Raw genomic sequence first — 144,179 nt, 5'->3', positions numbered from 1 at the left:
CCCTCACCAACCTTGGTTCATACTTTAAGTCTTTTCCATCATTTAGTTCTTCATATGTCACAGAGAGAACCATTCCAGTATCTTTGCCAAGAAAACCCCAAACGGGGTCATGACTGAAACAACTGAACAACAATAACAACAAATGTCTCAGAAATATTCCTGAAATCACATTTTGAAAGGGAGGATGTTAGCATACAAGGACCCAAGCCCCTGACAGGAGAAAGCCTGACTAAGAGGGAGAAAAGTGTAGATGACAAGCCTCACATGTTTCACAACTTTGCAAAGAAGCAACCCTGACCCCAGCACAGAATAGCTCCTCATTAGAAGTCATCTGTATTAACCCTGTAGATAAAGTGGCAGGCCTGGAGTCAGGAAGACTCATTTTTGTGAGTTCAAATCTGGCTTCAGACATTTACTTGCTGTGTGACCCTGGGCAAATCACTTAACCCTGTTTGCCTCAGTTTCCTCATCTGTAAAATGAGCCAAAGAAGAAAATGGCAAACCACTCCAGTATCTTTGCCAAGAAAAACCCAAATGGAGTCATGAAGAGTCCGACTTGGCTGAAAAACAACTGACCAACAATATATTATCCCCATTAAGCTCTCATAGCCAGTTCAAGCCTGCTCCAGAATATCCCTGGTTCTGGGACAGTCAGGGCTTTTGTCAAAAATGAAAGAATAAATGACCACCCAGCTTGATCATTTTCATTCATTCATCCATTCTTTCAAATGGTATTTACTGAGTTCCCAAACTGGTGCCTAGTACTGCGCTGGATTCCATAGGAGATACAGAAGAAATACAAAACATGTTCTCCACCTCCTGAGAATTCAGTCTATCTGAGGAAACAACATGAGTCCTAAAAGTAACGATATAAGGTCAACACAAATCATAGGATTAAAGGGACATTAAAGGGACTTGAGAAATTCTCCATAGGATACAGCATCCCATGACCTACAGCTAGCAGGGACGTTAGAAGCCATCTAATCCAATCGCCTAATTTGATAGATGACAAAATTGAGGTCTGGAGAGATTAAATGATTGTCTCTCATTCTATAGATCAAGGCATGGGAGTCTAGAGAGACCAAGGGACTTGTTGTCCAAGATCATACATGCCAAAGAACAAAGTCATACTGATGGTAAATGCTTCAGGAAGTTAGGTCTTCAGAAGGCAGTTGAATCTGCTGAGAACCCACCAGCCTGCCAGTGGGTCTCTGCTGGACTATCATAGAATCAGAAGACTGTGAGGAATAGAAGAGAGGGAAGTGGCCTTCCTTGCCGATCCTGCGGCACCCTGCCACTTGGAGTAAACTCAAGTAGTGGTCAAGGAAGAGCCATCACAAAGGATGGAATGAAGGAGTCTGTGGGATGAGAGAGAACTGAGGGTCACTGCTCCTGTTGGAGAGTCTTAGTGAGGCAGGCAGTTCTCACAGAGCTTGCGTAGTTTTCAATTGTTTTCATTTTCCTGTGGCAACTCTCCCCTCCCTTCAGAGCAAGGTCTTTATTGAACTGACTTGGGCACCACTTGTTCTAAGTGACACGAATCAAAGACTTGAGTAGAGGAATTCATCTTAATTAACTACAGTTTTTGAAGGAGGCTATTGATCTGGGTTGGTTTGGACAAATGTTTCATTGCATTCGGGACTTGGGCAAGGTATTGTGCTTTCCCTGAAAACAAACCTTGAATGGAAAAGTAAGAGAAACTCAGTTGCCAGAGTTAGACAGAGCCCCAGAGAGTGTGTGTTGGGAAGCAGCTTGAGGATTCATGAAAGCCTTACTAACCAACAGCTGGGGTCCACTGACACAACTCCCAAACTCTGCAGCCCTGGACGAATGAGGCGTACTGTGACCCAGTAGGGAGTACCCTTGACCAGAAGGGAGGATGGCATTTTCTAACCCAACAACCGACAGATTTTCTAGAGTCAAACTACCTACTACTCTACCTTGTGCAGGTTCTTCACCTGCAATGGGAAGCTGTTCCCAGAATAAGAGGGACAAGAATGGAAGAAAAGTTCTCAAAACTCATTTGTCCTTTGAAAGCACTTTGAGATACTTACTGGGAGCTAAGGTGACATAATTACAAAGTATTTCATTTAGGAGACACACTTGCCTGGGTCAGGTATCATGAAAAGCTTTGCCCAGTTTGCCAAAGGCAATCCAGCCATGTCTCCTTCTCCTATTCAGTTCTAGGCCCAGGTCAATGTCTGTTTGTAGTGTCTATCTAAGATACGCATGTGTACTTATAGATGAATATGTGCATCATATGTTTATGTGTGTACATAGCTGCATATGTACGTATATGTGTGTGTATATATATATATATTGTACACTCATAAATCAGAAAGAGAGGGAGAGAGAGAGATTGTGTGTGTCCTAAAAGTCTTAGTGCAGTTTCAAGCATTAATAGCACTAAGACTTTAGGGGCACCATGAATATATACATATGTGGGTGTCTGAATGCAGGCTGATGGGCTTGCAAAACAGATAGAAGCATTCTTTGGGTTTTCTAATGGCTACAATCTAATTATACAGGTTAGGTATCATTTGTTTCAATGACCACAGACTTCTCACTAAAACAAAGACTCATATTTTCTAATACCAACATTACACCAATGTATGGCTCATGGAATGCTTCATTCTCTGAGGAGGCAGGAATAAGTATCAAGCAGTGCACAATGCAGAAAGGCACTGGTGTGAGCAGGCTACAACACATTATAATTAAATGGAGAACAAAGGAGACTGAAATAGAAGAGGTTACCCGAAGGCACATGTGAGGGGGAAAAAAAGATGGGCTTGTCATGTGACAAGACTGAGAGATGACCAAAAGGAAGTCTAGGTGTTTGTTATCCTCTCCATAACACAAGAAAGGGAAGAAGGCCCCCATCACACCAGAAAGATCCCCTTTGGAAAACATAGGAAGATACAAATAGAGAGAAACTGAATGGGCAGGCATAGATAAATTGTGTCTGTTGGAAGGAATACTCACATCAATTCTACTTCAGACACTACTTAGCTGTGTGACCCTGGGCAAGTCACTTAACCTCTCTTGGCCTAGTGTTTTCATCGGCAAAGTGGAGATAATAATAGTACCTACCTCCCAGGGTTGTCATGTGGACCAAATGAGATAACATACATAAAGCATTTTGCAAAGCTTAAAGTGCTCTATAAATGCTATAATAATAACAATTATTATTATTAATGAGATCACAGATCCTTTGGAGTGTTTGAGCACTTGAGTGTGTCATTGATGACAGGTAGCCTTGGCTGGATGTGCAGATAATGGAGTACTTAACAGGGTAAATGAGGTATAAGCATTAAATAAAACTCATGATTAGATCATCAGCCTACATTATATGTTACGCAGAAGCCCTCTTCTCCCTTTCCTTTTCTCCCCCCCTCTCCCCCACATTAAACAATGAATTCCCCAAGGAGAGCCATGTTCAACATACTGACAAGTTCCTCTCTGAGGGCTCACAGTTCATACTCAGAGAAAAATCTGTGAACAGGAGACCTTCTGTTTGCCAGGTATTGACTGAAATAGACTTGGCTGAAGTAGAGAGGGCCAGATATTCATATTCAAGAGGAAGGATAAGCAAAAGCAGAGCCATGCATATATGCATGTATATATCCACAGAAACACACATGTAAACATGGACCTGCCCATAAACAGAGCAGCACATCTACACACATAAACATGCAGGCACATACTCAGCTATGCATATATGCGTGCTTTCTCTCCCCAGCCAGTCCCGATTCCTCTGCCTGCCCTGATCAGCCCTGACTTCCCATTCCTCTCAGGAGGGACAGAAGGACAGTGAGCCCTCCAAGGACACGTGTCAGGCTCTAAGGAGCCTGATCTGGGGGGTGGTTCAGGATCTCCACTTGCTGAGGATATGGAGAAAGGAAAGCCAGGATGGTCGGAGGAGGAAGAGAAGACAGAAGGGATCTTTTACAGTGTAAATTTCTTTTAAACAGCAGGATTTGGGGGGGTGGATTTTTTGGAAAAAATCATACTAAGGCAGCATCCTTAGAGCCCCAGATATCAGGCTCCCACTTGCCATAACTCTCTTAATCCTTCTTTCTCATCATCTTGCCTGGCCTGTGGCCTTGAGCTGCCCAGGGCCACAGAGAAAGAAGCCTGCCTACCACCTCCACCCCCTCCTTTCAGGGAGCAGTGGTCTGTTTCCATGGAAACAGGGGGCAGCCACACTTCTCTGCCTCTGACTGAGCCTGTCCCAGCCTTTCCCACAGACACAGAGACCTGAGATGCTGCCCCCCTCTTCTCTTCCAAGGGAAAGGAAAGAGGAAACAGCCCTGTCCTGCTGTCTCCCTCGCCTGGGGCTGAGGGTTACAGGGAGCGTGGGAGCCCCTCCATCAGCCCCTTCCCCCCAGCAAGCCTGCCCCAGATCCCCCCTGCTTAGTCTAAATATATGATACACCTTCTCTTCTATTCTCCCTACCCCACCTCTCTCCTAAGCTGGACCATCTTGGCCTGACTCAGCCTCCCTTTCTAAGAGGCAAGACGTGACTCCCTTCTTTCCCTGCCCTCATTGTCTTCTTCCCTCTCTTGATTGTCCCTAATTCTCAGCAGGTTGGAGTCTTTTCTGAGGCTGGCAGAATAATAGGGGGTTTTCCTCATAGACCCTGCAGAGAAGAGAGAATTACAAGTGCACAGCGCCCCCTCGTGGCCACAGACAGCACTGCTGACTGCACCAAGAAGATTGTGAATGAATCCGGAAGGAAAAAAAAATCACCTAGAAACCCAGAGTATATACATTTTCAGGGAAATCACAAGTTAACCAGCTAACCAAGGCCTTTGATAGCAGCCTGGGGAAGCAGATAGGTCTGTGTGTCCCCATAGTGTCCCTACCTCAAGACAACCATGTTCCTGAATTCGATAACTTGCTCATTCATTAAGCAAATGCTTAACTGGACACACACTATGTACAAGGACTTGTGGTTTGCAGGGAATCTGGGCTTCTGTATTAGCCTCCGAGTTAGAGACCTGAGGCCCAAGACATGCATTTAAAATCCTTGTCCTAGGGAGTGCTTGTAAAATGCTTGTAAAATGAGAGGGTGGGACTGGATCAAAGGCTCTGGTGCCCTGAACCTGGTGCCCATGAACTTCTCCCCCCTAATTTTTGATAACTGCATCCATTCATTTACTTATTTTTTTTTTTGGTTTTTCTGCGGGGAAATGGGGGTTAAGTGACTTGCCCAGGGTCACACAGCTACTAAGTGTCAAGTATCTTGAGGCCGGATTTGAACTCAGGAACTCCTGAATCCAGGGCCAGTGCTTTATCCACTGTGCCACCTAGCTGCCCCGCCCATTCATTCACTTATTCATTTGTTTGTTCCTTCCTTCATTTATCTATTTATCTATCTGTTTGTTTATTCATCCATCCATCCATCCATCCATTCATTAGTTTGTTTTTGCCAGGCAATGAGGGTTAAGTGACTTGCCCAGGGTCACACAGCTAGTAAGTGTCAAGTGTCTGAGGCCGGATTTGAACTCAGGTCCTCCTGAATCCAGTAGTGATGCTTTATCTGCTATGCCACCTAGCTGCACCCTTTGATAACTGTATTTCAATAGAATTGGTTTTCTTTATTATCCTATGTGCTTTAGTGCATGCATTTAAAAATACTATTCTGAGAAGAGGTCTTTACTAGATAGTGCCAAAGGAGTCAATGACCCCATAAAGGTTAAGAACGTCTGGATCAGATAACCTCCCTAGCTTTGTCCTATAACAACTGCTAAGATTCTCTATTCTGTCTTAAGTTCACTATCCATCTTACAGAAGCACTAGTCTAGTATTTGAGATCCCCTTGCTGTAAATTAACTAATAAGTATTTATTAAGTGCTTCCAATGTGCTGGGAGATGGGCACTGTGGAGAAAAAGACAAAGGTCAAAGAGTTCCTGCCCTCAAGGAGTTTACATTCTCCCCAAGGGAGATAACATGCACATACATATATGGATATATATACATATACACACACACAATAAATAGTTTAATTTGGGGAGTGAAGCACTGGCATGTAGGGATTAGAAGGAAGGATCCGGGAAAGATTCATATAGAAAATGGTCCTGTGGATGTGGTTGGAATGATAATGATGCCAATAAGAAAGGAGAGGAGAAAGCGAATTCTAGGCACAGGGGAGAGCACATACCAAGGCCCAGATATGGGAAATGGGGTGCTATGTGTAAGGACTGGGCCAGAAGGCCACTTGGACTGGACTGCAGAGGACAGGAAGAAGCACAATATGTGATCAATCTGGAAAGGTCTGGGTCCTGACAGCTCTCTATTAGTTCCCAAGGATGTCCATTCTTCCATGGAGTCAGTTCAGGGCCTTTGGTCCTGGTGCTTTCATCCTCTGCCCTGGTCGTCCTTGGTACTTGAATGGCTGGATGCCCAATTCTTTCACTCACACCTTTCTTCACTTCTGACTCTATCTCTATAAATTTCAGATCATGAGAGCATAGGAACCTGTGACCCCAGCCTCCTTGCTGTTCCTGCCACTGGATACTCCCTGTCCCCACTTGGGGCATTTTCACTTGCTGGTCCCCATCCCTAGACCCTCTTCCTCTCCATCTCTCCTTTCTGGTTTCCTTGGTTCCCTTCAAGTCTCAGCTAAAGTCTTACCTTCTGCAAGAAGCCTTTTCAGCTTCCCTCTCATGCTGGTGCCTTACCTTTGTTGATCACTTCCCATTTATCCTATCTATATCTTGTTTGTCCAAAGCTGTTTACAATCCTTGAGGGCAAGAGCTATCTTTTGTCTTTCTTTACTTCAACCCCTAGCACAGTACCTGGAACATAATAGGTACCTGATAAATATTTATTGCCTGACTATTTATTAAGATGGATTGGGGGGGGGCAGTAAGGTTAAGTGACTTGCCCAGGGTCACACAGCTAGTAAGTGTCAAGTGTCTGAGGCTGGATTTGAACTCAGGTCCTCCTGAATCCAGGGCCAGTGTTCTATCCACTGTGCCACCTAGCTGCCCCTCTAGGATGGATTTATAAAGGAAAGGAGAATATTCTCATTCAGAAATAACATCAATTAATCAATCAATAAGCATTTATTAAGTGCCTACCTGGTACTATGTTAAGCACTGGGGATATACCTACAAAGAAAAAAGCAATCCCTATTTTCCAAGAGTTTCCTGGGAGAGATGGCATAGATAGATAGACAGACAGACAGACAGGTATAGATAGTGTGGAAATTTATTTTGATTTGGGACCCTACCTTTAGGCTGAGATTAGAAAGCCTTAGGCCTTCGGGGTCTCTTCCCCTTCCCCTCTGCTTCAGCTGAGCCGGAAAGCCCTGTGGGCTGTGCAAGACGCCAGGTCAGACAGCTGGGGGAAAAAAAAAGCCCCCAGCTCCCTCCAACCTGAGTGGAAGTACCTGAAAGATCCCGGCTAGCCTGTGCTGAGGCACGAGCTGCTTGGGCACCACCCCCCCAACCAGCCGCAGCCCTGGCTAGTGGATTAGCTTGGTCTTTGGGGGTACAAGAAGCCCCAAGATTTGAGTGGAGAGAAGAAAAGGTATATATAGACCTGGGGGTTAGATTCAGGGGGGTTCGGACAAGGACAGGCGAGAGAGGCTGAGAAGAGGTTTGGACAAGGGGGGGGGGCCGGCGGCTGACGAGAGAGACTGAGAAGAGATTCTGACTAGAGATGGGGCTACAAGGACGCAGGAGAAGACGAGAAGGACTAGGAGCAAAGAAGAGAGGCCAAAGGGCAGACTGACGGAGCAGACAGACAGAAGGTCGGTGAGAGAGAAACACAGGGGTTCAGTGGTGGCAGTAAGGAGAGGAAAGTTAGAAGCAGGGAGATTTACAAAGTGAAAGGGGCTCAGAGTTAGAATAAAGGACCTGAGTGCCCTAAGGCCTCTTGTGGCTAAGGCCCTTATTGTATTCAAGAAGATGGAAGCGCAGCAGGTGGGAAAGAGATGCAGTGGAAAGAGACCTCAGGAAAGCAGTCAGGTTGTACATTTTATTTCCCTGTATTCTTAATTTTCAATAGTATCTCATAAATAAACTCTGCTTTCATTATTTAGTTAAGAGGCTTCTTAATCCTGTGCTTATCAATTTGGGAGTGGAGCAGTGTGGTGGAACTTTATAAACGGCCCACGTTAAATTAAAGGCAGTCAGATGGCCAAATAGTCAAAAGTCAAAAGTCCCCAGATTAGTCCTCCATAGTTTAGCCCCCCAAAATTAGGCCCAGCTAGTCAGTAAAAATATTTTCACATTTTAATGGCGACTGCGGCAGGACTTACGGCCCAATTATAATTTCTCTAAACCTATAATTTTTCATAAATCCAATTATATATAATTTTTCCAGGTTAGTTATAGTTAATAATTAATTTTTTGTACACCTGCTACATGGTAGTCAGCTTGCTCAAAATAATATTGTTACCAGGCTGTTATATGTAGAAATCTGACCACTCTCTCCCAGTCAATTCTTATCAGAGGTTTGTACGTATTTCTGAAGTAATGGGAACTCTGTCTCTCTCTCTCTCTCTCTCTTTTTTTTTTTTACTTTTTTCCCCCCTGTGTTGATTTGGGTAAAAAGAAAAGTTAAATAACTAGTAACAAAGTACCAAGGTAGCTATAAGACCCTAGGCCCACTGGAATAAGGAGTCTTCCTGATTGAATGAGAGCCAGTCTGGGATTGTAGAATGGAACAAGGAATTGAGCATCAGGAACCTCATTATTGTTTCAACTTCCTTTTGTGGATTGTCTTCCCCCATTAGATAGTAAGCTCCTTGAACACAGAGACTTTCTCTCTTTTAAATATGTATTGACTAATTGATCCAGAGATTTCAGTGGCCAATCCCATCTAAACCAAGGGTTGTTCTGTTGGGGAAACTGGCTTTCTTGACTGGGGCCAGAAGGCAGCTAGGAACCCTAGGTTAGAGAAACTCCTTTAGAACCTAGAACCTTGAGAATTGTGACCAAAGATACCTGCCCTGGGAAATCTAAGTTTCCACTCTGGGGCTACTTGGATTTCTCTGAGAAACACTTCTAAGGTCCCTCATAACTTGGGCGCAGCCTATCTTTCTCACCATGCTATATGTTACTCTTCCTACAGTCTGCGATGCAGGCAAACAGTCCCTTTTTCTTCCTTTTCCCATGTTTGGGCACCACCTGTCCTCCATGCCTGGCATGTGCTCCTTGCTCACCATAAAGATGAAAGTCAAACACACCATCTTCCACATGAAGCCTTTCCCTGTTTGAATGCTTCTCCCCTCCCTACCTTTGATTTTCCTGGTTTGCGTTCACTTTGTATTCATTGTGTCTATTGATCTCTCTCTCATACAAAAATTAATTATTAATAACTATATCTAATCTGAAAAAAATTTTAATTTTGGACTTAAGAAAAATTATAACTATATGAAAAATGATAAGTTTAGAGAAATTATAATTGGGCCGTAAGTCCTGCCGCAGTCGCCATTAAAATGTGAAAATATTTTTACTGACTAGCTGGGCCTAATTTTGGGGGGCTAAACTATGGAGGACTAATCTGGGGACTTTTGACTTTTGACTATTTGGCCATCTGACTGCCTTTAATTTAACGTGGGCCGTTTATAAAGTTCCACCACACTGCTCCACTCCCAAATTGATAAGCACAGGATTAAGAAGCCTCTTAACTAAATAATGAAAGCAGAGTTTATTTATGAGATACTATTGAAAATTAAGAATACAGGGAAATAAAATGTACAACCTGACTGCTTTCCTGAGGTCTCTTTCCACTGCATCTCTTTCCCACCTGCTGTGCTTCCATCTTCTTGAATACAATAAGGGCCTTAGCCACAAGAGGCCTTAGGGCACTCAGGTCCTTTATTCTAACTCCTCTTAATCTTCACTTTCTCCACCCTGTACCCTGTGCTGACTGCTTCTGTGCTCTCCGATGCCTCCTGTTCAGTCTGTCTTCTGCCGCCTTTGCTCCTAGTCCTGCGTTGCTGTTCGTCTCGTTCCCCCCCCCACCCCGTCTCTTTGTCTGAACCTCTTCTCAGCCTCTCTCATCCGTCCTTGTCCACCCCCCATGCTGTCTAACTCCCAGGTCTATATATACCTTTTCTTCTCTCCATTCAAATCTCGGGGCTTCCTGTGCCCCCACAGACCAAGCTAATCTGCTAGCCACGGCTGCGGCTGGTGGGGGGGGGTGCTCCCGCCTCCCTCAAGTGCCTCAGCACAGGCTATCCGGGATCTTTCAGATACCTCTGCTCAGGTTGGAGGGAGCTGGGGGGCTTTTTTTCCCCCCAGCTGTCTGACCTGGTGTCTTGCACAGCCCACAGGGCTTTCCGGCTCAGCTGAAGCTGAGGGGGAGGGGAAGAGACCCTGAGGGCCTAAGGCTTTCTAATCTCAGCCTAAAGGTAGGGTCCCCAAATCAAAATAAATTTCCACACAGGGAAAGGTTTTATTCTAACTAAAAAGATAATAGTAACAACTGTGACCTCTGAGACCAAGTGATCTCCCAACAAGTGTCTTTGGGAATCAAAATTCCCAGTCAAATTTCTGGTTATAAGTCATAGGATCAGATTCAGAGCTCGTGGATTCTTTAGATCCTAGCTTCTTAAATTGTGGGTTGTGACTTCATATGGGGTTAAGTAATTGAATGTGGGAGATCATGGAGAATTTAGCAATAGTATGTCTATTTTATATCCCTACATACCCAGGGTTGTGTAAAAATTTCTCTGGAGAAAAGGGGTCAGGAGTGGGAAAAGTTTTAAGAAGCCCTGCTTTGGATCAGCTAAGTAGAAAGATTTAACACAGCACCTGACACAAAGTTAAGTAAACACTTAATAAATAATTGTTGACTGAGTGATACAATACAATCCCTCCTCTTGTCTAAGAGTTTTGGAGCTGACAGAGATCTTAGAGGTCATCTATTCCAATCTCATTATTTTACAGGAGACAGAAGTTGTGATTTGCCCACAGTCACTAAGTAGCAGAACTGAGATTTGAACTCATATCCTCCATTTCTAACATATGGGGAAACTAAGGCCCAGAGAGAAATGACAAACCTATGTTCACATAGGTAGTAGGCAGTAAAGATGGCATTTGAACCCACGTCCTCTGATTTCCAAGCCAGTGATCTTTTGACCATACCATATACCGCCTCTTCTAAGAGGCTTTTTTGGAATGCCATCCCAGGTTCCCTAAGCTTCCCAAGGCTTTCCTCATCCAGTTCTCACAATTTCTCTATGGGATTCCTTTTGTGGGAATGAAGTAGCTTTTTCTCTTAGTTGAAACTTGATGTGACTCATTTCCATTCCTGAAACTGATTTAGATTCTTAGATGGGTCTATGATTATTACATTGGTGTAGGCAGTCCTTCCCCTACTACAGATCTCAGCCCTTCCACATCTTCTCATTCCGGTTAATTCTTGCCCATGTCTTTCCATAAATCTTTTGTAGCCTTGAATCTCTCAGACACATGGGCTCCCTAGAAAACTACCCAAGACTCAAGGCACACTTTGGGTTAGCATCCTGAAGCCCATACAGATATTTCTTTTACCAACCTTACTAAAGGATACATCAGTCAAAACAGAATGCACTTACTTGAAATAAAATACAAAATAAAGAACAAAGTATTATATCCATCAGGAATCTTCCTAGTACTCATTCTCAAAATGGTTTCTTTCTCTATATACATCCAAATAGAGATCTCAGCTGCCATACCTACCTACATACCTGACAGGAACAGCAGACAAGTCACTTGCAGAACAGTGTTATTTAGGTGTGTATGAGGGGGCAGATGGTAGTGTTTCAATACAAAACTCATGCAAGGGAATGATGAGCATCTCTTCCCTCTGCCACCCTAATGCCTTCCTTTTCCCCTTTTTTCTTCTGGTTCTAGTTCTCTTGAGTTTCTTTGTCTCCTTCCAGGAGGTTCATCAGCCTAGGATTGTTGACATCTTGTGCTTGTGAAATCCAAACATACAAATTTCCCTTTATATCTTAATTGAGGACTCACCCAACATTCTGGAGGTCTTCCTCTGATGCTTTTAACATCTCAACCTAACAAATACGCTACTTGAGCTTGAATTCACCTGTTGTCTCTCATTCTCACTAGACTGTTGTTCGTTGTTAAATCTTGAAGGAGAGCTGGAAGAGACTTTGGAAGTCCAGCCTCCTCATTTTACATGGGAAGAAACTGAAGTCCAGAGCTACTAAGTCCCTTGTCCAGGGCCACACAGCTAATAGAGGTTTGGGTCAGGATTTGAACCCAAGTCTTCCTGATTTTAAATCCAGTGCTCTAACCACTACACTATGCTGCCCCTACAAGAAGACAGATCTTGCCAGGCATGTTGGTGTAAGCTTGAGGATGGTGCATTGCTCAATCTCAGGTGTTCTGAGGTACAGTGAGGATAAAGCCAATCAGGTCTTCATTGTCTGGTACCACAGACCCATAATAACTTCCAACCTGAGACACACCAAATCTCAAAAACAAAATGAAACAAAACAAAAAAAGATAACAGATACTCTTCCTTTTCCTATCATATATGGCCTTGGTACCATCTTTTAAAACATTTATCAAATGGAAGTTATCTCTGGGAACATTATGCCACCTATTACATTCATTTATTCAATGAGCATTTATTAAACACCTACTATGTGTAAGTCATTCTATTAGGTGCTGAGGATATAAAGAAACAAATGAAATAGTCCAGCTCTCCAGGGAAGGTACCTCCACTGATGGGGGGTGGGGTAGTGTGGAACAAAATATACATAGAAAATTAAATACTAAGGGCGAGGCTCCAGAACAACTGGAAGGCTCAAGATAGTCTTTCAGGAAGTTCCAGGAGGTAGTACTTGAGCACAGCTTTGAAAGGTAAAGAGTGAGGGAATCCGAGTACTCTAGTACTGCCTTTATAAAAGTACAGAGACTGGAGACTGATGGCCATGCATAGCAAGGCCAGTCTGGCCATGATGTAGAGTGGAGAAATACATTATGCAATAATTACGTAATAAACCTGGAAAGGTGGACTGCAGGCAGATTGGGAAGGGCTTTAAAAGCCAAACAGAGGAGTTTGTATCTTATCCTTGAGGCAAGAGGGAGCCACTGGAGATTCTCGAGCAGGAAAGTGACAAGGCCAGATCTATGCTTTAGGAATATCAATTTGACAGCTGTACGGCCATCTTTCCATTGCCCACTGTTTCCTGGGGCATCCTCGTCTAAAATAAGCATATGGTATATAGAAGCCCCATGCAAGTGTAACGACTGGAATGATGCCACCTGCTGGAGAGCTACTGTAGGAAAGCTCCACCATGAGGAGAAGGCGTCTGAGGGCAAGCCATGTGGTCAGGTCCTTGGCGTCAGGAAGTGATGTTTGCTCATGGGTACTGTCTATCAAGGCTACCAGCCAATCAACTTGAGGAGCCTCCCATTTCTGGAAGGAGGACACAAAGTAGGAAGCAGATACTGGCAGAGGGGTTCTGTCTCTTTTGGTTCCTGACCTTGCCATGGCGGGTCGGATGCTGGGGTCTCTTAGAAATAGTTAGATTTTTACCTTTCTCTCTGATCCTAATGCTCTTTAATAAATACTTAAACACTTAAATACTCTTGCTAAAGCTTAAAATTTATTGGTGACCACTCATTAGATTTTAGATAGTATAGCTAGAATTTTAGCTCCTTACACAAGTGTATAGATCATACATCAAAAGGGATGATCTCTGGAGTTCCAGTTAAGTGTCTGCTTGCAAAAACTATCCCTGAAGGACTCCTTCAAGGATCTCATGACTGCCTCCCAGGAAAAAAAAAAAAGAAGAAGCTCATATGACCCCTCTATTAATCATTTCCTGCAGAGGAATTTTAGCAGGAACTCTTAACCTTTTTATATCATGGACCCCTTTCTCAGTCTGAACTCTGAACCCTTTCTCAGAATAATTTTTAAATGTTTAATATAAAATGCATAAGATTACAAAGGAAACTGATTGTATTGAAATAAATCTGTCAACCCCCCTCCACCCCATCCAACTTCACTGATCCCCTAGCATCTATCCATGAGCCATTCCTAGGTTAAGAATGACTGGATTATGGAATCACAGTTTTAGAGGTAGGAGGGATCTTCGGGGTCATCTAATACACAGAATGTCCAAGTTAGAAGGGACTTAGAGGGCAGCTAGGTGGCGCAGTGGATAGAGCACCGGTCCTGGAGTCGGGAGGACCTGAGTTCAAATCCAGCCTCAGACACTTAACATTTACTAGCTGTGTGACCCTGGGCAAGTCACTTAACCCCAATTGCCTCACTAAAAAACAAACAACAACAAAAAAGAAGGAACTTAGAGACCATATAGTCCAAACTAAGCCAAAGTCCTTGCTACAATGTCTCCAACAAATAGCCTTTCAGCCTCGAGTGGGGTCTCACTGAGGGAGCTCATTACCTTCCAGGAAGGTTGTACTGGAGCCATTTCTCAGGAGCTCAGCAGATGAGTTTCAACGTGAGCATTTACACCTCAGGAATACCACAAGCTGGACTGGAGAAAACGTGAATGACACAGATTAAACTCTAAAGTGTCTCATAATAACTTTCCCCCCAAGAGCACATTGTTAAATTTTCTCCAGCAAACCCCTGCTACAGGGCAGATCGTTCTAATTTGGGACGGTTCTCCTTGTTAGCAAAATTCTCCATATTTCAAGTAAAAGCTGGTGTGCTGCACCCTCTCCTTGGTGCTTTTAGTTGATCCCTTGGAACCAACCTTTTTCCTTCTCCTTGATCCAGTTAGTCATCAACTTCAGATCCCAAGTGCATCACTGCTGAGAACACTACAATACTCTCTCTGCCTCCAGTCTCTACATGCTCAGATTCAACAAACATGATTTCCTAGTACTCTTGATGGCAGTCCCAGTCCTCCAGGCTCACAAGCTAAGTTTCCTTCTCACTTCTTCACTCCCTTACACCTGCCATATGCAATCTGGGATCATACAGTTAATACGTATATGAGCCAGGTTTAGGACTCAGTTTTTCTCTCTCAAATAGCCTGTAAGCTCTGCAAAGTGCAGGGTCTTAAACTGCTTCACATCCCCAGGACTTAGAACACAGAAAACATTCATTTACTTCACAGATATTTATTGGGTGCCTACTACATGCAAGCTACACTGGATGCTGTATTAAACATAACAACGATGAATGTCACATCTTTTTTCTGTGTTCGGCTTCTGGGATGGAGGTTTGTGAACAACCATAGGCCACTTCTCTGGGGAGGTCATTCAGAATGAGATTTTCCATCTGCTCCATAGGGGAGGCCCCAATGTCAGATGCACAGATTTTGAGATGTTCCATAGTCAGACGATCAGGTTATTAATATTCTTAGCATCAGGGTGTCTTTAAGGATCTTAGTGGGAGGTTGTTTGCTGATAGACGTCCTCTGTTCAGAGCTTCAGAGTGTGGGAATGAGAATCATTAGGTGTCTTGTCAGATGACAAGTGAAAATGAGCTTTGTGGTTTCACACTCTATAGAACCAACAAACAATTGAGAATGATGGACGGGTCAGAAGAGCTGCCATCCTTAGGCAGCAGTAACAGAGCCTGTTATGGAACAGAGGAAAGCAAGAGCCCAGAGGGGAACTTGGTCAGGGGTGGTCACCGTTCCATACCGAAGAATACCAGCAGAGTTGGGCGACTGCCCAGAATTTTAGCAACAGTGGGAAAAATCTCAAGAGCAGGATCTCAAATAGCACATATTTGGAGACTAAGAAATCTCTACCAATTAACAGTTTTCATCACATTGGTCCCCAGCTAAGACCTTACTATTGGTTCCAGATTAACTTTCAGGTCCAATCTAATGCCCTTCAACCTATTATTCAAGGCCTTCCATTAACTACGCCCCTATACATGCACACATCATAAACACATAGCAACACAACACCATCTCATTGTTGTCCAGGCTGTCTGGTCCCTAAAATATCTCCCACCTAGGTCTTAATCATTTTATATCATTCCACCTCAGGATCCCACCCCCCTTTTTCCTTAACCTTCACCTCCTTTAGGGTCCCAGTCAAACCAAGTCTCCTCCATAAATTCAATTAAACAAATATTTCATGATTTGATATCATCAATTAGTCATCAAGTATTCACTTAGCCCATATAATGGGCCCAGTCCCAACTCTACACCAATTATTCTCTTCATTCCCTCTTTGTTAAGTCTTAGGAAACTCCTGAGGCACAACGCAGTTCATTAATAATAGCTAGAATTTATATGGCTCTTTGAGATTTTCCAAGAATTTTCACATATTATTTCATTTGATCTTATCAGCAACCTGTTTGGGTGGACTGGATGTCCAGGGAGGACTGGCACCTCTGCTGTGAGGGCTTTCTGGGCCCTTTTCAGGACTGTGCATCCGCCTTTGCTGTCCACCTTCGCCCAACTCTCACCTGTGGTTCCAAGAAGCTGTAGCGTGTACAGTGGCCACCCTCCCCACCTGGTAAATGGTCTTGGCAGACTGGCTAAACCAGGTTGAGGGTAACTGATAGACCTCAAACCTATCCAGAAGTTAGGGAGATGTCTGCCCCAAGCACATGAAGACGTCCCCCAATAGAATGGGGGATGAAAACAGTTTGTTCGCATGGCCATGAAGGCAGCTGACGTAGGTGCCGGGGAGCCCTGTGAGCTTGGTCAGATATTAAAGATGCCATGGCCATCTGCTGCACCCTGGGGCCATCGCCAGGCATCTTGATTTTTGTTCTGCCACTGGACTTTGATGACTCTGGAAGAGAATGTATGAGGCTGATGACTTCAATTTATAGGCAAGTCAAGATATCACCTCATGATATCATTTCCTCTCTGAAAACAAAGGATGAACAACAGCAGCAACCTGAAGTGGGTGCTATTATTATCCCCAAGGCTGAGAGAAGTCACGTGATTTGCCCAGGGTATCGCAACTAGTAAGTATTTGAGTCAGGATTTAAATTCAGGTCTTCCTGACTCCAACGTTCTATCCACCAAGTCACCTAGCAGCCACCAAATGATGTGTCTCGAGTCATAGAGCTGGTTAAATACTAGAGGGTGGATTTGAGCCTAAGGCTTCCTGATTTTCACATCTGGCCCTCTCTCCACTATACCATGCCTGTGTGCCCTTTACATATGCTGCCTCATTTGATCCCCACAACAGTTAGGTGCTATTATTATCATCCCCATCGTACAGAGAAGGAAACTGAGGCACAGAAAGGTTGAGTGACCTGTCCAGAGTCACATCGCTAGTGTTTGAGGCAGGATTTGAACTGAGGTTTTCTTGATTTTAGGTATCACCCTCTATATATTGCATCTTCTCTCTCCCCCCATATATATAATATATATATATATACATATATGCATGTGTATGTAAATGTATGTATATATATTAAAATTCTATTTTACATGTAGGGCACATACTAGGATCTGAATAAATGTTTGTAGAAATCAGATCTCTATTAAGCACCAACTAGGTATACATGAACCATTTTCTCAGCGCAGAAAGGAAAGAAGATTCAGCTCACTGTATTAGAAAGAGCACTTGGAATTAGGGGAAACCTCCGTTCAAATATCAGCTCTAATACTTAACAGCTAGGTGACCCTGAGCAAGTTGCTTAATCTTTCTGAACCTCAGTTTCCTCATCTATAAAATGGGACTAATCACACCTGTATTATCTACTTCATGGGATAATTACTTTGCAGAGCACCATCTAAATGTGACCTGCTATTATTATTATTATCATTACTATGCGGTCTCCACATTCATGGAATTTATAAACCAAAGGGACAGATGAATAAACACATATCAGAGATTCACTGTATCAGATAGGACCTTGCTAAAGGGAGCAAGTTCATTCCTTGTTAGACAAAGTCACTTCTAAATCATTCCACAGTATAAGGAGACAATGAGACACTGGTGGTGCTCATTCCACTTGGAGGGAGATTTATCCTTCCTTTAAAGACATCTCAGTGATAGAGGCAGCTAAGTGATTCCATGGAAAAAGTGTGATTCCGAAAATCAAGAAAACCTCAGTTCAAATCTTACCTCAGACACTTTATAGTTATATGACCCTGGACCGATCACTCAACCATTCTGTGTCTGGTTTGTTTGGGTTTTTTAACCTGTAAAATGAGGATAATAATAGCACCTACCTCACAGGGTTGCTGTGAGGATCAAATGAGGCAGCATATGTAAAGGGCATATAAGAAATGTGCACTTTAAAGTGCTATCTAAATTCTGGCCCTAAGTCAAGAAATACTGGTTTGCACTCTCTGTTTTTATTCAAACATGATCCTTTGTTTGTACTCTGACCTTTTTGTTTTCTTATTTATAAAGGATGTAAAAGAATGCTTTAAATGTAATAGAGTAGTTTGAAGAAGAAATAAAATGAAGAAATTAGAAAGAAATAATGATGCTCTAAAAACAGAGATGTGGTACCCTTCCTTAAAAATCCATTCCAATTTTCAAAAGTGTCATCTGGGTGACCTTCCCTCTCTCTAGCCTAAAACCTCCATGCTATCGCCTCATTCTAGAAGGGGAAGCAGCCCACATAGCTGCTCTCCTTTGAAAAAGGGCCTTGGGATTGATGACCATTTTGAAATGATCTCACAGACCTCTCTCTCCAGGCTCAATAAATCAAGGGCCTTGAACCTTTCTTCAGAGGTCTGGTTGCATCAATAGGACTTTATGCTTCAGTGCACATGCATAATCCACCTACCCAAGAAGAGGAAAATGTCTGTTGAAGTGGATCTTTCTGGAGTTTCAGGACCACAAAGCACTGGGGGACATGTAGTCCTCTCTGTCTCCCCCCCTGAGCACAAAGCCTTTATCCATAGTAGGTGCTTAATAAATGTTTGTTGATTTGAATTGAAATCAAGGAGTCCCCTTTCAAAAAAATTTTTTTAATAAATGTAAAAGAGAGTTGCTATGCAGCACCTCCCTGTCACTCTAGGAAATACTCATTAACACCTTCTGCTTGCCCAAGAACCTGTGATCACAAGTTCCATCCTCGACTGATGAAAGAAAAGCATCCGTCTCTGTTCTGGTGGATTCACAACCAGAGAATTGCTTTTCTGGGAGAACTAGGCACAAATGAGGCAGCCCACATCTCCTCTGGGTAGGTCTCATTGTGACAAAAAAACTTTTGTCAGCCAAACTTAAACTTCAATCAAACGCCTTCCATAGTATTCTCCTTTCTAAAGTGAGAGGATTCCACTGAGTCATCTGTCTTCTAACTCGAAATCTTCCAATCCTGCGATCTAGGAGGTGTCCCTTTACGATTTGTTGATTGATGGACTTCCTGAGAAGTTCCAGGTGCCTAAACAGATCACCTTGTCCCTGCAAAACGAATCAATCTTCAAGTATGATTAACCACCTGGTGTATACTAGGCACTGGGAACGCCCAGGTAAAAACGAAATGGTCACTACTGTCAATTAGTTTGCATTCTACCCGGGGAGACCATGAATGCTCACATAAGTATACAGCAAATTTATTAAAAAAACACAAGGCCGTTGGAGGGAGGCAGTGGAGGAGTGTGTTAGCAGCTTGGGGGGAGGAAGGGAATCCAGGAACATATTTCATCCCAACATGCACATTTCTTAAGGGGCTTCTGTCTGCACTGGGCACAAAATAAACAAATGCAACACACTAACAAAGCAAGGGAAATTGACAGTCTGCTACAGCTGTTGGTAGGAGAAGTGGCCATTATCACAGATGAGTCAGAGCCACCGATAGCCAGTGGGGCAAACACAGAGGCCGATGCTAATAATCCTGATGAGGGAGGGCACTAACCTCTCCCTTCCTCTGAGGCTATCCAAAGCCGCCTTATAAAAGCAGAACAAGGATAAAGCACCGGCCCTGGATTCAGGAGTACCTGAGTTCAAATCTGGCCTCAGACACTTGACACTTACTAGCTGTGTGACCCTGGGCAAGTCACTTAACCCCCATTGCCCCGCAAAAAAAAAAAAAAAAAAAAGCAGAACAAGCTGAAATATGACCCTCATTCTGCAGAGCTGCTTTTTGCTGTTGGTAAGAAGAGGAAGACTCAGATGAGACCTCTGGGGGTAGCAGCATCTTACCCCTGGAGAATTAGGCTATTGATGGATTTTGCTGTTTCTGCACCATATTCCCCCATTTCTCATGTGGCCCTGGGGAGAATCTTATGTAATGGAATCTTGTGAAGGCTGCTAGGGTCCAATACCCTATCACAAAGTCAACAATGGCTGCATTCTTGATAACGACCTCTGGAGCCTGGCCCTATCCCCTCAAGCAATCATGTCAGAGTTCAGGGGACTGTGGCAGTCAGAGGCTTTAGGATGCTGATAATAGCTAGGGGGAAACTTCAAGTCAAAAGGTCTGGGATTTGGTAGCTTTGGGGGAGAAGGGAATGGTTCTAGAGGCTGCTGAGACCTTCCCACCCTTCTTCCATCTGACTAACTTCCCTACACTCTATGATCGAGCCACAAAGATCTGGCTTCCTCGCCTTTCCTCGAATAAGACACTACATCTTTTGACTCTATGCCTTCTCCCTGGCTATTCTTCCATACCTGGGGATGCGCTGACAGAGGTGAAGTGCTTGGAAGGACACTTAAGACAACCAGGGCACAGATATGTTGGCCACAGCATTACAGAATATGACAGACTGAAGGGCTCTCACGATGGCCTTCTGTCTCAATGCAAAGCCGCAAGGAATCCTTACTCTCCAACAAGTAATCATTCTACCTTTCCTGAAAGCTCTCAAGGGAGCCAGCCACTTTTGAACAGCTGTCATTATTAGCTGATAGCAAGCCTACATTTGCCCTTTGTCAACTTCCACCCACTGCTCCTGGTCTGGCAGCCTAATCCCTTTTCCACTTGGCAGCCCTTCAAATATTAGAAGACATATATTCCCCCTTGGGTCTTTGCTTCTTTCAGGCTAGACATCATCAGTTAAGTGGCTCAAGAGATTAAACTCTGTGCCTGGAGTCAGGAAGACCTCTGCTCCAATTCAGCATCAGACATGTGTTAGCTGTGTGACTCTGGGCAAGTCACTTGACTTCTGTCTGCCTTATTTTCCTTAAACATAAAATGAAGATAACAATAGTGCCTACCTCCCAGGGTTGTTGTGAGAATCAAACTAGATAATATGGGTAAAATACTTAACACAGGGCTTGGCACATAGTAGGCACTTAAGAGCTTGTTTCCTTCCTTCCTCTGAGGTCCCTTCTCCCTCTCGGTCTATTATTCTAAGTTCTCTGCTTGTGAGGGAACCTCTGAGAGGGCCCCTCTCCAACATCTCCCCAGGATGAGTCTAATACACTACTGATGTATATTTCCTGAACATTGATTGCTGAACTAGATGGCCCAGATTGAGCATGCTCATTGCTAAAAGGAGCCAAGTGCCACCAGAGACACAGTTAAGAAGCCTTAAGTGCAAAGCATAAAGGGGCTGACTGAATGTGGAGAATCCCTGCCTGATGATAAATGAGCCTTCTAAGTCTTATAAGTCTATCCTGATTCTGGAGCCTATATTTTTAACTAGAAATAGCCACTCTCCTGTGCTGACACATATGTGACTGTATGAGTACCAGTAACTGTGTGGTAGTTGGTACCAGCAGTTTCAGAGCTGGAAGGCTCATCTTGTGCAGTGAGGCTCCCCTCTCAGAGTCTCAGACAAGTAGCTATCCATTCTCTGTTTGAAGACCTCTCATAAGAGGAAACCCACAAGTTCCCAAGGAATCCCATTCTACTTATTCCCCTCATCTCTAGGTTATATGCTAGTTAGCCCAGAGTTAGGGCAGAGTGAGAAGACTGACCCCGAGCATGCTGAGGGTCCCTGAGTTCTAAATCTCATGATCCTAAGATCTCTAGAAAGAGGAAGCCGAAAAAGGTAACGAATTTGATTAGCTCCAGAGTCCCCCTTTGCACCCCACCCCAAAGAGACCACACACACAGGCAGCATTTGCTGCAGCACATGGGCATCATCAGATCATAGGGAAGAATGACTGGGCAAGTGGCCAGCCGGCAGACATTAGTGTGGTCAGCTGCATCTGATCCAACAGCACTGTGGATTTGGGTAACAAACCCACGCAGCCAGAGCCGCTGGAGATACCAGTTAAATAGCAGAGATTACTCAGGAGCACATGCCAGGAGTTTTCTGCTTGTGTCTGTAACTTTGTCAATAGCTAGATAATTCCAGGTCAAAAAGTGTAGCTAGACAATTACAAAAGGCATGGTGGCATCCCCCCATCCGTGATGTCTGCACTGACTGAGGGAATCTTAGGCAGGATTGGCATACTGGGATGTCCAGTGTTCCTATTCGGCTGGAACAAAGTGTCTCTTTGCCCATAAATACCCAACAGGGTTACCAGCAATCGACCAGACCGGTTGCTGATTGCGTCTGTGGCCAGCAGATTCATTCCTAGCCAAAAGCTACATGAAATTTCAGCTGGGGGTGGGGAGGGAGTCAGTGGTGGAGGCAGGGTGCACAGAGAAGTTCCACTGTGGATATGCTTCAATAGTGGGGTGGGGGATGATTCCCACCCAGAGAGTACCTGTCCTTAGCCCCATGGGTGCTTGGGGAGAGGCAGATTGTGGTAACTTAGGGGAGAGCAACAGGAGGCAGCTGTGGCTACCTCCTCTGGAGGGCATGAGGTAATGGAGGGAGGGGGTGAGGAGCTGCCCCCAGTTCATGGGATAGTAGCTTTAGAGCTATGAATGAGACACGAGAATAAAATGGGTTTGCAAAGTGCTTTACACAGTGCCTGCTACATGGTTGGCACTTAAAAGGGACTTATTTCCTTCCCCCTCCTCACCCCTCTCAGTTCAAGCCACTGATTTTATAGACAAAGGACCCGAAGCTCAGACAGAGTGAGTGGTTCATCTAAGGCTACACAGGCAGCGAACAAGATTCAAACCCAGCTCTTCTGACTCCACAGCCAGAGCTGTTTCCCCTGTACTGCACTGCCTCTCTTAGACATCGAGCCCCAAGCTCTCTCAGGTCCCCATGTGCCCTGTGATCATTGTCGCTCTGGTCACCATCTACATATGCAACTGGCGTTCTCTATTCATCAACATATAATTGGGCAGCATGAATTAGGGAGCAGATGTGTTCCTTAGCATCACTGATGAGCACATCCGGTGTTCAGAAGTACTGGTACACAGGATGAGATAGGAACGGGTGATTTGAAAAAGAGGATGCTGGGATAGGAAGGGCAGGCAATGGGGAAGGGGCTTGAGTCCTTTATCTCTCCCACCTTTTTACCTTTGAAGAGACATTGATAGCAGTGGACAGAGCGTCAGCCCTGGAGTCGGGAAGATCTGAGTTCAAATCCAGCCTCAGACACTTACTAGTTGAGTGTCCCTGGGCAAGTCACTTAACTCAGTTTGCCATTTGCCTCAGTTTCGTCATCTGCCAAATGAGCTGGAGAAGGAAAACAGCAAACCACTCCAGTATCTTTGCTGTGATAACCCCAAAGAGGGTCATGAAAAGTAGAAAACAACTGAACAACAACATAAAGCCCCAGAGAGAGCTCAGGGGCCACGTCGGATCTCAAAGAAGGAAGAAAACCAATGCAGAGCCCAGGAAAGGTGGGATCAATGAGAGCTGCCCTGGTGCCCCGAGGGTCTAGCACCCTGAAGGGGATCACACCTGTTTCTGGGTGAACTGCTCTTTGCTCAGTTCCCAGCTGGAGCACCTAAAATCCCGGAGTGTTTTTCTCCCTCTTGTTTGGGGGTTTAGATCAGGAATTGAATGAGAACTGTGGTCCGGAATGATGATAATAACTGGCATTTGCTAGTTGGACACATCTATAACATGCCAGGTACCTTGCACTTACACATGTTATCCTAATTCTTCGCAACAATCCGGGAGGCAGGTGCTGTTATTATTCCCCTTTTTCAAGGGAAGAAATTGAAGGAAACAGAGATAGTGACTTGCCCTGTGTCACACAGCCAGTGTTGTCTGAAGCTGAATGTGATCTCTGGTCCTCCTGACTCCTGGCGCCGTGCTCCAACCACTGCGCCACCTTGCGGCCATATGTACTGTTGCTTTCATGTGAATATGCTCTATTTGGCCACTTCGATCAACAAGTTTATAAAGCTGAATTTATTTTCTGAGTCTCATGAATCTCTCTGGCCTTTGGCTGAAGCCTATAGACCTTTCTCAGAATAATATTTTTGAATGCATGAAATAAAATACAGAGGATTGCAAAGAAAACCAATTATATTGAAATGAAGCTTAATAATAATAATAAAAGTTCACTTACCCTGGAGTTTCTAAATTAATGACTTTCTTAAAGGTGACTCAATGAGACACAGTTTAAAAAGACCATAGGAAAATTAATGAAATAGGTGGGGCCTGGAGCTGAGAGAGATTTGATTGGTGGACAAGAACACACAGAAAATAGAAGCAATCCATTTACTGATGAATCAGCAAGTATTTACTAAGCATCTGATGTGCCAGGCACTGTGCCCAATGGGATACATACTAAAATAGTCCTGCCCTAGAGAAGCTTACATTCTAATGGGGGATAGCTGTATCTAGAAATTATATATTTATATATAGAGATAGATTATATTATACATACATGCATACGTGTGTGTGTGTGTGTGTGTGTGTGTGTGTGTGTGTGTGTGTGTGAGGTTCAGTGGATAGGGCACTGACCTGGAGTCTGGAGGACCTGAGTTCAAATTTGACCTCAGACACTTACTAGCTGTGTGACCCTGGGCAAGTCCCTTAACCCCAATTGCCAATCCAGGGCCATCTCCAGTTGTCCTGATGTATATCTTTGCTACTGGACCCAGATGGCTCTGGAGGAGAGCGTGAGGCTGGTGACCTTGCACAGTTTTCCCTCACTTAAATCCAATTCAGCATAAGTTATGACATTACTTCAATGTCATGGTTCTCTTTGAAAATGAAGGACAAACAACAATATATGTGTATGTATATATGTGTGTGTATGTACATATAGTGCAATATATAATTCTGCCAAAGTAATTTTCCTATACACGGATACTGACATAGGCTTAGAATGACATGGGCTTGGAATCAATTGAGAGGGAGCTTCTCCTGTGAGAAGCACACTCAAAGATGACCAGATAGCAGGACAGATATGCAGAGGGGAGATAAAGGTTTATAGCAGGAATGCTGGCTGGGTGTGCCTACAAACCTGGCTGGCGCCAGGAGACAGAGATAACCCCAAAGGTCAGGACCATCATTTCAGAAAAATATCCCTCCTGACTCTCAGGAAGATGACAAGCATCCAAGCTTTCCCCAATCCAAAAGGGAATTTTCCAGTTTTCAAGTGATCCCGCCCCCAATCTATCCTCTATAAAAAGCCTTGTCCTTCCTGCTGTCTTTGAGGAAGTGCTTTGAAATTCTTCTTCCTCCCCCAGAGGCTAGGTCTCTGACCTTCCTCTTGATCACTTTCCCAAGGGCCAAATAAAAGACCACATTAATTCTAACTGGATTGTGTGCGGAGAGTGTAATTCTTTATTGAGGAATACTTAAGGATCACCACCTCTCACCTGTGACAGATATTATATATGAACATTATAGTAATAGATAATTAACATTTATAATGTTATATGTATTAATATATTACCATCGTGGGCAGCTAGATGGCGCAGTGGTTAAAGCACCGGCCCTGGATTCAGGAGTACCTGAGTTCAAATGCGGCCTCAGACACTTGACACTTACTAGCTGTGTGACCCTGGGCAAGTCACTTAACATGGTTGCCTTCTTTTCCTCATCTGAAAAAGTGGGAATAATAATGGCACTTCCCTCTAGGGGCTGTTATGAGGATCAGCTAAGAATTGTAAGGCACCTATTACAGAGCCTGGCACACAGTAGGCAATAAATAAATGTTAGCTACTGTCATTATCATTAATATTATAATAACGTATGATATATTGTGTATATCACATCATAACCTCTGGATAGGACACGTGGGGATGGGTAGGATGCCGCTAACTGGTCAGTTTCCCCTCCCCGTGGGGGTTCCCGTGACCCGCCGACCTCCACCCCCTGGGAGTACGCGGGGCGCGTGGATTGAGCTCCGTAAAGGGAGGAGTCACGTCGCTCCTTGTCTCTGGGTCGGCAATGCATGCCATAGGCGCTTAATCAATGCGGGCGGAGGTCGCCGAAGCAGCCACGGGAGAGAGGGTGGGCAGGCTCAAAGGTAGAGGCCACTCTGGAGTCCCACCCCTCCCCCTTTGCGCTGATGACCTCGCTGGGCCTCAGTTTCCTCATCTGCCATAGGAGGGGCTGTACTTGCTGACCGGCTGGGATGCCGCGCCTCTCACTGCTCCTCCTTTCCGGGGAACATCCGAGGACACCCAGGTCCCGAGGGACCCCGCCAGGCTGGCCCAGGGAGGAGGGATCCGAAGCCGGCCTTGCCTCCCTCCGGGTCGGGGAGAACAAGGGCTGACCGCGGCCGAGAGGGGGCGCGTGCATGCAGCGGCCCCTGCGCTGACGTGGCGTGCGTGAGGACGCAAGGCGCGCGATGACGTGTAGCGCGTGCCGGCAGGATGCGGAAGCGTTGCTGAGGCCCGCCAGCCTGATTGAACCGCGCCGGGCGCCGCCGCCGCCGCCGCCGTCATGGCTGTGTGGAACGGGCCGGCGTGCGCGGGCTTCCTGGCGCTGGCCGTCGGCTGCCTGCTGCTGCTGCAGCCCGAGCTGCCCGGCTCGGCGCTGCGCGAGCTCTGGGACCCCGCGCTCTGGGCGCCGCTCCTCGGGGGGACCTCCGCCGAGGGCCGGCTGGCGGCGGCCTGGGAGGCGCTCATCGTGCGGCCCGCGCGGCCTTGGACCCGCGTGGCCGTGGGGTGAGTGCGGCGGGGCGGGGCCGGGGAAGGGGCGCGGGTCCTGAAAACAGCCCCCCCCCCCCTCACTTCTCCCTCCTGGTGTTGGAGGAGAGGGGGCGGGGCAGGAAGCACCCCTCCCTCCACCTCGGCTAAATCTCTCCGCGGGGGGCGTGTGTGTGTGTGTGTGTGTGTGTGTGTGTGTGTGTGTGTGTGTGTGTGAGAGAGAGAGAGAGAGACAGACAGACAGACAGACACACACACACACACACACACACACGGGGGGAGCAGTCGCCTCGGGGGAGAGAGAGAGAGAGAGAGAGAGAGAGACACACACAGACAGACACACACACGGGGGGAGCAGTCGCCTCGGAGGGCTGATGGTGATGGGGAGGTTGAGCGTGTCTGCGGTGGAGTGCGTGTTGTAGGAGGGTGAACGTCTGTGAACCCTAAGCTGTGGGTGAGAGAGGGTGAGGGCGTGTGGTTCAGTAGTGAGCGCTCCGTAGAGGAAGTGAAGGCTGTGGCCATGGGGGGGGGGGACCGCATCTCAGGGGTGGTGCACTTGTGTAAAGCTTTAAGTGAGGCCAAACCCGTCTTCCTTCTGCCAAGCCCCGTTTTTTTCTCCTCCTGGGAAGCCCTGATTTCAGCTATAGATGTGCACCAGCTCTTTGCCAGCGCTACACTTTGTTTTTTTTGGGGGGTGGGGGGGGATGATCTGTGATCCTGTGCTTTCCCCAAGGATAAACTTCATTTTATTTGGTTTTTGGTTTTGTTTTTGTTTTTGTTTTGCGGGGCAATGGGGGTTAAGTGACTTGTCCAGGGTCACACAGCTAGTAAGTGTTAAGTGTCTGAGGTCGGATTTGAACTCAGGTCCTCCTGAATCCAGGGCCGGTGCTTTACCCCCTGCGCCATCTAGCCGCCCCCGATAAACTTCATTTTAGGGTAGATAAAAGTAAATTTATCTCCCTTTCCCCCCAAAAGAGAACAACGAAACACATAGGCTAAAAATCAACTTCACATCTATGGGGTGGGGGGAGCCAAATTCGGTCAGATTTGGGGCTTATGACAGACTCGGATTGAGTCAGCAGCATGGTGTAGAAGTAGCCTAATAGCTCCCGGGGCCTTGGGCTTCATTAAGAGAGGCAAACCCTTCAGGAATAAGAACGTGGTGGTCTCAAGAGTCTGCCCTGGTGAGGCTGTCTTGAGGATTGCGGTTAGTTCTGGGCCTCATAATTAAAGGGCCTTGGGAAGCTGGAGTGAGTCCACAGGAGAGCATTGGAGCTCCTAAAGAGTCTGGAATCCGTGTTGTATAGGGATCACTTGAAAGAACTAGACATGTATGGTCTGGTAAACCAAGACACAGAGACTGAATAGTTGCTTTCAAGTGTTTGGAGGGGAGCCATGTAGACAAGGACTTATCAATTGGGACGATGGATGGAAATTACAGTGAGGTCAAATTTAGTCTTGAGACAGTAGGAAAAAAAGTCCTACCAATTAGAGTTGTCCAGAAGAATGGCTTTCACCTCATTAGAAGTTTTCAAGAAAATGAAGTGACTTGTTGAGTCACGTTGTAGTGTAAAGGGGTTTAGGGGGTGTTCAGGGTGAGGGCTTCCTGAGCCCTTTGCAAGGGCTGCTCTTCCGCCTTTGGTGTCACCCTCACCTGACTCTCACCTGTGGCTCCAAGAAGCTGAAGCAGGGGCAGCAGCCGCACCCCAGTAAACAGATGGACCTAAAACAGGTTGAGGGTGACCCGTGGGTTACAAATCTGCCTAAGGAAGGTTTACCTCAAGCGTGTAAAGACTTGCCCTGGTGGAATGGCCAGTGAGAACAGTTTGTTCCAGGGCTGTGAAGGCCGGTGCAGCTAGAGCTTGGTCATTCGTGGAAGGCGCCAAGGTGATCCACTGCATCCCAGCGCCGCTCCTGACTTGTCTTTCTCACTGCCCTTCTATGAGTCTAGAAAAGAGAGAAGCTGAGAGCTTTGTGCAGCTCTGCCTCACTTAGATCCAATTCCCCCACAAGTCACGCCATCATCCTGGGATGTCATGAAGGACAAACAACAATGCAGTAAGGATATATAATAGGGATTTCTTTGGGGTGTGAATTGCAGTAGCGAACCACTGAACTCCCTTCCAACTTGAACATTCTCTGATTCTATAAAATCCTGTTAAAATGTTACTACTTGCCTCCCACACTAATGTGACAAGGAAATCCTTTTGTCATTTGCATTCCTTTTGCAGACAGAATTTCCCATCCTTCAATTATAGCACTGTCTGTGTTGCACAGAACCTTAGCATTCAGAAATCTTTTATGTACACTTGTGAAAGTTAAACTGTCATGACTGAAGTGAATTAGGTTCATAGCTTCCATATTTACCTTGAATCTGCTTCTGGACACCTGAGTAAATTGCCTCCTGGATGGGATTACCGACCTGGCCACAGGTCTAACTAACTATTATCAATTATAGCTTCCCTGCCATTTATCATTCAGAAGTGATTGGAAATATTTATCCTTTATGTCTCTTTGTCTTGTTTTACTGACAAAATCAGAGCTATTAAGACCCTCTCCTTCACTTCCAGCCTGCTTTATCTTTTTTTTTTTAAAAAAAACGAGGCAGTGAGGGTTAAGTGACTTTGCCCAAGCTCACACAGCTAGTAAGTATTAAGTGTTTGAGGTCAGATTTGAACTCAGGTCCTCCTGAACCCAGGGCCGGTGCTCTATCCACTGTGCCACCTAGCTGCCCCCCCCCCTTGCTTTATCTTAACATGCATGTCCTACCACATTCATCTTTTTGAGGCAGGAGATCCAGTTTTAAATCATGACTGATACTTAAGCTGTCTGCACCTCAGTTTCTTCCTCTGTAAAATCTTTAAATCAGGATGCTATTCTACCCCCTTCATAGAGTTCTTTTGGAGTGGTAGGGTGGAGACAGGTATCAGATGGCTATGCTATCCTCTGTGATCTGCATTTAACTGTAATTTAATCTCATAATTGTCCGGGAGTACCGAGAGGTTAAGTGACTTTCCCTCAGCACACAGTTGGGATGCCAGGCGGGTCTTCCTAACTTTTAAGACGGGACTTCTCTCCACCGCCCCAGGCTTTTCCTCCAGGATCTTGGGGGTGAAACCTCATTAGCATAAGCTTCTTTGATGCTTCATCACTGATTTCTGGGTTAGCATGGAAAATGCTATCATGTATAGGTTCTTGTCATTCTTGGTGACTTAAAAAGAGAAAGCATTAAGTGACAAAAGAGGCAGTGCTACACGGTATGAAGAGCATGAAATTTGGAGTCTGGGGTGCAGGTTCACATCTAAAATCTACCACTTTCCTTGTGACCTTGGGCAAGTTACTCAACTCCTGAGTCTGTTTCCTCTTCTGTAAAATGAGGAAGTTGGATCAGGTGACCTCTGAGGTCTCTTGTAGTCCTGTGATCTGGAGAAAGAGAGCTTTTGTTCTCAACTTTTTCAAGAGCAATTTACCCTATTATGTCCTACCTTGTGTGGATAAATGTCCTGCTTTGCAGAAGCAGCTGTGGTTGTAGTGGAGAGAGAGAGCTGGCTTTAGAATCAGGAAGACCTGGGTTCAGGTCCTTCCACACACTGGCTGTGTGTAGCTAAGCTAGAGTGAAGAAGGAGATGGTGGTAACTGAGTAGATTGAGAAATGGGGAACTCAGGGTATTTGAGGCTCTCTCTCTCATATATGTGTATGTATATGTATGTGTATATATAGGTGTGCATGTATGTATGTGTGTAAATATATATGGAGAGAAAGACCACCTAGCATTAGTGCAGAGGAAAGGATTCCTGTGAAGAAAGCCATACTGTTTGGGGAGGGGCAACATGGTGAATCAGAACTAGTCCTGGACTTCAGTTAGAAGACTGAGTTTTGGTTGCAACCCTGTCATTTAATCATTGTGACCTTAAATAAGTTGCTTAACTCAGTGTTTTCATCTGTAAGAAGTCATGTTGAGTTTGGGATGCCTCCCAGATAATTCATGTAGAAATGTCCAGCTGCCAGTTAATGATATGCTGGTACTGAAGTTCAGTGAGACTTAGAGATCTGAGAAGCTTTGGCATGGAGACAGTAATTTAACCAAGGGAAAGAGTGAGGGAATGGGGTCTATGGCAGAGTCTTAGAGGAGCCCCTCACTCAGTGGCTGGGTGGAAGTAGGGTGATCTAGCAAGGGAGACTGAGTAGGAGAAACAAGAGTGATGTTTTTCCTGGAACCAGAGTGATGTTTTCCTGGAACCCATTGGTTAGTAAGCAGCCATTTTTAAAACTCTGCCTGCCTGCCTGCCAGGCGGTGCTAAGCACTAAGGCCCAGAGGGGCGAGACTTCCCTGCCTTCAGGGACTTCCATTCTAATTGGGTAATAGCATGTGAATAACTAAATATGTGTGGCATCTATGAAAAGCAGATAAAGGTAATCTGCTAGGGGGAAGTCCTCGCTACTGGAGGGACACCGAATGACTCTTGTAGAAGGTAGGCTATACATTGAGTTTTAAAGGAAGCCAGGGAAATGAAGGGGTAGGGGTGAGGAGGGCAGTTAGTGCGAAGAGCCAGTAAGCAGGGGTAGCTGGAAATCAGGTAGAAGAAGGTTGGAAAGGTCGGAAGGAAATGGAGAGCTTTCAGTGCCAAACAGGATTTTATTGTATACTCCTGGAGCATATTAAGCAGGTTTGTGTCAGGGGTCAGACTTAGACTTTAGGAAAATCACATTGTCCTCTGAGGGGAGGATGAGTTGGAGTGAGGAGAGACTTGAGCATGAGAGACCAACCAGAAGGTTCGGTAGTCCAGACAAGAGAGGATGAGGGCCTGAACTGGAGTCATGTAGCTGTACCCTTGGATAGTAAGCCCCTTGAGGGCAAGGACTGTTTTACTTTTTCTTACTTGTATCCCTAGCGCCTGCCACATAGTAGGCATGTAATAAATATTTATTGAATTGAATTAAAATGAATGGAGAAGGGGGGATCTTTATGAGAGATGTAAAGCTACACCACAAGATTTAGCAGCAGATAGTATATTTGATGTGTCACGGATGTCACTGAAGTTGTGAGCCTGGGTGAATGGGAGGATTGTGGTCTAGAGAGGAGAGAGCATCCAGAAGGAGCTGAGCATTTGTTTCAAAGGCTGCAGAGTCATCAAGCAGGGATCAGGTTTGAGAAAAGCGCCCTAGACTTGTCAATTAAGAGATTATTGGCAATTTTGAGGAGGGCGATTTAAACCACCAGAGTTTGTGTCTGTGAGAGAGGAAGTCAAGTATCAAAAGCTCCAGAAACCAAGTAGAATGAAAGCTGAGAAAAGGCCATTGGATTGAGAGACAGTTGTGTTTGGAAGATAGATTGCAAAGAATCAAATCATGAGTGGGAAGTGAGATGTTTATAAGAAGTGGGAACAGATCTTTCTGTCATTTCCTGCCTGTACTCCATGAGACGGAGAGAGCCAAATCTTTGAGCCCACAGACACTGAGCACTTACTGTGTTAGGATGCTCTGTCCTAGACACACATACAAAGATGTGTAAAATAATCCCTGCTCTGGAGTGGTTGTTTTTGCAACCAGTCTTTATTACATTTGGTTCTGTATTAGCTGCTTAGGGGAACTGTGTATTAACGAAGTCAGGGTCTTTGCCCTCCCTGAAGTCAGAAGGCTAGGTTAAGGTAAATGGAGCAATTGGAGAACACTCCATGGAAAGAAAGGGAGGGAGGGAAAAAAGAGAACAGAAGAATTTAGGCAAATGGGAAGAACAGGGCTAGCTGCTGCTGCTGCTGTTGCTGCTGGTGGTGGCCGCGGCGGCGGCAGCACCTTTTAGACTAGGACATCTTTCCTGATTCTCCGATGGGGGTTTTTAGCCCTTTTTTGGTATTATGGTCCCCGTTGCCATTCTGGGGAAGCCTGTAGACGGCTCAGAATCATGTTTTTAAATGCATAGGACTAAATATTAATACAAACAGTATTTTTAAAAAACAAGTTCATGGATACCAGGTTAAGAACACCTGTCCTAGATGTTAGTGCTCTCCACCTAAAATTAAATTATTTTGCATTAACTTATCTGGTTGTCTTTGTGTTTGATCCTTGAGGGTAGGTTCTTCTTCTTCTCTCTTTTTTTTTACTTTTCTTTCTTTCTTTTTTTTTTTTTTTTGGTGAGGCAATTGGGATTAAGTGGCTTACCCAGGGTCACACAGCTAGTAAGTGTCAAGGGCCTGAAGCTGGATTTGAGTTCAGGTCCTCCTGAATCCAGGGCCTGTGCTCTATCCACTGTGCCACCTAGCTGCCCCAAGGGTAGGTTTTGTCTTTGTCTCTTCACTGTCTCCCTGGAGTAAAGGGATGTGTAGTACCTTGTCCATGATATTTGTTGCAATTTTCTAAATTGAATATAATATTATTATGTTTTCTGGTTATTTGCTTATCCCTGGACCAATGTATAATCTCTGTCAGCAAAAAGAATACAACCATATATAAATTCTGTCTTGCCTATTGCCTAGAATTGTGTTCTGAACACAGTCCCTCAATTTTATGTTGAAATAAAAGTGAAGCCTGGGTTAAGCATTAAAGGGGATGTTGGAGAGGATAAAGAGGTGGGGATGGGAATTACTGTGACATGCCTGTGGGCCAGCAAGGAGACCAGTGTGATGGAATGAGAGATTGCATAGTGGGGAGTAGTCAGAAATAAGAATAGATGGGTAAACTTAGTTTTTAAAAAATGCGGAGGATTCTGGGAAGATGACAGAGTAGGTCAGAAAACTTTTGGCTCGCTGAATGTCCTCCACAAAAAAGACAGAACATTGCCTAGGAGTAGCAGAAATAAACTCAGTAAAGCAGATGTCCTCCTAAGGCAATTTGAGAAGACTCCAGGAAACACTTGGCCTGAGTGAAGTGCAAACACCTACAGAATCAACAAACCAAAAAAAAGCATTACCTTGAAGGGCAAGGAAGAACTGTCTATTTAATCTCCCCAAAAGCAGCCTTTTTTTTTTTTAAACTAGAAATGGATATAGATACCAAAATAGCTACAATGTCTTTTTTTTTTTTTTAAGTGAGGCAATTGGGATTAAGTGACTTGCCCAGGGTCACACAGCTAGTAAGTGTTAAGTGTCTGAGGCCGGATTGGAACTCAGGTACTCCTGACTCCGGGGCCGGTGCTCTATCCACTGCGCCACCTAGCTGCCCCTACAATGTCTTTTAAACAAATCCTTCAGCCCTTTTTTATTAGTGAGTTTCTATTTTCTTAGTGTCTCAAGCTATAAAACTTGATGAAAGCCTGTGAGGTGTGGTTATGCCTGTTACTGAGGTGTCTCAGATGATTTAGCCTTGTCACTGCTTCTTGGCCATTTTCAGATTCCCGTGGGGGGAGTCGAACCTTAGCTCTGGGAGAGAGGATGCAGTGCCAGTACCAGTGAGCACTGAGGGGATGCTTTGGCAGATGTTACAGTTGGACCAACTGTCTGCAACTTGGAGTTTTATTTGCTGGTTTCTAACTGGAGTAAGTTCATAAGGCTCTTGAATGTCTGGCTTTTGGTGTTCAGAAAAATTCAGCAGCTCTGGTTCAGCTGTTGGCATAGAGGAAAAAGAACAGAATCTGAAGTCACGGTTCCTGGGTGTGAATCCTGGATCACCTGTTTGTGTGACTTGGACAAGTTATTTCCTCTTCTCAGGGCTTCATCTTCCACATTTGGAACATGAAGGGATTGTACTAGAGGATTCTTCTGGCCCGGGTCTAGGTTTCTGACTTTGTTGTCCTTAGATTACCCATAATGAGCTAGCACATTGCCTTGCATGGAGTAGGCCCTCAGCCAGTATGGACTGAATGAATTCCTCAGAAATGGATGAGGTGTTCGTTCATTTCTGTTGAGCGCCTGCTCTTGTGTTCTGTAGGATCATTACAGAAGTTTGTCCCACATTGGAGGAATTTGGATGAATGAGAAAGCGCTTGATGGGTGGCAGGTTCCAGAGATTCAGCTACAAAAGCAAAGACAGTCCCTGTCCTCGAGGAGCTCACATTCAAATGAGGGACACAGGGCACTAAGGGGCGCACTGGCCAGGGAGGAGGCACTTTCAGAAAGTTACTGTGGGGCCTTTGGGTAACTGATTCATCCCATCCACTGATTTCAGAACTGGAAGGGTAAAGGGTCCCCAGGGAGAAGAAGTCATCTGCACCCAAAAAGGAGGTGATGAGAGTTGGGAGTGAAGTGCAGCGCAGCAAGGCGCGTTGCTGAAATAGCAGTCAGTGTTGAGTGGGCACCAGATGTGGCTGGGGGCAGGCCGAGGCGGCGAGGAGATTTAGGAGTTTTGATACATGGAGCAAATGCTAAAAGAAAGTATTGTCTTCCCAGTTACAATGGTAGGTGGCTGTATATTTACTTTAAATAAAGCTTAAGAGTCAGATCCTTTTCAGACTTTTTTAAAAAAGCTTCCTTTTTGTAATGCTTTCAAATCTGGGTTATTATAGCTCTTTCCACAGCCCTGTTTGTTTCTTTTTCTCAGCGTCAATGCCTGTGTGGATGTCGTCCTCTCAGGAGTGAAACTCTTACAAGCACTGGGCCTCAGTCCTGGTAATGGGGAAGATCATAGTGTCTTACATTCAAGGGAAGATCTGGAAGAAGCCTTCTTTCATTTCATGGGCAAGGGAGCAGCTGCTGAGCGCTTCTTCAGTGACGAGGAAGCTTTTCACCACATCTCCCAGATCGCATCGGCCCTCCCTGGAGCCCAGGTCTGTTTCTCCCTTGGGTAGTTTGGGTGAAGGGTCACCACCAGCTTAGTCCTAGAATCCAGTTCCTAGGTGTGTGCCTGTATTTCCTACAAATCCCATTGCCCTCTTTCCATTGGCTTTCCTGTTTCAGCTTCTTAATGTTACTAGTTAGGTAATTTCTCCTTTAAATTAAGACATGTATTGATAGACTTCAGGCTCATCTATTAAATCTTACACACACACACACACACACCCTAGAACTTGAGTTCTAACTCCTTCTGACCTTGTTTTACTGTAACTGACAACAACTTATGAAAGCCTTTGTATATCAGGGTGACTTCCATGGAGCATTCTCCTTTAGGAATAAGACCACTTTTAAGGTGTATGCTCTGCAGCTCTTGGCTGTTTGTAGTCATGTAATCCCTCCAGGAAACTGGAAGGAGAGGAGCCAGGGTTGAGTAAGGACAGGAGACGCCTTGTTATGGGCGTGAGGACTGGGCATTTATAGATAGAGTCATGCAGTGTGGTACTAGGATGCTTCATGGCTTTTGTTTTATGATTCAGCTGCATTCAAATCCTGCCTCAGCTTTTCTTGGTCTTGTGAACATGTGTGACTCACATCCCCTCCTTTTGCCTCAGTTTCCTCATGAAAAATGAGTAAGTTTGGCCCAGTGATCTTTACAGACCTTTCTAGCTCTAGACTCCATGATCTTTAATTTTCTAGTTTTTCAGGGGGCTCAGGGGGTGCACAAGAGCCTTTTGGTATGACCAGGATTAGACACCCCAGAGAGAAGTTTGCCATTTGTTTGGTGCCTTCTATCACCAGCAATGTCACATCACTGTCCTGGCATCTTAGGAATTTACCTTTTGTAAAAGTCATCTTACCTTTTGTTGAAAAGACCTTGTTTATGTCAGATTTCCTCTGAACCAGGGCAGGTTCCTCATTAGAATAAGAAAATGTTAGAGCTGGAGATTAATTTAGAGCTCCTTCTGCCTACCTTGTAGTGTCCTGAGGGGTAGTGCTGCCACTCACATTATCATTCTGACTTCAGAATTTTTAGTTTCCTGATTCCCCTTGCCCTATCTCCCTTTTTTTATATCCTCACCTGGTCACTGGTCACAGCAGTTTGAGAAGCTCCACATGTCAGTGGAGGCTGTTCACTTAGCTATGGTGGGAGTAATAGGAAGGGCAGTAAAGTGAGAGTCAAGTGGCTAGAGTTCTAGCTCCCCTTCCCACCACTAACTTGCTGTGTGACCTTGGGCATGTCACCTGATTTCTTTGTACCTCAGTGAAGGAGTGTGACGAGGTACTTACTGAAGTCCCCTCTAAGTCAGCATTTTTAAATAGGTTCGTGGGTTAGGAAATCCTCACTCCCATTTTGAATCTCTATCATCCCCAGAAAATTCTTATGATTTTAAGATCCTTTGTAACAGAGGATTTTAACTTAAAATCTGTGAACTTGTTGTTTTTTTTTTAATTTGTTTTTTTTTTTTTAGTGAGGCAATTGGGGTTAAGTGACTTGCCCAGGGTCACACAGCTAGTTAAGTGTTAAGTGTCTGAGGCTGGATTTGAACTCAGGTACTCCTGACTCCAGGGCCGGTGCTCTATCCACTGCGCCACCTAGCTGCCCCTGTGAACTTGTTTTTAAATAAATAACTACATATCAGTATCATTGTTTTCCTTTGTAAGCCTATGTGTTTTATGTTTTTGTTTTGAAATGAACATTTTTATTGAAAGTTCTGAGTTCAAATTCTATTCCTCCTTCCCTCCCTCCCTCCCCTGCCCCCTCCTCGAGGCAGCAAGCATAGGTTATACATGGGCAGTTATTTAAAATGGCAACAGTTTTATATGTTTTAAAACATTATTGAGGCAAGGTCAACAAGTCTCACCAGTCTGTCCGGCAAGGGGGGTCATGACAAAAAAGGGGAAGAATATTCCTGCTCTAAAAGATGGGGCTTTTTGCTCTCTGATCACTCTGTATCTGACTGAACCCTGTCAAAAAGGAGTAAGGCAGAAGGTGAGAGAAAAGAATATGGGTTTTATGCAAGATTGTATTCTTTATCACCTTTTAATATTTGATTATTATTATTTATTGATGCTAATTAAAATCAGATGAAATAATCTTTGTAAAGGGTGCACAATTCCTGGCACATAGTAGGTGCTCTCTATATGCTTGCTATTATCGTATTTAGAATAACTTTTTTTAAAGCATCAGGTCAGCTTAATGCAACAAGTACTCAAAAGCATATACTTACTATATGCTCAACATTGTTCCAGGTGCAGGAATAGAGACCAAAACAGAACAATCCCTACCCCTGAGGAGCTTAAAATGTTTCATTTCACTGTGAAGAAATCATTTGGGGGACGTGGACATGGTCAGCTTGGGAGAGAGAAGGCTTCTTTTGTTACCTCTCCACAGATGACTCCCAGGCCGATCTATTCTCATTCCCATCTCTGTTCCAGGCCTCCATTTACAGCCGTCTACTGGATAGCTTCCACCTTAATGTCTTACAGATGTCAAACTCAGTGTGTCATCCAGAAGTGAAATCACATGCCTTTTACCATTACATCTGTTCTCCCTCACATCTGTACTTCTGTTGATATGGTGTATTACCATTCTTTCAGTGACCCATACTTAAAAACTTGAAGATATCTTGGTTTAATCATTCACCCTCCAATGTCAAATCAGTTGTTCAGTCCTGTCAGTTTTGCCTCCATTCACTTTTTCATTTATACTGCCACTGCCTTAGTTCAAGCATCAGTTCTTGCCTAGACTGTTAGAACATTTCCTAACTGGTCCTCTGGTTCTAGTATCCTCTAATTCATCCTCATTACTGCTGCCATTTTCAAGAACTAGTTGGGACCCTAGAGGTCATTTATCCTAACCTGTCCCCAGTCAGAAAAACTGCCCTTTACGATAACTCTAACAAATACTTGTGTAGTTTTCAACTAAAGAACTCCATTATCTTCTGAGACCATAGTTCCCCACCGTCTGCATTAAAGGCCTTTCATTATTGCAGTTCAGCCAACTTTTCCAACCTTTTTATAGTTGTCTTCTTCATAAATGAGCCATATTTGGCATTTAAAGCCATCCTTCATTCTTTATTCCTCTCCCATCTCCATGCCTTTGTTCATACTTATCTCTTAGGATTGCAGTGGATTCAACCTTCCTTTTACGTGTCAAAGCCCGCCCTTTGAAGGCCCAACTCCAATACCAACCCTTTCATGAAGCCTTCTTGGACAGTCTCCCTGCTCAGATTTCTCATAGCACTTGGTCTGGACATCTAGTGTGCATTTAGCACTCTGCCTCTTGCCAGTACTGTTTGTGTGCATGTCTTGTTCTGTTCACTTGACCTCCCTTGAGAGCAGGATTTGTGCCTTATTTCATCTAGGCATACCTAGCATCTAGAATAGAGCCTTAGGTAGATTAAGTGTTTAATAAAAGTTTGTTGAATTAAACGGACAAGAATTAATTGGAATTTTTTTAAAGATCAAAGATTGACTATAACAGACAAATAATCACTTAGGCAGCTAGATGGCGCAATGGATAGAGCCCTAGCCAGGAGTCAAGAAGAGCTGAGTTCAAATTTGCCCTCAGAGACCTACTAACTATATAACCCTAGGCAAGTCACTTAACCTTTGATCACCTTGGTTTCCTCATCAGTAAAATTAGAATAATAATAACCTAACTCCCTGGGTTCTTGTGTGGTTAAAGTGAGATGATAACACTGTGCCTGGCCTAGAGTGAGCACTATATAAATGTTATTGTATTTTTTATTATTACTTTAGAGTTAGCAGGGTTCTCTAGGAAAACCAAATCCTTTGCTACTGACATCAGTTGTCATTTTGGAACTATTTCCAGAACTTCAGTTTTAGCAGCTTAATTTTTATTTGAAAAGTGTGGTAGGTATTATCTGTATTTTTTGTCAGTGTTAAGATACAAAGTAATCAGGGTAGGGGGGGAGGACGACCCTTTTTTAGAGGTTGTTTTAACCTTTTTCACTTCATAAACACCTTTGGCAGTCCAATGAAACCTGTGGATCACTCAGAATCATGTTGCATAAAATAAGATACACAAGATTACAAAGAACAGCATCTTGAAATAGAGTTAACAAAATATTTTTTTAAAACAAGTTCATGAACCCTAGGCTAAGAACTCTTGTCTTAGAGGATCTTAAAATCATAAGGAGGTACTGAGGTTAGTTATGAATTTCAAAAGACATTTTTAATGCTTTAATCTTCAGTCACTTTACTTCCTGATTTCTAGGTTCCATTTTTCTCTACTCTGGTCTCACCTTCCTCTGTGGAAGGTAATTCTTTTTTTTCTCCCACTTAATAGTATTTTTCCCCCCAATTACATGTAAAGATAATTTTCAACATTCATTTTTGTAAGATTGGGTTCCAAATTTTTCTCCCTACCCCCTTCAAGACAGCAAGCAATCTGATATAGGTTATACATGTATAATCATGTTAAGCATATTTCCATATTAGTCATGTTGTGAAAGAAGAATCAGAACAAAAAAGAAAAACCACAAGAAATTTTTTTAAAAAGGAAAATAATATGCCTCCATCTGCGTTCAGACTCTATTAATTCTTTCTCTGCATGTAGATAGCATTTTCCATCTTGAGTCTTGGAATTGTTTTGGATCATTGTATTGCTGAGAAGAGCTAAGTCTACCATAATTGATCATCATTGCAATGTTGTTATTACTGTGTATAATGGTCTCCTGGTTCTGCTCACTTCATCCAGCATCAGGTCATGTAAGTCTTTCCAGGTTTTTCTGAAATTTGTCTGCTCATCATTTCTTATAGCACAGCAGTATTACATTACATTCATATACCACAGTTTGTTCATCCATTTCCCAGTTGATAGGCATTCCCTCAATTTCCAGTTCTTTGCCACCACAAAAGGAGCAGCTATAAATATTTTTGTACATGTGAATCTGTTTCCCTTTTTTATGATCTCTTTGGGAAAAAGACCTAGTAGTGGTATTGCTGGGTCAAAGGGTATGCATAGTCCCATAGCCCTTTGGGCATAGTTCCACATTGTTTTCCACAGTGGTTGGATCACTTCACAAACTCCACCAACAATGCATTCGTGTTCCAATTTTCCTACATGAAAGATGATTTTGTACTGTATGTTCTAGGCATCATCTTGCCAGAAACCATTTTATTCATTTTAGATTAAACAGTTCTGAGCACCTTTCTGCCTCAACAAAGAAAAGCCTTAAGTATCACAGCTCCCTTGTACCACTGGAAACCCCTTACCAGTGTTTTGGAGTTGCACCTTGTAGCTTTCCCGACAGCTGACCAAATACTACTGTCAAGATCGAATAGGAGTTAAGATTTTAGTCAGCAGTTCAGTTAACAGTTTGCAGTCTTAGAGAGCCATTTTCCTAAAACCACTTCCCTTTTCAGCCACTCGAAGGATTCTTCTTTTCAGATAGAGGTAAGAGAATGTTGATCTTGAGTGAGTGAGTCATTGTAGGGTCCCTTGCCTATTCACTGCCTCCCTTCTCTACCACTCCTTCCCCAGTTCTGTCAGAAGACCAAGGTCCTCCTGAAGTGGTTAGGCCTTTTTGGGGGGCTGGGGGGGAGGGATTTAGGGCAGGATATTTTTGGAAATTATAATTAAAGAGTTATAAGTTTTCTCTTTCAAATTACTCCCAAGGCTTCAGACAAGGATACCAAGAAAACATATTTTCTTAATATTTATACAAGAGGGGTCGGGTGGGAGGGAGAACACTTAGTGTGCTCTCACGTCACTTTGCAGTCTTGTCCCTGTAGGTACCCAGTTCACCTACACCCTGTATTCTATCCTTGATTTTATTGACTTCATGTCCTAGATTTATCTTCCCCTCCTCCCCCATCAGTCTCCTCCATTCCTAAGAGTACTAAAGGAAGAAAATCTCTCAACTGCTGAAATATCAGCTGTGCTGACGTTGCTTTGCAGCAATTCTTCTGTTCTTTGACTCTGTGGTTACTTCTCAGGTCTCCTCTCTCCACAGGAGACGACTTTGCTCTCTACTGAGAAAATGAGCTCTCTTTTCTCTCCTGATCCATACTTCAGACTCCCTCTTTGTCATCTCCCATTACTCTGGTCTCAGAAAAATGTGGCCCAAAAGCCAACCCCTTTACTTGTTCTCATGATCCCATCCCCTTCTGTCTCCTGTAGGAGCCTGCCCTGTCAATGATCTTATCTCTAATCTCCATTCTCTTCTACGTTACTGGTGCCTTCTTTCTTGCCTATAAACTTGCTAAGGTTTTTCCCAGTCTTAAACATCTTCAGAGTTTAATATGAAGCACATTTTTCTGTTCTTTATTTCTAGACTCATAGCTTTCGAGCTGAAAAGACTCTTAAAAGTGATCTAGTTGGGGCAGCTAGATGGCGCAGTGGATAGAGCACCGGCCCTGGAGTCAGGAGTACCTGAGTTCAAATGTGGCCTCAGACAGTTAACACTTACTAGCTGTGTGACCCTGGGCAAGTCACTTAACCCCAATTGCCTCACTTAAACAAAAAAAAAGGGGGAGGGGGGAGGGAGGGGTGGGAGGGAGAAAAATCTGAAATTGTAAAGCATGTATAAACAAAAGTTGAGAACTATCTTTACATGTAATGGAAAAAATAAAATACCTCATACATTAAAAAAAAAAAAAGTGATCTAGTTCAGGGCAGCTAGGTGGTGCAGTGGATAGAGCACCGGCCCCTGGAGTCAGGAGGACCTGAGTTCAAATATGGCCTCAAACACTTGACACTTACTAGCTGTGTGACCCTGGGCAAGTCACTTAACCCCAATTGCCTCGCCAAAAAAAAAGGTGATCTAGTTCAACCCCTTGAAATGATGAGATTAATTCTGTCTGTTTTTAATTGATCCTTTGACATTTAATTGATTTTGTCCTGTAACAATTCAGCTGGCCTGTAATATTTAAGTTTAGAAATCCAGTTCTTCTGCTGATCACTGTTCTGTTCTTGCCTCAAGGGAGTCTGGTCCAGTATCTTTACATCACCAAGCTATCCTTCAAGGATGTCTGGTTTGCTATTCAAAGAGGTCTGAATCACTGTCTCTAACCTTGCAGGTGCACTCAAACAATGAACATTTCTTAGTCACAGGAAGGAAGGAAAGGGTTGTTGCTAGCTCTTCATTCCCAATTCTCTGACCAATCATGTCGTTCCCCCACTCCTCAGCTCTGTAACCAATCATATTAATTTTTTTTTTGGTGCAATCATATTTCACCATTCAGGATGTCAAGTTCTTTTATTTGGGGGAGGGGGGTTTGTTTTGTTTTTTAGTGAGGCAATTGGGGTTAAGTGACTTGCCCAGGGTCACACAGCTAGTAAGTGTTACATGTTTGAGGCCAGATTTGAACTCAGGTACTCCTGACTCCAGGACTGGTGCTCTATCCACTGCACCATCTAGCTGCCCTGATGTCAAGTTCTTTTAACCAATCATAACTTGTTCCTCACTTATGAAGTCCTGTTCTTTGTGCTTCACAAAACTATAAAAGAGAGCTATCCCCCTCATTTGAGGTCTTAAGATTAGCTGGGAAAGCTGAGATCCTCCTTATTGGTAAATTTGTACTTTACTAATAAATTGATCATGCTCAGAACTTTTTGCCTCAGTTTATCTTATTTTGACTATAACACCTTTCATTTTACAGATAAGGAAACAGGCCTAGAGTATCCAAGGTCACACAGCTTGTAAGTGGCAGGTTGGATTTGAACCCAGGTGTTTCTTACTGTAAGTGCAGTACACTATTCACCATGTCATGCTGCCTCTCAGTATAACCAAAAAAAAATTTTTTTTTAATGAAAAAAATCCCTTCAATTGACCCCTTAAGCATTTTTCCTGGAATCCTCTTTTTCAGTCATCAATACTCATTGCACTCACTTTCACCCCACCACTCTACTGAAACTGCTCTTCAGGTTTACCAGTGATTTGTAATTGCTAACTCGAATAACCTTTTCTCAGTTTTCATCCGTTTTGACCTCCCTGTTGCTATTCACACTTATGCTTTCTCTTCCATTGGTTTTTGTGACACTGTACTACTCTTCTGATGGTCTAGTTCTTCTTGGTCGCCTTTGCTACATCATCCTCCATGTCCTGTCCTTGAAGTATGGCTATATCCTGGTGGCTCTCCTAAGGCCTCTTCTCTCTAAATCCTCTCACTGATTTTATAAGCTCCCATGGGGTCAGGTATTTTTTCTATACAGCTGACCCCACCCCATCTATAAGCTAACCTTCAGCGCTCTTGCTCTGCATCATCAACGTCTTGCTGGATAACCCCATCTGGGTTTCCCTAAGGCATCTTAAACTCAACTTACCCAAAATGGAGCTCATTATTTTTCCCCCAGACTTAACTTCTCTGCACTTCCCCCCTTCTTCTGAAGGCACCATTTTCCTTCCAGTCACACAGGTTTGTAGCCTTGAAGCCTTACCTTCCTTCCCCTCTCATGTTCCATTAATTGCCACTCTTTTTTTTTTTTTCCAGTTCCGCAAACACCGTTCATCATGTGTGTTCCTCCTCTCCAGTCACAGCCATTGCTCTGGGTCAGGCCTTTTAACCTCGTGCCTGAAATGTCACAGTGCTTTCCTGATTTGTCTTCCTGCTTTCATTCTCTCCTGTCTCCAATCCAGACTCAGCATCCTAGACCTAGAGCTGAAAGAGACCTACCTCAGAAGCTGCCTTTTTCACTTCCCATTTTATAGATGAGGAAACTAAATTCTGGAAGAGTTAAATGATTTGCTCAAAATCAGACAGGTCGTAAGCATCAGAGTGGGATTTGGTTTTGTTTTGTTTTTGTTTTTTTTGTTTTTTGTTTTTTGTTTTTGCGGGGCAATGGGGGTTAAGTGACTTGCCCAGGGTCACACAGCTAGTAAGTGTCAAGTGTCCGAGGCCCGATTTGAACTCAGGTCCTCCTGAATCCAGGGCTGGTGCTTTATCCACTGCACCACCTAGCCGCCCCCCAGAGTGGGATTTGAACCCATGTTTTCTGCCCCTACACATCTGTCAGAAATAAAATTTGCCCGTTAAGAGTCTGATCCTGGGACTATCATGCCCGTACTGAAAACAATAGGCTCTGTTATTTAGCATGTTTAAGGGAATGCCCAAAGAGAAAGGCTTATGGCTTCCTGAAACCCTAGAGAAGTGAAAGATGGAAAGGAAGGTCATTACTATGGACAAGTGAGGGCAGGCCCTCAAACTCCGTGCTGTGGGGCTGGGAGCAATATCTCCACACTAGGGAAGCCCCCCAACCTCCCTTTCACTGTGGTCTGGACTGATGCTTTTAAAATCAGTCTAGAAAGGGGCAGAAAAGGAGTGCCACCAAGGATGCTGCCAAGGAACCTGGATAATGCTGGTCTTTACACTGAGTTAGGGAAAAGTAGTCCATGATGCAACTCATCCTAGGTCAGTGATTCAGGGCAGCTTGCATAACTCCATGATCAGGACACTTCATGGATCAGCCTAAGTGGCACAGTAGATTTAGGATCCGAGCTGCCCTTCCATGGAAGGGAAGTGTCACGCTCAGGACAGACACCTTTTAAAAGGGACATTTGGAATGTTCTTTCTTCCAGCTAGGAAGGGGTTCCAGAGGAGGTGAGAGGAGTAAATGAGCCACCAAGAAGGAAATATGACCAAGGAATGGCTACCTTACCCTGTTGGACGGGAGTGGTTCCCCTCCCTGTTTCCAAAACGACAGCACTGCCTAAAGCAGATTGACACTTCCCTCCTCTAAAATCTTCAGTGCTTCCCTTCCTATTGCCTGCTTGCTATTTCCCCACAGGACGTAATCTCTCCTTTCTTGCCTTTTCACAAGCTATCTGTCCCCCATACCCGGAATGCAGAGCCTCCTCACTTCCTCTTTTTAGTCTCTTGACTTTCCTTAATTCCCGCCACCTTCTTGATTCTTCCTGGGTGTTAATGTTCTCTCATGCGCATGCACACGTGCGCGCGCGTGCACACACACACACACACACACACACACACACACACACACACACACACACACACACACTGTTTTGTGTCTCCTTTGCTTCTCGGTGAGATAGAATGGGGGCTCCTTGAGGACAGTTCAGGGCTGGGACTGGGACTGGGGCTGGGCACATAATCAGTGTTTCTTGAGCTCCATTAGTATGTGACAGTGGAACTAACTCATGAACATAGAGCAAACACCTGGGGAGAAGAAAGAGTTGCTTTCAAGTCCTCACTGCTCATGGAGTTCTGCTGCTGTTGCTTGGCTTCATGTTTTTTCTCCACATTTCATGACATTCTGCCCTTTTTCATGTTTGTGACACCATAATGGGATGAGATGACATAGAACGAGGAACTCCAAGTAAGGGAGCTTCCTTTAGCTAAAGCAAAGCAGAATCTGCTCTGCAACTGACAGCCGTAGAAAGTTAGTTACCTACAGCATTGAGAGATCAAGTGATTTGCTCAGGGTCACCCAGCCAGTATATAGAGGCAAGTCTTGAGCCCAGATTTCTTAAGTCTGAAGCCAGTACTTTACCTATTATGCCACCCACCTTTCAACACTGTAATACTCTGTGATATTCATATAACACAATCCATTCAGCCTTTCTTCAATAATTCAACTTATAGGTGACTTCAAGTCTTACCATAAAGGATCTGTCAACACCTTTGTACAGATAGGTTCCCCCTTTATTTTGATGGTCTATTTAGGATAAAGTCCTACAGTGGAATCACTGAGTCAAAAGGTAAGATTAGTTCTTTGACTCCTCTTGCATGTTCTTTGGCACCATTTCTAAGCTAATAAAATCTTATTTAATAGTTAGCACAGGGAAAATACTATATCCTTAATTATAAGCAGTTTGAAATTCACTTTATAATCATTTTCCCAAGGCATTTAGGTAAATTCTTTTAACCAAAACAGTTAAAGAGGAAGTACCTTTCATCTTTCAAAATGAAAGACCGTAGTTCAGACTACTTACCCCAGAGATGGATTATTTAATGGTAAGATAATATGTGCTGCTTGATCCAAAGTTTCTTAGTTGTAGTAGCCACTTGGCTGTTTGAGTGAATCAGTGAAGTCTTGCCCATGATGCTCAGGAAAGAGGTGCACTATAATTGCACCTGTAGAAATTAATCTAATTGTATTTTTATTCTTTGGTAAATCAGTTTAACCAATGGAAATGAACTCTTTTACAGCACTATGTTGGAGGCAATGCAGCTTTAATTGGGCAGAAGCTTGCAGCCAATTCAGATTTGAAGGTAAGTCAGATTCCCCTGTGAAAATGTTATCTTTCATGAATGTTTCCATAATTTTGTGATTAATTAATTGCAGATAGTCTCATACACCCATAGTTTTCCTTTCTGCTTACATATACTTTCTTTTGTTTGTTTTGTTTTGTTTTTTGGTGAGGCACTGGGATCACACAGCTAGTAATTAAGTGCCTGAGGTCTGATTTCAACTCAGGTCCTCCTGAAACCAGGGCCGGTGCTCTATCCACTGTGCCACCTAGCTGCCCCTACATATACTTTCTAAATGGGAGCATACAGCATCTTTGGTGACTAGGAGTTGCCATTCCGTCTGAGTGATTTAAGCAAGTATGTTTGGCGGGAAAGGGACAGTTAGAGTCAAAAGTGAGTGTAGGATGATGCATTTGGTAGAATTTCTTGAAGACTATTTGACTTGAAGAATTTAGAACCTAGTACAGGGTTCACAATAAGACCACCAGAGGAAGATTATTCTTGCTAGAAGCACAGTCATTACATCTCTCTCTCCGAATGAGATCCTTTCCATCTTCCTAGCGGGAACAACCAGAGAAGAGATGTTGTAACTTAGGAAGACAAGAGAAGAGGAGGCTGACAGACAACTTATTCCTGGAATCCAGGTGTAAAATAATTAAAACTTGAATTAAGGCAGTAGGATTGGAGCCAACTTTGAATTTGAAAAGGATCCTTCCTTTTTCCCCTTCTCTGCCTGCCCAGAGCCCTCAGAGAGGCCCTAGGCTGGTATCAACTTCGTAGGATTTTAGAGAGCCATAAAGATATTCAGAACATTGTATTCAGCTTGGTGTGATGCCTCTGAAAATGGGTAGACTGGTTAATAAAAAGAGATGAAGGGGACAAAAGGTTTCAAGACAGGAAACCCGAACCCATGTTAAGACATTGAAGGTTGAAATAATGTGACAGTGAAGAAGGAAGGAGCACTGAAGCCTCAGAGTTACCAGGTGTAGGGGGTAAGTAATGACAACTTTGTTTTGAGGAATAAGCATCATCTGGCACTTGAGAGAATATAGATTCATAGGTTCTTTCAACAGAACAGTTGTATAGTACTAGTTAGAGGAAGAAGTAATGAGCAGTAGGTAGGGGGCTGGTAACCTGCTGAGGGATAGCCAGACAGTGAAAAGTCAAAGTATTCTGTCTTAGTGGGATTTGTGTCAGGTATGAAATAGCTTCCCAAGATTAATCAGAACTAATGGGCAGAACCCACTGGTGGTCACTTAGGTGGGAAAACATGATACTACCAGAATGAATCTCAGAAACCTCTGAGGACAGTGAAGTCCTGGGCAAGAGACTGAATACATTAGGGCAGGTGAGCTTTCTTCCACTGCTGACTGTTGAAGCTAGATTGATCAAAAAGGAAGATGTTGGAGAAAAGAACAGTTGATTAAGAAGATGGTGTCTGAAATTGGATTTGGATTTCTGGAGTTCTAATTACAATATGAAACTATGGACTTTAGATCAGGGATATTTTAAAGATACCTAATGAAAGCCAGAAAAAAAATATATATGCCTGGACCTTTTCAAAACTCATCAAGAGGGCTTTAACCTAAAAATAGAGCATGACAAGGAAGACTGCCCATTTCTATATGGGAAGAAGAAAATCAGCAAAGCAGACCAGACTTCACAAGAGACAATATCCCAAAAGAAAAATGGCAGTAAAGAGACTGATCTTAGATGACGGTCTGCCAGTTTCCAAAATACAAAAGATAAATTGAACTATAAATCTTATGCAAGGGAGTTAGTTCAGCCTCATGGATATCATGGAGCACCATCCACACTAGTGCAGCCTGCAGCCCATTCATGCCTTTTTATCCTGTACGTGTCCATTCATAAATCCTCTGTGAAATATCTACCCAGTGACTGGAAACCATCATCTGGTTCTTTAAATACTCCACAGATACCAGTCTAAGAGCGTTCCTGCTATTTGATTGGCCTACCTCCTTTTCTGGTCATGTGTGAGTACTTGATGATGCCTTCATATAGAGGTATGCTTTATTTAAATGGTACAGATCAAATAAAAGTGCTAGAGACCAACCCTCAGAATGAAGATTTTATATAGAAGTGTAGAAGCATAACTTCATTATTAAGAACTTTATATGTGTGTGTACACATAAATGTACCGTATATGTGTATATATCATATAAAATCTTAATATTGCATTATCAATTACCCAGGAATCAAGGGGGGAAGTATGATGGGGAGCATTTGGATGTGAAGGTCACTCACTGAAAGGGGAGATGGATGTGCTCTGCTAATGATTACACTACACAACACCCAGCCAAAAAGAAGATATAGATAAAGAAGGGAATTCAGGAGGCATTTATGTGGGATATTTCAGCTATCCAGATGTCTAGAAGCAGAGCATCTGATAACTTCTTGATTTCAGTGATAATTTTGGGCAGCTAGATGGCACAGTGGATAGAGCACTGGTTCTGGAGTCAGGAAGACTTCTCTTCTTGTGTTCAATCCAGCCTTAGATGCTAACTAGCTGTGTGACCCTGGGCAAATCACTTAACCCTGTTAGCTTCAGTTCCTCATGTGTAAAACAAGCTGGAGAAGAAAATGGCAAACGATTCCAATATTTTTGCCAAGAAAACCCCAAATGGGGTCATGAAGAGTCAGGCATGACTGAACAACAAAAACAATGATAATTTCATCCTTCAAAGCATAGAGGAAGGAATTGCTATTTTAGATCTGATTCTTACCAATAAGAAGTAACTGATTGTTGAACAAGAAATAATGAGAACCTCAGGAAGAAGTGACAGCTCCATCGTAACAGTTCATGAGAGAAAGAGGGAAAATTCAGGCATAACTTGTAACCCACCCTAGTTCTGATAATGAGTTTCAAAAACAGTTCAGAAAAATTATAGGTAGGATCTCCTTGGCTAAAATTTTGTAGAAGCTGTACACTTATGAAGAAGGGTACATTCTGAAATCTGAAATTCTGAATATACAAATACAAAGAAGAAAAAGAGAAGTTGTCTAAAGAAACTATGTATAGAGAATCTTCATCTACCTGGATTTTAAAAAAAAATAGTGTAGCAGTGATAGACTCAAGGGCAGATAACTGAAGATGAATGGGGGGGAGGGGCAATGAAGGTTAAGTGACTTGCCCAGGGTAGTAAGTGTCAAGTGTCTGAGGCTGGATTTGAACTCAGATCCTCCTGAATCCAGGGCCAATGCTTTATCTACTGCACCACCTAGTTGCCCCTGAAGATAAATGTTTTTGTTTGTTTGTTTGTTTTTTGATAAGGCAGTTGGGGTTAAGTGACTTGCTCAGGGTCACACAGCTAGTAAGTGTTAAGTGTCTGAGGTCGGATTTGAACTCAGGTCCTTCGGACTCCAGGGCCGGTGCTTTATCCACTGCGCCACCTAGCTGCCCCAAGATAAATGTTTTTAAAGTAGCCTAATCCTCCAAAAACAGTGTCAGGAATGCAAAAGCTCAGAATAAACTGAGGCTAACAGTGAATGGTAAGGAAAATAAAAAGAGGTGGGGTTTTGTTTCCTGTTATTTATTTATTTTTTTAAACTACATTGGGGCCAAAGAATGAATGGGATTACTTTTTGGAGTAGATAGGACAAGGATAATCAACTTCTGTTTTCATTGTTAGGAAGAATGATCTTTGGACTGGGACTGATAACTTTTTGCTTCAGCAAGTAAGATTAGTGAGGAGGTAGTAAGAAAGCAACTAATTATGCTCAAAGAGCTAAAGTCCTGAGGCCAAGATTGTAGGGCACTTACTGAAAAAAATGATGAATGTCATTGCTGAATTGCTCTTATCTATAACTGAAAAGTTGAGGAAAGTGGTAGAGGTGGCATGGTTCAAGTGTCCCAATTTTCAAAAATGGGAAAAGGAAGGTAATCTTTAAACATTGATCTAGTAAGCTTCACTTTTTTTTTTTAAGTGAGGCAATTGGGGTTAAGTGACTTGCCCAGGGTCACAGAGCTAGTAAATGTTAAGTGTCTGAGGCTGGATTTGAACTCAGGTCCTCCTGACTCCAGGGCTGGTGCTCTATCCACTGCACCACCTAGCTGCCCCGAGCTTCACTTTTGATTATTGGAAAATTTTTAGAATGTATTATTTATTATTACAATGGTTTGTGGGTATTTAGAAAGGGCAGTAGTTTTTAATGGAGACCTAGGGTAGCTTCATCAAGAATAGGTTAGCTGAGCTAACCTTGATACCTTTTTTTTGCCAGTGTTATCATTCTACTAGATCAGGGGGATGCTTGTCGGCATTATATATATCTTAATTTCAACAAAGCATTTAGCTGCATTTTACAATATTTTTATTCACAATATGGAGAGAGATAAGTAGGTGATAACATAATGTGGTTGATTGTGACCTGATCGAATGGCCAGGTTCGAAGAATCATCATTAATGGATCCATGTCACTTTGGTTTGAAGTATCTAATAGAGTGCTTTTGTTCTCTTTTAAAGACTCATCACTGATTTGGAGGAAGACATTCATGGCATGTTTATCCCATTTGTAGATGAGAAAAATTGGGAATCTAGCTAACACAGCGAATAATAGGAGCTGAAAAATTCTCCATAGGCTTGATTGATTGTCCACCTTTAGTAAAACTAAACTTAATAAAAGTAAATGGAAAATCCTACATGTAGGTCAGAAATCAGCATGAGAATATGAAACAAGCTAGATGTATTGGAAAAGATCTGGGAGGTCTAGTGGAGTTCTAGCTGTTGTGACATTGTGATAAAAAGTTTAATGAGATCCTAGGCTGAGCTAGGTGATAGTCCCACTAGACTGCCTTCACACAAGATGACACCTTGACTATTTCGTTCAGTCCAGGGTGCCATATATTAAGGACAGTGTATTAGGAGGAACAAGATTAGGATGAGAGCACTGGAGACTGTGCCATATACAGATCCTTTGAAGAAACTGAAGAGTTTGTCCTGAATAAGAAAAAATATGGAGGAATGTGACTACTGTCTTCAGACATCTGAAGGATTGTCATGGAAGAGGGATTAGCTTTATCCTGCTTGATCTAAGAAAGCAGAATTAGGAACAATGTTTATCATTTGAAGAGAGGCAAATTTCAATTCAATGTAACTAAAAGCTTCCAAAAATCAGAGCTATCTGGAAACAGAACAGGCAGTTTCTGGGGCTTGTGGGTTCCCTGTCACTGGAGGTCTTCTACTAGAGGCTTGATGACCATTTGTTACAAATGTTGTAGATGTTTGAGTTGGACTGAATGACTTCTAGGATTCCTTCTAACTCTGAAACTCTGATTCTGCGAATTCCAGAAGCCTGAAGACAAATAGCTATTTAATTCTGTAAGAGTATGTTACTTGTGACTTCTTGTGGTTAAAAACAAAACCAGATTGCCAGAATGTTGATGGCATAGAAAGTCAATGCAGGGATTACAGATAAGTCAACAGATAGGGCCAAGCTCTAGAATGGTGCCTAGATATGGGGTCAGTAACACCTTCAGTGTTGATACGAGGGTATAACAAAAAGAAGGAGGAAAGAAAAGCATATTTTAATCCTATGAACCCTAGCTTTCATTTCTTAGTATTCAATATTATGAAAATGCTATGGTGCTTGTTGATTGAAAGAATCAGTAAACCAAATAGCAAGTTCTAAACTGCTTCAAAAGCAGTTTGAAAAGGAGTTAACATGATACTTATTTGTTCATCACCTTTTGGACATGACAGTCCTTGTTCAGCCATTACTCATTCTAATGGACGTTTGTCTGTGTTGCACAGCTACCAAAGAATTGCTTGAGAGAGGCCCAGGACTGGAGTAACAGAGGGAGCAACTTATCAGAATGGAGGTACATTGGCAGAGTTGTGAGGTGGTTTACAGTAAGAAAGGCAAGGGGAGGCATAGGATAGAGCAGATTTTAGAAAGATTCATAACACTTCCCAGTTCCTTTCTGCACTGACATGTAGACAATTTCCTTACTTTGAAGATTAGTACATATGTGTAAAAAAAAAGGAAAAAAGCCTACTTGAATTGTATAAACTAGGCCAACTAGTCATTAATTATATTATACTACCAAGGCACCTTTTCTCCACTTGTCTAAAATTCAAACAGAGCTGTTTCCCTTCAGTGCCCTTGGGCTGATGTGCCTGGTGAAATTCAGGACTGTAGTATGATTTAGCGTTCTCTGCTCTACTTAGCCATCTTTGCTGGCCTAGGAAAAGGAAGAGAGTAAAAGTAGGGAATGGTGGTACAATGGAGCTCTTGCTTTTACAACAAACCTGTTGTCTGTGGAGCCTATGACTTCTCCTCTGTGTTTCCAGCCCCATAACTTTCCACCTGCCCTTGGTGTTTGTAACTTTTGCTCCCCTTCTCCTTAGGACAGTCTAGGAAAGTCAACTCTCCTAATGATAACACTCCCTGTCACTAATTTTCCCTCCAAACCATGGCCTTCATAATGCAGATTAAGTTGTGGTGTCATATTTTAATAGAGGAACTGAATTGTATCTGCTTTAGCAGTCAGAGCTTAACTTAACTGGGAAAAGAGCCTCTTGATAGACTTCATTTTGGTTCTCTCTAGGTTCTTCTTTGTGGTCCAGTTGGCCCCAAGCTGCATCAGCTTCTCGATGACAATATAGTTGTTCCCCCAGAATCAATGCAAGAAGTAGACGAGTTCCACCTCATTCTGGAGTATCAAGCAGGTAATGAAAATGCTTTACAAGCTTCTCTTCTGAACCACATTGAGAATATCTGTCACTAACAGCTTTTAGATATAAAATAGGAACATTATTGTGCTGTAAGAAATGATGAGCAGGATGCTGTCAGAAAAACATGAAAAAACATACACGAGCTGATGCAAAGTGAAATGTACTATATACAAAATAACAGCAGTGTTGTAAGATGATCTGCTATGAAGGACTTGGTTATTTTCAGTAATGCAATGATCCAAGACAACTATGAAGGACTTAAGAAAAATGTAATCCATCTACAGAGAAAGAACTGATGGTATCTGAATACAGATTGAAGCATAATTTTTTGTCTCTTTTCTTTTACAGCCTAACTAATGAGGAAATGTTTTGCATGGCTACACATGTATAACTTAGATTGGAGTGCTTGAATTCTTAAGGGAGAGTGGGGGGGGAAGAATGTGGAGCACAAAGTTTTAAAAATCGATGTTAAAATTTGTCTCTACATGTAATTTGGGAAAAATAAAATTCTAAATTAATAATAACTAAAAAAGAGAGATGAAATAGATCTTGAATTCTTTAGATATTTATTAGTTTATAGTACCTAATTACTGATTATTAATCAGTAGGGTCTAGTTTCTCCCTTCAACTAAAAACTCAGTCATAAGTACATTTTACCTTTGTCTCAGAGAGAGATGGGGTAGTAGAAAATCACCCTTGTAAGTTGATTTTTTTTTTTTAAACCCAATATAACTTTTTGCTGTATCTTATTCCTGACCTATCTGCCCACTTATTGTCAACTCTGGATCATTCAAAGACTTATTGATTCTCTAGGCTATCATTTTGGTTATTTTGCTATTTATTAATAATTCCTTTTAGTGGTTGAAGAATTGAACGGAAAGATTAAAAACAAACTGGCATCCAGCATCACTTTAATTATCTTTTCACTTTGTGTATGAAGGAGCCAACAAGAGGCTGCTTTGAAGACTTATAAATTTACCCATAAAATTTTTTTTTCAGTGTTGATAGAAATGATCAATCTGATTCTGAATAATGTATTGCACTTTGGTATTGGTTTCTAGACTAGCATTAAATTTTTTTTTCAACTTAGAATTTTATTTTTTCCCCCCCAAATTACACGTAAAAACAATTTTAACATCAATTTTTAAAACTTTGTGTTCCAAATTCGCTTCCTCCCCCCGCCCAAGAACTCAAGCAATTCAATATAAGTTATGCATGTGTAGTCATGCAAAACATTTCCGCATCAGTCAGGTTGTGAAAGAAAACAGACAAAAAAACTTAAGAAAAAGGAACTAAAAAAAATTATCCTTCAATCTGTATTCAGACACCATTAGTTCTTTCTGTAGAGATGGATTGCATTTTTTGTAAGTACTTCAGAGTTGTCTTGGATTTTTGTATTGCTGAAAATAGCTAAGTCATTCACAGTTGATTATCTTACAGTATTGTTGTTACTTTGTATATAGTACATTTCACTTTGTATCAGCTCTTGAAAGTCTTTCCAGGTTTTTCTGAAATCCATCTGTTCTTCATTTCTTATAGCACAATAGTGATCCATCATAATCAGATACCATAATTTGTTCAGCCATTCCCCAGTTGATGGGCATCCCCTCAGTTTTAAATTCAACTTTTTGTTTTCTGTCTCTTTTTGGCTACCAACCTAGTAGTGGTACTACTAGGTCAAAGAGTATGCATGGTTTTATAGCTCTTTGGCCATGGTTCTAAATTGCTCTACAGAATGTTTGAATCAGTATACAACTTCACCAAGAGTGCATTAATGTCTCATTTCCCCCATATCCCCTAAAACATTTGTCATTTTCCTCTGCTGTCCTATTATCCAATCCAGTAGGTATGAGGTAGTACCCCTGAATTGTTTTGGCCTACATCTCTCCAATCAGTTGTGAGTTAGAGCATGGTGTTTTTTTTTTTCTATATGGCTATAGATAGCTTTGATTATTTCATATGAAAACCTCATATCTTTTGATTTATCAATTGGGGGATGGCTCTTATTTTAACAGATTTGACTCAGTTCTCTCTGTTTGAGAAATGAGGCCTATCAAAAATTTTTTCAGTTACTTTTGCTAACTGTATTTCCCTCCATCCTATTCCCTTGCCATGACATTTATTCTATTTTCTATCTTATTTCACTTTGTCCCTCCTCAAAGTGTTTTGCTTCTGACTGCCCCTCTCCCAATCTGCCCTCCCTTTTATCACCCCCTTCAACACCCCCCCCCCAATTCCCTTCCCCTCCTACTTTCCTGCAGGATAAGATAGATTACTATACCCAATTGAGTGTGTATGTTCTTCCCTCTTTGAGTCAATTCTGGTGAGAGTAAGGTTCACTCACTCCCCAGCACCTGCCCCATCTTCCCATTAAATTTCTTGAAACACATTTTAGTTTCTTTTCTTTAGAGTGGTTCCTATGTTTATTATATCCTTTCTATTCATTCCAATAAACTTTTTGACTTTCATGTCTTTGCTCTAAAGAGAATGATGAGTTCACTGAAGAACAAACAGTTTCTAAGCCAGGCACTTGGAAGGATGCCACGCACAAGAGTGTAATTTCATTTTCATTTGAATTCGGATATGCAGTGTTGTGTGATGAATTACAGTGTTTGCTCAGGGACAGAAATGATCTCTGTTTCTAGCCTAAGATTTCTTTGGGCTTCTCACCAAAATTGATCAAGAACTCCAAAAGGGTATGTCCTTAGAACTGGGAATGGAATTTGGAGTTGGCGACTCACATTTGATGATGGAGTTGTTATTGACTGAATATTTTACAAAGGTGTGGTAAGGATCATGAGTGTGCTTAAACATTATGAGCTTCTTAGATGAAAGGGATGATAGAAAGTACTGGCTGAAATGCTCAGTGTTCATTAAAAACATCTTTTGAGGGGCAGCTAGGTGGCACAGTGGATAGAACACCGGCGCTGGAATCAGGAGGACCTGAGTTCAAATGTGGCCTCAGACACTTGATACTTACTAGCTGTGTGACCTTGGGCAAGTCACTTAACCCCAAATGCCTCACCAAAAAAACCCCATCTTTTGCGGTGCAGAGGCCAGTCTTACTTATATTTAATAGTAGAATTTTTTTTTATTATTAAGAATGTAAATGGATTATCACCTCCTCTGTTTCTGCACTTTGGAGTGGGAACTATCCCAAGTCACATGGTCAGTTTCTTCACCTCCCCCTTCCCTCTGCCCCACCCCAAGGAGAATAAACAGTCTGCCCTTTGCTTCCTAAGGTTTCTTTCCTTGAAAGGAAAGAAAATCTCTCTTCTCTCCTGTGTGCTTTAGCACTTGAGTTATTAATTCAACAACTTGAATTATTCTTGCCTACATGTTCATTTTCTTAATGAAAGTAGCTTAACTACAGATTCCAACTTAGATGAGGTTTGAGTAGACTTACATTTTCAAAGGCCAGTGGGTTGAAAACACTGTGGTCATGTATAACTAGCCTCCTTGCAATAAAAAATCCGGTCCCGCCCTCTCACAAAATGAGATTTTAAAATTTCTGGAGAAATGTCTTTCCAACTTTTATTCTCTTTTCCTACTGGTCCCCATTCTTCTAAAAGAGGTATATATATTTTTTAGGCTTTCAGCTTCTGTCTTTGAAGCTTTTCATAAAATGAAGGTCCTAGAGCTGTTCTCCATGGTTATTGCCTTTTGGTGGACAGGGAAGTAGTTTGGGGGATGGGGGGGTGGGGGGTTGGGGGTAGTGTTTAGAATGCTCAAAAACCTTGTCTGTAGAAGCAGATGCAGTGCTTTGGATAAATTCAGCATCTATTGAATCACCATGACATCCATTTTGATATTTGGGAAATTTAATTAGCCTAACACCTGTATTAGGTAACTCCCTGGGCAGGAGGCTTTCAGTATAGCTGTATGAGGATAATAGCCAGGCCTGCTCTGTCTGCTGCCGTTTCTTTGTTACAGCTTTCTAAAGCCTGTGAATATATATTACCTCTTTCTCTTCCCTGATGAAGTGTATCTCATAGAACTGAAAGTTGCAAGGGTCCTCCAACGGCATCTAGTTCAGTTCTTACCTAAAGAGAATCTCTTTCACAACATATTCCCCAGGTCATGCCCCAGCCTCTGTTTTGAAGACCTCAAGTCCATTCCACTTTTAGAAGGCTCTAAGGAAATTTTTCTTGACATTTTGCCAAAATCTGTGTCTGCCATTTCTGTGTAGGCCTACTATGTGCTGGGTGCTGTGCTTAATAGATATCTCATTTGATCATAAGCAAGGGAGGGGCTGTTATAAACTCCATTTTACAGTTGAGGAAACTGAGGCAAGCAGGTTACATAGCTAGTAAGAATCTGAGGCTGAATGTGAACTTAGTCTTCCTGACTTTAGGCCCAGTGTTCTATCCACTGTGCCACCTAGCTGCCCCTCATTTCCACCTATTACTGCCCTATAGGATCAAGCAGAATAAGTAAAATCCTTTCCCCACCATGACACCCTCCAAAGATTTAAAGATGGCTCTCATGACCTGCCTTTGTCATCTTCAAGGTTCCTTCAAGTCAGTCTTTATGTGGTCTGGTCTCCAGACTTTTTCTGCCAGACCTTCTTTAGATGTACTTGTCAATGTCCTTCCTAACTTATGGTGCCCAGAATTGAATGTAATACTCCAAAAGTGGTCTGACTGGGCCCTAGTATATCAGGACTAGCAACTCCTTTGGGCTTCGTGCTATGCCTTTTTCAACAAAGCCAGAGATTTCCTCATTAGGGGAGCAGAGCTCTACCATTGGCTCATTGAGCTTACCAGTCCACTAAAGCCCCCAGACCTTTTTTACATGATCTGTGACTATCTTGCCCTCATTGTGAAATTGAGTTTTACTGTTTAGTGTTTTATAATTTTTTTCAGTTGTCTAATTTATGATTCATTAATCTTATTTGCCCAAAACTTACATGTCAAATTGAAGTGATAGCCAGCTCAAAGATGACATATTCACTTTCCCCCAAGGTTTCTGTAATTACCATTTCACCAGTGTTCATCTTATAAAGATCTTAATTATGAACAACCTTTACATTTGTATGAATTAAGATTTTAACAGACGATAGGTTAGGGGGAGGGGAGATAGACTGCCCAGGGCTGAAAAGGGTAACATTGTCCTACATATTATAAACTCACAGGCACCTACTCCTAATTTTTTTTAATTAAGAAAAAATTATAATAGTATTTGACAGAGGATAACAAACTTAATCATAACTGTGGATGTGAATGGTATAACCTTATACACAAAACCCAGAGAAGGGGGTAGAGTTAAAATGAAGCCCTGGAGTAGAATTGATTGAGCCGTAGCTGAATGCAGATAAGCCATTGTGTTCTCAGGTAACAACAGTAAAAATAGACAGGAACAAGCAAGAAAATACCTGGTCCATCTAAGTGCCAGAGATGATGAAGCCTTTTTTATTTTTGGTGGGACCTAGTGATCTGCAAGAGGTGGGTAGGCATGGGCGCATTGCTGTCTGCATGGATGGATCTCATTACATCATCTTTCCCCTAAATCCATGTCTCTTCTGAACTCTCTGATTTCTGTCAAGGCCATTACCATCCCCCAGGCAGCTAGTTCAGAGTGTTGGGGGGGGTGGGGGGGAGTTAGGTTAAATCTGGTCTTAGCTTTTCCTGGCAATGTAACCTTTTCTCCATCTGTAGAATGTGGGTTACAATAACAGCCCCCACTTCACAGGGCTGGGATGAAGATGCAGGATGATAACATATGGTGAGCTTTTGTAGACCTTACAGCCCTGTGTAATGGTGGCTATATTGTGATTATTCTAGTTCCCTGGGTGCACAGCCTCAGTGTCATTCTTTGCTCTTCCATCTCTCTCCTTCATTCCACAGAGCTGATCAGGTGTAGAATCTTGTCGTTTCCTCATCTTTCACTTCTGCCCTCCTTCTCTGCTCCTCCAGCTACTCCCCTAGCCCAGGCCTTCCCTTGGAACATTGAGTGCAGCAGCCTACCTCCAATTAACTCAACCTCTGCAGGGCTGCCAAAAAAGCAGACTTGACTAAATCACTGCCTTCCACTCAGACTTCAGCAGCTCTCTATTAGCTTTAGGAGAAGGTGTTATTTCTGGGCAGCTAGGTGGCGCAGTGGCTAAAAGCATCGGCCCTGAATTCAGGAAGACCTGAGTTCAAATCCGGCCTTAGACACTTGACACCAGCTGTGTGACCCTGGGCAAGTCACTTAACCCTCATTGCCCCACAAAAAAGAAAAAGAAAAAAAGGTGTTGTTTCCTCTTTAGCTCATCTTTTAAAATTTATTTTTTAGTCCAAATTTAGGCATATAGTTTATAAACACATATTCAAATATCTAGTTCAAGTGAACTACATGGCCTCTAAGATTTTGTGATTTCTCAGTATTAATTCTTCCCACTTCTTTTACCTTCTGAGAAATGTTTTCAAGGAGATGAGAAGGGATTTATCAGAGGCTTTGCTTTTAGCAGAAAGAGACTGTCAGCAGATGTCTAAGTAGTTGTCATCTCCCATGACTACGAACTCTTGTCTCTCTGCCAGTTTTATTAGGACAGGGAACTCATCATCATCTCCTCCCATCCAGCTAAACGGGTCTGACACACACACACACACACACACACACACACACACACACGCACACACACACACACACGCGCACACACACACACACGCACAGAGCTTTTCTTTTCCTTTTTGGTATTTACCTAAATGCTCCAAGCCATGTTTCACATCTCGCCACCATAGTGTTCCCTAAGGTATGTATTCTCTTGACATACAGTGCTAACTTGGTGATTCTTTCTGCAGATTTGTTTCTTTGAACAAGGGATCACCTTACATTGCCATATTCTAATCGGTCAAATATTCTTGATATTTAATGGGGTTTTATGTTTAAAGTGTCAAGTTCATTCAGTATTACTATGCACATTAGTAAATAGACATCTAAAAGCATAATTTTTGTTCCCAATTCTCTGGTGAGTTACCAGGATTTTCCTTCTGTGCTTTCTTTGATATGGGTGTGTAGTTTTATCTGAGCATTTCTCTTGCTTCACATCCAGTTTTCAGTTTAAATCCCACTTAAACAGGTTGGCAAGTCTCCAGGCAAACACATTCTTCTCAGTGTTTGAGTTCAGTTCTGTTGCTAGCCAAGAGCTTAAGTTTAGTATCTTAAACCACGGTTAAGAAAAACAGATCCCATTCTTTTTTTTTTTTTTTTTTTGGTGAAGCAGTTGGGGTTAAGTGACTTGCCATGGGTCACACAGCTAGTAAGTGTTAAGTGTCTGAGGTCGGATTTGAACTCAGGTCCTCCCGACTCCAGGGCCTGTGCTCTATCCACTGCGCCACCTAGCTGCCCCAGATCCCATTCTTTTGATACCATCTATTTAGCCATCTCTTCACTCTCTTTATTCTACTTTTTCTTCTAAAGTCCTCACTTTTGACTGAAAAAAGGTGGGGAAAAACATACAGCCTTTCACCTCAGTATTATATGGCTTTTCCAGCCAGGACTTAGGGCTGAGGGTAGTATATGTCAGAATCTGTCCCCCACTTCTAAAATGCACAACGTCCTCACCTCTGTCTCTTGAGCTGAGCTCAAGGGCTACTTGCATGTGAGACCTTACCTGACCCTCTCCCTCCCAATTTACTCAGGATCTACTTTGTATCTGGATTGTGTTTTCTTATTTGTAAGCATGGTGCTTCTCTCTAGGAGAAGGTAGATTCCTTAAGGGCAGGAATTGTACTTGTTTTTATCTTTGGATCTCTAGGATCTAGCACAGTGCCTGGCACCAAGTATACACCTTATATGTTCCCTGAAGAGGAGGTATTTTTATTCTGAGGGCTGAGATTTTAACAAGAAAGCTACAGTTTATATTGAAACAAGGTGATTTAAATTATTTTTTTCTTTTCTTCCCATTGTGGTCACTGGGGTTGTCTAGGAGAGCAGTGGGGACAGTTGACTGCACCCAATGCCAACCGATTTATCTTCTCACATGATCTATCCAATGGGGCCATGAATATGCTGGAAGTGTTTGTGTCCAGTCTGGAAGAGTTTCAGCCAGACCTTGTGGTCCTCTCTGGATTGCATATGATGGAAGGACAGAGCAAGGAGATTCAGAAGAAGAGACTTCTAGAGGTAAACTTTCTTAGAGCCTTTGCAAATTTTGACAGAAATGAGCCTTTCCAGATCCTTGTACCTTGTGCTCCTTAAGACTCTGCTGCCAAAGACGCTTCTGTGGCCTGGCTCCCAGAGGTTGTCTCTTGTGGTGCCTATTTTGTATGTGGTATGCATGGAAATCCTGTTTCTTACACCAACCGAGAAACTTACTTGGAAGAGGCCTAAGATCATCTTAGGCCAGCCTGTTGTGCTGAGCTCTGCTAGAAAGTATGCATTACATAGTTGGCAGTGTTCTTCCCACGTCCTGGATTGTTCTGTGCTGAAACAGCTGACGTTTTTGAGAGCTTAGATGGCCTCGGTCTCTCAGGTTAGTTGACGATGCTAATGACTCAGCAGGGCCTCACAGTCCTCTTTGTGTTAAGTATGTATCATCCAAGGCCACTGATTACCCAGAATACTTGGAAATCTCAGCAAGAAATGACAGGAGTTTCAAATTCCCCACCTTTTTTGTTTGTTTTTTCCCTCCATTCTTAAGCAGTGATGGTATCTCTCCTTTTCCTTTACAGGCTGTGATTTCTATCTCTGACATACCCACCGACATTCCGGTTCACTTAGAACTGGCCAGTATGACGGATCGGGAACTTATGAGCAGTATCATGCATCAGGTAATCACAAAGATAGTTTTTAAGTTTGATTGATGGGTCTAAGAGGTCTCTTGCAACAAAGCAAAATTGTTAAGTAAAATGAATAATAATAAGGCCGACCTCATCTGAAAGTGCATGTAGCGTTTCACAGGTATAGCACCCCCCACACACCTCTATTTTCTTTTTCTTTTCTTTTCTTTTTTTTTTTTTGGTGAGGCAGTTGGGGTTAAGTGACTTGCCCAGGGTCACACAGCTAGTAAGTGTCAAGTGTCTGAGGCCAGTTTTGAACTCAGGTACTCCTGAATCCAGGGCCGGTGCTCTATCCACTGCGCCACCCAGCTGCCCTATTTTCTTTTGCATTAACAGAAATCTATTTTCTCTCCCAGTGGAAAAAGAAAAGAAAAAACCATTTTCTTGTAATAATATAGAGTTAAGTCAAACAAATTCCTTCATTTGCTGTGTACAAAAATGTACGCCTCACTGTGCTCCCCAGACCCCTCACCTCTCTGTCATGCGTGGCATATTTCATCACTGGTGCTCTGGAGTCAGGGACTTTCCTTGTAGTAGCTGTCATTATTGTAGTTTTCAAAGTTATTATTTACATTATTCTCCTGGTTCTACTAATTTCATTTTTTAATCAGTTTATTAAAGTCCCCAAATTGTTTGTTTTTATAATACTGATATTATAGTACAAATTATTCTCTTTGTTCTGCTCACTCTACCCTGCATCAGTTCACTGAAGTCTTTGTCTCTGAAATAATTTCTTTCAGTACACAGTACTCTGTGACATGCCTAGACCACAACTTTTTTTAGCTATTCCTCAAATGATGGGTTTTCAATTAGTTTCTAGGTTTTAAAAAAAACAAACAAAACCAAACACAAAAATAGAATTGGTACAAAGAAAAGATCCTAAAAAAAAAATCCTTTGTTCATTACTAACTTAGAACACTACATGTTTTTTACCCAAGTTTAGTTTAGAACCTCAGATGAGGAGTTGTGATTCTTCTGAAACAACATTGTATATCAGTAGGAAGATGATTTAGCAGTTTGGCTAAATGGGGTGTTTTTGTTGTTTTTGTTGTTTTTTGGTGGGACAGTGAGGGTTAAGTGACTTGCCCAAGGTCACACAGCTAGGAAGTGTCAAGTGTCTGAGACCAGATTTGAACTCAGGTCCTCCTGAATCCAGGGCTGGTGCTGTGTCCACTGCGCCACCTAGCTGCCCCGTAAATGGGGGTTTTTTACTAGAAAAGTATTTACTCTTTTGCAGTAAGCCAGCCGGGTGGCACACCACCCAGAGTATGCAGCCTAGGGTCAGTAAGACCAGAGTTCAGATGCTGCCTGAGACATTTACCAGCTTTGTGACCCTGAGAAAGCCATTTAACCTCTGTTTGCCTCATCTGTAGTAATAGCACCTATCTCCCAGCGTTGTTGGTGAGGATCTGTTTAGATGATAGTTGTAATAGTTGGCACATAGTAAGCACTATGTAAATGGTAGTTATTGTTGTTGTTACATATTTTTAATTATTAATTTTGTATTTATAATCTCTTCAACTCCCCTTACCCCCAAGTTAACCAGAAACAGAAGAAAAACAAAACGACCCTTATCATAAACATTCATAGTATAGCAAAACAAACCCCACACTGGCCATACCCCCCGAATGCATCTGCCCCTCTATTTGATGTTCATCACTTCTCTAGCAGGTGAGTGTTGGGTCTCACCTTCGGGTTTCTGGATTCCAGGTTCCTAAAATGTTTTCTGCAGGAGTATTTTCTGTTGAAGAGTTCTGTGTGTCTATGCCGGTCAGTGCCTGTTTTTAGTTTTAGGGAAGGAGTTAACTTTTAGCTACAGACTTTTCCTCACCATGAAAGAGCATGTTTTTAATGAAATCTTTTTCCTTCCCCTCCTCCCCCTCCCTCCATTACCTCTTCCTCAGCAAAGACTCAATGTTTTGTTTTGTTTTACTGGTAAAGTACTCACTCTTTTGCCGTAAGCCAGCCTGTAAACCCTGCCCTTGAAGATTTCAGTGTCAGTTAGGAAACATACAGGCAGTGAATGGCCACGCATGTGCGCGCGTGCGTGCACACACATATACATACGTGACAGTCAGAGTCAGGGAGAAGGCAAGGGGTGGAGTTAACTTCACCAGTGTTTGGCAGTTTGACTTTTTCCAGTTCTTATCCCGGCTCGTTCTGTAGTGTGGGTCTTACTAAGCATTCCTGCAAAACTCTCAGACTTCATAGAAATCTTTATTTGCTAATGCTTTCATTGTTTCCCCCTTTTGTTTTGGTTTTACATTTGTCTGTGTTGCGCTGGTATATGAGACCCATTGGGAACTTATAGTTCCAGTAATTAATACAGGAAGTTCATTAACCATTTGTGGAGCATCTATTTGTGTTAAGGCATTCCATCAGGTATAGGTGCTGTGTGGGGAATGCCAAAAAAAGTATGGCTTTGGGGGACTTAGAGTTGAACAGTGTTTATCATGAGGTAGAATCTGATAATACAGTTTAGCGTTGGCCAAGGGACTTAGTTACCAAAGTGCCCCCAAGACTTCATTTTAAGCTCTTATACTATGAGGTGGTCCCCAGAATGGAGCCTCTAGACACTGTTGTGAATTGCCATGGAAACTTGAGGTCAGAGTTTGAGGAATATGGGGTAGAGGGCCAACAAATAATGTGTTCTCCCTCAGATACCCTTCACAGACCTCGAGCCTCCTATGATCTTTGAGGATAACCTGACAAGAAGGAATGTTCCCCCTTCCCTTTGATTCTGTTTTTGGCAGGGCCTTAAGGGGCCCTCTGGGCTGAACTTTTCCTCTCAAGAAGAAAACAATCATTCTGTTTTGTTAGCAGGTTTTCCCTCTGGTGAATTCCCTTGGATTGAATGAACAGGAGCTGCTCTTCCTTAGCCAGTCAGCGTCTGGTCCTCACTCGTCTCTTCTTTCATGGAGCGGTGTCCCTGACGTGGGTGTCGTCAGTGACATTCTCTTCTGGATCTTGAAGGAGCATGGCAGGAGTAAAGAGAGAGCGTCAGATCTCACACGGATCCATTTCCACACTCTGGCCTACCACATTCTGGCCACTGTGGACGGGCACTGGGGTAACCAGCTCGCAGCCGTGGCCGCAGGAGCCCGTGTAGCAGGAACACAGGCCTGTGCGACAGAAGCCATCGATGCCAGCCGTGTGTCCCTCAGGGCTCCCCTAGAGTTTCTGACCTCACACTCAGAGGCGGGCTCCAGGATAGCTGTAAATCCAAACGAGCCAGTGGCTCAGTGGCACAGAGAGGGCATCTCTTTTCATTTCACCCCTGTCCTGGTTTGTAAGGATCCCATCCGAACTGTGGGCCTCGGGGATGCCATTTCAGCAGAAGGACTGTTCTATTCAGAAGTATACCCTCATTGATGTGAACAGGGGTAGCGTTGGTGCCCCTGAGGAAGTACAGATGGCTCAAGAAGTTCAGGAGATCAATAGATGGTTTAAGTAGAAGAATTTAGAGTATTAAAGCAAGTTCTAGATCTAATTGAGGGTAGCCAAAGAAATAACTGTATCAACACATTCCAGCCTATTGGCAATGACACATGGAGCATTTCAGATTTTAATCAAAAAATTTTAGCTCTTTACTGGTAAGACTGGAGAGAGAGAGAGAGTGTGTGTGTGTATATGTGTGTAAGTGTATGTGTCTGTGTGTGCATTGTCTCTTGCAGGGAAGAAATCCCATTCTCTGGAGAAGGTCACCTATTGCTCATTTAATCCAACTCCTTAGCATAATTTGAAAGCATTGACAGCCGGAGGGAGGATTTCCCTCCTCACCCAGTCCTGAAGAACACACTGGTCAGCACAAGGTCCTACCTTGTTTCAGATTAAGCCCAGTCAAAGGCTCTTGAATCCTCTCCCAGTAGCACGTTGCTCAAGTGGCTGGAGCACAACTTCCATCCATTGTTAGGATCTACAAGGAGAAGCTCTTAACCTCTAGCATAAATAGGGAGGAAGTGGGAAGCCTGCTGTGTTTAAAAGCAGGCAGGCTGGAGATACACTCCAGGGCCCTCGAAGCTTTGGTGTGCCTTCACAGGTGGGAGGGTAGAAGAGATGCCTCTGTGCCTATAGGGTTGCTTAGGGAGATCCAGGGGTTTGTAGGTTTCTACTTGGCCTCACTGTCTGTCTTAAGGCTAAGTTATTGCTATGGAAAATTTGACCTTTTATTATTCTGATCCTTCTTTGTGCAACTGGAGTGCACTTCCCTGTCCCTGATACATTGTTTTTCTCAGTCATGTGACACAAACTTCATTCCGTTAAAAGGTGCAAGTTAACCTCATCAGATGCTGCAAGAATAGCACCTAAGTATTATTACATCGCCAGGATTATGAAACGCGACTCACCATAAGTTACGTTATGTATTTATTTTTATAAGGCAAGAAAACCTTTCTGTGTGCTTACAATTTTTTGAAACGCAATTTACATTTCAGTTCCCTCCAGATAAGAACTTCTTACATTTCTACTTTGGGAAACAGGAGGAAGTGGCTATGTATAACAGGGATGCAGAGAAAATATAAATGCACTTCAACCTGGAAATGTGAATTAGGTCAATGCCCCCACTCCTAGGGTACCGCCCACCCCGGGCCTTGCGTCAGATTATCCTTTACAGCCTTTCACAAATAATGGGATGTCATGGGATGTGTCCAGGTGGTGGGGAGGACCATGGGGAGGAAGCAACAGCAAGACTCAAGGGAGCCACTGGGCACTCGATCCCTCTGTGGATCTCTCTGGCCTAACTTTCAGGTCAAAGAGAAATTTCCCCTTGTTCTTTGCCACCAAAGCAAAGCCAGAAATAAAGCCCGCCAGGAGGCATTTGGAGCAGGCCAGCTGCTGTGTTTTGTTTGGTTCTTAACATTTAATTACTTATTTACCAGCATGTCATGGGAACATCTCCCTTCAGGAGCCCCAGGTCCATGGGACGGTGTTTCCTTTACAGATTCACTGGTATTTGCCCTGGTCTTTCAGCCCAGGACATTTTCCTACCCCCCCCCCCCCAATCCTGACTGAACAACTTATTTGGGGGTGGGGGTGGGGTGGAAGACTCCTGAGGACCAATTAAAAACCCGAGCCATTACCTGTTCTCCTTTTCTCCCTCCTTGACCATCACACCACTAGCTTAGGACAACCCTGGCCCAGCTCAGGACAAACCTCAGCCAGCTGGTATGCCATTTGTTTTCATTAGTAGAGGCAGAGGGAGTTCATTGGTTCAATAACAGGTAAGCCTGGAGAGGTCATTACATTCTTCCAGGTAAGGGAAGAAAAGAAAAGGGGGCATCTAAAATAAATTATCTGTTTTCTGCATGGATGTTTCCTTGAGCTTTTCTTCCTGCACAATTGTGCTATGTGTGAATAGGTGTTCTTCCCCTGTATTTTCAGATACCTCTTGTATGTTGTCATAGACACATGGTATGACTGTAGCCAGTGTGGGGGCCTACTCCTGTAGGGGCTTAAGACACCAATATGAGCCTATCTTACCCCTGGGCAGCTTGAAGATTTCTAGCTACAGTTTCAAGACCACACTTGAAAAGGTATAAAACTAGCCCATCTGGGAAACCCTGCTGGAATTAACATACAGGCTGTTTCTTTATGTGTAGCCGTGAGCAGGGGGATCTTGACCTCTTTTGTGTTATGGACCTCTGATGAAGCCTATGAACCAACCCCTTTTCAGAATCATATTTTAACGTTAACTGGATAGGATTTTATGTGAAATCAGTTATATTGAAAATGATTGGACTGTTTTTTAAATTTCACAGACTCCAGGTTAGCATACAAGAATGTAGGCTAAGCCTCAATAATCTTTTACAGTCACACTTACCCCTCCCCCCATATTTTCCACTTTTCCAAGTTTGAGTTGGGAAGTCACTTGGAGCAGCAGAAGAAATTCAAATATTGGAACAAGTCGTCATTGTATTCTGACATAGAATTCTAGGAGGCCTGCAGTTGACATTTTGTCTTTTTAAATATCCTGGCACTTTATTGTTTAATGCTATCTTTCTTTGCTCAGTGTTTATTTGGGTCGTTCAAAAAAGTTTTGGTTTCTTAAGGAGGCGCGTGAAGACGTCCTTACTTGTCTGGAGAACCAAGAGACCACGGGTGTCAGATGTTTTGCTTATTGTCTCTGACCTAATTAGAAGACATTTTTCAAGAACAACAGATTAATTACCCTACTGACAACTTTCAAGCCATGCTTGAAGCTCTTTTAGATGAGTGAATAACTACAGAAATAGTGATGCGAACGGTGGGGTTTATTCCATTTAAAGGACAACCTTTGGAGTATCCAGTGTTATCCTGGGCGTTGTTGCTTAGGGCCCCACTTGTTTTAGGTTTGCATTGCTGAAGACAGATAATCAGTGATGAGCAGGGGCTCCCTTCCCCTACCACAGCCTGAGCCAAACCAGAAGCATAGTGAATAGAATCAGTGTCTGAAACAAGTCTCTGACTTGCATCTTAAGTGGTTTGGTTAAGAATCAGTGTTTTCAAGTTTGGGATTTTGGTATTTTCTACAGCAGGACTTGTGAAAGCAAGCTCTGGAAAACGTGTAAACGTTTTGCTAAACCAGGTTGGGGTTGGAGTAGTTTGGTATTGGACTCTCTGGTGGAAGTTACCACCAAGCACATCGAGACTATCCGGGTTTCTTCACTAAGCTGCTGGCCTGGAACTGCAGTGGCATTTCATTTCAGTTAATATGAAGATAGTTAAGACATGGTTCCTACATTCACTGAGTGAGCTATTTTGCCCTAAATCTTTAGGGAAGAGGATGAGTAAAGTACTTTTTTGGACGATAAAATGGGCCCACTGCATTGCAGTCTTCCCACCCCCAAATCAACCAGCAGACGATAGTTCAAATCCAAGCAGAGGAGAAACATAAACCACAAAATCAACAACCCTTATTAAAGATAAGGGTGTACTTATGCTAGTGTTGGAAGCTGTTAAGATCTAAAGACACTGTCCATATTGAAGTAAAAGCAGTTTTTCTCACAACCCTTCCATTAATTTCTGGTTTTCTAATGTGAAGCAGTTAGAAAGTTGCCACAGTGTTCATACTGCAATTTCTGAACTTGTTTTGAATAGTTTTATTAAACAGCCAGTTCAGGATTTTAGATTCACATAGTTGTCAACGTGATGATCCAAATATATCACAGTAGCACAAGCAGAACTACCTAGTGAACATCCATAACTCAGCTCTCCAGCCTCAGTCCTCTCATTGGTTGGTTCTACCCAATAGCAATGAGATGACAAATTCTGAAACATAACAGAAACATTTTTGGTTGAGCTATAAAGTCTTATCTTGTAAAATCCATTGGATGGAAATTATTTACTTTGGTGAAGGATCCATGCTTCACCTTCAGTGTGGTAAACTAGTCAGTCATAGGCCAACCCAACATCATGAAGATGGAGGTAACATTAATCTTTGCTCTGATTATAATCAAATCAAATCTTTTCATAAGTAAATTGATAAACACCACAACTGCTTAAGTTCCCACTATTTCTTGTGTATGATGTGTAAGGAAAAGGTTTGTCTAATTAAATGGACATTCTGAACTAGAAAACAGAAAAAGGCTTTGCCCAGTCAGTATGACACATATTTGGTGAGAAAAGGAAGGCTGTAATCAGAGTGGGGAGTTGGTAAGGATACGGTGTTGCTATTGCCTGGTTACTGAAGTCCTTTTGCCCGCAGTGTTCTTCCTTTCTTAGAATATTAACTCAGTGCAGTAAGACATAATGGTTTTAATCTAGGTAGTATTCCTGAGGAGGAAAAAATCCTGACATACTCATGCCTAGAGAACAGATCCATCTGCAGATGATTGTGTCTAATTATAGTTTTAAAGTTTTAAAAAATGAAGTGTTGTATGTATTATATACATATGCATATCTAATTATGTATGTATATCCAATTTCAAAGCTGCTGTTAGACCTGAGAAAGGCACTAAAAAGTTGACAGGAGATACCCTTTAGTTCTTTACCCCACTTGTGCCCAATTCACCAGGGCTGGCTTTTTGCAAAGGATTTTGGGCTTTGTAAAGTGACACTTTCCAGGGCAGCTAGGTGGCGCAGTGGATAGAGCACCGGCCCTGGAGTCAGGAGTACCTGAGTTCAAATCCAGCCTCAGACACTTAACACTTACTAGCTGTGTGACCTTGAACAAGTCAACCCTAATTGCCTCACTAAAAAATTAATGAATTAATTAAAGTGACACTCCCCCACCTCCCCACTAAGAGGAAAAGAATTTCTACTACTTCCTCCATTAGTACTGTAAGGAACCAAAAGAGTTACTGAGTCGTTTCAGCAGGTGACTTTTCTTTGGATATCAGCCTTTAAGACAAAGTATATAAAGGCTTAATTTACAAGCTGAATTCCTAAACAGGAGTGGAAGAACAAGAGCCTTGCACCTTATTTCCAAATATTGTACTAATATATTTCCAACCCCTTGAGTAAGGAGGAGGGTGCTAGCCATCTTTAATGGCTGTATAAAAGGAAAATACCAAGAGAGTGACAATACATAATCTTTATTCTATCAAGAATATACAAATAGACAATGGTCAGTGATTGCCTTAAATAAAAACTCACTCTGAGCAGCTCTTTTCATTCAGCAAGAGCTCCTGTTGCTGCTGGATCTGTAGTCAGGACAACATGATCTAAGCTCTCCTGAGCTGAGCTTGGAGCCATGTTCCAGATTCCCCGGGGCAGGTGAGGCTGGGACGCTTGCTCCGGGCCTGGAGGGCAGCTATTCTAACAGCAGGTCAGAAATCAGTGGTTGCTACACTGCACAGCCTCGGGGTTTGAGGATTTCCATCAAGATGCAGGCCGTAGCTAAAGGTTGTCATCATAGGACACCAATCTGCTGTGGTTATACTGTCCTGCTCTGTACCAGAAAAACAACCAAATGGCAATTTTTAAAAGATTGTCAATACTATCAGCAGTACGTATCAGCTTGCTAGCTCTTAGCCCATCAGCTTGGTCATAAGACCTCATCGACTCCTTCCCCACTGCTCTAATTCTGAGCTCAGCAGGACAGACATCGCCAGACTGCCTTAGAGGGGCACTAGGCTCGAGGCTTGCTGGGCCTGGGGTTTAAAAGAAGAGGGAAGCTGAGAGACCTAACCCTAAGGGGCTTGACTCAAACTTGGCCTTCTGCCTATCAACAGCCATTCAGCATGTATACCATTACCTGTCTGAATCTGCCGCGTTCTTTCCAAGGGAGAAATCTTTATTCTGGGGCCGCCTTGCTTTTCTGTGTCTCTTTTTGTTCTTGGGTCTCAGAGTTTATGGCTTCAGCTGGATCTGTCTCTGGCTCCAGAGGAAGGGAAGGAGGCTTTGCAAACTGAGGTGGCCCACCAGCACCTGGTCAATTGAGGGAATACATTGAGGGAATACAGTTCCAGGTCTCAGTCCCCCGACTCCAAGGGCCTGCTAATCTTGAATAATCAGTATAAGAAAATGAAGCCTATTGGTAGATTCCAAATGAGAGTCAAGGCTTTTTCAGCCAGAGAAAGTACTGTTTCAATAGGACAAGAAAAGGCTTTAATTGTATCAGCTTTCAGCTGCTCCCAGGCCTGACTGGATGGAGTTAGGCTGTGTCAGGGACCTTAAGCCATCTTCCCAAAGTATTTCCCAACTGGCCTTGCACATCCAAGATGCCAATCACCCAACCTGGGCCTTACAACTTGCCTACAGAATCAAGGGCCGCTTGGTTTGCTTGACAGGTTTCTTCTGAAGAGCTCTGTATTAATGTTTGCTGTATGTGACACAGGGAAACCTGGTTTTAAAATGTCTCCCCAAAGGGAAATCTCCAGTATCATGCAGAGGCTACTCACCTGCAGGGAGCTGTGTGGCTCTCCCAAACATGGCTGCTGAAGACATTGCTTGCCCTAGAGCTTGGTTGGAACCCAAGGGCTGCTGGAAACTGGATGACCTGTTGGTCAAACTTGTTCGATTCCTTGACTTGGGATCTTTAACTGGTTTAGTCCAGACCAGTGCTTCTCCAACTTGCAGAGCTGCCCCCATTTTCTGAGCCATTTCCACCATCTTGTCCACCCAAGGAAAAAAAACAAAAACAAACACATCATAATCTCAAGAAAGATCGTCCCTGACAGTCTTACCTTCCTGGCCCTGAAAGGACTCTAAACTTATTTTGCAAAAGGAGGGCTGGAAATGCCCTGTGCAGAGATTATTATGCCTCAAGAAAGAAAATTTCTCTCCACCTTAGTAAAACACAACGACTAGGTTAGACTCTTGGTTCATGGCACAAGAACCAATAACTCCATCTAGTATAAAATGCTACATGGTCATTGCTTAAGAACAGCATAGAGAAACTACTTGTTTAAACCGAGGAGGGAAAGCTCAGGGAGGACTCCATAGGAGGCATTACTTGGCTTTTAAAGGAAAGAACCAGACAAAGCTAAAGGAAGGGAGTATCCAGATGGAGGATGCAACCATTTCAAAGTGCCAAAGAAGCCAAGAAGGATGAGGACTGAGGAAAAGCCACTGAAGGGTTGCAGGCAACTCTTAACAAAGCAGTCTAGGGGCAGCTTGGTAGCACAGTGGATAAAGCACCAGCCCTGGATTCAGAAGAACCTGAGTTCAAATCCAGCCTCAGGCACTTGACACTTACTAGATGTGTGACCCTGGGCAAGTCACTTAACCCTCATTGCCCTGTCAACAAAACAAAACAAAACAAAAAAACAAAAAAAAAGCAGTCTGGTCATGGGGACTGAAGCCAGATGCAAGGGGCTGAATGAGTAAGGGGTGAGGGAAGAGAAGCCTTAGAGTTTAGACGACTTAGAGAAGCTTGTCCAAGCAAAGTGGTAAAGTGGGGACAGCTGTATGGGCAAAGGGTTAAATGTGACTTTCACAAGGGCAGATGGTGCAGAAGCAGCTAGAGATGCACATGAGATGTTGTTTAAACAAGGTTCCAGAGAGAGGGTACAGTCACAAGGATACTTCGCCTTGGCGGCAGGTGGCCTAGTGGACAGAGCATTAGGGCCTGAGTGCAAATCAGGCCTCAGGTACTTCCTAGCTGAGTGACCCTGGGCAAGCCTGTCTGCCTCAGTTTCCTCATCTATAAAAGGGGGATCATAACAGAACCTACCTCCCAGGGTGTTGTGAGGATCAAAGAGATCATATTTGTAAAGTGCTGAGCACGACAGAGACTAAGGATGCCTCCCTATTTGGAGACAGGAAGAAGCAGAGAATAGATGAGGAAGATGAGTTCTGGGTTTCAGCTAGAAAAGGTCTCTGAGGCACTTAACTCCAGGCCATTGATCAACAAGTATTTAGCACCTACTATGTGCCAGGCACTGGGGATACAGAGAACAAAAGCGACACTACCCCCATCTATCCTCAGCTTGTGTTCTCATCAGGTGGCACGGCTCCTTGGCCCATGGACACACAGGGACTGGGGGCGGCCAGGAAGGGATCCCACAGTAGGAGGAAGAGAGAGAAGGAGGCACGTGTGAACACCTGCTGGAGGGGCACGGGGAGTGCAGGGGGAGGGTGGGGCCAGCCAGCGAAGCAGCTCCGGAAGCCAAACCGAGGGACTTGTACACATCCCACGGAGAGCAGGGAAGCCCTGGCTTCCTGGGTGAGGATGGGGGTGGCACCTTCTAGACAGTCCCTCTGGCAGCAGTATGGATTGTGTCTCCAAGGGGGAGGCCCATCAGGAGGCCACATGGGCATGAACTCGGCTGGAGGCGGGGGGATCAAAGGGCAAGCACTGGATCAATGTGGTGGAGGGAGGTCTGGGCGACAAATGGAAAAGGGGGACGTGTGGGACGACACCGAGGCTGTGACCCTGAGTGACTGGGGGAGGATGGTACCATCAACCAAGAGGGGAGTTCTGAGGAGGGATGGATTCTGGGGGAAAGACTTGCAGAGTCCTACCCATAACGTGAATGAGAATGATGGCTTTCATCTTCGATGTACTGGTTGGTTGTATGATTATTTATTTTTACATCATTATTACATTTTCAATGTATTGCTTAGTTTTGCTCAATTGTTTTGTTCTTTTTTTTTTTAAGACAGGAGCTAGGGAAAGGTGTTGGGACACCCTCTCACAACAAAAGGCCACACTCAAGTCGTGTTGTTACAAATTGGTGCCTGAACACACACAGACCTTGCAAACGGGAGCCCTGAGCCAGCCTCCCTGGGGTCCAAGCCTCCTCCTCGGCTCCCCCTGGGAACAATCAGACCTACCTCGGGGTCAAAGTCCAGAGAGCTGCTCCCCTTTAGCAGGGTGACTTTCTTCTCCATCTCCTGGTACTGGGCCAAGGCCCTCCTCTTCTCTCCCTGATTGTACAGCAGCACAGCATAGTTCAGATTCACCAGAGGATTAGACCTGAGGTTGGCAGACACACAACAGATCTGGTGGGACCTTGTGACAAAAGACTGCTTTGGATCTCTTAGTATTGCACAAGAAAAGTTCACAACTCTGCCCATGGGATTTTCCCAACAAAAGGAGGTCAAAGCACTGGTCACCTGAGTGCCCTGCAGTGTGCCCATGCCCCTCCCTGAGGGGCAGTGCCGGACACCAGTGCCACCCCCTTCCCCCACTACTCTAAGGCTCCTTCCTGACTCGTAACAGGAAGAAAGGACTTCTCAGAATCCTCCCCTGCACCCTCTTGGCACTTGGACCTGGGCTGACCCCATGTTGCCAGGGCCTGGGCGAAGGACCCCAGGGGCCAGGGCCGCTGCCAGCGAAACTGTACAGATGAAGAAAGGGAGGCCATGGAGGCAGGATTTGAACCCAGGTCTTCTGACTTACTCCACCACCAAGTCTTCTTATGCCCACTTTACAGACAGACGAATTAACTAATGTCTTGAGACATTAAGTGACTTGCTCCCAGATGGACAACTCTGACTGTCCAAAGGCTTTTTGCTGCCACATGGCTAAGGATGTCATTAGAAATGCATCCCAAGAATGAGTCCTGTTACGAATTTCTGCTGTGCTGAGGGCATGTGGTAAATACAGTTCCTATTTCTGCTCTTCCTGGGAACACGGGGTCCTTCACTTATCTAAGAGGGAATACGGGGGGGGGGGGGGGACTAGAGGCAAGCTGGGCAGCGCCAAAGACCGGCCCCAGGGAGCAGACTCTTCCCACCACAGCCAAAGGGGGCAAATCAAGAACCCCTGACTCACTGGTCCAGGGCGACCGCTTCTGCATAGGCTCGGCTGGCATTCTCAGTATCTTCCAGATTGGTCAAAGCAACTGAAGCACAGAAAAGAAAGAAATGGCTGCAACCACCAAGGGAACCCTGGGAAACTGGGTTTGAACAAGATCTGCTGACTATGGCCTGGATTCCTGGATCCTCTTACTGCATCTAGCTTTACTGCAGCCCTGTTGGGTGGTCGGAGAGGGGGTGTCAGGGGCCTAGAACTCAGCTCAGACACTGCCGGGACCAACTGTGACACTGGAGAAATGAAGCGAGGGAGGCCACAGAAGCAGGATTTGAACCCAGGTCTTTGGACTTACTCTACTGCCAAGTCTTCTTTTGCCCATTTAATAGACATATTAACTAATGTCTTGAGATGTTAAGTGACTTGCTCGCAGATGGACAGCTAGTGAGTGCCAGTGCTGGGCTTCTAGCCCTAGACTTAAATCTTAAGACTCAGGATCAAAGAATCTCAGCATTGGAGGAGACTCATCACCTAGTCCCACCACAGCTTACCAGGAATCCCTTCTGTAATATTCCCGATGATGGAAACCTCACCACCTATTAAGACAGCCCTTCCACTCTTGAGTGGCTCTAACTCTCACTGTTTCTCCTCATATCGAGCTGAAATCTCCTACCCATTAGGCCTGAACCCAGGGCTTTGGGCCTCTGAGGCCGGCACTTACTGCTGCTGCTGTCCGTGGCAGGCCAGAAGCAGATCTGAGCCGGGGAGGCCCTGTGGCTAACTAGGCGCCTGACTCTGAGACGCCCTTCTTCCAGCCCAGCCCAGCCCCAAGCCGCTGCCCCAGTGGGGAGAGGACTGGGGCTGTTCCTCCCCACTAGCCAGCGCTCCTGGACTCCATCCGGGGATGAGGGGCATCACATACTTGCCAAGAGCATGTAGAGCTCCCCCATCTTGGGCTGGCAGTTGATGGCGGCGCTGAGAAAGTGGAAGGCGGAGGCGTACTGCTGCATGGTCAGGTGAACAAGTCCCAGGTTGTACAAGATCTTCCAGTCGAATGGCGCCAAGTAGTTGGCCCTCTTCAGACAGCTGATGGCCTGCAGGCAAGCGAAGCATAGTGGGGGGGGCGGGGGCAGGAGCTACCGACGCCCAGGGCACCACCAAAGACAAGGAAAGGGCCCGCGCTTACCGCCACATACTTCTTCTTGCCAAAGAAGCACATTCCAATGTTGTTCCATAATGGGGGACTTTCGGGCACAGAATACGCCACAACTCTGTATTTGGTGAGAGCAACATCAAAGTCGCCGTGGGTCTGCATCATGCTGCCTGCTGCTAGGATGGCCTACAAGTCCACAGGGAACATCTTTTACTGAGTAAGTCACTCCTCCACTCTGGAGCCCACAGGGAGATGCTGCTTCTTGCAGGCTTCATCAGCATGATGTTACATGGCCAGTTCCCAAACTCTAAGCCTCTTTCTGTTCTCCAAATACTCGCAGGGACAAAACTGTTGCATTAAAGACACTGAAGGGACAGCTGGGTAGTGCAGTGGATAGGGCACTGGCCATGGATTCAGGAGGACCTGAGTTCAAACCCAGCCTCAGATACTTGACACTTAGTAGCTGTGTGACCCTGGGCAAGTCACTTAACCCTCATTGCCCCACCAAAAAAACCCCCCAAAACCAGCCAAACAAAGAAGGCACTGAAACACTCCTGGGAGAGAGGCAGGGATTTTCCCATCTTCCTCAGAAAAATAGTAGCTTGGAGTATTTTCTGTAGGCTCAGACCCATCGAGGTTGAGTCTTTAAGAAGGACTCCGCACGTCCACTCTGTAGGTACCCACAGCTTACTTTAGTACAGTGCCGGGCACCTGGCAGGCACTAGGGAGATGCTTGCTGCTTGGCTGAAGAAATACCAAGCCATGACAGCAACCAGGAACTCATTTTCCCTCATCGAGACAGACAGGCCATTCCACATTCCATCAGCCTGTGAAGACTGGGACCTCCCATCTGACTCCTGACAGCCCACCCACTCATTCTCTTACCTCATTAAGAGACCTGCACTCCTCTCCACCCCACCTGCCCCTGCCCACACAAGGTTGGCTCTGACGGGCACCAGAAATGTATGAAAAGCAGCCACATTCCCATGGGTGCTACATCCTCTGATACCTTGTAGTTGGTAGGATCAAAAGTCAGTGCGTTTCCAAGATGTTCAAATGCCTTCTGGTAAATGCCAAGCTTGGGGGGTAAGGAAAACAAGAGAACAACATCAGAGACAGAGAAAATTAGGTACATCTAGGCCCAAGGATGCAGCAGCCTGACTCCTCTGACCTTCTCTAGACAAACACATCTTGGGGTTAATAGGTTTCCCAGGGATGAAGCCAGGTCTGTCCTAAGGTGAAAACCACTGGCTCCTAGAGTTTGACAGACTTTTCCTATGATATGTACAGAAGAGGGTGTGGAGCTGTGATGTCGCTGGGATGGAAGACTGACTCCCTGGAGAAGAAGAGCTGAATGAATTCTGATATCTCAATGTAATGGAATATTGTTATACTGTAAGTAAGACAGGAAGAAAATTAGGAATTCAGAGGAATCTGAGAAGACTTGATAGAAATCAGATGGACTGAAGAAAAGAGACCCCCAAATACACACAGTGACCATAATGAAAATAAGTAAATGCTCGTGTTGTTGGTACCAAAGATCAAAGTTTAAACAGATCCTTTCCACTAACTGGTCAGAAATGAAAGAGGGTAAAAGGGGCCTGGACTATCCTGTGGCAGTGCTTCCTTATGTTCAGGGGATGGACTTTGTTAGGTTTGTTGGGATGTCTATGCTGTGTGACAATGAAGCATATGAGGTTTAAAAAAGAAAGTCCTGCCACCACGTAACCCTCTCCGATGCTGCTGTGTGGCTAGAAGCAGCCACTGTTGTGGACCACAGGAGAACATCGCTCTTTCCATCCTCAGATGCCAGAGGCAGAGACAAAAGGATCCACAGGCCCACTGTGCCCCGCGCCCCCCCCCCCCGTACCACCATCCTCTTTGTTGGTCACAGTCTTTAGGAGAAAAAAAACCAAACCCAAGATGCCAAGGCTACCAGACTGCGTCCCCTAGAGGTGGGGAGCAGAAAGTCTGGCCCAGAGCCCCCTCCTCCTCTGACAGCCACCCTGAACTCCACCCCATAAAGGGAGAATCTCCTTCAGCCCCTGTGCCCCCTGCATTGATGGAAGGGCCCCAGGAGTTCGGCTCCCTGGTGTCTATCACCCATCTTCACAAGAGACATCTACACTTTGCCACTAGGCACAGCTATTTCTCCTCGTTGGGCTCTCCCAGGCCAGCTAAGGAATACAGATTGGCCCCAAACAAAACTTGTTCTGACACAGATGCAGAAAATCAGGAGAATACAAGAGAATCCTCATGAAAGGCTGTTTTGATCCTGTTTGATGTGGCCTGTAGTGAAATGTGCCAAGTTTACATCAAATGGCTTCAAGGAAGTCTCTCTGGGCCTAACTACTGGGCCATCAGGTCACGGGGAGGAGCGCTGGGATTACCTGTAAATAGAGTAGTCCCAGGGTTGTAAGAAGTTCTGTATTTTCCGGTGAGAACCTGTAAGACAGACCAGTGAGGCTTGTAATCGCAATTCTAGTCAATTTGCTCCTGGGCCCACTCTTCTCTCTCCTTTCCTTCCTCTTCCATTCTATCTATGCAGTAATGCCCACACATACATAACCAGTGGTCACTTCCCCTCTGAGCTTCAGACCCATAACACCTGCTGACCACATCCATCTGACATCTCAAATACAACATGTCTAAACAGGCCTCATTCCCTTTCTTCTTAGCTCCCCTATTTCTGTCAAGGACATGCCCTCAGACTTCCAGGCACCTGGCTCACAACCTTGGCAGCAGCCTACTTCTGCTCACCCTCCCTGTCCATCAGCAGCATCTCCATCAGCCTGCTGGATGCCCTCATCGCCTCTTCCTCTTCTCCCTCCTTCCTGTTCCTCCCCTCTCCAGCCCACCCTCCATAGCTGCCAAGCACAGGCCTGCCACGTCAACCCCTACTCAATTCCCTCGTGCCTCTGAGATAAAATGCAAACTCCTCCTCCGGCTCCCCCCCCCTCTCTGAACTGATTTCACGTGCTTCCCCTTGCACCTCACACACGGCAGTCTATCTCCAGTTGGAGGCTTGTTGGTTCTTTCTCCTCAAATGCCTGCACTGCTCTCCCTCCCACCCCCTGCCCTTGAGAAGCCCCCAATTGCTTTCTGAGTTCACTCAGGTGGCACCTTGTGCACAGGCCCTTTCCTGACTGATGCCCTCCAGGGGTCAGTGCTCCAAAGGACACCCTATTTACTTATCTGTATATTTCTTGTACACACCCAGTAGAACACATCCTCAATGACCAACACAGTTCCTGGAACATAGGAGGCTCTTAATAAACGTTTATTGAGTTAAGCTGCTGAATTTCAGTGACTTAATGGGGTTGGTAACAATCCAAAAGGAGCTGTGGTGTTCTGAGCCACTTAGCCCCAGGACTGCACCAAGATCATAGGAAAAAGATATCTGGTGCCTCAAGCAGGACAAGTTGTTTGGTAAAACTGAAGGGTTTTTCTGGGGGTCCTTCTGGACGTGCTGCTTATCCTTTTTTTTTTTAGTGAGGCAATTGGGGTTAAGTGACTTGCCCAGGGTCACACAGCTACTAAGTGTTAAGTGTCTGAGGCCGGATTTGAACTCAGGTCCTCCTGACTCCAGGGCCAGTGCTCTATCCACTGCGCCACCTAGCTGCCCTGTGCTGCTTATCCTTAAACATTCTCATGCCTTTCTAATAAAGGAAATTGTGGCTACTGATGTGCCAGAATTGTAAATAACGAAGGAGCAAAACAGTGCATTGGTAAGAATAAAGGGAAGGTAAGAGAGGAGCCAGTACAGGACTAAAAGTATAAACCTCAGAGGAATCCAGAAAATCACTCCTACAAAATGTAATGAGTCACAAACACCAGAGCAGAGCAGACATTCTGCTCTCTAATCAAACTCATTAAGCACTGAAATGGATTGGGACATCTGTCCCCCTGAAAAGAAACACCCCAAGATCTGGCCTGTACAGAAACCTAGCAGGGTCTAATAGCCCTCAAGGAGATCAAAGAGTACCAGAGGGAAGCCAGTTATCTCAGCAAATAAGAAAGTTTCTCCACACTCATCCCCTTCAGGGCTCTGTCATCTTTGGCAGTGGTTCTGATTCTAACCCCTAGGTGTCACTGGAGGCTTAGCTCCCCAGGCAGAACAGACCGTCCATGGCTAAGATAGGATCCATTCTCTGCTAAGACAGGGGGAAGCTCCAAAGACGGGGGGAATATCACCACAGGTACTCGTCCCTATGTCTAAGGACTGCCTGTTGGGACCTGGGCATTTAAAGGGGGACAGTGCCCCCAGCTTTCTGTATGTGCACCTTACATCTCTACACAGATCCAAAGGCTCATTTCAGACAAGAAGGGCTCGCACCGAGAGGCTTCACGGGCTGAACCTCAAGGCCTTCTTTGGGGACGAAGTGGTCTATGGGTGGTCTTTCCCCACCCCACCTGTGAGACCTGAGAAGCCGAATATCTTCTTTTCCAATGTCAGCAATAAAGCAGGGCTGAAGAAATCCAGGGGCTTACTGCCACAGGCTGCTAAGGCCAGTTAGTGCAGGAACTGTCCCAGTAATGAGAACACACCAACAACCAAACCAATGAGCAATGAGCCCGAGCTAAGTCGCTGTGCTTTCACTCAGACCTGCAGTGCTGAATCGTGCTACTGTGTTTTCACCAAAAATGGGTTTACTTACTCCACTGCCTTCTTATAAATGTCAATCGCCTTCTCTAGCTCCCCCTCCAGCAGATGAATTTTCCCCAACATTATGTAAGTCAGATCATGTCTGTTGAGCTGTAGGGCACTGTGCAACTGGTCTTTTGCCTACACGGAAAAAAAAATCAAGTCAGTGCCACACAAAGAAAAGGCAAACGGACAACTCTGTGCCACTGAGTAGAAGGTATGCTTCTATTATCATTAATAATAAAGATACAACAATAGCTCGAGTCAGCATTTACCCGTTGTCACATCTAGGAAGGCACAACATACAGGATCCCCTGTGCTCCTTTGCTGGTAGTTCAGAGATTGTCCACCTTGCACCGTGTCGAGCAGCCACGTGCAGAATCGCATGAGTCATTACCTGAGCCTGTAAAGGTGCTCAAGGGGATTTCCTTAGCCCGGTGTCCTGCCTTAAGGTTCCGGAATTCAACTGCCCCTCTCCTTTACACTTGTAACAAATCTACTTCTCTGGACGCAGGGCGCCTTACTGACATGTTTCAGAAAGACGTTGCTCAACAGAACAAGTGTCCCCCAAGATTCAGCATGTATCAGTTAGGACTAGCTACACCTTGCTCAGTCTGACTGCCTAGGAGACACGAAGGCTCTCAGGCCTGGCACGATTTCTTTACCAAAATGATCCAGTGGGAATGAGAGTTGACAGTTCCTTCAAATACTAGTACGTTCAAGAGAGGACAGGAAGGAATGATTCATCCCTTGACGTTCTCTAGGAGGGTCCACACACGTGCCCCAATCTTCCGAGTTTTCACCATTCTTTTTATGTCCAGGTGCGGCTTTACAAAAGGTGCTGCATGGCAGCCTCCCCACTCTTTCCATCGGGGCCCCTTTGTTCTCTTTATTTGTGTTGCCTAGGGTGTGTCTAGTAGTGGTTGTTTTAAACTGACCTTTAGTGATTGAATATACATTGAAATACAAATTATTTTCTTGGAAATTAAATCTGAACACCAAAAAGCATATACAAGCTCCAAGACATCAGATCTACTTAATGCTGAAAATCAATCCCTACCACAAAGATGTCAAAACCCATGGTGAGCTGTGAAATTGTTAGAGCCCTTGTGGATATTCACTTGAAGGGTCTACTTATGAGTTTTACTGGAATGCTGCAAACCTCACAATTAGGGGAGTAGGGAAGTGAGAGCAGAATAGGGAAAGCCTCACTTCAGGTTACTATTGCCTCCTAGGATCCACCAAATCTGCCTTTTCTTTTAAAAAATACCCAAAGTCAGGGCAGCTAGGTGGCAGTGGATAAAGCAACAGCCCTGGATTCAGGAGGACCTGAGTTCAAATCCAGCCTCATTGCCCTGCCCCCCCCCCCATACCCAAAGTCACAGGGTAATTACAAAAGGCAGAAAAGTTGGGTGAAACTTAATGCAATGGGACTAATGTATGGTAAAATTCCCTGCCCAGAGCAAAGCCTGTTTCTGTGAATTACCTTGTTGAAATGTTTCAGGTACATGTAGCAAACTCCTAAGTTGTGGCAGATCTCCTGTGCACAAGAGAAGGGACAACAGAATCAGCTGTAATTTCACAGCTGGCAAATAGGCAGAATAACACAGTGTCTTTGTGCAAAGAGTCTGCTCAGTCAAGTCTCAATCTGAAACCCAAACCATAGCTGCTTTTCAGTCAAGAATTTTCAATGTGTTCACTTATATTTAACAGACAGATTGAATGTCATGAATTGGGGTTCTTGGTGAGAAAGAAACAGTACAGATTCTTTAAGCAACAAAAAGCTAAGTGAACAGTGATTTTCCCTCTAAGAAAGCAGAGGCTGAGAGACCTACTAGTGAGAACTGAACTAAAAGGTGGCCCTGAAATGAGGACTAATTGGCAGACTCTAAGACGAAAAGCACAACCCCAGTAGGAATCTGAGTAAAACCAGACCCCTGGCTTGTAGATTCCATGCTCCCTGCTATTTCCCACTATTGCAGGCCTTGCCCCTCCTCCTCTTTCTACAGTAATATTCCTCCTCTCTGCTTCTTGGGATCCCCAGCTCCCTCCAAGTGCCATCTCCTATGCATGACCTTTTGGGATGCCCCCATCCCTAGGACCTTCCCTGATCACCAAAAATACTTCCTACTAAGCTGTAAACTTAACCCACCACCCCATGTGCAAAAAAAAAAAAAAAAAGGAAGCAAAGAAGTTAACATCTTTGAAGGGAAGAAATACATCTTCTTCAGCTTTAAAATTGGAGCTAGCATTTGGAAGAAATACTCAGGACTCTAGCATTTTGGACACAAACTTGTCAGAGACAAATTTATTCTAAGCATCTATGCTTAGAATAAATTCTAAAGACACAGAGATCCATCTGGCTTTTGAAAATCTTTCTGTCCAAGCCAACTGACACATGCAGCTTACAGGGTTCAAGAACAAAGAAAAATCATCCGTAACTAAGAGTGAACAAGAGCACAAAGCTTAGGTATGTGTACGTGTGTATACACTTATACTTATATATATAAGATCGATTCAAAACAAACACATGGTAATTAATAAATGCATGCTGGATGTCTATCCAAGTTTTGGCTCACTATGCCCCAAATCAGACCAAGAGGAATAGTAACAGATCATTAATGTAATGTAAATTATAACTGGATAATGTGGATGACTTAATTGAAAAGAAGTGAAAGTTCTCTGCTTACCCAATCTTTCTGGTTAAGTTTAGCTGCTTCGTTATATACTTCAATAGCAGCTTTGTGTTTTCCCAAAAGAAATCTGCAGAAGAAATAAAATTTGCATAATAAAGAAAATCACTCTTCTCTCCCCATTAACCCACAAGCCTAACATTTCAGGCACATCCTTTACTTGTATGGTCTTAAGGAAGCTTCTATAAAGTAAAGTGTTCCTCCTGCTTGACCAGCATGGTAAAGAGCAAAATGACCATTTCAAGAGTTTTATCTGCAATTGCTATTGTGCCTCAATCCTCCCTTTCCCATCTAGTTTTTTTGTTTGTTTGGGTTTTTTTTAGGCAATGGGGGTTAAGTGACTTGCCCAGGGTCACACAGCTAGTAAGTGTCAAGTGTCTGAGGCCGGATTTGAACTCAGGTACTCCTGAATCCAGGGCCGGTGCTTTAACCACTGTACCACCTAGCTGCCCCCTCCCATCTAGTTTTTAAGGAATAGTGCTGATGACTTGTCAGGTGGCCTTGTCAGAAGTTAAAGTTCTGATTTTCCAAAGAATAATAATAGATGATATTTCTGTGGGGACTCACAGTTACAAAGCCTACATATACCATCTCATATGATCCTCACAGCAATTTATCTAGCATTATTATTCCTATTTTACAGATTAAAAAACTGGACAGCTGAAAGGTTAAGAGATTTGCCCACTCCTTAAGGTGCAATGTTCTTTCCACAGAATTCAGGAAAAAGAGTTAGTTACAGTGAGGCTGAGACATGAAATTAGAAGTGATAAAAACAGCCACAAAAAAGAAAGCTATCTCACAGACACCTAAACCAGTGGTTCTCACATATAAAGGAGATATGGAACCTCTGTGTGGTTGTTCTCCATAAGGTCTGGAGTACCCATTTGTAGCCCAGCAGGACAATACTTTGTTTTATAAAACAAAGGAGGGGGCAGCCAGGTGGCACAGTGGATAGAGCACCGGCCCTGGATTCAGGAGGACCTGAGTTCAAATCCAGCCTCAGACACTTGACACTTACTAGCTGTGTGACCCTGGGCAAGGCACTTAACCCTCATTGTCTTGAAGAAAGAAAGAAAGGAAGGAAGGAAGGAAGGAAGGAAGGAAGGAAGGAAGGAAGGAAGGAAGGAAGGAAGGAAGGAAGGAAGGAAGGAAGGAAGGAAGAAAGAAACATGCAGAGATGTAGGTTGGAACACTAGGGTTCTGAAAAACCATTTAATAAGTCAGTGATTACATTCCATCACAGTTGTTGCTAACAATTCCAGTATATAAACCTAATGTATGTACATGTTCTAGGTATAAAAATGCTATATAAATGTAAGTTATTATTATGCTTGTGTTATTTTCCTTTGGAGAAACAATGCTTCTACTTCCAACAGAACTGCTTCACTAACACTCAATTTACAAAATTCAGTACAAAAATCTACTAAAAAAATTAACTACACTTCCTTCCTACTTCAATGCTAAGATACAGTAACATTATCCAATAGTCAAACTGTCCTGCCTTTCTCAAACCTATTCGATTTCTTGGAGATTAACAAGACAGGAAGAAACTAAACAGTGGTGAATCCCTTAAAGGATGCTGGATGTATAAAAATCTAGGTGTAAAGAGTAAGAGATTCCTTTCCATTACTCAGAGAAAACGGTCCATAATTTAACCAAGGAAAACTCCCTAGCTGACAATATGGTGTAGAATCCCACAGCATAGGACATCATGCATATGTACATCATCAAATCAATCCCTACCAATCCTAACTGAAATGAACAGTTCTTTAAAAATTAAACATTCTCTTCATTACTCACCACCTTTCTCTTACACATTTTAAAAATAATTCCCCCCATAAAAAGGAAGCATGACTTGTTTTAAGGACCTACATTCTCTTAAGTACCTATAGGTCAGACTGTCATCAGTAGATGATTACACCAGGAAGCCTGCAGCATTTGACACCATGCACTATGTGGTAAGGAAAGAAAACTTGATCTTAATTCCACAATTCCAATGCCAGCTGACGATACTTACAAGGACCTGGCCACCTGCTTGAGGTTGTCAGCATTCTGAGGATTGAGAACAGCACAAGACTGAAAGAGTTCTAGGGATTCTTGGATATTCCCTTCGAGGCGATATATTAAAGCTATGAGGAGACAAACAAAAAGCAAGTAAAACCACGCCCTGGACAGAGAAGAGACTGGTTATCTAAGCACAAGCCTGTTTAGTAAAGACTTTAACATAAACCCTATTAATATATTCTTCCAAACCCACAAAATCAAATACAGAGGGCTACAAAGCAAGACAATTATCCTGAAGTGCAATGATTGCAATCGTTTTAAAAAGCAGCTCTGCTGGCCCTGGTTTAGGGATCCCTGAGGCAGAACCTCACTGCCAGTAGGCCCAAGGTGCCCACTGATTCTACTGAAAACAAGTGTGGTGACTATTCAGCCCCTGCTTCTGTCTGTCCAAAGCCAAGAACTGTCCTTAGGCCAACATTTTCAGAAGCAGCTTCCAGGGTCCCTAGTGCTTCTAGAATATGGGATGAGTTCCCCTGTTGGGTACTTTGAGCCCTTTGTGAACCAGCTCCAGCCCATCTTGCTAAACTGATTCCATGCTCCCTGCTATTTCCCACTATTGCAGGCCTTGCCCCTCCTCCTCTTTCTACAGTAATATTCCTCCTCTCTGCTTCTTGGGATCCCCAGCTCCCTCCAAGTGCCATCTCCTATGCATGACCTTTTGGGATGCCCCCATCCCTAGGACCTTCCCTGATCACCAAAAATAGGACTTGGTCAATATTTTGTAGGTAGTTATTGGGATGTACATTGCTTCTCTCCAGGAGAATGTCCACTACTTCAGGCAAGGGCTTTGATTTTTACCCTTGTATTCCCAGCATGTAACTCAGTGCCTGACACATAGTAGGTGCATGATTAGTGAGTTGAAATGAATTAAATGACTGGCTTGGAAAGTCCAGAGTTTTAAGGTTGGAAATATTGTGGTGCTTTTGGCAAATCTGCCCCAACATACCTTAATGTAAGATGCTGATAATAGCAGAAGGGATCATAGGGATCTATCAAGACCACCTGCTTTCTGGACACAATGAAAAAATAATCATTTCTGCCACAGAAGCAAAGCCCAATGTGGTTCTTTTGTATTAAAGGTCAAAGGTCAGGTCAGTGATAGTGACAGAGCTTTGGATCACTTTTCCCAGTATGCCTTCCCTTCCCTTGCCTTCCATCCTGCCTGGCCTCCCAAATCCCCGTTCCTTCTCCCAGTTTTCTCCTATAGTTGAATCACTGCATGAGCCCTGGGCCAACAGCTAAAAGAGGGTTGAACAATGACACAGGAGAACACATCTTTTTTCACTGTGGCATTAGCTTCCAAATAATGCAACACGGCAGCCTATCCAGATTTCTGAAGAGGGAGGCAGGAAGAGGAATGAATTAGGGTCAAGTAAGATATTTTATTTGAAGCTTGTTTTCAAAATCTGGAATCTGAATCTGTAGCTCTCTCTCCCACAAAAAAAGGTGGGGAGGAGAACTTTTTTTTTACCTTGGACATAGATGGCGTATTCACATAAGCCTTGAGTTTCCTGAAGCTGTTCTTTGATAAGAGCCTAAAAGAAGAAAAAACACATGTAGTTTGTTAGAAACTTAGAGAGAAACTGCAGATAGATGCTAATCATTTATATGAGAATCTTAAAACCCTAAATTATCCATTATAAAGCAGTTTCTTTGGAGAGGTAAATCAACTCAGCAATCTCTTAGGGCTTTTGCTCAGTTTGGAAGTAAACAAAGATTTCTTAAGGTTTACAAAGCATTCTTTCCCAGCAACCCTGAGAAGTTGAGAGTACAAATATCCCTATTTAACTGATAATAAAACTGAGATTCATCGTGTCAGAATGACACTTTAAAAGGCACATTAGTTTCAAAGCCAGAATTCAAAACCAGTGCTCTCTTGATTCCAGGCCTAGGTTTTTTTTTTTTGTCCTACTTCCCCACAGTAAAAATGAGTTCTGGGGGCGGCTAGGTGGCGCAGTGGATAAAGCACTGGCCTTGGATTCAGGAGTACCTGAGTTCAAATCCAGCCTCAGACACTTGACACTTACTAGCTGTGTGACCCTGGGCAAGTCACTTAAGCCCCATTGCCCCGCAAAAAAATAAAAAATAATAAAAAATTAAAATGAGTTCTGGACACTGTAGGTTATTGTTAATACTTTTTTAAAAATTTAAATATTTTGACAGATATTCAGGCACATTTAAATATCTACTGAAACATTCTAAAATTGAATACTTTTGGAGATATGAATTAAAATTATGAGGAGCCACCATTATAGCCACTTGACTGTAGCTATCAAAATATATTTTGGTAAAAAAAATTATCCACAACTTGCAAATTAGCAATTAGCAAAAATATAAATATATACCTCTATTTATAGGTTTCTGAAACATTTACATCCATTATCTCAGTGGAGCCTCACAACTGGCCCTCAAAGAAATGACTTTCTAACATTCAATCAACAAGTACAAGAAATGAAAGGATCTAAAGAGGCAGCAGGGAATCCAGAATTGTATCCAGAAGTTGGAGAAGGAAAGAATGTCACACAGAGGAGAAAGTGAAGAAGCAAAAGCAATGAATGTTTGGAAGAAACATAATGCAAGGCTCTTCCTGTAAGAGAGAGCTCGACACACTTCAAAGAGGAAGCAGCCACTGGTGCTCCAAGGAATAATTATGGTTATCCATTTGTGCTATTAAACAAGAAACCATCCGGTAAACACCTGTTCTATTTGGTTGTAGATACTCTTAGGGGTTTAGAGGTTGCAAATATAAAAGGGAAGGATAACTGGAAAAAAGGCATGCCAGGCCTCAGCCAGCTTAGATCCTTGGGCGAAGTCGTCTTCAGATCACAACAGAGAAAGAAGGGATCGGTGACCTAACAAAAGCCACTCTCCTCACCCAGAGTACTCCAAGGTTGTTTCACTTCTCTTTGCTCTATGGAGAAGTCGCCTGGATCCATCCCATCCAACAGGGTTGTTCAGTCATATACTCTGGCAGGTGTGTGCAGCCACACACCATGTGGAGGACTGGGCATTTTCTCCAATGTTTATAACCTCTCAAACCTCTCCTGAAGCCAGCGAGAGCCCTAACAAAATAACAACCTGATGGACCAACAGCCCACTTAGCATGCCTATCCCATCAGCCCCCATTCTCTGGCACGGCTAGACAACCCAAGTCACGAGCTTGCACTCTGGCATCCACTCAACAATTCACTTGTTACTGCTGAAATTTTTGTCAGCTAACCCCCCCTTCCCCCACCGTTCCATGGCAACAGAACTCACTCTGCCCCTCTTCCCTGAGTGGGGAGGGCATAGCACAGGAAGAAGGAAGCTTGCTCTGCCTGAGGCTCCACTAGAGAAGTAAGAAACACCCTGGATGAGGGTATCTGTGTTGGGACAGGGGCAGTCCACCAGGCCAGAAGGAAAAGAGACTAGCATCCAGCTAAGGCCAGTCCTGTCTTCCCACCAGTCTCTGAGGTTTGTGAAAAGTAAATTCTACAGCATGTGAGGAGGCTGATAGTTCTGAGGTACAACCCTTAAGGGATGTGACATCAGAATGGAATGTATCAGAAAGTGAGCGAGAGGAATTTCTTTCTTTCTTTTTTTTTTTTTTGCAGGGAAATGAGGGTTAAATGATTTGCCCAGGGTCACACAGTTAGTAAGTATCAAGTATCTGAGGTCGGATTTGAACTCAGGTCCTCCTGAATCCAGGGCCAGTGTGTTATCCACTGAGCCACCTAGCTGCCCCTGAGCAAGAGGAATTATTATTTTTTTTTGTTTTGTTTTTTTTGCAGGCAATGGGGGTTAAGTGACTTGCCCAGGGTCACACAGCTAGTAAGTGTCAAGTGTCTGAGGCCGGATTTGAACTCAGGTACTCCTGAATTCAGGGCCAGTGCTTTAACCACTGCGCCACCTAGCTGCCCCAAGAGGAATTATAAGAAAAAAAAAGATTGAAACTATCAAAGATTTCATCAGGAAGAAAACTCTGTCAAAGCCTCAAGCATAGGCAGATGAATCAACAAGGAAGATGGTAATAACAGGGCAAACACCTTCCAAGATATCTAATGGCATGAGGGTAGGGGAATCAAGAAATGTCTATAATATAAAAAGCAACAGGAATCAACAAAACGAAGGTAACATCTTCTGTGTTAATTGTTTTCTCTATTAAATGAGATTCACCATAATGGGATTAAGGTCCTTCAAAATGAGGAAAATAGCCTTAAAATACAATACTCGGCCGGATCTGTGGTCTCACTGATTAGAGTTTGCTCCAATGATGCAGACTGCCACCTGTTCACACCTGCCCATCCTGCCCATGTCTTACTGACAGTGTGCCACAGTGGAGCCCTCTGGCCATCCGGATCACCTCTCACTCTCCCTGCATGACCAGACCACGTTCTCTTTGTGTTACAGGATTCCTAATGACATCCTTGACTCTTGTTCTTCCTTGGATGACCCTGAAGGTTACATGGTACAGCCTGCTCATACCCACTATGCACCTTTCCATTACCCTGACTGACTGTGCGATATTCTTCTTTAATCCTGCAGAGCCATAAGTGCTCTAGGTCTTACTGTCATATAGCAATGCTGGTAAAATGGAAGCTTATCATCTAACTGAGTGTTCAGGAGCTATCTCCCTAAGTGATAAGTTCAATGTTTGAACATTAAGGGCTCCTTTGGCCTCTTTGCAAAAGTAATTAGTTTCTATTAGTTTAACTTTTGGATGAAATTATTCTAATTGGTATTGGTGTCATTTCTATTGCCTATGTGCCACTTTTTAAGGCAATACAGAAAACAGTGAATGCCAATATAGGATCTGTTTATGCTAAAAATGCCTATTCTTTAAGATCAAGGATTTCTTTAAGGCAATATTTCATTTCCCTACCCCTCCACCCCTTGTAAGATAGCTACTTAAAGGTTTAGTGGGGAAAGTAACTAGGACTAGTTGTCTGTCACTTTAGCCCTCTTAAGGTTCAGCTCTGGGTTATTTTTCCCTTGGTGGAGTCCTCTTTGAATACCTGAATGTCTGGAGCTTAGGGGACCTTCAAAATAAAAGAAGTCCCCCAAAGGAAACTTTTGGCTTTGCCTTTGTGTGCTCCTAGAAGGCCATTTCCTCTTTCCTTCCCTGTACAAGACTGGCTGGAACAAGAACCCGGGATGGCATTACGAAGAATCTCTTCAAAAAGTGGGTGAGGGAGGGGCAGCTAGGTGGCACAGTGGATAGAGCACCGGCCTTGGAGTCAGGAGTACCTGAGTTCAAATCCGGCCTCAGACACTTAACACTTACTAGCTGTGTGACCCTGGGCAAGTCACTTAACCCCAATTGCCTCACCCCACCCCCCCAAAAAAAAAGTGGGTGAGGGAAGGGAGGAATGCTACCCTGCAGGATAGTCCAGGATGCTCTAGATAGCAAGAACATTTGGATTTTAAAAACTGCCACACCTGTGTGCTTAAAGAAAGTCAGGCAGTCAGAACTACTCTTTGGAAAGGCCTAGAAGAGAACTCCCACTTTTCAAAGGTGCTAGAGAACAGAGAGGAAGAGGCTCCTACATGATTTCACAAGTGGCTGGATGACTTAAGAGACATTCTTGCCTTAGGGTCCCATAATTACACAATAATAACCTGTTAAAGTACAGGAAACTCTTTGATGTTTTTGGCGTAGCCCGTCTGAGATCTTAAACCCTTATAAGAAATGGAAAGGCTTTCAGCCTCTCCTCTGATTTAGATCACAAGAAAAGCTCTAAATATATCTGGGGCACTTTCAGGAATGGTCAGCTGTCATGTCATCTTTAGTGATAGAGAATGGAGTAAGGATCTTTTAAAATAATTTATAACCCTCAAACTTCTCTGCCTCTCATTTTTCAAATCAATATCTCAGGGCATAGCTTACCTTGCATGCTGCATAGTCTTTGCGGATGTAATGAAGATGTATCAACCAGTTCTGCTTCTCCAAGATAGGAAACTCTGGGGCTAGTGGAATATTTTGCCAAAACAAAACCAAAAAATGTCATTGTCAGATATTCTCTTCTTGTTTTATACTCAGACTAAACAGTAATTTACAAATAACATTATGTCAAGTCAACATCTTTCTTATCAGTATTGAACAAAAAGAATGTTACCTGAGTACAAAAACATAAAAAGAGATATAGAAAAAAAAATCTGGAGTGAAAAACTGTAGCTACCTTAATGCATATACAGGATCTCTGCTTTTTCTTCACTCCTGGTAGCTTGGAATAGCTGACCTTCCCAAATGATAACTTAGCCTGAAGGAATCACCCTGTGTTCCCTCCACCCTTTTCCTTCCCAGTGAATGTGGGGTTAGAGAGAAGCACTGTACACAGGTATGGATTTCAGGAAGACTATCACTGTCATTTACATGATGTGGTTAATCTCACATGTAGATAGTCTGGGGAAGCTCTGAATAATTTAAAGTAATTCAACCTTTGAAAATTGGGCTGAATTATAAAACAACGTCCACATATGAGATGATGAGAAGCCAACCATGGGCCAATATGTTTGACACTTTGCACAAGGAAAGAGGCATTACTGCAGAGCATGCAGAGATCACCAATATGATTCTGGTTTAAAACAACAGTGAGAAGTCACTAGGACTTGAAAAAATGTCTTCTTACTCCCTTCTCTGGCTCTAAGGCTTCACAGGTAACCTTAGCAACCACAGAAGCTCAGGCTTCCATGTCAGCCTTGGAGACTGAACACAAATCCAGAACCAATACTGCTCACTTTTTTCCCCACAAGGAAAAGGGATGTTTAGAAAGTAAAATAACAAAAGAGGAGAGGTATGATTCACAACCATTAGAAGGAATTGCATCAGCATCCTGAGGCCAAGTCCCATTCCCCCTGTTCCGGTTCTGGAGCGATTTTCTTTACCTTAAGTGAGAAGAAAATGCTGTCATGATAAATGGTGTGTTGTGACTCTTTTCTCTACACAAGTGAGTCAGGTAAGTAATTCTAGGTTCCCCAAGGATATGCCAGTGGAGGATAGATTCTACCAACTCTTCTGAGCTGGAAGAGCTTCAAGACATCTGAAGACTAAGAAATTAGTTTAGAGAGGCTAGATACTAGAAAGATGGCCACCAGATAATGAGTTTTTCTGCCATTTCAACTTAAGACGGAGAAGTATTACAATTTGCGTTTCAAATGTATCTACACAGATAACAAAACCCTGGCTGGTAGTACCCTTCTCCCGGCTCTTAAACTTGGAGTTATCACTGATTGGTTCTATCCATTCCCTCTTTGCCCCCACCTGATATCAAGCCTCCTTGAAATCTCCTTCTTTTGTACCAAATATTAGCCAGATTGAATTCCTCACATTGGTGTTAAAGCCAAAGCTTACCAAAATAAAAATCTCCAATGGGCATCACCACAGTGCCTTTAAGCCAAACCACAACATCTAATATCCTTTTTGTCAAACAAGGCAAACTGCTACTTACCAACCAGAGAAGCAAGATAAGAATGGGAAATAATGTGGGAAAAAATGTTGTCTGGGTTTTATACAATATACCAAGATGAGGGAAAGGGCTTTTTATTTCCATATTTATACAGACTCAGAAGTCTTATTTATTAAAACTTCCAGATAAAATGTGGCCTACTTTGTAGGCTTGTTCCCTGGAGATCTAGACATACATTTTTCACCTTGGAAGGTATTTAGCTTCAAGGCTCCACTTAAAAGGGTTTACACTTTCCAGAAGTGAACACTAGGGGTCACTAGGCCCACTGTGGAATGGCAATGGGTCAAGTAGATAAGGAAACACTCATTTTCAACTTTATCGTAGATTTTGGCTACCAAAATTTTAGCACCTAATTGCTGCTTGTAAATACCTTTTAATAGTTCTATTATTTGGATGTGAATAAACCTCTCAACTGTATAACTCTTGTGGGAAATTCTCAAAGATAAGGGGAACCTAGAAGTCTTAGGAATGTCTTTATTCCTAAAGAATAGGCAAATTAAAAACTGATGATGACCCCCAAATAGTAGATTCTACCCAGAGGGCAGAAAACTCTATCTTCATTATTTCAAACAATGGCCATGACAGTCTACCTCACCCACCTCTGCAAAAGGGGCCACTATTACTTATCATCTTTCACAGGTGCCACTGAGAATTAGTTATTTGTAATATCTTTGAAAAATGATAGGCATATCAATTCATACAATGGGTGAGGGGACTATAAAGATCACATATGCCAAAACCCAACCCTCATTTTACAAATGAGAAGACTGAGATTTAGGCAGGTGAAATGACTTGCCCAAAGTTAAAATGTGGCAGAGCCCTAATATTTGAACTCAGGTCTTCTGATTCCACCCTGACCTGGATGGCTATAACACTGGAAGACGAACCCCTCAGGCTGGAAGGTATCCAACATACTACTGAGGAAGATCGAAGAACAACTACAAGTAGCTCCAATATTAATGAAGAGGCTGGGGCAAAGCCAAAAGCAGTGGATGCATTTGGTGACAAAAAGGAAGTCTGATGTTGTGAAGATCAATGTTGGATAGTAACCTGGAACATAAGATCCATGAACCAAGATAAGCTAGATTTGGTTATACGGTAAGATTAACCGCCAATATCTTGGTCAATGAACTCAAATGGATGAGAATGGGAGAATTTAATTCAGGTGATTAGTACGTATACTACTGTGGGCAAGAATCCTTAGAAGAAATGGAGTAGCCCTTATAGTCTATAAAATTGTTTTAAAAAGCAATACTAGGGGGGCAGCTAGGTGGCGCAGTAGATAGAGAACTGGCCTTGGATTCAGGAGGACCTGATTTCAAATCTGGCCGCAGACACTTGACACTTACTAGCTGTGTGACCCTGGGCAAGTCACTTAACCCTCTGCCCTGCAAAAAACCAAAAACAAACAAACAGAAAAAGCAATACTAGGGTATAATCTCACAAATGATGGACTATCTGTTCAAATCCAAGGCAAACCATTCAACATCACAGTAATACAAGTCCATGCTCCAACCAGCAATGCCAGAGAGGCCAAAGATGACCACTTTTCTGAAGACCTACAACATCTTCTAGAAAAACACCAAAAAAGATGCCACACTCATTACAGGGGATTGGAATGCTAAAGTAGGAAACCAAAAGATAATTGGAATAGTAGGCAAATTTGACCTTTGAATACAAAATGACGCAGAGCAGAGATCAATGGAGTTTTGTCAAGATGATCAACTGTTGGGGGCAGCTAGATGGCGCAGTGGTTAAAAGCGCTGGCCCTGGATTCAGGAGTACCTGAGTTCAAATCCAGCCTCAGACACTTAACACTTACTAGCTGTGTGACCCTGGGCAAGTCACTTAAACCCCATTGCCCCGCAAAAAAAAAAAAAAAAAAAAAAAAAAAAAAAGATGATCAACTGTTTGTCACAACAAATACTCTTTTTCAACCACCTAAAAGATGAGTCCACACATGGACATCACCAGACAGTCAATATCAAAGTCAGACTGATTATATATTTCACAGCCAAAGGTGGAGAAGCTCTACACAGTTGGTTAAAACAAGACTTGGAGCTCACTGTGGCTCAGATCATGAACTTCTTATTGCAAAACTAAGCCTTAAATTGAAGAAAGTAGAGAAAACCTTCAGACCATATAGGCATGACATATCTCTTCAAGAAAATAAGAGATATCAAGGAAATGTTTTTTCATGCAAAAATGGGTAAGATAAAAGACAAAAATGGTGGGGGCTTAACAGAAGTAGAAGAGATTTAAAACATCTCAAGAATACACAGAAGAACTATATAAGAAAGATCTTAACATCACCAATAACCACAATGATGTGGTTACTGATCTAGAGCCAGACATTCTGGAGAATGAAATCAAGTGGGCCTTAGGGAGCACTGATAACAATAAGGCTAGTGGAGGTGACAGAATTCCAAGCTGAGCTATTTAAAATCCTAAATGATGATGGTGTTAAAATGCTGCACTACTAGATTGGAAAAGATCAGTTTATGTCCCAATCCTAAAGAAGGGCAATGCCATAGAATGTTCAAATTACTGAACAATTGAGTTCATTTCACATACTGGCAAGGTTATACATAAGATTCTGAAATCTAGCCTTCAGAAATATGTGAACCGAGAATCACCACAAGAACAGGATGATTTTTGAAGAGGCAGGGGAACTAGAGACCAAATTGCCAATATTCACTGGATTATGGAGAAAGCAAGGGAGTTCCAGAAAAAACATCTAATTCTGCTTCACTGACTACACTAAAGTCTCTGACTGTGTGGATCACAACAAAATGTGGCAAATTCTCAAAGAGAATATTATCTTACTTGTCTCCTAAGGAACCTGTATACTGGCCAAGAAGCAACAATTAGAACCAAAGATGGAACAACTGATTGGTTTAAGACTGAGAAAGGGACATGACAAAGCTGTATATTGTCATCTTACCTATTTAACACATATACAGAGTTATATCATGTGAAATACCAGGCTAGACAAATCAAAAGCCAGAATAAAGGTTGCCAGGAGAAATATCAATAATATCAGATATGCAGACAATATCATTCTGGTGGCAGAAAGAATTAAGAAGCCTCTTGGTGAGGGTGATAGAGGAGAATGTAAAAGTTGGCTCAAAGCTTAACATCAAAAAAATGAAGATCCTGACAACTGGTACCATCACTTCCTGGCAAACAAAGGGAAAATAAATGCAGTATCAGGTTTTACGTTCTTGGGCTCAAAGATCACTGTAGTTAGTGACCGTAGCCATAAAATTAAAAGACCCTTGGAAGGAAAGCTATGGTAAATCTGGACAGCATACTAAAAAGCAGAGACATCATCCTGCCAACAAAGGTCCAGGGGCAGCTAGGTGGTGCTGGATAAAACACCAGCCCTGGATTCAGGAGGACCTGAGTTCAAATCTAGCCTCAGACACTTGACACTTACTGGCTCTGTGACCCTGGGCAAGTCACTTAAGCCTCATTGCTCTTCAAAACAAACAAACAACAAACAACAACAATAAAACCCCCACAAAGGTCCATAAAGTCAAAGCTATGGTTTGTGGACAGAATCAACACTTTCAACTTTTGAGAGTCCCTTGGACAGCGAGGATGTAAAACCAGTCAATACATAAAGAAATTAACTCAGACTACTCACTGGAAGGTTAAAATACTTTGGCCACATAATGAGAAGACAAGACTCATTGGAAAAGACCCTGATTTTGACAAAGATTGAAGGCAAAATGAGAATGGGATGGCAGAGGATGAGATGGATAGAGAGTGTCATGGAAGCAACGAGAATGATTTTGGAAAGACTTTGGGAGATCATGGAAGATAAAGGGAACTGGAGTGCTATGGTCCATGAGGCCACAAAGCATCAGACACAACTGAATGCCTCAACACCAACAACTTCTAACTCCAAATCTAGTGCTTTTCCCACTATATCATAATTGTGAATTAAATGATCATCAGGGTAAAGCAAAACAAAACAAAACAAAATAAAAAAGCTGAAACACTTACGTACAATGAGTAAACTGCCCACCAAATTTACACTACTTCCACTGCCACCAAGGTAAATCAAAAGAAAACTGAAGTTGGTAACTGACAGTGACATCCCATTCCTCCCCACCAAACATGTCCTTCAAGCAAGACTGTCCTCGGCAATAATTTTAAGAAAATATTACATGTATATAAATGTTGTACAAGATGGAAAGAGTAGTCCGTAATAGAAATTGTCTGGGCCACCTTGTCCCTATCTTCGGAGTACTAGAGTATAGCCTTGATTCACTAGATGTTTCCAGGATGGATCAGAGACTCTACAAGTTTGAAGAAACAAACCTCCCAGGGTACATCTAGTCCAATACCAGACTACACACCCCCTCCACAAAGAATGGTCCAGGCTTTCCTTTGAGATATCCAGTGATAGAGAGCCCACTAACTCCCAAGACAGCACATTCCTCTTTGGGATAGCTCCAATTCTTAGCAAATGTTTCCTTATATTAAGATAGAATATGCCTCTTTGCCACTTTTACCCACTGTTCCCTGTGCTCCCTGGAGTCAAGCAAAACAAGTCTAACCCTTTTTGCACGTAAAAGTCCTTCAAACAGACTCAAAGACAACCATCCTCTACCATTTCAGACTACAGCCATATCATTTTATCCAACTACTCCTGCAAATGAGGTCTATAAGGGGTATTATGAACATAACTAGTTGTAAGATCCTTAAAAAAAGGTAGGTTTTTGTTTTTGCTTTCTCCTACATAAAGAGTCATGCTAGGCTTTATCTACAGCCTACAATCATGTTTAGAGTCACCCTTGGAGTCAAGAAGACCTAGGTTCCAGTTCTGTCTCAGCCACAGCTGTGTTTTCATAAGCAAATCACCAAACTCTTCACTTAATTCAGAGAATTCCCTCAGCAACTCTGTAAGACTCAGAAAGGAGCTGAGCCAGTTCCCCACACCAATGGAATAACAAGTCTGAACCCACTAGACCTATCATGCAACTCACCCACATTCAGATAAAATTTGTAGATCATTTCACATATATACTGCTATGTAAGCCAAGCTTTTCCCCAAATCATGCTTAAAGAGTTGATTTTTTTTAACCTAACTGTAGGATTCTATATGTATCCCTATTAAATTTCATCTTACTCAACTCAACCTACCAGCTCAGACTGCTGACACCTTTTTTTAGGTCCTGGATCTGTCATTCAACATTATAAATCCCTAGCTCTGTATCATCTGAAAATTTGATCACACTTTCATAGCAATTATTTCATTCTTTGCATTTATAACCCCAATGTCTACAGTGCTTGACACATAGTAGGGGCTTAATACTTGCTGACTAACCTAAATCACTGACAGAAATACTGACTACCACAGAGCCAAGGGCAGATCCCTGAATCAGTCAGTTAAGGGCCTCCCTTCACTTTGGCAACAACCAATTAAGAAATACTCTACTGGTCTGGTCATCTAACCAGGTCCTCTTGCCATTTAAATATACTATCATTTAACCCATATTCCCCAATATTGTCCACAAGGATGTCATAATAGGCTTTATCAAATGCCTTGTTAAAATCAAAGTTTATGTTAATGGCATTCCCTGATCTAGTAACCCTGTCAAAAAAAAAATGAAATAAGGTTAGTTTGGCATGAGCTGTTCTCATATTGGCTCTTAGTAATCACTGCTTCCCTTTCTAAATATTCATAAACCACCCCTTTATAATTAGAACATTTTGTAGTATACTCCATGTGGTAGGGAAGAGTTTGCTTCATCAAACAGAACACCCCTGAAGAGTCATTTTTCTAAAACCATTCAATTCCCCTTTAACCAATCCCTTCAAGAGTGTTCCTTTCTTTTTTTTTTAATTTAAAAAAAATTTTATTTTTATTTCTGCATTAGTCATGTTATAAGAGAAAAATCAGAGCAATGAGGAAAAACTTCAAAATAGAAAAACAACAGCACCAAAACCAAAAGAAATAGTATGGTTCAATCAGCATCTATACTCCACAGTTCTTTTTTTTTTTCCTGGATTTGGAGATCCTCTTCTATCATGAGTTCCCTGGAACTCTTCTGTACCATTGCGTTGGTGAGAAGAATCTAGTCCATCACAGTAATCAACACTCAATGTTGATGATACTGTGTACAATGTTCTTCTGGTTCTGCTCATCTCACTCATCATCAGCCCACGCAAGACCCTCCAGGTTTCTCTGAACTCCTCCTGCTCATCGTTTCTTACAGCACAATAGTATTCCATTACATTCATATAAGAGTGCTTCTTTCTACCTGATCAAAGGTAAACTCAAGAGATGTCCTAGTCAGTCCATCACTCTAATTCCCTTCAGGGCATGGAGGACCAAGACTATTATTAATCTTAACTGGATCAATCAGGGAACCTTTCCCTTGTCCTACCACCAACCTAATTACTTCCAGGTGAATCCTTCCTAGGCTAAAGGAGAACACTTTCTGAATTAAGAGTTATAGAAAGACTAACAAGCATTCTTTCATATTCATCTAAAGGTTTTGGACTAAGATTATTTTAAACTGCTTTCTTAATATTTATTTCTACAAGAGTGAAGCAAGAAGGAAATACGATAAACTGTGTCCACAATACATACTAGAATTTTGACAGTAATCAAAGTCAAACTCATGATTCTATAGTATGGAATCCATCCCCTTTCCCCGCCGTGCCGCACTGTGCCCCCCCCCCCATTTTTAAAGTTAACCAAAACAATGCTGTTATAGTTAAATTAGGGTTAAGGGAAAAGAATCCTTTCTCTGAATTCTTACTTTTGAAAATCTTTCTGAAATTATTAGTTTAATTAATTGTAAAGACCAATTAAGGTTCCCAAGAATTGATGACAAAAAACGCACTGCCTCCTCTCAGTAGAGACTGTGCAGTAGATGTGAAGTAGGATATAAACTATCAGACATGGTCGGTTATGTCTGATAGTTTGGCTTCAGTATTTTTTATTTGTTACAGAATGGCAGCAGGATTTCAGGGAAATGTCTGTGGTATAAAAACAAAAAATCAAGGCAAAGGAAGTAAAGAAGGAAAAGATGGAGGGAAAGGAAAGAAAAGGAAAAGGGAAGGGAAGGGAAGGGGAAAAGAAAAAATGTATTAGTTCCATTTACTCTCTTCCTAAGTACTGAAGGAAGTTCTTTCAGTGTTTCGAACTTGGACAACAAGAAGGCAGAGCAAAAAGAGCTATAATAAAGAGAGCCAAGGGATGGGACCCTAGGCCCTGCTCTACCAGTGATGTCATGTATGATTTACCCCTCCACACCTTCATTTCCTTATGTGTCTATTGAGAAGGATCACAAATTCTTTCTCTGATTTGTAGAGTGTTGTGGATTCAGAGGAGATGATGAATGGGAACTCACTCTGGAAAGGACAACAAATTGTAGAGCAAGTATGGTATTATTATCATCACTGAGAACATGAATTCTCCCTGTCCAGGACTACACCGATGGAGATGCAGAGGATATAGGAGTTGGGCTAAGTCTGTACTGACCCAAGGTTATATGCTGGAAGTTGCTTTGTGTGGCTAAATCCCTGTTATCAGCTTGTTTGCTTGTTGTGTGCCTCTTTTTCCTAAAAGTGGAGTTCAGAAAAAAAAAATTACAGTTATTTAAAGGTTCTGCTTAATCAAGTTTTTACTGTATATTCATAATTATCACAAATCACCCTTAAATCAAACCTCAATAATAAAAAACACATTTACTATTATTATCTTAAATTACATAGCACCTTAAGGGCACATCTCACAGAACAATCTCCGAACCAATATAATTTCGCAAAAGAGTGACTATTAAACTATGAATAAACCTCACTGTACCATCAGCAAACTCTGCTGTGACATCATTCAACTAACTGTTCATTTGTAACATTGTTTCTATGAAATGAATTCTATGTAACACAAGTCAACAAGCATTTATGAAGTACCCTCTTTGTGCCAGGCAGAGGCCAGGGATGCAGAAGGGGAAAAAGTCCCTACTCTCCAGGAGCCTGTTGTGATGTTTAAAATCTAAATTGTGGTCGCCTTAAATTAGAAGCTTTAGCACCAGTCCTTGGGCATTAAACATTTATTAAAGCATACAGATACTCCCATAGAGTTCAGAAAGTTAAGAAAAAAGCCTATTTAGCCTAGAGTTCCAGCCTGGTCTGGTTCTTCCTCAAGTCCTCTGACACAAGCCTGCTTCAATCACGAACTCTCTCCAGCAAACTCCTTGTGGAAGCTTTTTATAGGTCTGGAACAGAGGCGGTCCTTACACACTGCTTCAAGCTGATTGGTTGGCATCATCCAAATCCATTGGTTCTGAAGGTGTTCTCAAGGTGTGATTACAATCCAGTTAACTTGAAGTAGGCTAATCAGCAGTTAATCACTCTCACTTGATTCAATCAGTCTAGATCAATCTCCAGGTGGGTCTTTGAGTATCTGCGAAATCTCATTATTTCATCACACTGTATTAGTCTACCAGGAGAAAGCTTGCCTGTATACTTCTTAAAAAGTATTTTACTGTCTATTATTTCATTTAATCATTCCAACAACCCATAAGGTAGCCAGGGTAGTTGTTATTATCCTCATTCAACAAATCAGGAAGTGGAAAGGCTGTGACACTTAAGGAGAAATAGTTATGGGCAGAGGACCAGAACCCAGGATCCTGAGCCATTACTCTCTTTCCACTCTGTATGTTGTTTCCTGACTCAGAATTTATGTAAGATCCTCAGATCTAGTGTTTAAACTGTCAACTATCCATAACTTATTTAAATCAAAATAACATTTTATGTGATCCTAATCTATTACTGACAGTACATACAAAAAGGGAATTAACCGGGGCAGCTAGGTGGTGCAGTGGATAGAGCACTGGCCCTGGATTCAGGAGGACCTGAGTTCAAAACCAGCCTCAGACACTTAACACTTACTAGCTGTGTGACCCTGGGCAAGTCACTTAACCCCAATTGCCTCACCAAAAAACAAAAACAAAAAAACAAACAAAAAAAGGAATTAACTGAAGTCAAGCCTGGAAATCAGCTTTTCTGACACAAAACAGCTTTCTACTAAACCATTGTTGTTTCCTACCAAGACAGTAAATTGAACATGACTCTTCCAAGATCTTGTTTTTGAGTTAAAAATTCTTCAAGCTAATAGTATATAGTCAGTCTTTTGCACACATTTTTAATGTGCTTAATTTTAATTATCTACAGAGCATCTAGTCTAACCTGTACCTGAAAATGGATTCAATCTACAATATGCCTGACAACTGGTCATCTAACCCTCTCTTAAAGACCTCAGACTAGGGGAAAGCCAATACCTTCCAAAGAAGCCCAATGAACTGTTGAATAGCTCTAATTGTTAGAAAGTTTTTCCTATTGTCAAGCCTAGATATGCCTCTTTGAAACTTCTACCCCTTGTTCCAAGTTATGATCTCTGAGGCCAAGTAGAATAAGACTAGCCTTTCTTCCACATGAAAGTCCTTAAAATATTTGGAGACAGCTATTCTTCCCTATCCTTCCCCCAACCGCTCAGGACTTCTCTATTTTATACTAAACATTACCAATTCCTTTAACCAATCCTCACATGACATTAGCTCAAGGCCTTTTCCTACCCTGGTTGCTTTTCTCTGGATACTCTATCAAAAATCCTTTTATCAACTATTAACATCCTTCCTAAAATGTTTCATCCAGGGGGCAGCTAGGTGGTTCAGTGGATAAAGCACTGGCCCTGGATTCAGGAGGACCTGAGTTCAAATCCAGCCTCAGACACTTGACACTTACTAGCCTTATGACCCTGGGCAAGTCACTTAACCCTCACTGCCCTGTGAGAAAGAAAAAAAGAGAGAAAGGAAGGAAGGAAGGAAGGAAGGAAGGAAGGAAGGAAGGAAGGAAGGAAGGAAGGAAGGAAGGAAGGAAGGAAGGAAGGAAGGAAGGAAGGAAGGAAGGAAGGAAGGAAGGAAGGAAGGAAGGAAGGAAGGAAGGAAGGAAGGAAGGAAGGAAGGAAGGAAGGAAAAAAAATGTATCATCCCAAATTGAACACAATGCTCTAGATGTTCAATACTGAAAAGGGTAGAGTACAGTGTGACTTCTTATTTCTGTGCATGTAATTTTAAAGCAGATGAGATCTGGGAGGATAACAGGCTCAGAGTTAGGCAAGCCATCAGAGACCATGGAATCCCTAAGTTAGAGTGGATGTTAGACATCACCCAGTGAAACCACTTCATTTTACAGATGAGGAACCTGAGGCTTGGAAGGATCCTGATTTGCCCAAGGTGGCTGAGCTAATTAGCTAAGAGCCCTACTAGAACCACATGGCTCCAGAAACAGGGAATGCTTTTTCCCACTGTTGTTATCTGAGTGGGAAGAGTGGAAGGGGTGGGGCATTAGAGACCCTGAACTCCTAGGAACTCACTGGGGACTCAAGTCACATAAAATAGCTGTGTCGTGCCCAAGAGAGGAAACCAGAAAGAAGACAAAGAGTAGGGAATGTGAAGTTTTGTGTTTTTTTTTAAACTATGCTGCCTAGAAGAATAGGACTTTGCATACAGTATACCTTTAAGAATGAACTGAACGTGTATATGTGTATACATATGTAAGTACATGTGTATATGAATGTCTATGTATATGTCTCCTCTTTTACAGAAGAGAAATGTAACAACTAGGGAGAAGTCAAGATATCAAGCATTTGTAGGTACTGTAGCTTGTCCAAGGTTATAGATAGCAACCTGAAGAACCGGGACTAGAACCCAGAACTATATTATGGAAGGTGGCTATTATATTGGTGTCAATTAGGAAGTAAAAAAAAAATTAGAACTAATGTGGAAATAGGTCATTTGGTGAAAAAAATAGATCTGATGATAATGAATATCCTGAATGGTTGAAAAATTAAAGGAACTTCCCCCCGGTCCCCCAAAAAAGAATTAACTGAACAGGGGCAGCTAGGTGGTACAGTGGATAGAGAGCACAGGCCCTGGAGTCAGGAGGACATGAGTTCAAATCTGACCTCAGACACTTGACACTTACTAGCTGTGTGACCCTGGGCAAGTCACTTAACCCTAATTGCCTCACCAAAAAAAAAAAAAAAAAGAACTGAACAAAATTTAACTGAAGCTATAACAAATTCAAGAACCTCTGCAGTGTGCCAGTCAGATAAGCCTAAGAGCAAAGTAATTTTGAAAAAAGTGCTATCCTTTGACCATTTGAAAGATCTTTTGGTACATTGGTGGTAAACCTTGGGTCCTCAAAAGCTATATTAGTCACACAAGCTCTGTCAGGTTCTACCAGTGAAAGCAAAGGACTAGGTGTCTACCTTCCAAGGACCAGCCTAGGTAGCTAGGTACAAAGAAGCTCATCATTATTAGGTTGACCATTTGGCAATGAATTCATTCGCCATGGCAACTCATGAAACAAATGTACAAAATGGCTTTCAGTTCTATCCCCCCTGGATTTTTACAATAATGGTATCAAGTGACAGAAAAGATAGCAGAGGGGCTAAGAATCATAGTTTTTCCACCACATAGAAAAATAACTTGGCTAAGAGATCCTTGTTCAGTGTTCAACGAGTGGACATATTACTGGAAATGGACTGATCTCAACTTGACATTTTTTGCCTTAAGCAAAACTAAAAGACAAAGCTATGTGGAAGAATGGCACACAGGTTCAAATAAAGAAGTAGGTTTTCATCAAAGGTCCAAGAACAATAAGAAACATCATGTCATGGAACACATGGAGCAAATGGCTGTAGAAGTGGAAATAATGGAAACAAATGAGTGGAGAAAGAGAGGTAAGCTTGGTATGGCCCAACATGAACCCTAGATTTGGGCAAAGATTTCAAAAAGTTCAGAGATAGGATAGGTAGGATCTCACAGACTAAATTCTGCAAAGGAAGTCTAAGAGGAATGGGAAACCCTGAAGATAGAATGCCAAAGATACAAAGAGAAACAATTTCAGCGAGGAAGAAAAACAGGAATTGTCTATAGAGCCTGATGTGGATGCACAGAGAACTCATTAACTAAGGTAGGTTTTTTTTTTTTTTTTTTCAAAAATAGATACAGAAAGTGGAATCAAGAGCCAGTTACAGAGGATGAATATAAGAGCTTGGAACAGACCTGTGAAAATGGTATCAGAGTGTTGAAATAAGCTGAGACTGGTGGGGAAAGCTGAGAAGGAGGGCTATTTACCACACTTGGCTGAATTAAGAATGAGAGGTGTGTGTGTGTGTGTGTGTGTGTGTGTGTGTGTGTTAGGGTAGAAGAGAGGTAAGGGGGAGAGTGGGCTTGAAAGAATATGCATAATAGGGCGAGATCAGAAAATTTATGACAATTTTTTAAATCATCTTAATTCCACTTGTTACAAAAACTCCAGAGAGGCCATGCTGTGCAATGGAAAGAGCACTGGGTTCCAATTCTGCCTCAGATGCTTATTACTTCTGTGACCTGGCACAAATCCCTCAGCCTCCCTAATCCTCTGTTTCCTCACCTGTAAAACAAGGAGGTTGGAGTAGCTGGCCCGTCAGCTCTCTATCCATGAACCTAGGATTCTAGAATAATTATCTAGATCACCCTACCCATCTGTATCTACAAACCAGCCCTCATCAATCTTTAAGTGAATGATATCCACTTGCATTTATGGAGTGCTTCAAAGTTTACAAAGCATCCTACACCTGGTATCTCATTTGAAGTCCCCTTTGGTGCCAGCCCCATTTTATTATTTCCATTTTTCCAGATGAAGGAGTAAAGGTTCAGAGGGATAAGTGACATCTCTGGGGTGACACACAAAGGATGGAAGGTGGGATCTCAATCAAACCTAGTATTATACCTCCTCCCACACACACACAACTACCACCACACTGCCTTCATGAAAAAGGCCTTAAATATGCACACTGACATTGTGACCAATCTGATCCTTCCATGCTTTCTCATCCTGTATAATCCATGACTTTCTATCCATGCTCCACAGAAGATATTTAAATAGGGGCAGCTAGGTGGCGCAGTGGATAGAGCACTGGCCCTGGAGTCAGGAGGACCTGAGTTCAAATCTGGCCTCAGACACTTGACACTTACTAGCTGTGTGACCCTGCGCAAGTCACTTAACCCCAATTGCGGAGGAGGAGGAGGAGGAGGAGGAGGAGGAGGAGGAGGAGGAGGAGGAGGAGGAGGAGGAAGAGAAATTCAAGTGCTCAGTGATTTTTAAAGTTCTTTTTACTATTTCCAGAACACCAGTGGAACACGTGGACTGTCCATCTAGTTATCTCTCCCTCATGAATCTCTTTTCTGAGCTATACAGTCTTTTACAGGTTATATAGTCTTTGGTCTTTTTTCTTTTTTTTCTTTTTCTTTTTTTCATTTTTTTTACCTTTTTTTTTAATTAATAAAGTATTTTATTTTTTTTCCGTTACATGTAAAGATAGTTCTCAACTTTTGTTTATACAAGCTTTACAATTTCAGATTTTTCTCCCTCCCTCCCCTCCCTCCCCCCTCCCCTAGACAGCAGGTAATCTGATATAGGTTATATATATATACACATAATAACATTAAACATATTTCTGCATTAGTCATGTTATAAGAGAAAAAATCAGAGCAATGATGAAAAACCTCAAAATAGAAAAAAACAACAGCTCCAAAAACAAAAGAAATAGTATGGTTCATTCAGCATCTATACTCTGCAGTTTTTTTTTTTTCCCTTGGATCTGGAGATCCTCTTCCATCACAAGTTCCCTGGAACTCTTCTGTGCCATTGCATTGGTGAGAAGAATATAGTCCATCACAGTAGATCAACACTCAATGTTGATGATACCGTGTACAGTGTTCTTCTGGTTCTGCTCATCTCACTCATCATCAGCTCACGCAAGATTTGGTCTTTTTTCTTAGGTGAAAGTCATCATTGGCAATGCACCACAGCCAACTTACAAGCACGATGTCTTTGCGGTGCCCTAAAACACTGTCAAATTTTGCCTGCCTTAAATATGTATTTCCCAAGAAAATAATTCTTTTGTTTTTGTTTTTTTGGGGTTTTTTGGGTTTGGTTTTTTTTTTTTTTTGGTTTTTGCAGGACAATGGAGGTTAAGTGACTTACCCAGGGTCACACAGCTAGTAAGTGTCAAGTGTCTGAGGCTGGATTTGAACTCAGGTACTCCTGACTCCAGGGCTGGTGTTTTATCCATTGCGCCACCTAGCTGCCCCCTAATTCTTTTCTTTTTTCCCCATTATTACAGTTGACAGGCTTTGATGCTGTTAGATAGGAGACAAATGACCAAGGTTGTCAGAATGGCATCTTTCCCTCTGGAACATGATGGAATAAAATGTGAATATATTGGAAACTGCTGAATGCTCCCGTGGCCATCCAGCTCTTTGGGAATGGGCCCAACCAAAAAACAAAAATCATTTCAGAAATTCTGCTCTCCTGAGATGTTTAGTGAAGAGAAACACATTTGGATAGACATTTTTTTCTACATACATAATGAAATCATAAGAGAGACCGAAAGACTATAAAGACCTATTCCAACTTTCTAATTTTATAGATGAGAAAACTGAGACCCAGAGAAGGGGAACAATGTGCTGAAGCAATCAAACTAAAACCCAAGTCTCCTCATCCTTCCACAGTCCCATATTTCTTCTTCTATTTGTAAACATAACAGTCTGCATAAGTGGGGATGATGACAAAGGATCTGAATATCCAAATAGAAAATACATCTTATATATCTATATGTATATGTATATAGATATATAGATATAACCTATATTAGATTACCTGCTGTCTAGGGGAGGGGGGAAGGAGGGAGAAAAATCCGAAATTGTAACGCTTGTATAAACAAAAGTTGAGAACTATCTTTACATGTAACGGAAAAAATAAAATACCTTATATGTAAAAAAAAAAAAAAGAAAATACATCTTAAATAATACATCCAAACTTATATGATTAAGATCTGGTGTTCAATCATTTATTTTCATATGGTATAACTCTACTAGAAAAGTCTTATCTGTGAACATCTTTAGGGATTTTACAGTATATTTCACAGAATTACTTCTTGGAGACAATCTTTGCAACTATATTCTACAGTATAAATAAAAAAGTTACAATATTAAGTATGTTGCACTGGCATTTTAATGACATTTTACTTGTCATACTCACATAAATGCTAATACAATCAAAGAATTCGTTTGTTGTTTTAATATAGATGTTTTTTTTTTTTTTTGCAGATGGGAGTTTTCACTCCTACAAGTTCAAAGTTGGCTTTAAAATTGCCTTGAGGAATTAATCGATGTTGATTTGAAAATGCTAAATGCATTCAGAAATAAAGCAGTATACTTTTTAAATTGGCAGATACACAGATCTGGGAAACTTTGGGAGGCAGAATCAAGATTCAAAGTGATCTGGACTGACAGACAACAAGCACAATAGAACGAGTAACTAGACCTGGGAGTAAGAACACCTGAGTTCAAGTTCCAGCTTTGCAATTTCCCAGATATAAGAAAGTTGGACTCATTGATCACCCAGGTTTTTTCCACAACCAGATTTACGACTCTATAACTAACTGAGTTTCAGTTTCCTCATTTGTAAAATGGTGATAATAGTACTTGTACTACCTGACCCACAGGGTTGGTCTGGTTTTTGTTTTTGTTTTTTTGTTTGTTTTATTTAGTGAGGCAATTGGGGTTAAGTGACTTGCCCAGGGTCACACAGCTAGTAAGTATTAAGTGTCTGAGGCCGTATTTGAACTCAGGTACTCCTGACTCCAGAGCCAATGCTCTATCCACTGTGCCACCTAGCTGCCCAGGGTTGTTTTTTGATGGAAGTGTTCTGAGAATAAACCTTTTTAAAGTATTCTTAACAGGGTGAAACAAAATAGGATAAACATACAGCTCTATATTTGGGTTCAAAAAATCAGGTGCCCAAGTATAGGATGTGGGAGACCTGCTTTAGGAGCAGCTAATTTTTTTTTTCGTCACAAAAATATTTTTTTATTTTCTAATTACATGCAGAAATAGTTTTCAACATTTGTTTTTATAAGATTTCTAGTTTCAAATTTTTCTCCTTCCCCCTCCCCAAGACAGCAAGCAATCTGATATAGGTTATATATGTACGATCACATTAAACATTTCTGCATTAGTCATGCTGTGAAAGAAGAATTAGAACAAAAGGGAAAAACCTCAAAAAAGAAAAAAAAAAGAAATAGTATGGTTCAATCTGCATCTGGATGCCACAGTTTTGTTTTTTTTCTGGATTTGGAGCATTTTCCATCATGAGTCCTTTGGAACTATCTTGGACCATCATATTGCTGAGAAGAGTCAAGTCTATCACAGTTGATCAACACACAATGTTGTTGATACTGTGTACAATGTTCTCCTGGTTCTGCTCATCTCACTCAGCATCAGTTCATGTCAGTCCTTCCAGGTTTCTCTGAAATCTGCCTGCTCATTGTTTCTTACAGCACAATAGTATTCCATCACATTCATATACCACAACTTGTTTAGCCATCCCCCAATTGATGGGCATCCCCTCAATTTCCAATTCCTTGCCACCACAAAAAGAGCAGCTATAAATATATATATATTCAGAAGGGTAAACAAAAATGGTCAAAAGTCTAGAACGCAAGTCACGACAAAAATATTCCAAACCCCCTCTCTCTCTCTCTCTCTCTCTTTTTTTTTTTTGGAGGGGCAATGAGGGTTAAGTGACTCACTCGCCCAGGGTCACACAGCTAGTAAGTGTCAAGTGTCTGAGGCCAGATTTGAACTCAGGTCCTCCTGAATCCAGGGCTGGTACTTTATCCACTGCGCCACCTAGCTGCCCCCCCAAACTCTCTTTTAAGAAATTGTTGGGGCAGCTAGGTGGTGAAGTGGATAGAACACCGGGCCCTGGAGTCAGGAGGACCTGAGTTCAAATCTGGCCTCAGACACTTGACACTCACTAGCTGTGTGTCCCTGAGTGAGTCACTTAACCCCAGTTGCTGAAAGGAAGGATGAAAGGAGGGAGGGAGCAAGGGAGGGGAAGGAGGTAGGAAGGAAGGGAGGAATTATTGATGCTTCCCCCCAAATTATCACTTCCTTCAAGTCTCAAGACCCACCTTCTCACAGTGCCCTCCTTCTGAGATTATCCCCAATTTCCCTCTTATATATCTTAGATTGCGGGCTCCTTGATAGAAGGCTCTGGTTTCTTTTTGTTTGTTTTTGCTTTTCTTTGTATCCCCAGAGCTTAGTACAGTGCCTAGCACATGATAGGCACTAAATAAATGCTTGTTGACTTGACTTCCCAATAATCCCACCCCTACAAAACCCTCCTTTGTAACAAAGTATAACTAGGCGAAACAATGGATAGATACACTGGCCATGTCTGACCAGAGATGCCTCATTTTGCACTTACTCTCTACCAGGAAAAGGGAGGCTTGTTTTATCATCAGTCCCTCTGAAACCAAAGTTTTGATTCACTGATATGAACTGTGTTGTTTTCCTTTATGTTACTGTGGAGTTTGTGCATATTGTTTTCTAGGTTCTGCTTAATTTACTCTCTTCAAACTTATCAGAATTCTTCATATAAATCATCCCTTATGGCTCTACAATATTCCATTATATTGATGCACCACAGTTTTAGTCACTTCCCAGCTGATGGACATTTATTTTGTTTCCTTTTTTTTTTTTTTTGGTACTATAAAATGTGTAATGAATATCTAGAAATTTATGAGACTTCTTTTAACCTCTTCAAAGTATAAATGGGCATTACTGAGGTCAAAGGGAATGAACAATTTAACCACTTTTCTAGCATAATTACAAACTGTTTTCAAGAGCAGTTAGACACATTCATCAGTCCTCAAACTTTCTGATTTCTAAGGTCCTTTTAGATAAGATAAGATGAGATTTCTTTTATTTAACCCTTTGTAATATAACATAACTAATATGACTGGAAATTGGGGAAAGAAGCAGAGGTAAGAATGAATTTCCTAACAGACACAGTTATTAGACAAGTGAAGAGGCAACCTCATGAAGTTCCCCATCACTGGTTGATCACACAGAAGTTGAATGACCACCTGCTGAAACTGTAAAAACGTGGTATTAGGTTATCCCCAAGGTTCCTTCCAACTGTACAGTAGAACAAAACAAGAAAATACTGGGAGCCAAATATATCTACTGTCATTGTCTACAGAGGGAGATGTCATACATAGGAATGGACAAGGCTCCTCTAGGGACCCAAAGGCTCACTGTAAATTACAACTTGTAGGGGCAGCTAGGTGGTGCAGTGGATAGAGCACTGGCCCTGGAGTCAGGAGTACCTGAGTTCAAATCCGGCCTCAGACACTTAACATTTACTAGCTGTGTGACCCTGGGCAAGTCACTTAACCCCAATTGCCCCGCAAAAACAAACAAACAAAAAATTACAATTTGTTCAGTTTCAACATCCTGTAAACTAAACAGATGCTAGATGAGCCAAAGCTTTTTAGGAGTCGTTCTTACATCAATATCATGTGGTTTAAAGCAAGGTTTGTTTGGGGTTTTTTAAGCACATATTCGCTAACATTTCTTTATATCCCCAGCACTTAGCACGATGCCTGGCACACTGCAAGAATTTAATAAATGCTTACTGACTGACTACTCATATTGGGATGCTCAATATATCACTGTCATCTTAAATTTAAGATTATACTTTAACTATTCATATAATCTCTGGAAATTACCAAACCATATTGCTGTTTGCCTAATGATAATCTCAATCCACAATGCATGTATTAAGTGCCTACTGTATACCAGGCACTGTATTTAGCTTTACTCAAGAAGTTGCTGAATAGTATTAAAACAAAGGAATGTGGAAAGTAAACTATTCTCTCACCTCTTCTTCAGATCCAACCAATGAGACATTGCCATGACATCCTATTTGTGACTCAGACATTTATGTGCCTTATGGAGAAATATCAGACACTGCCAGTATCATTTATTCCTTTTACTAAGGTGCTGGGTGTAACAACTGGAATGACGCCACCTGCTGGAAATTTACTGTAGCAAAGCTCCGCCATGAGGAGAAGGCATCTGAGGGCAAGACATCCGGCTCTTTGGCGTCAGGAAGTGACGTTTGCTGGTGGGAGGAAAAGGGGGCGAGGCCGGTGCTCTTGCTCTCTTTCATCAGGACTCTGGTAGAGAGTGGAGTGAGAAATGCTCTCTCCCTTTAATAGATAGATGAATCTAGGCCTTTCTCTCTTTACCAAATTCTTATTCTCCTTAATAAATGCTTAAAAGTCTAACTCTTGCTAAAGCTTACAATTTATTGGCGACCACTCATTAGATATTTTAGACAGACTAGCTAGAATTTTAGCCCCTTACATGGGACAGAATGTTCACACTAAAGGTTAACCCTTTTTCAATAATTTCTTTAAATTTAATTGGATCCTTTTCACCTGTGTCTAAAAAAGTGAGAAATAAATTTCTGCTTAAAATTTTGAGGAATTTGCTTGTGAAAAAGATGTTTAGCAAGGTTCTCAGGTAGGCCAAAGTTTAAATACCTAATCATGAATTAAAATAAGCAAATTATTTATTTAAGGAAAATCATACCCACCAACAGATAAAAACACTGGTACCAAAATAAACTGCTTTGGCCATAGGCATTGGTGATGATTTAAGTATTTTGTCAGGTTAGAATAGATTTTAGTGTAAAGGCTCTATTTTTATAGGTAATTCTTTTGAATTGTGCCATACTTTAAAAAACTACTTTAAATTAACTTTTATTTATACCTCCATAAATCATGAGTCAATATGCACAATGCTGCAAGATATATAAACATAAAATTCTAGCACTTTGCCAAAGGATAGTTCACATTCATTGGTATTCCTGGAATTTCATTATTCACTGAATATTATTACTTAAAAGAAGTGAACTCCTGAGTAGGGCTTGAGAATCTGCTATTCAGAGATTTGACTCACAGGTTTGACACAATGGGATTTGGATTATATTGCATTTCTATTCAGTCTTTAATTTTTAAAACTCCTGTAAATATAGCTGTTTCCACATAAACATTACGTACAAAATGACTAGAGGATGCTTCATAATGTTTAAAAGGGAGGGTCATTGTGACTTTTTAGAGTGTTTATGTGGCTTCGGGATGATGGTGACAATGTCTTTACCTGCTTATATTTGTTGGGTTTATCACACCTTCTTTTACTTTTATCTAGTTAATTAAGGAAGTGATTAGTAAGGACTTCATTTTAAAGAATCTGATTTCCTGATCAAGTCAGAAGGGATCAGAAGGGCTTGCCAAGGAACAAGGCTCTTTAAACACAAGAAGCCCACTATGGCTGGCACAGAATGATTGCCATCTTACTTATCTATGTGCTTCTGAGTCTATTAGGTGCAAGACAAAAAAGGGAGGAGAGAAGGAAGGGCTGGACATGTCTCTTCCCTCCTTTAGAAAGAAGGGGGTGGGGAAAACCTAGTAAGTTGAAGTTGAATTAGGCAAAAGATCGAAGGATCCCAAGCTGACACGAGCTTAGATATCTAACAGTCTGATTGCTTCATTTTACAAGAGGTGAAGGAAAAAAGCGAAAGTGACTTGCTCAAGCTCATATAGCAAATAAGTAGAGGAGTCCTTCTAGCCAGACTTCCCTAATTCCAATCCAATCAGGATCCATGGATGGGGCAGGGGCCCCAAAAAGGGGAAGGACACAGCAAGGCTCTGGCCAGAGGGGCCTCAGCTTGAAAAGTTTTTTCCATGGACTGCTGATGATTTATAATCTTGTACATAATTTCAGAATCCCCAAATCCCTCAGTAGTGTGAGGGATGAGGGGAAGAAGAGCAGGTTGTGAGGCAACAACAAAAGTGAGAAACAGTGTAGCAACCTGGTGACTTAAGAATCAAATATCAGAAAGCCGGGGAAGCCCACAATCAAAGGTGCAGCCTTCAACAAAGGAGCTCGGGCCCCCTGGCAAGAAGCAGAGGGCCTCAGATGGGCCCAGCCTACAGCAACTTCTTACAAAAATCTCGGCTCTTGTTTGAAACTTTTCCCAAAACTTTTCCCTAAAAAAGTTCTGTGTGCCAAATACAGACCAAGTGGGTTTTTTGGTTTCCTTCTTTCTTGGCCTCTCCTGGTGCAGATTAAGGAAAAAAGGAATCTTGATGATAAATTTCTCTATTATTTTCCTTGTGGAATGTAAAAAATGTACAGTTTGTAGTGTCATGTTATTTCTCACCTAAAATGTGTTCTCATTTGTTCTGGATCTGATATTTCTCTTAGAACCCTACTTATTTTTCTCTAAATAAGTCATATTCTCTGTTATAATGTTCCTACTGAAGTCTACTTAAACACTGGGACACAACATAGACATATTTACCAACAGTTTCTGAGAAAATGTTGCTTTTTGTTCTTGATCTGGTTAGAAAATCATACAAAAATGGTCTGGTTGTCACAATCTTTACCAAAGTATCTGTTCCCTTCATGGTAAAGGATGAACCAGGCACCAGCAGAGTCTGGCAAAAGACTCTAAAGGGCCCCTGGGGTCTAGCACTTGGTGGCCTGTTGCTTAGGCAATGCTGTGCTCGATTCACTGGGACTACCTAGAAGTCTGTTTGGTTTCCGGAGGCAAAAGGTGGAGAAGTTTGCCTACCTGACATTCACTTGTCAAAGGGGAAGCCTATGCAGACATACTTGCCCCCCACTGGTCAGGGTAATCAAGAACACGGTAAACCAAAGTCGAAAAATTTATGTTCTGTTCTTTCTCAGTCATCGCTACCAAATTCTAATAAGAAGAGACCATATGAAGTATTTTTAAGAAGCCTAAGTCATGGCAATTTTCAGCCTAGTCCAAACAGTTGAGTTGTCTTTAATTAAAGATTTGCTTGTTAGTGGGTTTTGCTGGACTGAATTTTGTTTTTATCTTTTTTAATCTTTGTTACAAGGGATGGTTTTCTGGGTAAGAATAGGGCCAGGGGGGCAGCTAGGTGGCACAGTGGATAAAGCACCAGCCCTGGATTCAGGAGTACCTGAGTTCAAATTCAGCCTCAGACACTTGACACTTACTAGCTGTGTGACCCTGGGCAAGTCACTTAACCCAAACTGCCCGGCCCCCCACCCCCCCAAAAAAGAATAGGGCCAGGGATATAGTTTGGACATGAAGCTGACATTAAAACAAAAGATATCAATAAAAATGTGATTTTGGGGGCAGCTAGGTGGTACAGTGAATAAAGCACTGGCCCTGGATTCAGAAGGACCTGAGTTCAAATCCATCCTCAGACACTTGACACTTACTAGCTCTGTGACACTGCACAAGTCACTTAAACCTCACTGCAAACAAAAACAAAAACAAAAACCCTTTATAGTGGATAGAGCCCTGGCCCTGGAGTTAGGAGGACCTGAGTTCAAATCCAACCTCAGACACTTAACATATACTAGCTGTGTGACCCTAGGCAAGTCACTTAACCCCAATTGCCTCACCAATAAAAAAAAAAGTGATTTTTTTTTTTAAAGAAGCTAACTCAAACCAAAATACAAAGTGGACTAAGACTCACTGTTCTTTGTTTTGCTGAAAACTAGCATTAAGAAAATTTCAACATGAAACAGAACAATGCTAGGATAGCTCTGTAAGAATATTTTAACTATCTAGGGCTAATCTGACTGGAAGGCCTAATCTAACTGGAGGACTAATCTAACTGGAGGACTAATCTAACTGGAGGACTAATCTAACTGGAGGACTAATCTGGGGACTTTAGACTGGCTGGCTATCTGACTGCTATTAATTTAATATGGGCCGTTTAAAACTTCCTCCCAAAATGATAAGTAAAAGATTAAGAAGCCTCTTAACTAAATAATCAAAGCAGAATTTATTTATAAAAATCAATGTAAAAGATAAGGGTTAAGAAATGCAAATTATACAAACTGTTTTTAATATAAGGGCTATTGCTGCCTCTTGCCTTAGGGTATGCTCCAGCATTCTCCAACTTTCACTCTTTTTCTCCTTCATTCCAGCTCCCCTGCTTCGCTTTTACTGCTCCCCTCCTTTCTTCTAACTCCAAGCCCCTTTCACTTTGTCAACCCCCCCTTACCGTCTAACTTTCCTCTCTGTGCTACCGCGCTGAACCCCTGTGTCTCTCTCTCACAGATCTCCTTGCATTCTCTTAGTCCCCCAACATCTTTGCTCTTAGCTTTTTCTCCATCTCCCCCTCCTTACGTAGCCTCAGTTTCCTTAGCAGCCTCCCAGTCTGTCTTCTCCAACCTCTCTTTCTCCAACTTCACTTTCTCCAACCTCCTTGAAACATCCCCCTTCTGTCTTGTCAGCACCCTTTTTATTAACCTGCTCTCCCAGGTGAAACCCAGGCTTGCTGCCCCCAGGGCCGACCAAGCCCCATGCTTCATGAGCCTGCAGCTGGAGCTGGGCGAAGCAAACCCCAGCATCCCTGAGGGTTTTCGTGGGCCTTTTCGCTGTGCAAATGGGCCGTGCCGTGCCACACCTGTGGCTCAGGGTTTTCATCTGCGCAGTTTAGCCCAGCTCAGAGGCCTCCCTGAAGCTGAAATGGAGGGGGAGGGGCCCTAGCCCCTCTTACACAGAAAAAACCCCTGAGGGCCTAAGGCTTTTTCATCTCAGCCCAAAGGCAGGGTACCCAAATCACAATAAATTTCCACAGCTCCCATCTCGAGGACTGGTGTTTTCAACCACGATTCCTCATGCCTTTTAGCTTAGGGATTTTCTCACTGGCAAGGTAGTTAGTTATTTTAGCCTTTTTCAGACTAGTCCTTGTCTATAATACAAAAACACTCCCATAATTTAGAGCCTTTGTCAAAACTTCTGTAGAAACCCAGAAAACCAAACTGTTGTCTTTCAGCCTTACAGAACAGTTTAGAAAAACTGTGAGAAATACTTGTGTAAGAATTGATTACGATTTGGGGACCCCATCTTGGCTAAAATTAGAAAGCCTCGGGCGTGCTCTACATGGCTCCCTCTGCCCCGGGCATGGCCCAGTATGCACGGAAAATCCACGCCTTGGCTTCCTCCGCCCAGCCGGGGTATGCACAGAAAACCGAGCACCAGCCAGGCTTGGATGCCACCACTAGGGGTGCCAGCGAATTAGCTTGAGGTATGTGGGTGGTTGGCCCGAGTTTCCTGTGAGAGAAGGGTTTTTTATTCTGGGGGGTTGAGAGTAAGGGAAGAAGAGAGAATGGAGAGTAGAGATGAGGAGGGGGCGGCAGGCGAGAGCTAGACGTGGACGCGCAGGGGGAAGAGTTGAAGGCGAAGCAGCTGAGTCTGATGGGCAAGTTCACGGGTCATGTTTCCTGCTTGTCTTTGTCCCTATTTCTAAATTTGTTCTCATAAACAAACCCTGTTATTTTTTGTTTATCTGAAAAGAGGCTTTTTCATCTCATTTCTTATCCATCTGGAAGGAACAATGGGGGAGGGGGCAGTGTGGAAGAGATCCCACATTAAATTTGGCCCTTACAGATTGTGGGCCGTACAGGGCTTAACGAACCTGGGGGATCTTTAAAAAAAAAAAATCCTTACACTTGAAATTTTGTTGTGACTTATTCATTTTTGGGGGGGGGGGGCGGGGCAATGAGGGTTAAGTGACTTGCCCAGGGTTACACAGCTAGTAAGTGTCAAGTGTCTGAGGCCGGATTTGAATGCAGGTCCTCCTGAGTCCAGGACCGGTGCTTTATACACTGTGCCACCTAGCTGCCCCTATCCCTTAACTTTTCATTAAAATAAGAAAACAATGCCCTAAAAATAGCTGATCATAAGATTTTATAACTGGAAAGGACCTAAGAAAGGATCTAGTTCAACCCTTTCACTTTATACAGGAGGAGCTGAGGTGGGGAGGGGTTGACTGATTTGCTTGAAGTGGTAAAGAGCAAACAAGAGATTCAAACCCAAGTCCTTTAATTCCAAACAAAATAAAACCCAGGTTTTAACCAAGAGCCCTAAGTGCCCTTCATCAATTGCATTTTTGTGATAAAATAAAGGAGACTAGAAGTAAGTACCCTATGATAATTTTTTAAAATTTAAAGTCCTATTACTTTCCATGGAATTACATTAGAAAATCTGGGGGGAACAAATCAGGAAAAAGTGAGTGCCACAATTTCAATTCAAAACAAAACAAAACATTTCAGAAAGAATTCATTTCAATTGCAATTAGGAAATTAAAATCCTATCATGATAAGAGTATTCCAGCCTAAGGATAATTCCATGATTCTTCAATTAGCAGCAATCTTTCTTCTATTACTCTAAAGCTTGAAAAAAGGAATGACATAGAGAAAAAGAGAGCTCTTGATCCAACAGCAAATGGAATTGCTTTCCAGAGCAGCAAGCCCTCTGCCGGGCAGAGGACAAACTGCATCAATTCCTACCTGAATAAGAGAGTTCCATGACCAGGAGGGGCTTGCTCTTGGCAGCTTTACTCCCCTTTACTTCCCTGCTTGTACCATTAGATCAAAGGTTCCAAACTTGATTTCCAATTCCTTCCTAGGCTGTTTTATACAGAATATCCATGGAATGTTTCTAATCTCTCCTTTGAATTGAACTGTCTGTACAAGGGACAGCCTTTCATCTCGACCTTCAAGTCCTCCATGACAAGAGAGCCATGGAACAGCTCTGCCCAGAAATCAAGGGCAGGAAGAGAATTCAAGAGCCGATTCTAACATGACCCAAAGCAACCTTTGCTTCTTGTCTTTTTTAAAGAAATCCATCATGTCTAATGGGCATTAAAATCATATTTCTCACCTCCTTTGGTGAGACATCATGTCTATTAACACCCCCAAATCCCATAGGCATCCATCCCCAAGAACTCATCTCACATGTCTAAGCTTTTCTTTTTAATTTCTTCAGGGTTCAATTTTATGTTAAATATTTGTACCACAAAATACAAGATCAAACCTCGTACAAACATAACTAATTTGAATTATTCCATACTAATATATTTGTATTAATAAACACAAGACTTAAATAAACAAATATTTGAGTGCCTATTCTACAATGGTAGGTGCTATAGGGCATATGCCCATAGGAGCTTAAATCTTGTCCTTTCTTTTTTGTTTGTTTTTGGGAGGGTGGAGTGAAAAGAGCAGATAACAAAGTAAGGCTATTTGGCTGGTAACAGACAATGAGTGCTACCAAAATTTGGGAGAGGTGCTTGCCCTAAAGCCCCTTGTGCTTGGATGACAGAGAAAGGCTTCAGGGAAAAAGTGGCCTGATTTGGGCCTTGAATCATACAGGTGGGGAGAAGGTGACAGACGGGACATTCTGGGAAAGAAGGAGAACCAGGGCACTGAGATGGGAATAAGGAACGTGTTCAAAGGACAGGAAACAAGTAGATCAGTCTCAGTGGGACCAAGAGCTTCTGTGGGTAATCTCTGTGTCTGAGACTCCCACAGCAGGAAAGACCCAATTACACATTTAGGTTTTTTGTTGTTTCTCTGAATTCTCAGGCCTCTCCTCTAATTCCCCCACCTAGAAAACCTCTAGATAATCATTGTTAGAGAATGACTCCTCAATTTCAAGCACATAAGAATCAATTAATCAACCAGCATTTATTAAGCACCTACGATGAGCTAGGCCTCATTCACAAGCACTCATTAAGCATCTTTAATGGGCCAGGTCTGGTGGAAGTGATAAAGATACAGAGACAAAAATCAAGGCCCTGCTCACAAGAAGCTTATATTCTAATGGGGAGACAACATGTATGTAAATAAATCTATATAGAAGATAAACATCCAGCAGCTGAGGATCAAGCCAGACTTCATAAGGAAGGCAGCCCCTGGAATTCTGAAGAGGTGGCAATGGGAAAGTAAAGCAATCTAGGAATGGGGGAGAGCAAGCACGCAGGCACAGAGAGGATCACGTTTAAGAATAACGACAAAGCCAGTTCTGCTGGACCATCGAGAATAAGAAGGAGGAGTGATGTGCACAGCAGCAAAGTTGGCTGGGTCTAGGCTGGGAAGAGCTTTAAAAGATAGAGGAGCTCCTAGTTGATTCCTGAAGAAACAGATTGTGGGGACAGCTAGGTGGTGCAGTGGATAAAGCACCAGCCTTGGATTCGGGAGTACCTGAGTTCAAATCTGGCCTCAGACACTTGACACTTACTAGCTGTGTGACCCTTGGCAAGTCACTTAACCCCCATTGCCCCGCAAAAAAAAAAAAAAAGAAAAAGAAACAGACTGCAAGAGACATGGTCAGACATGCACCAGAGGGAAATCAGCGCCACAGCGGTGTGCAGGTCATTAGAAAAAGGAAGGACTCCAGGCAGGAGACGTAATCAGGCTGTGGCAATAGTCCGGAAAAGGGGTGACGAGGGCCTGAACTGGCCCCTAGGGTGGTAGCCAACTTAGTTGAGATGGAGACAGATACAGAACATGTTGTAAGAGGCAGAAACAAGAACTAATCAGAGCTGTAAGGGAAGGGAGAGTGAAGGGACACAGATGAAACTAAGTTTGTGAACCTGGGCCTGTGCCCCACAAGAAGAGGGAAAGGCTTGGAAGTGAGAGAGTTCAATTTTGCACACAGATATTTAGTTTGGCTTGGAATGCTTATGGAGTATCTTCTTTGAAACATACAAAATTCTGTTCAAGATACCTGACTAGAATTTAGAAGAGAGACCAAGCCTAGATTTGTAGATCTGGGAGTCATCTGCATAGGGATAATTAAACCCAGAGGAGCTGATGAAATCAGTGAGTATAGAGAACAGAAGTGGGCCTGTGATACCTTTGGGAAACACCCAGTTAAAAAGGTATAAATATGGAAGATGAACCAGCAAAGGAGACTGAGACAGTTTGAAATACTATAATAGAAAAATTGGGGGGGGGGGTGTTTTTAAAGAAGAAAAATAAATCGGGAACCTATGAAAGCACACTTGCAACTTATAAACTTTGCACCTAGGACACAGGGCATCAAATCATCCAATCAACTTTTTACGAAAATTCAGCTGAAGTAGGGATCCCAGGTCAGTGCAAACCTAGGAGCTTAGCTTCTTACTTAAATTAATTTCTTGCTCACTAAGTGCTAAATTCAGTTATTCACCTGAGGAAGGACCACTGAGTGCTGCCAGAGCAATATAAATTTCAATGCTCTGGAATAAAGCCCCAGTTGTCCTGCTCTAATCAGGGCCCTGTGAGTGAGTAACCATTAATCCTAAAGATCTGTCTCAATCCCCAGTCACTTACAGTTCCAAATACGAGAAGAGCTCTTCCTCTTTGTATGTAGTTATCATCAACTGGTCAAGGAAATTGCTTTCTGCAGCTGTCCTATGGAGGGTGGCGGCTTCTACGTTGGTCCCTACTGCTCCCACGAATTGTTCTGGCCTGGCTCCTTCTGCATATCCTTTTAGATCTCTCGGGAGCCCCAGATGTGGCTCTCTTTCAGCTAAACCATCTTCTTTTGGTCAGGAAAATACAAAAGAAAAAACCTTTCTCTTATTGACATAGTACTCTCCCCAGGGGAAAATACCTTAGGAATTTTCCTTGCTTGACAAAAGATACAACCCTTCCTGTGGTACTTCAGCCATGTAATGATACAGGGTTTGGGGCGCTACATCTTATAGAAGCACTTCCCTTTTACTGCTGCTCCTGTCCGCCTCTAGGTGTACATACACAGCCCTCATACATGTTCACACACACATGCATACAATATGCATGCATGTGTACACACATGCATTCTCTCTCAGATACATACACAGACATGAGCAACAGCAGTAGCTCCCGTGTCCACCCGCTTCTAGGGTTTCACAAACTCTCACTTCAGCAAGGATGACCATAAATCTTGACATCCTTCCCCCTCTGACATTTAGTGGAGGGCTTCTACTCAAGAGGACATTTCCCATTTGATTAGGAGGCATAAAAGCACCCAAATTAGTAGTTTCCTCCACCCTTGGGTCAATTTATTCAAATCACCCGAATCCATCAATGATCTTGGGCAAACACCATTTTCCCACATTAGATCAACTGTGGGAAAGGAGATGATCTTAAAATAGGCTGCATGTCCGTCAGGAGATTCAGTGTGTATGGTGAAAAGCACACTGGATTTCAGAGCCACATGACCCAGGCCTCCATCCTGGCTCTCTTACTTACTGTGGGTAACTTATTTAACTCTTCTGAACTTCAACTACATGATAAATAAAAAAAGGAATACTGCTTCTTAGATTACCAGACTCCTAGGTGGCTGAGAGATTGTTGCAAACACTAAAATCCTTATAGAAATGGGAGCTATTGGTGTAATGTAGCCCTTATAAACTCTAGACATCCTCACCCCAACTCCTACTCCCCCAGGTACATAGGAGAGCACTGGGAGATGAAGCTGGAAAAGGTCCCTTCAGAGCGGGCCCTTTGCTCTGCCACACACTTAGAGGCTGAGGTTTGACATGGATGTGAGACCCCTTGGGAGCCATCTCTCTATTTCCATTAGAGAAATAGCATCTAGGGGCAGCTAGGTAGTGCAGTGGATAGAGCACTGGCCCTGGAGTCAGGAGGACCTGAGTTCAAATCCGACCTCAGACACTTAACACTTACTAGCTGTATGGCCCTGGGCAAGTCACTTAACCCCAACTGCCTCAAAACAAACAAACAAAAAAAAGAAATTGTATCTAAACCAGGCTTCTGAGTATAAGAAGGATTTGAACCAGGCAAAGCTAAGGAGGTAGTATTGCAGAAATGAGTTGGAGGAAAGCAGAGAGATGGGAGATGGCAAGACAAGATTAAGGAAACTAATAATCCAGTTTGATTACAATGTTGAATGTTAAGTGGTAAAAATAAAGTTGATGGGTAGGTTGAAGTCAACTTTGTTACATTTTAATTAAATTGATTTAATTACAAAAAATCTATTTTCTCATCTTCCCACCTACTCCCTCCCCCATTAAAAATAAAAACAAAAACTCTATAACAAAAATGAAGAGTAAAAGCAAAACAACAAATTCCTTCATTGTCTGCTCATGTCCAAAGAACATATCTCACTCTTCCCCCTGAGTCTATCATCTCTCTTTCTCTCAGTGGGCAGCAGGCTTCATCATGGATCCTTTAGAATCACAGTCAGTCACTGAGTTGATCAATCTCTTAAATCTTTCAAAGCTGTTTCTCTTTATAATGCTGTTGTAGTACAATAGTATACTATTACATTCATATACTATAATCTGTTCTGCCATCCCCTTGATTTCTAGTTCTTTGCAAACACAGAAAGAGCTGCTATAAATATTTTTGTACACACAGGTCATTTTTCTCTTTCTTTGATCTTTTTGGGGTGTGATCCTAGCAGTGGTGTTACTGAATCAAAGAGTTTAGTAATGATTTATATCTAATGGCTAGGCCAATTCACAGCTCTACCAACAATACTTCAACGGACCTGTTTTCTAGCCCCTCTGACATTTATCACTTTCCTTTTTTGATCAACTTGGCTAATCTGATGGGTGTGAGGTGGAATCTCAGAATTGATTTAATTTACATTTCTTTAATTATTAGTGACATGAATACATTTTTTTTTCATTTAGCTACTGATGGCTTAGACTTTGAAGCCAGATTGCAGAATGCCTTAGGGCGTTTGCATTTTTTCTTCTAGTACAGGGTATCTAAAACTGGGGTCTAGTAGCTTGCTTTTTTTCTTTCTCTCTCTCTTTTTTTAGTTTCAATAACTATATTTCAATACAATTAGTTTTCTTTGTAATCTTGTGTATTTTATTTTATGTACTGAAAAACATTATTCTGAAAATGGTCTGTTTACCCAAATGTCAGAGAGGCCAAGGACATGAAAATTTAAGAACCTCTGTTCTAGGCAAGAGAAATACTGCAGGCTTTTGAGGATGAGTGAAACATTGTCAGACAGAGGCATGCTTACTTCAGGAAGAGTACCTTAATACCTGTGGAAAGGCTGATGGAAGAAACAGAAGGAGAGGAGAGAAACAGAAGTCAAGGAGGCCAGTCAGGAAGTTATTACAATACAAGAGGTGGGAAAGACCTATGCACAAGGTGTACATGAATCAAAGAATACAACAAGTTAGCAGACAACTATTTTAAGTGATTAATGAGAAGAGATCAGAGTAGCATGAGAGATTTGAAGAGGATAACTTTTTTTTTTATTTAAAAAATTTTTATTAAGATTTTATTATGTTGACATGTTTCTCATTCCACATCATCTTCAGCCAAGCTCTGTACACTCACAATTCTCTGGCTTATTGTTGGCAGCTTAGTCAGAAGCATCTGGAACACTGTTGATGGAAGAGTCTGCTGTAAAACTTGCAACAACTGCTGTGGCTGCCCACAGACAGCAATGGCATTTGTCAAGTGCTCAACATCCTTTTCATATTTACCTTGGGCTAGTAATTCCTCACCAAGCTGTATTTCTTCAAGAAAGAACTTCTGAACAGCCTCAACATCTTTAAGGTCAGGTAACATTGACAATCCAGCTCTCTCTTTAGCAAGCTTCTGTTTCTTTCTTCACTCTCAAAGCCTGTTCTTGAAGTTGGGGTCGATCCATCTCTTGCAGTCAAAGTAAATACAGTAGCCGATGAAGAGGGCCCCCGCACACACTGGCGGCGATTGCCCCACTCTGTCCCACCATGTTTCCAGCAGCTGCTCACGAAGCAGGTAGCAGCAGCTGCGCTGTCCCCCTGCTGACCCTCGAGGATAACTTTTAACTAAAGAGTTCACTGACTTATGCCTGGGGCTTCTTGGGTCCAGAGCTGGTGCTTTGTTTACTGTGTCACCTAGCTGACCCATGATAACATCTTTAAAATAAAGTTAAGGGGTAAGAGGAATGCACTGGAAGAAAGAGAAAGGGAGAGGGGGAAGGTGGTAAAGTAGTTCACATAAAAGAAACAATAAAAAGCTTATGGAATGCAGGGGAAGATGGGGAAGGAGCAGGGGAGTGAGTGAGCCTTACTCTCATCAAAACTGGCTCAAAGAGGGAATAACATACATACTCAAGTGGGTATAGTAATATATTTTGTCCTGAGGGAAAGTGGGAGGGAAAGGGGATAAAAGGGGAGAGGCAAAAGAAGGGAGGGCAGATGGGGGAAGGGAGCAATAAAAAGCAAAACAGTTTTGAGGAGGGATAGGGTGAAAGAAGATAGAAAATAAAGTAAATATCAAGGGGAAGGAATAGGATGGAGGGTAATACAGTTAGTAATAGTAATTGTGAAAGAAAGGATGAGCATGATGCTATCAAAAAACTTACGAAAAATGTAAACCATCAACAAGAAAGAACTGATGGTATCTGAATACAGATTGAAGTATAATTTTGTTAGTGGCTCTTTCTAAAGTTATTTTGTCTGTTTTCTTTCACAACCTAAGGGAAGGAGGAAGAAAATTTGGAACACAAAGTGTTAAAAAATCAATGTGGAAAAAATTTGGGTTTGGGGGTTTTTAACATGTAACTTGGGGAAAATTCTAAATAAATAAATAAATTTTAGAAGAGTTCATTGAAACATTTATGGAGGAGGGGCAGCTAGGTGGCTCAGTGAATAAAGCACTGGCCTTGGATTCAGGAGGACCTGAGTTCAAATCCGGCCTCAGACACTTGACACTTACTAGCTGTGTGACCCTGGGCAAGTCACTTAACCCTCATTGCTCTGGAAAAAAAAAATATGGAGGAGGCAGCACCTAAACTGGGCCTTAAAGAGGAAATTTCCATAAGCAGAGATATGGGGAAAGTCTCTTCCAGGCAAAGAGATTAGCTGGCATAGGCAAATGCTTGTGGTAGGAAACAACAAGTAATTCAGCTTCAACAGAACCTTTAGTGCATGAAAGAGAGTAATAGTATTTATGGCTAAACCGCAGGCAGACTGACCTTGAAAGCCTACCTAAGGAATTCTAATTCTTAGATATACTACGATTTTAGAGCAGGGGTATTAAATGGTCAGATCTGTGTGTCAAGAAGATGATTTTGGCAGCTATATCAAGGACTAAAGAGGGGGAAAAATGCAAAGAGAGAGAGAGACAGACACCTTACCATTTGGGAGGCTTCTGTAACAGCCTATGGTGTGGAGATGAAGACCTGAACCAGGGTGGTATCAGGGTGAAAGGTGGCAAGAAAAAAATCCATGTGAAGGTAGCATTGGCAGAACTTGCCATAGGTATGTGGAGGTGAAGGGGAGAGAAATCAAGGCTGCCACTCAGGGTTCAGGCTTGGGTGAACGAGAGGATGAGGGAATTTAGGAGGAGGGAAGGTTTTTGTGAGGGGAAAGTCTCGGCAAGCTTACCACACAAAGTCTCTTGTCTCTACTCACAGAAACACTACGCTGCTCACATCTTACCCAGGTGATTGCAACTGCTTCCTAATTGGTCTCCCTGCTCCAAGTCTCTTTACTCTCCAACCTAGAATCCACATGCTGCTGCCAAGTAAAAGTCAGACCAAGTCACTCTCTTCAATATGGTCCAATGCTGTTACCTCTATCCCTCCCAGGAGTCCCTATAATCCATGAACTTAGATGGGAAAAAATTGCGTCTTTATTTCCATTAACATCTACCTGAACTTAGCAATTCCTTCACTTATGAATGTAGGCAATAAATGTCCTGAGAAGGAGTCCACAGGCTTCACCAGACTGCCAGCCAAAGGGGCCCAGGACACACAAAGAAGGTGAAAAACCTTTCCTCTGAGGTCCAATGCAAACTCCTCTGGTTGCTGCTTAAAGGCCTTCACAAGCTACGGCCAACCTCCCTCTTCAGCCTTAGTCCCATTTGGCCAGAAGCCTTTGCTCTCTAGCTAGAGGCCAGGAATTAGCTAAGTTTCAAATCAATTTTCTTTTATAACATAGAGCCTGAGGCTACACTTTTTAGTGAATGCTTAAAGTATTTTTTGTCCTCAATGATCCCATTTAAGCTCCTGGTAGAACAGCTGCTCCATTACTCAGTGGTTCTTCATCCTTATACAACCAAATCTGCTTATCTGTACTGTGATGAGTATTAATCTCAGGTACTTACTGACCCAGTCACCTGGCATGCTTAATTAAGCTCTTGGTCATATAAATAGGATCTCCCAAAGGGAGCTGAAAGTCCTTTTAAACCAAAATATTTAATTATCAGCAAACTTAGAGAGAAATTTAGGCTGCTCTGGGCTCTTGCTGCTCAGCAGTCTGGTCCTGAGCAGAGTGAGGCCAAATTAACTGGTAACTTTTCTGGCTCCTATCTTTAATACCAAACTGGGTCAGATGGACGTCTGTTCACTTGCTAATTCTGCTTCTGACAGTTGTACCAAAATTGCTGGCAAGGGAGAACACGATTGCTGATCATGACTTCTCATCCCCAGCCCCAGGAATGGAGCTATCATGCTCATGCTTCAGGCAGCACTTCAGCTATGAACCCCCAGCTGTGAAGAGCAAAGTGCCAAAGCAAGAAGTCAGCAAAAAGGCCTGAGCAGCACCTTCAAGGCAAGCCACACAGTAGTTAGGAGGGAGCCTCGAGCCTTCCATGTGCTTCAAACAAGCTTGGCTATGGGGTTTCCTTCCTCAGTGCAGATTAGACAGCCTGAAAAAGGAGGGAGCATCAGGAACAAGAAATCAAAAAGGCCAGCCTGCTGAGGCCCAGAAAAGTCCTGCAGACCTCAATATTCCCTGAGGTATTTTCTTTCCCTTGTGGTTTTCAGACTTTGGAAGGCTGTGGAATCTTACACACATCATGAATCAGGCAGGCTAAGGGACTCACCCACAGTAATACTGCCAGAGCTGCCAGCTTTGAGCCCCCAGGCTTTCCACTCAAAGTGCTGGGCTCTTTTCACTTGCTTTTAAAGCACAGGAAAATCATTGCCTATGTTACCAAAATAATCTTACTTACTACTTCACAAAAGCCTCTTCGAATCATCTCCCTTGATCTTTAAAGTAATCCTAGGAGAGGGCAGGCCAGATTTCATTATTTCCATTTTATGCATTTAGAAACTGAGTCTCAAAAAGTCTATCCTAACCCAGGTCTTTGGCCTCCCCATCCAGGGAACTTTTCATGACACCACAGCATGATGATTTTGTGTCACCCAGAAAAAGTTAAGTTGCATTAAAAAACAATCAGTGAAGATGCTAGAAACAGAAGGGGCAGAATCAGAACCACAGAATCCTAGAGAAATCCTGGACCTAAGATCCCTTCTATAAAATGTGATCTTTACTTTCCAGGGATTGGTGGCCGTCTCTCTGACATTACTGAAGGCAAGGGGAAGGCAAGCCTCATTTCAACATAACCCCAGAGCAAGCTCAGCCTGCCCCCAGGAAGCTGGGCCCTGAGAGCCCTACTGCATCATCCTGTATTTTTTTTTTTTTTTGCTCAGGGCAATGAGGGTTAAGTGACATGCTCAGGGTCACACAGCTAGTATGTGTCAAGTGTCTGATGCCGGATTTGAACTCAGGTCTTCCTGAATCCAGGGCTGGTGCTCTATCCACTGCGCCACCTAGCTGCCCCTTGCCTGTATCCTTTTAAGTAACCACAGAAAAGATCCCCTTGAGGCTTCCTCTGACATACTAACAACTGGCCTCACCTGAAACCCTCCCAATCCATGCATCTTTTGACACCTACATTGGCAGCACAAATCTATACATGTCATTTCCCCGTTTAATAATCTTGAGTGGCTTAGTATTGCCTATAAGACAAAATATAAACTCCTTGCCCTGGCATTTAGAGTTCTCTATCATCTGACTCTAACATATCTTTCCTGCCTTATCGCGTCTTTCTCAATTCCATGCAACAAATGTGTCAAGACTCCATTATGTACAAAGACACTGAGGACACAGAAAGACCCCACAGCCCTTGCCTTCAACAAGCCCACAATCCAACATCATATCTATCATCTGTACATAAATAAGCACAACACAAGGTAAACTGTGATCCAGACCCTAAGTTTTTAATCCAAGCTCCTAATTTTACAGATGAGGACACTGAGGCTCAGGGAAGTTAAGAAATTTGATCAAAGTCGCTTCGTGTAATTAAAAGCAGCACCAGGACATTAGACTGTGGGTTCCTTGAAGACAGGCATGTCTATTGCCTTTCTTTGTATGCCCTGGTCTAGTACTGTGCATGACAGGACTTAATAAATGCTTACTGATTGGAACCTCACTAAATCTACCTCTCAATCTCAAATTTCTTATGCTCTTAAACTTCGTAAAGTCTATTTAAAAAGGCAAGGAAGCATAAAGTTAATCCACGTTGGAAAGATTCTGTTTCCAAAAAGATAGAATAAAAAAAGTTTGGGCTGTTAAAGAGGAAAACTCCAATTATTAGACAATTCACTGATGCTGAACACCTGAAGATGCTGGCTGTAACCTGTTCCAAACACCTGGAACAAGAACTTCACAGGTTCTTAAAGCCGTGAAATTAGTTTGCAAAAGGAAACACAGATTCGGTCCATAAGCCAAACCAGGAAAATAATACCCACCACGACTATAACATTCTAAACAAAAACAACACTGAAAGGCGGCTGAACTCCAATTAAGTTTAAGGATGAAACACACTTCCCTCCTCCCAAAAGTTAGTCAGTCAATAAATTAAGTGCCTATTGTGTGCAAGGCAGATTAGAGAGGTGGGGAACCAAGAAGGTAGAATGTTGCATGTGCAGTCAACAATGCACTGGACTGGAGGGTTTTGTTTAATTTTTTTTCTGTTACTTGGAAAGATTTAGGCAGTTGGTTGGGAATATCAGGAAAGGAATGTCATGTATATTTTTTAAATACATAGATGTGTCCTACCTATTTAATTTGTAACTCTAGCTTTTATTATGTTTCTTTACATAGAAATACTTACCCTTACTCAATTTGTAGAAAATCATCTTATTTGTAGAAAAAGTTTGTTGGTGCAAAAAAAACAAAATTGGGGCTGACTTGTAGCCACATATGCTCTAAGAACTTAACAGAGAAGTTTGTTAAGAGTAGAAAAGGAGATGCCAAATGTTGGTGGCCCCTGGATTGACTCAAAAGGTCTGAGTCCATAAAACCCCAGTGTAGCGGGAACAAACCTGACCCTGAGGTGAAATAAATCCTATCCTTTTTGTTACAAGTTTCTCTCCCACAGTGCCTTGCACAAGAACATCCAGGAAGGTGTCATGAGGCCACTGCCAATACTTCTCCATCTGGCCCTCTTTGGTGACATAAAATTGTTCCTTTCAAGGGGGCTACAGGCTGCTTCAGCACAGGGCAATGTTCTGAATGAAACCCTGCACCTTCTACGAGTGGAGCCCACAACATCTGACTGAAGGAAGCTGCAGCTTGGGACTCCCACTCAAGGCAGGTGTAACAGAATGCAGAGCTGCCCGTTCCTGTGTGCTCTTGTGTGCCTCACTGCAATGGAAGTCCCAGGCCCGGTCAGCTGCACTATCACACTGACACAATCACTCCCCAAAGTGACGGGAGCATTAGAGAATACAGCAGATTAAAACCTGGCCCCAAAATCTCAAGTCTGACATAGCACGTTAGATCAGGGCCCCCAACACAAGGTGTCATAGCTCCTAAAATATACAGAACCAAAGAGAGAATCTTGTAGTGGCATTCAATGGAATAAAGAACAGTGTCCATATACACTCAGATTACAAACAGACCTTTTCTCAAGCGAGGTTTTTGAGGTTCTGTTGTCCCGGGAAACTGAGTTGTCTGAAACAAGAGAAAAGGACTATGTTCAGGTACCACACACTATGACATAGAGTTCACAAAACTGATAGAAGCTACAAAGACAAGTCTGGTGGATTTCTAAGGATGACTTGGAAGTGGGATTCTCACAGACTACTTACCACTCTAATTATAGACAGGAAACGTTTTGGAATATACTTTTTGAGTATTATAGAACTAATATGTTTAACGGTAGTCTGAAGTCCAGTGTGGACTGGAGAACAACTGCTACATAATAGTTTCGGAAGTCCATTAAGTTTTTTTTTCCTCCCTTCAAATAAGTAATTATACAGAATATATTAAAAATACTGGCCTACAAAATGCTTTTTTAAAGAAGTCAAAAAGATGAGAGAAAACTCCTTTATAGTAGAGATTTATGCAAATAATCCTCACCTACAAGTGTAAACAACTGTAGCATGTTGGGTATCAAGCTATTCAAAGGAAATATATTTCATAACCACCATAATGAACGTAGGTACACTATATCCTAAAGCTGGTTATGCATGTAATTTGACTACTTTTTGATACTTAAAAAATATTGTACATAGATGGGGGCAAGAGGAAATTTTGAGGATACAGTTTTTTGGGAAAATATATATTTTTTGCTGCACTTCTATAACAATAACTTCTAAAATATAGGGAGAGTGGATGGTACACCAAGGGGAAACTTTGATGTTTTATCGATTTTTATTACAAAACTAACTATGAAACTTTAAAGTCACAGGAGAAAGACTGTGATCTAATTCAGAAAAATACAGATGCCTAAGAGCTGGGAGTATCTACATCCCAAACCTAACACTACCTTCTGTATCATGCCAGAATCCCTTCCTGCAACCCCCAGTGGCTATCTTCTTTTAAACTCCTCATGATGAGGATGGGCAATGTGGACCCCAGAATCACAAGAGTTGGATTCTAATTCTCTCAGACACACAAACAATATAACCAGGGATGAGTCATTTAATTTCTGAAAATATGGTTCCTGAGCCCCTTGGGGTTCACAATTATGGTACAAGGTGTTCACACTAAAAATTCTTTAGGAGCAAAAACTGCAGAATACTATGATTAGTATATTAAATTACCCTGGGAGTTCTCAACATATTTGTTGTTGTTGTTGAAAGGAGTTTGCAGAATAAAAAATGTTGGGAATTACTCCTCTAAAAGCTTCTGTTTCTTCACTGTAAAATGAAGATAATAGAACTTGTGCTGCCTACCTCACAGAGTTGGTGTGGGGAAAGTGCTTTGAAAACCTTAATGCAGGGCAGCTAGGTGGCACAGTGGATAAAGCACTGGCCCTGGATTCAGGAGGACCTGAGTTCAAATCTGGCCTCAGACACTTGACACTAGCTGTGTGACCCTGGGCAAGTCACTTAACCCTCACTGCCCTGCCAACAAACAAACGAACAAACCAAACACCTTAATACACTAGATAAATATGACTTGCTATTGTGCACAACTCTCCAACCCCCATGGCAGTCAATTCCACTGTTGGAAAATTCCATTAGGAGGTTCTTTTCCCCCTTAACTTTCATCCACTGGTCTAAGTTCTGGCCTTGATAGCTACACAGACTAAATCCATACCTCTCTCATGATAGCTCTTTATATATTAGAAGTAGCAGGGGGCAGCTAGGTGGCGCAGTGGATAAAGCACTGGCCCTGGATTCAGGAGGACTTGAGTTCAAATCTGGCCTCAGACACTTGACACTTACTAGCTGTGTGACCCTGGGCAAGTCACTTAACCCCCACTGCCCCACAAAAAAAGAAGTAGCCGTCACATTCTCTAATCCCTCCATCCTCAGCCTATTTCCTCCTTCAGACTACACTCTTTCTTGCTTTTACAACATTTTTCCAGATCCTTTACTGTTCTGACCAACCTACTGTGGATACATTTATTTTCCAATGCCCATTTTAAAATGTATGTCTGGGACTGAACAAAATGTTTCTGTCACAGAGCAAGAACAATGGACAAACCACATGCTCTATTACTATCTAGATAATATCAAGAGAAAAGGCACCCAGCATTTTGGCTATATTTATGTATGGGCATGGATGAGATCTGGAATGAAAGGTTCAAACCCTGTCTCTGACATCTATTACTGGTGTGACCTTGGACAAGTCACTCAGACAAGAAAGGCTCAGCTTTCTCTTATGTAAAATGTCAGGGCTGGACTAGGTTGCCTCTGGGTAAGTTTCCATCTCTAAATCTAGGCTCCCAGGAGAAGAGTCACAGAGGATAGGCAGGCATGGATGTATCTCTGAAGAGAGTGCATACATCAACAGGATCCCAGATCCATCAGTTTGGAAGTGGTCTATTATCTCCCCAGTGGTCTATAATTTCATGGACTCAACATAACATGAGGGTTAGGGATAACAACGCCAGTTGTGATTTCCTTGGTGGAAGGAACTCCCAGGTGAGGATGCATCCTCCACCAAAGAAGGTCAGAACTGCTTCTGCCGTTTTTTAGTATTAGAAGTTACCTAGAGCATTGAAAAATACAATGACCTGCCCAGGGTCACGCAGAAAGAGAGCCGTTTAACCCAGGTCTTCCTGGCTCTGAGTCTTGCTTTTCATCCATTATGCCAAGTTACCTCTCTGACCGAAAGGGGTATTAGCAATAAAATACTCTAAGTGTGTGGTTTCCAGATCGGATTTGCAAAAAACAAAACAAATGGAATAAGATGAGCTCAGCATCTTATGACTGGGTAAAAAAGAAACTGACACCACACCTAGAAAGTCAAAGTAGACAATTGAACCACCAAAAGATAAATCAATGATATTAACTAAAGGGACATATAATAAATATACCAAGTCCCCTTAATGGGAATCAAATGAAGTGCTGTAAGAATGCTGATTCCCTCCCTTTCCTCTTCCCTAATACAGTCTTCTCTCTCCTCCCTAACCTGTAGTGGAAAAAAAAAATCTAAAAATACCATGTAGGCGTATAGTGAATATATAGTACAAAGGAATCACGCATCACTTGACACATGTAGAAATTGAGAAGGAACAGGCAGGAGACCTCGTTTTTACAAGTTAAAAACCCAAATGCTAAGGAATATAGTACCAGCTAGCTTTTACAGTGTTATCTACTTTTTGGGGGGTGGGGCAATGAGTATTAAGTGACTTGCCCAGGGTCACACAGCTAGTGTCAAGTGTCTAAGACCAAATTTGAAAATTTGAACTCAGGTCCTCCTGAATCCAGGGCCAGTGCTTTTATCTACCTAGCTGCCTCCCAGTGTTATCTTATTTGATCTCTACAACTCTAAGGGGGAGGTGCTATTATTATCATCATATATTACAGATAAGAGACAGAGGCTATGAAAGATGAAATACCTGGCTCAGGGTCACACTGCTAGTTAGTGTCTGTTGCACGAGGTGAATTCATTCAGGTCTTCTTGACTCCAGGTCTAGCACTCTAGCAAATGTGCCATCTGGTTGCCTAAACCTATCCACTAAACATACTGCATTTTGATAAGTGGATAAAATGTCTATTCAATCCTTATAGGAGTAGGAAAAAAAAGGCTTGAAAAACATTCCAGCCTCCTGATGGCTAATGTCGGTTTCATAAATGCCCATTTTAGCCCCTCCATGCCCGCCCATCTTAGAAGACGCAGCCACATCTTCCCTTGGGTTCATGCAGAGGGTCCCTCATTCGAAAGGGCCTTGTTAAGTCCATCTCATGGTGTGGCCCTTGGTTGCCTCTTTTCTTTTTTTTTTTTTTGGTGAGGCAATTGGGGTTAAGTGACTTGCCCAGGGTCACACAGCTAGTAAGTGTCAAGTATCTGAGGTCGGATTTGAATTCAGGTCCTCCTGACTGCAGGCTATGACTGCTCTATCTACTGTGCCACCTAGCTGCCCTTGTTGCCTGGTTGCCTCTTGTTCTTAGTGAGTAACTAGCCCATCTCCTGTGTCCAGCATCTTTCTTTTATGACCCATTTTAAGCCACTTTGGCCTGATTCCTTGTTTATAAAATGCTGTAATACTGCTCATGCCTGCCACCTGCTTCTCCTTGGTCCTGTGGGTGATGCTGGACTTCAGTCATGACTCACAGACATACCACATTCCTAGAGAGAATAGTGGTGAGTCTGCCTCAATCAATCAATAGGCAGATATTATTCAGGGCCTGTCATAGGTGCTGGGGATACAATAATCCAAAGAAGGAAACAATCCCCACTCCCAAGGAGCTTATATTTTAACCAGGAGGAACAAGTATATCTATAAATATAAAGAGAATACGTACAATATGGTTAATACCACATAGTTCTAATTGGGGGAGAATCAGGAAGGGATGCCTGTTTGGGCGAATTTTGAAGAGAGGGACTCTGAGGCAGCATTGAGGAAGAACATTTCAGGCACAGGGGCAAAGAGAGAAGACAGAGTGTCCCACGTGAGGCACAGAGAGAAATTCTTTTTGGCTGGTTCACAGAATGTGGGAGAGGGAATAATGTACAGCAGAGCTAGAAAGATTGGGCCAGGGTATAAATGGCTTTAAAAACTAATAGAGGGGGGCCAGCTAGGTGGTGCAGTGGATAAAGCACCGGCCCTGGATTCAGGAGGACCTGAGTTCAAATCCAGCCTCAGACACTCGACACTTACTAGCTGTGTGACCCTGGGCAAGTCACTTAATCCCCATTGCCCTGCAAAAAAATTTAAAAAATAAATAAAATAAAAATAAATAAATAAAATAAAATAAATAAAATAAATAAATAAAAACTAAATAAAATAAATAAATAAATAAAATAAATAATAATAATAAATAAATAATAAATAATAATAATAATAATAATAATAAATAAAATAAAATAAAATAAATAAAATAAAAATAAAATAAAAAAAAATTAAAAAAAAATAAATAAATAAAAACTAAAACTTAGCCCCAACTGCCTCACTAAAAAAACAAAAACAAAACCTAATAGAGGAGTTTCTACTTTATCCCACAGGCAAGAAGGAGCCTCTGAAGTTTACTGAGAAGGGGAGTGACACAATCAGATTTGTGCTTAAGGAAGATCAACCTGGCAGCCATGTGAAAGACTAACAAGAGTGAGGGAGACACTTGCAGTGGAAAGACCAATCAGGAGGCCAGAAGTGATGAAGGCCTTGAAAGAAAACAGATATATGAGAAGACAGAAAAGGTACCATAGTATAATACCACTGGTGACAGATAGTAAGGAAGACCTGGGTTCAAATCCTGCCTCATGCACTTACTTGCTGTGTGATCCTGGGCAAGCCCACTCATCCGGGCTTCGGTTTCCCCATGGGTAGGACATTGGACTCGGTGGCCTCTACAATCCCTTCCAGCTCTAAATCTATGATCCTATCATCCTATAAAAAGCTTCAGGGAGGAGCCTGACCTCAGGAAAATAACTTTCACGGAGATAATCCAGACCACTTGTCCCTTCCAATTTAATTCTGGGCTCAGCTCACTGACCATTTGCACCGTCTGCTTCAGACAAATGAGCTGAACAAGGTGGTCTGGGGGAGAAGTAATCTTCATCCACCATACACTCTTTTGAGTGAAAGGGCCGGTGTTATTCATTTAAACTTGAGTATGATGTCTGAAGTCTTCATTCTAGTCTTCAAAGCACCAGATAAAGAACAATCTACTTGATCGGTCCATAGCTGATGTATAAATTTGAATAATGGCGGCTTTGAATCCAATCGCCAGTAGGGAAGACATTCCCTTTTTTTCATAAAAAGCACATTCATATTTTGAAGAATCTCTACTGAGACCAGATAGCCAGCAGCCATTTAATAAATATGCGGTGGGGGAGGGGGGGAGAAATCCCTATGATTTCATGATTTGGGAAAAATAATAAGCATGCTGATTGCTTGATGTTTTAATTTTGAAAAGATGCAAACATATATTTATAAGGCAATGATTTTGATATTAATTTTTCTTCTATGCCAGAAAACTTTTATTCATCAAAGCTAACAGAAAGAGATGATGATGAACTTATCAACTCATTGACAAGGGAGTTATGCTCAATTAAAGCAATATACACAGATATCACTGTAGCTGAAGAATGTTTCTACATACAACACTAAGAATATTCACCATTATCAAAAATTTAAGTTGTTAAATTTAACATTTAAGGCCTTTAAGATATACCTGGCTACATAAAAATGACTCACTCAGCCTTGAAATTTATCCCAGCTGGAAAAAGAGATGAGGTTGAGATTGGTGACACCAGGTTATAGTTATAATAAATTCCTTTGGTTAACCAAAACATAAGTTCTGGTCCTGGTATTGAGGATAGAAATAATTGACAGATGTGCACAGACTTTTGTAGCGTAGGTCCTCAATTTTCCTAAAAGAATCAGGGAATATATTTTCTCGTACACTAGACGATGAAAATGTATCAAAGCACTAAGCACCGAAAGAAAAATCGCAAAGGATTCAGTCTTGACGGACCATTTCTCCCCTCCATCCTGTTGGCCTCAGAGCAACAAAAGTCCAGGAAGGAAAACACCCCAAGCATAGGGATAAAAGGCTTGGATTTGAATCCCGTCCCTGACCTTTATAAACACAGCGATGACCATGGGTAACTGACTTAACTGCAGTGTGCCTCAATCTCCTCCGTAAAAGAGGTTTGGTTGGTTACAGCAGAAGAAACTGAGGCACGTTGGTTAAGGGACTTCGCAGAACCACAGCATCTGAGAGCAGGGAGGGGCCTCAGCGGCCACAAGCGCACCCCCCGCCCCCTATAAAATACCCACCAAAGGGTCTCTTCCTACCAGACCAGGGAGTGTAGCGAGGGGGGGCATTAATTAAGCACCTACTGTATGCCAGCCCCTCGGATGAATCATTCACCAGGAATATTCCGGACCCTCCTCCCCCACCCCCCGCGGGGCGCTCCCGAATCCAGAGCGGGCATGAAAGGGGGCCTCTAGCAGAGCGGGGAGCCTCTTTTTCCGAGGAGGAAAAAAGAATGGAGACCCTTCCCCGTTGGGCACGGCAGCTCCGGCCGCGCAACCAACGAGACGCAGGGAGATCTCTGAGATTCCCGTGGGGGAACGGGGAGAACGGGACTTCCGCCACGCCCAAGCCCCCCTCCCCCGCATCGAGGCTGGGCTGGGGGGTTGGGAGAGGGGGGAGTCCATCCCAGCCCCTTAACCCCAAGCTCTCTCACCGTAGGCGTCTTCTCCTCTGCCATCTTGACCCCTCCCCCGGAGCAGCCGGAAAAGCCTCGTTTCCAAGGTGACGAGTGAACCCGGAAACTCTTTCTGGCCCTTTGGAAGGGGAAAGAACAAGGGAAGTGGACCATAGAGAAGGCGGACGTTTGGCTAGGAGGGACCTTGGCGCGTGGAGCCTCTATCACCGCCTAGCGGCTCAGGGGACCTATACAGTGTCTGCCTCAAAACGAAAAGCTAGAAGAGAAAAAGTAGCATCAGCTCATGAGCAGTTGCCCAGTTACTAGCAACTGGGTAGTAGAGGGACACACACACATATACACTACACGTGTGTGTGTGTGTGTGTGTGTGTGTGTGTGTAAATGTATCCATACATGTGTATGTGTATATACATGTTTTTTTTTAGTGAGGCAATTGGGGTTAAGTGACTTGCCCAGGGTCACACAGCTAGTAAGTGTTAAGTGTCTGAGGTACTCCTGACTCCAGGGCCGGTGCTCTATCCACTGCGCCACCTGGCTGCCCCCTTATACATGTCTTTATGTATATACATATGGGTGGATATGTGTAGTGAATTCAATACAGATACAAAGTATCTTTTTTAGCTGTCGGCACTAAGAAATGGGGCGATTGGGAAGGGTCTTGGGTAAGATGTGGCCGTTGGGTTGCGGGTTCTAAGGGTCGGGAGAAGACGACGACTTGGGGAGGAAGATATTTGGACTTGTCAATGCAACATTAAATTTGAGGGAGATTTTGTGTCACAGACCATTCTTTAATTGCCTCTGGGACTTGGCAGATGAGATGATATTTAAATGGATAGTCAACGACTTTTCAATTTGAACTGCGTTTCTGCCCAAGGCACTATAAATTCACTAACCCCTTTGAACCCGTTGTCATATACACACACACTCACATACCTCCAAATCTCCTACCACTTCAGTCACTTACTATCCATGACACTTTAGGCAAGTCATTTAACCTCTCTCAGTTTCCTCACCTGTAGCAATAATAATGATAATAACAGCTTTTACATTACAGGGTTGTTGTGAGGCTCAGACTTTAAAGAAACGTAAACTACCATCACTAGCTTATCAACACCTGAGGCTGAAGAGTTTGGGGTACAATGTAGGGAGCCAGTGTCCAAGGATATGCTGTGCTATTCCACTTTGGGACATGTTTTTTTTTAAGAGTGTCTTCCTCATCTCTCCCAATTCTATACTTTGCCTTGACTAAAAATAAGATTAAATGGATTTTTCCCTCTCTTTAATAATTATAATACCAATAATAACTGACATTTAAATCATGCTTTAAGATTTGGAAAGTATGGGGCAGCTAGATGATCTGGCGCAGTAGATAAAGTACCGGCCCTGGAGTCAGGAGTACCTGAGTTCAGGTTCGGCCTCCGACATTTAACACTTACTAGCTGTTTGACCCTGGGCAAGTCACTTAGCCCCAATTGCCTCACCAAAAAAAAAAAAAAAGATTTGGAAAGTGTTTTACATTTGGATCTCACAAGAATCTTGAGAGATAGACAATATTATCCTTATTTTATAGATGAGGAAACTGAGGCTCCGAGAGATACATTGGGCCCTTTGGAGAATATCCTCTTAAGAATGGCAATGGACAGTTCTCAGGTTCTCTGCATACAAGCTACCAAAAAGGCTGAGATGGGAGGTGCCCCTATAAGGGCTAGAAAAATATTACCTTTGTATTTAAGCTTCAGGTGGGAAAGCTTTAGACTATCTACTTTTATCCCCATCTTGTTCCTTGCTGGACCCATTAAAAGGAAGTCCAAAAGCATATGTTTTGGTTGCTATGTATGTGTGTATGTATGTTTACATATATATGCTGTTGTGATTTTGATTTTATAGGAAACCATATAATATATATATATATGTGTATATATATATATATATATATACACAAACACCCATATATGTGTGTATGCATTTGTGTATGTATGTATTTCCTGGAGAGTTGGTTCTAGGTCTGAGGTTCTGTGTTGGGAACAGATTTTGTTCTCTATTAAGCAACAAATGCATATTTCTCAAGAAGTCTGGAAAATATCAAGAATTTACCACTACATCTTTCTCTCTTCTCTCATTCTCTGTCTCTCTCGGGATACTCTCTCTAGTAGCAGGACTGTCGAGAGAAGTGAGCCACCCAAAGAAATAGGTGGTCTCTATCATACTCTGACATACTTCTGCTTACTTATGTTTTCAATAAATTGTGCTAAAAATTACATTGGTTGATCTAATATTATTTCTCATAAGTACCCCAGGATCAACCCTGTCCTTATGTGTCCTGGAGTCTCTGCAGCATGAGGGTATAATAAGAACTGCACAGAAGAGGAGCATGCTTCTAGAGCAGGGCTGGGAGCTGTACCCCAACCCACTGGTAGGTGTCTTCTGCCCTCTCCCTGGACCATAAGCAGGAGCCATTTCATAACTATGTTTCCAACATTTTGAATATGGGCCACACTTTATAAATCTGTCCTTTAGGCATGAGCTGACATTAATTTGGGAAATAAAATGTGGCTGTTCTTCAAGGGGACAAATTTCTGAAGTCAACCCACACACTGGCAATACATAGTCAGATGCCAGTGTTTGGCTTATACTGTGAGCGTGTTGCAGTTTAAGTGAGAGATTTCTGGATTGTTCTGGATTTTCAATAACACACTTGAGGCTCTGGAGTTGGATCAATCAATCAATAAGGGGAAGGGAGGGAAAAGAAGGAAAGGGAGGGGAGGGAAGGCAAGCCAGAACAGAGCTTTAGAGTACACCCAGACTAGGAAACATTATATTATGAGTGACAAGTAAGCAAAGGAAACAGGAGGATCGAGTGTCGGGAAAATCCACAGAAAAGAGAAATCCAGGAAGAGAGGGTGATCAACAATGTTAAATGCAGCAGAGAGGTCAATAAGGATGACAACTGAGAAAAGATCATTGGCTTTGGTTATTTAGAAATTGTTTATTGGAGAGGGCAGCTTCAGTTGAGAGGTATGACTGGCAGCCAGATAGCAGAGGGGAAAGAGGTATAAATGAAAATAGACCCTTTTTTTTTCCTATGGGTTTGGCTGAGAAAGGAAAGATATAGAATGATGGCTCAAGGGGATGATAAAATCTAGTGAAATTCAAACTTTTTAGTATAGGGAAGACATGGCATATTTGAAGGTAGTAGTGATGAAACCAGTAACTATGGAGAGATTGAGAGTTGGTGTGTGTGAAGGGGGGGAGTAGTTAAGGAGCAATCTGCTGGAAAAGGTAAGAAAAAGGGCTGACTTTAAGAAGCGGCACCTCATTATTGGGGTTTGGAGAAAGAAAAAGATGAGGGATAATACCAAGGTGTTTTGAGATAAAGAGAAAAGGGAAATTACAGTAAATGGTTAAGACTCCAGTTGAGGCAAAGTCCCCAATTTGAAGGACATGGCAGAAAAATCTCAAATCTCAGTAATCATGGAAGATGTTACCTAGATAAAGAAAACTAACCAGCCAATGTGGTTCTCTTTGTGAAATTTTAATTAAATAAAACATTTCCTTCTTCTGCCCTTCCCCAGGGGAAAGTGTTCAGTATTTGTTATTAGTCCCCCTCTACAACCCAAGCAGATAAGTTAAGGGGCTAAACTTTTGATTTTGTGTTCAAAGTGATCTAAGAGTTTTCAGACTTTTTCTTTTCAAAAGAGTTCGTATGCTTTCTATGTTCCACATCAGGCTTATTTACTTTTTTTTTAATTAATAAAGTATTTTATTTTTTTCCGTTACATGTAAAGATAGTTCTCAACTTTTGTTTCTACAAGCTTGCCAATTTCAGATTTTTCTCCCTCCCTCCCCTCCCCCTCACCCTTATTTACTCCTGACACTCATTTTTCCTCCCATTCATTTCATATCAGATCTGGACGACCCCTTGGTGGGTAAGCTGAAGTGTGTGGGTTTTGTTTGGATAGGCTGGAATAGATAGTCATGGAGATCCCTTCCAATTTAGATTTCGTGATTCCAATAACTTCCAGATCTATCAGCATCCCTTACTACCCACCTGACCCATAACCCCCAGCCTACCAGGTCCCATCAGCAGCATCTCAGTCCTAAGAGACTGTCACCTTTTACGGAAACACCACATTAAGGCTACAGGATTGGATAATGGCTTAAACACATTGTGAATTGTAGCCAAATGATACACCGATAACCTTAAGATTTTCCACACTCTCCAGGGTCGCTCATAATATAGTGTTTCCTAATCTGGGAGTACTCTAAAGCTCTGTTCTGGGTTGCCTTCCCTCCTCTCTCCCTTTCCTTCTTTTCCCTCCCTTCCCCTTATTCATTGATCCAACCCCAGAGCCTCAAGTGTGTTACTGAAAATTCAGAATAATCTAGCATGTTGACTAACCCACGTATGAAGGATTTAGGGGAAAACACGAACAAAAATTGCATAGGATGAGAAAGGACAGATACCTCACTTTGAACCTTCACTTTGGTTGGTCCCTGATTTCATTGTGCCTTGGTAAGAAGGGGCATCTTATGATCAGAGGACCAGAGGAAAGGAAGTATGTAATGAAAAATGAATGTAAGTGAATATTAGTGTTGTAAGAAAGAGGTGTCAACACATGGCCCATAACACTCCCAAGTGCAGTCCAAAACAAATTCAAATGTGATTAATAGGGGCAGCTAGGAGGCGAAGTGGATAGAGCACTGGCCCTGGATTCAGTAGTACCTGAGTTCAAATCTGGCCTCAGACCCTTGACACTTACTAGCTGTGTGACCCTGGGCAAGCCACTTAACCTCTAAAATGAAGATGTATCACAATAGCACTTACCTACCAAGGTTGTTGTGAGGATCAAGTGAGATATCGATAAAGGGCTTAACACAGTGCCTGGTACATAGTAGGTGCTTAATAAACGCTTATTCCTTTCCTTATGTGGGTGCTCCTTCCCCCCAATGCAACTCTTGTCCCTAAGTCCTTCATAGATGTTCTAGCCAACATGCTTTGACCTTTCTCTTCTTTTACTATTTCAGGGCTATTCATGGATCGTTTGAGTTGTCCATCTCTCACTTTTACTACAGGACTAGCTCAGCTCCATTTCTAGTCTTGTCAATCATTCCAGTAATGTTATGTTTTTGTGCATCTTTTACAGACAATATGTTTGGATCCGAACTGCACAGCAGGCAAAAGGCTGCTGAAGGCTGGACTTTATTTGGGAAATTGCAATGTCTTCAGTGATTTCAAGTTGCCTACTACCACAAAAGCTCATTTTTTTATATGGCAAAAGTCTGATAATGTGAAAGAACTGCAAGTCATGGTGCCTCAGACCTTCAGAACAAAAATCACAGTAACAACTGGAAATGCTACATAGTTAAACAGCTTGACTGAGCATGTGAAGAATTGAAAAAGGCATGAGTGAGATCATTGTGAAAGGTCTTTCACGAAGTACTTAAAAAACGTTTCCTACCTCTGGTTGACTTTCCAACTTCTAAGGGTGGGGGTGGGGGGGCACTGTTTTTGATACTTGCTGACTGGTTCAATTTTGTCTCAACATTATCTTTAGATTCTCCATTCTTAATGTGATATCCATCTCCCTGTGGTGTCATGTGGGTCATTTTGATAATCAAGTTTCTTCCTTTTTTTTTTCTAGAACCAAACTTCAAATTTTTCACTGAGCCATCACTATCCTGACGGCAATACACTTTTCATCCAGTTTTGTAGAACTGAGAACATAACACAATGGGAGAAGTTATTCAAGGAAATGGGATAAAGATGAAACGTTTCCTTAATATATGTGCAGAAAACTAACATCCACGTTTTCAAGCAATTTGTTATGTATAAAGGCCCCCACTTTTGCATATACAAATCTCTCCAAAAATCCATCCCTGGAGAACTGAAGGAGAAGGCAAACTGTTTTCAGGTTGGTATCAAGAACTTCCAAATTTAAGGCAGTTTTTTTAAAAAACAAGTGGCATGGGGGCAGCTAGGTGGCGCAGTGGATAAAGCACTGGCCCTGGATTCAGGAGGACCTGAGTTCAAATCCGGCCTCAGACACTTGACACTTACTAGCTGTGTGACCCTGGGCAAGTCACTTAACTCTCATTGCCCTGCAAAAAACAAAAACAAAAAACCCCAAAACAAGTGGCATGTAGGTCTAAGATTTCTCTTATCTACAAGCTCCTGAACACCATTAAAATATCTTTCTCAGTATTAAGGACAAATGTAGACTCTCATGGTCTCCTCTGGTAGAGTGATTCACTGACTTCTGCAGGTATTGTTATTGCCAAGGTGTGTGTAGCTCCAGGGATGTTCAGAACTGCACAATAGGAATTTGAACTTGGAATTCTTTTGTTCAGTGAACACATCATTCATTGTCTTCCATTTGG

General features: G+C 42.6%; 2 protein-coding genes and 1 pseudogene across 7 annotated transcripts; 1 reads left to right on the top strand and 2 right to left on the bottom strand.

Moving 5' to 3' along the window:
- The first annotated feature begins 26,398 nt into the window (after positions 1-26,398).
- ADPGK (ADP dependent glucokinase) lies at positions 26,399-67,383 on the top strand. Of its 4 annotated transcripts, none has more exons than XM_043982450.1 (7): positions 26,399-26,756; positions 35,212-35,437; positions 46,581-46,643; positions 53,188-53,308; positions 61,227-61,423; positions 61,972-62,070; positions 64,903-67,383. In XM_043982450.1, exons 1-7 carry the CDS (start codon positions 26,533-26,535, stop codon positions 65,449-65,451), a joined length of 1,479 nt encoding a protein of 492 aa, XP_043838385.1. In that variant the 5' UTR covers positions 26,399-26,532; the 3' UTR covers positions 65,452-67,383. The 4 variants fall into 4 exon arrangements, with proteins under 4 accessions (XP_043838385.1, XP_043838384.1, XP_043838387.1 ...); XM_043982449.1 differs by having other exon boundaries at positions 64,900-67,383; XM_043982452.1 differs by lacking the exons at positions 26,399-26,756; positions 35,212-35,437 and adding an exon at positions 46,071-46,129 and having other exon boundaries at positions 64,900-67,383.
- Positions 67,384-70,573: 3,190 nt separating this feature from the next.
- BBS4 (Bardet-Biedl syndrome 4) lies at positions 70,574-137,919 on the bottom strand. Of its 3 annotated transcripts, XM_043982448.1 has the most exons (19): positions 137,425-137,521; positions 130,628-130,679; positions 121,303-121,510; positions 100,701-100,780; positions 91,618-91,697; positions 87,223-87,286; positions 85,705-85,816; positions 83,685-83,757; positions 82,481-82,534; positions 81,008-81,135; positions 78,740-78,794; positions 77,359-77,427; positions 76,383-76,535; positions 76,119-76,290; positions 75,218-75,287; positions 74,275-74,416; positions 71,898-72,108; positions 71,252-71,424; positions 70,574-70,945 (listed from the first exon to the last, which is right to left on the bottom strand). In XM_043982448.1, the coding sequence occupies exons 1-18, from the start codon at positions 137,452-137,454 to the stop codon at positions 71,291-71,293; spliced, it is 1,887 nt and encodes a 628-aa protein (XP_043838383.1). In that variant the 5' UTR covers positions 137,455-137,521; the 3' UTR covers positions 70,574-70,945; positions 71,252-71,290. The 3 variants fall into 3 exon arrangements, with proteins under 3 accessions (XP_043838383.1, XP_043838382.1, XP_043838380.1); XM_043982447.1 differs by lacking the exons at positions 100,701-100,780; positions 121,303-121,510; positions 137,425-137,521 and adding an exon at positions 137,820-137,919; XM_043982445.1 differs by lacking the exons at positions 100,701-100,780; positions 121,303-121,510 and having other exon boundaries at positions 137,425-137,489.
- Positions 124,239-124,870, bottom strand: LOC122740356 (annotated as a pseudogene).
- Positions 137,920-144,179: the final 6,260 nt, after the last annotated feature.

Source organism: Dromiciops gliroides, chromosome 2 (assembly GCF_019393635.1).
Source record: "Dromiciops gliroides isolate mDroGli1 chromosome 2, mDroGli1.pri, whole genome shotgun sequence".
NCBI lineage: Eukaryota > Metazoa > Chordata > Mammalia > Microbiotheria > Microbiotheriidae > Dromiciops > Dromiciops gliroides.
Note: the sequence above shows the minus strand (reverse complement) of the source record. Positions and strands in the feature narration are given on the sequence as shown.

What these genes read in the sequence shown, in the direction of transcription:
- ADPGK (XM_043982449.1), top strand. Translation starts at nt 26,533, where the DNA reads ATGGCTGTGTGGAACGGGCCGGCGTGCGCGGGCTTCCTGGCGCTGGCC. An exon ending in CAGCCAATTCAGATTTGAAG is followed by an intron (nt 46,644 to 53,187) that starts GTAAGTCAGATT and finishes GGTTCTCTCTAG; the next exon opens with GTTCTTCTTTGTGGTCCAGT. An exon ending in AGAAGAAGAGACTTCTAGAG is followed by an intron (nt 61,424 to 61,971) that starts GTAAACTTTCTT and finishes TTTCCTTTACAG; the next exon opens with GCTGTGATTTCTATCTCTGA.
- BBS4 (XM_043982448.1), bottom strand. Translation starts at nt 137,454, where the DNA reads ATGCCCCCCCTCGCTACACTCCCTGGTCTG. An exon ending in ACCTGAAACATTTCAACAAG is followed by an intron (nt 81,136 to 82,480) that starts GTAATTCACAGA and finishes TTTTCCGTGTAG; the next exon opens with GCAAAAGACCAGTTGCACAG. An exon ending in CTCTGGACTTTGACCCCGAG is followed by an intron (nt 72,109 to 74,274) that starts GTAGGTCTGATT and finishes TGGGTGGACAAG; the next exon opens with ATGGTGGAAATGGCTCAGAA.